Below are 144,179 nucleotides of genomic sequence, written 5' to 3'. Positions count from 1 at the left end.
GTAGTATCTGTTAGAGCATAAAGACCCTGTTCAGATCCATGGGTTACGGTGAGGGCTGGTGTCTATTCTTCTCCTTCAGTCTGGAACAGGTCCTTAGTCTTTTCTTCACTTTCATGACCTTGAATCTTTTGAAGAGGAAGTTCCACCAAAGTATGTAGAATGTACTTAAATGTGGATTTTTCTGATGTTTCCTTATGATAATATTTAGATCAGACATTTTTAGCAAGAGCATCACAGAGGTAGTCCCATACTCTTCTCATTGCATCCTGTGATGTGACCTACAGTTTTGATTTGCCATTCCTGGGGCTGTTAATGTTGATCAGTGAAGGCAGTATCTGCTTGGCTTCTCTGTACTATTTCCTTTTTCACTTCACAAGTATTGCTTTACAGGGAAGGTTTATGGAGCCAGTGTAAATATCTCTTCTTCATTAAACTTTTGATTCATTTATCAATACAAACTCAATGTTTATTTCATTTAATGGGTTATAATTTGTTAAAATAATTTTTAGAATTTTTCTTTTAGAAATATTCTGTATTGGAAGTTTCAGTCTTATAGAAGAATTACAAGAATAGTACAAAGAATTCCTGGAAACCATTCCCCAAAGGTTAACATTTTACTACAATTACTTTATCCTTTCTCACTTCTTGTCTATTACCTAAATAAATGTAAATGTAGGTTGGTTAGATATAATATATGAACCATTTGTAAGTTACAGACACGATACCTCTTTACTCCTAAATACTTTAGTGTGAATTTCCTAAGAAAAGGGAATTATCTTACATAATTGTAGTATAATTATCAAAGTCAGGGAATTAAAATTGGGTCAGTATTAATATTTAATCTTGGATCTTACTCAGATACTTGCTATTGTCTCAATAATATCCTTTATATTCCAGGTAAATCCAAGATGATGTGTTATGTCCAATGTCGTGTTTCTTTAGTCTCTTTTAATCTGGGACAGTTCTGTAGGCTTCCTTTGCTTTTCATGACATTTATAGTTTGAAGAGTACAGGCCAGTTATTTGCAGACTTTCTGCTTAGGTTTGTTTGAAGTTTCCTCATGTAGCTTCACGTTATGCCATGTGGGCAGGAATCTCACAACAGATGCTGACTTCTTCCCATGCAGCAAATCTGCAGGCATGTGCTCAGCTCCATTACTGCCAGTATTGACTATGATCATATGGTTAACAAGTGTCTGCTATGTTTGTCCAGAGTAAAGGTACTATTTACCTTTTGTATGTCACAAACATCTTGTGTGGAGGTACTCTGTCTATAAATAGTTTGTTACGCCTCAAAATTTCACCTACTATTTTTAGCATCCAGTGAAGATCCTTACATGAATCAATAATAATTATGTTGTTTGCCAAGTGATATTATGTTGTTTGCCTTGCTACAAAAATAAATGCGATAGAATAATAATAAGAATGCCATAAAAACAATAAGGTTGATTTAGCTGGAGGAAGAACAGATTCCCTCATGAGAAAGGCAAAGAGTTTGAAGGTCAGACTCCACAAAGTGAAGGGGCATTGAGCTCTGTAAGGTCAGGATAGACACATGTGGATGATGCGCCTGCTCCTAAACAGGGTTTCAGGAAATGGGTTGTGTTTTCATTGTTACTAGATCAGAAAGAGTGCCTGGGCCCCATCAAATTGAGTGAGGAAGAGAGGCAGGGTCCCAGCTGCCTGGACTGATCCCTACAGGGTGTGTCTGAAAGCTGCAGAAAAACCCCCTAGTGAAAACAAGGAGGGCCTCCAGTCACTTAGTGGGACAAAGATACGAATTGGCTACAGAATATCAGGCCAGGTTTGAGAGGGGAAATCAGGATAGATCCGTGTAAACACTCAAAAGTGAGTGACTTTTAAGGACACCACTCACTGTATGTTGTAACCTGGGGAATATGCTCAAGAAATTATGGTGAAGATTGGAGGGAAGGCACAGAAAAGATGAGCAATATGGAAGGAAGGGAAAGGGAAAGACTATCCTATTCACTGAGCTATTGTTTTTGTTATGGATGTTGGTCTGCTGGAATGATCTCTTCTGGAGGGACTATCTAAGCCAGGTCTGACCTATTTTTTTTTAATATTCAATTTAATTTTTAAAAAACTTAATAAAAATATAACAATCAAAAAATTTAAAGTATACTCACTACCCATTCCAGTAAGTCATATCAACTATAGAATAGGAAAAATAAATTCAGAAGTGTAATTACTTTAAAATACACTACCTCCACTTTTGTCAATATTCTACATTTATATATATATTCTATAGGGGACGCAGAAATCCTTTCTAAAAACATTATCTCCTTAAAATCTTGATTATAGCCACAGGCAATATTTGACATATAAAACTGTTGTACAGGCCTTTCAAATTTGGCATTTCATTGGTACAATACAATGACCAACAGGTATAATCACTGTAGAGTGCCTAGACATTCCAGTAAGAGCCATTATTTTTTTTAATGTAGAATGATTAATATATATTCTACAAGGGGCAGTGAGGTGAGTAATTCTATAGGGTGTGTCCTGACATAACTTTAAAATTGTATAATAACACAAACAACTTTGTTAAGGCCATGTTTTATTTGCTGATTAATGGACAAAAGGCAATGTAATTTATCTTCAAGTATTTTCTTGAAAGTCTGTGCTCATAGAAATCCTGAAAAGTTGGAAAGACTGTTAAATCACTGAAACTTTAAATATATCATACACAATCTTGTTTGTACAAAAATACAAGTTAAACATAAAGCCATCATGACAATTTTATGCAAATCTGCTTTATTTGATCTTTAGTTATTTATAAAAGTTTCTCAGTTCTGTTGAGAAAATATCAGTACCAGATTAAATTACTATCTATTGGAAAAGGGCCCTAAAAAGCTTATTTTAGCATTAAACTTTTATGTGATCAAGTGCATTGCCTAATTGAGATCACCTAAACACTGCGGGGGGGGGGGGGGGGGCAATATGTCTAAAAACCATCAAATAATTTGGCTGTAATGTATCATAAAATAAAGAAACCTCACACATCTGTACAATGAACAGTATGTATCATACACACACACACACACACACACACACACACACACACCGGTGTATACCAGCGTGCATGTACATGCACATGTAGAGGCAAGGACACACGCCCAGTCATAAAGCCTAATGAGGTGCTCTTCCAGTTCACTATTCAGCTTTGCATTTTTTCTTACTTCATCAAATCAATATCTTTTTGTCACGTTCCTTTCTTGAAGACAGTATGTAGAAGATCATGACCATATTCCTCAAGGTCTCCTTTTCCTTCCTCAAGTGTAACAAAATCTCCCTCTGGTGTTTTATGTAAAGACTAGAGACCCGATGCACGAAATCCATGCAAGGGTAGACCTTTGCAGCCCTGGCTGCCACAGCGGCTGCCTCAGCCCTCACAGTCCTGGCTTCATCTGGCAGGTTATCTGGAAAGTTGTCTGGACAGATATTCTGCTGTTCGGCCCTTTGGTCAATTTTCATGTTACACTTTTATTATTATAAAGACTAGAAGTCTAGTGCACAAATTTGTGCATGAGTGGGGTCTGGCAGGCCTGCCCTGATCAGCGGGGTTGGCCAGGGGGAGGGGCCACAGGTGGTTGGCCGGCCAGCCACCCCCTAGTTGAGGAGACAATGTGCATATTAGCCTTTTGCTATAAGGATAATCAACCTTTTTTGGACATTTTGTTGGGATAAGCAACTGGGTCCTTGAAGACATTAACCCCAAGGCCATTGGTTACAACATAACTATGCTTAAAGGAACAATTCAAGAGATCTCTTGTTAATTTTTGTAGCAAAGCTCCCCAGAACCAAAGGCAATATTTTCAATACTCCATTTGTTTTGCTTCATGCCTTCTACAATCTCTTGTAAGGTACTAATATCTACTCCATCCCCTTGAATAACTTGAAGTTACGGTGGCAACAACTTGTAGCCCTTTGAGTTCTTAGTAATAGGGGATTTCTTGCCTAAAGTATCCAAAACCTTTAATACAGTGTCCAGAGGATTTCCAGAATTAGGTCTGATTATTAGTGGTGCCTCTGAACTTCTTGATACTATTAAATGTGTTGATCTTCACCCCATATTTTCTCACAAGCATTATAAATGTCATAATTATTGCTGACCACAGATGCAGGCACTGAAGAAAAGTGTGTTATTATATGTTCAAAAGCATCTTTTTCATGGTCTTTCCCCCAGGCTGTTATGCTACTGTGTTCTCCTGCTGGAAGAGAACAGCCTGGAACTTGATCTTTCATTCACAGCATTTTTTTAAAGCAATTCCTGCTACCGTATCCATTCTTCTGAACTTAACCAAATAAGCAGACGCTCCCATGCCAGCAGTCTCTTGGGAAGAGACTCCTCTATAGCCAAAATACATGCAACTTGTATTCCAGACCAACTAAGTTACCAGATGTTTCTAACAAATACTTGGCCAATATTTTCTTCAGCTCTCTAGAATTTGTGGCCACAGTGATTGGATACCAGGAGTGAACAGGAATCGTCTCAACCCACTGTATAAGCCATTTACACTCTTGATCTGTGTTTTTTCCACTGTGAAGAGCATATTTCCTCTGTGAATGACAGAGCCCTCAGGGACAGCTTTTACTTCTACTGGAAGATGCCCAGGGTATTTCTCCAGAATGTAGTTCCGCCCCTTTTCGTTAAATACATCATCTTGGAAATGCTCTATGTATGCCTCTTTGGCTTCCTGGATCTTCTCCTTGGTCACTACTTTACCTTTTAAGTACTTATTAAGAATGTACTGCAACCCAGAAAATACTGTTTCCTCATAGTTCATCTTCCTTATTTTGGAGTTTTCTGTCTTCTTTCCATGGCATTCAAAGTAGGAATAAACTTTGCTTGTGTTAGGTGAGTATTGTTTATAGTGAGTAACCTTGTAGGAGTTGGTGGCCAGAACATGCTGAACTCAGCTTCTGCCTCAGCATTCATCTCAGGCCAGAGTGGGAACACGTAAGGGGGGCTGCCTGGCACTACTGTGAGAAGGAAGAAAAAATGGGCTTCACCTTGCTCTGTCCCTTATGTCACCGCTGGTCAGAGGAGGAGTTGAGAGGGAAACAGAGTGTAGAGGCGAGGCCTGAGGAGGGCCGGCCAGTAGCTGAAAGTGGCAGGGGTGGTAGGGGCTAGGACATGTGCACCTGGGAGTAGGATGGCCTCACCTGGGCTCCATGACCTAATTTTTTAGTGACCAAATGCATTGATGACAAACATCTTGCATGACTAAAACATTCAACGTGAAAGAGACCAGTGGATTTTGATGTAAGAGTTGGAGACATTCATAACATTGTTTCAGGTTTCTCATGGCCACTAACCTTTAAAAAACTACTTGTTATGTTTTGGTGTGGTATCGAACAATATCCACAATTATCTGAAAAGGCTATTAAAATACTCTTCTGTTTTTCAACTATGCATATATGGGATGTGGCCAAATTTTCTTTATCTACTCACCCACAACAGCAAATGACAAAAGATTGAGTACAGAAGCAAATGTGAGAATCCACTATCTTCTATTAAGGCAGACATGACAGAGATTTGTAGGAAAACTTTCACCGTTTTCAATGTGGTACGTGTTAGGGTTTTTGGCAGGTGAAGCAGGCTATGAAGGAATTCACAACTAAAAGAAGAGATAGTTTTTACTTTCCCCAAAGGGAAAGGGCCCTTGTATTGATAATCAATACATAAGCAAAGAACAAAACTTCCCTCCCTCCCTCCACCCCCTTTTAAAGCCTTGGCTACTGTTGCTAGGTGTCAAGGAAGGGAGGGGTTTTGGGGGGCGGGGAGGCTGAAACTGAGCATTCATTAGGGGCATTGTCCATTAGTCCTTCAGGAGACAGTCCACACAGATGTCTTAGGGAGGTGTCTTATCGGTATTTTCCCCAAGCCTGTAAAACATGCTTAGAGTAAAAGTTATAAAGCGTTCAAAAGAGGCTTGTTTGAAGGGGAGTGGAAAGGGAAGTTTTTAGTAATTATCCCTGAGTTGTAAACCAGCAGGGAGGAGGTGTATGCAAGAATGTAGCCTTGAGAGTAACTTGTCTTGTTGTTTGAATCAGAAGAGCTACAATCTTGGGTATTCATGACAAGGTGCTTCTCATAAATTGTGGAAGGTTACAGCAAAATAAAAGAAAGGCCTTTTTTCCTGTCCTTACACTACCTATTCAATATTATTTCCTGTTCTTACAGTACATATACAATATTATAGCTGAATATTACTGAGCCATAAGAAAAGATGAAATACTGCCATTTTCAACAACATGGATGGATCTTGACAACATCATGCTAAGTGAAATAAGTCAGATGGGAAACGTCAATAACCATGTGATTTCACTTACATGTTGGATATAAACTGAAAACAATAAACAAAGAAGACAAACAAAAACTCATAGACACAGACAACAGTATGGTGGTTACCAGAGGGAAAGGGGAGTTGAGGAAGTAGAAACAGGTAGAGGGGGTCAAATGTGTGGTGACAGAAGGAGATAACTTGGGTGGTGAACACAATGCAGGATAAAGATGACCTACCATAGAATTGTACACTTGAAACATACATTTATTAACCAATGTCAACGCAATAAATGTAACAAAAATCTTTAAGTACCATCTTTTTCAATGTTTTTCTTTTTCAAATATAATTATTTTTTCATTAAAATCTTTATCATGTTAACATAATAGTTTTATAATAGATTTAAATGAATTACTGAAATAATTAAAATGTTTTCATTTTAGCTTTTAGTATGCTAATGTCAGTAGAATGATTGATGTAAAAAATGCCTATTAGAGATTCTGAATAATTCTTAAAAGAGTAAAGAGATTGTGATAATGATGGTCTCTAGACTAAGGAATCCAAATATAATTTAGGAAGTGAGCATAGTTTTATAATCCAAACTGTACAAGTTTTGGCTTAGAGTGGCATTTTGATTTGAAGTGTTTTTCAAATGGTAGTGTTAAAGTAGGTTATGTGGTTATCAGACTTTGTATTATTTTAAGTCATCTTATTTTGAAACATTTCTAAACCTTCATTTTTATGTTATGTCTTTAAAATACAACAGAGGAAGTGTAAAATAAAACAATATTTGCAAAGCTGTAGAGTTGTTTTTTTTGTGTGGAACACTAGTGTGTGTGTGTTGTTTGTTTTGTTTTTGATTAACGATGACTAGTTTCCTGAACTAGCTAAATAAGATATAAGAATGCTGAAAAAGATGTATGAGAATCTGGAATATTCCTGGTATCTTACATATACAGAATGACCTAAATGGAGAAAATTTTACAGTATTTAAAGAATGTACAGGCCATTGCCATTTCAGAATGTACGTGGGTGTTAATTCACCGCAATGAGAGCCCTTGCCTATTAGTGTTCACTGCTATGTAGCATCTGTGGCCACATGGTTACTGAGGTTGAGGTTTCTGGTGTCTTTTCTCCCTCTAAGCGGGCGGTCACCATCAAGTCCCTCCCAGCAGCAGGTCGGGTCAGGGCAGGCGCTGCTCAGGTCACCTCTGTGCCTGGTCACCGCCTTGGTTTGGAGCCTCACTCCCTGCGGCTGCGCTCACCCGCCGCCCGCCTTCGCCGCCCCTGCTCCTCCCCAGCGTCGCCCAAGGGTCCTCCAGCTGCGCGGAGACTGGAGACCGAGGCAGAGGGAGGACGGAGGACACAGCGCCCGCCGCTGCTGCCGGGCTCCGCACCCTCGGGAGGAACGTGAGTGCCCGCCTTCCTCCCGCAGCGCCCGCTTTTCTCTTTCCCGGGGCGTGTTGCGGGGGTGGGGGGGGGGCTCTTCTCCCCAAGTTGCCGGGTTTCTCCCATCTCCGGTGGGAGACGCGGCTCTTCCTCCGGGGGCAGCAGGCGCACGCAGAGCACACGCGGGGCCGCGAGGGCGGGTGCTCCCACCGCGGGCCGCCCCCTCGCCTCGCCCCCATCCCCTTCCTCCTGCCCGGCAGCGCGGGCCCCGCGGAAACCGGCCCGGGGCTCCGGCCACCAGAGCTCTGGCCTCTGCTCCCCGCCGTGCTCCCTGCCGCCCACCGCCTTTCCCCGCGTCTGCGGGGCTGCGAGCGCGGGTGGGACCGGGAGCAAGACCCCTCCGCCTGACTTCCCGGCAGCGCCTTTCCCAGGGGGGCCGCTCCTTCGGGCTGGAGGTGGGAGCCAGTCTGTGCAGGCGGCACAACCCCCTGCAGGAAATTATTGTCTCTGGGGGAGAGCAGGGCGGCCTTGCAGGTTGAAGGATGGCTTGTCAGAGGCCCAGGAAGGCGAGGGAGGAGGGACAGAGCCTCTAGCTGCCACTTGGTGCTGGGTCGCTGCTCTGTGCCAACAGCCCTGGGCTCAGCGCACTTAAGGGTTTCTTCCCTGTCCACTGTAGCAGGAGGCTGCACCGTGTAGCACAATACCGAACTCACATTATTCATTCCCAGCTTCTCCTGCTAAATCTATGATCTGATTTTAGTTCCGTTGTATTTACAGTTAATCTCAAGACACTGGTTTTAATGAAATATGTAAATGCAACTATGTTTGGTAAAACTACATATAATTTATCCTAAACTCTTTTCCTAATTTGTTGTTTAACTGTTCAGTAATTACAAAATATGTGATGAATTCTGTAATGTAATTAAAAGCTGGAAGGTTTTTTTGTTTTGTTTTTTAAATAGTAGCAATGTGGAATACCATACTTCTTTCTACATGTTCTCCAGTTTGTTTTCATGCCTGTCTTTTTTTTTGGCTTTTTTATTTTTTATTTTAATATTTTTATTCTTTAAAGTATTACAAAGTAGTAAATATGTCTCCTTTTCCCCTCTCTGCTCCCCCCCCCCATGTCTGTGTTTATTGGTTATCATAATTTCCTCTTTTTCAAATGTACTCCATTGGCAGTGTTGGGAAAATTGGACAGATACATGCCCCCCAAAATGAAACTACACCACCAACTTACACCATACACAAAAATAAACTCAATATGGATAAAAAGACTTAAATGTAAGTACTGAAACCATAAAAACCCTAGAAGAAACCATAGGCAGCAAAATCTCAGACATTTCACATAGCAATACGTTTACTGATACATCTCTTATGAAAAGGGGAACTAAGGAGAAAACAAACAAATGGGATACATCAAAATAAAAAGCTTCTGCACAGCAAAAGAAACCATTAACAAAACAAAAAGAGAGCCCACTGTATAGGAGAACATATTCGGCAATCATACATCTGACAAGGGGTTAATATCCAAAATATATAAGGAACTCATACAACTTAAAGGGAAGAAAAAAAATCCAATTTAAAAATGGCCAAAGGACCTAAATAGACACTTATCGAAAGAGGACATACAGTTGACCAAGAGACATGAAAAAATGCTCAAAGTCATGAATTATCTGAGAGATGCAAATTAAAATGACAATGAGGTACCATCTCACACGTGTCAGAATGGCTACCATCAACAAGTCAACAAATGACAAGTGTTAGTGAAGCTGTGGAGAGAAAGGAACCCTAGCACACTGCTGGTGGGAATGCAGGCTGGTGCAACCATTACAGAAAACAGTGTGGAGTTTCCTCAAAAAATTAAACATGGATTTGCCATTTGACCCAATGATCCCACTTCTAGGAATGTATCCTAAGAAATGTGAAGCACCAATCAGAAAGAATGTATGCACCCCTATGTTCATAGCAGCACAATTTACAACAGCTAAGATCTGGAAACAACCCAAGTGCCCATCAGTTCATGAGTGGATAAAAAAGCTGTGGTACATTTACACCATGGAATACGATGCAGCAGTATAAAGGAAGAATATCTTACCCTTTGAGACAGCATGTAGGGACCTGGAAAGTATGCTATGTGAAATAAGTCAGTCAGAGAAACACAAATATCACATGATCACACTCATATATTGAATCTAAGTAACAAAATAAACTGATTAACAGAATGGACCCAGAGACATGGAAGCATGGAACAGAGTGAAGAATCTCAAAGGGAAGGTGGGAGAGGGTGAGTCGGGAGGGAGGTAATCAAGCAAAGACCTTGAATGGATAATCCATGGACACAGACAAAAGGGTGCTAAAGGCCTGGGGCAGGAAGGGGAGGGACGAGAAGGGGCTGGAGGTGTCAAAGGGGAAGAAAGGGGGACATAAGTAATACTTTCAACAATAAATAATTACTTAAATAAATAAATAAATAAATAAATAAATGTACTCCATTGGCCTCTGTCAACTGGGACTTTCCCACCCATTCTATGCAAGTTATTATTTTTTATTTATTTATTTATTTATTCATTTTTAATTAAATCTTTATTGTTCAGATTATTACATTTGTTCCTCTTTTTCCCCCCATAGCTCCCTTCAACCTGGTTCCCACCCCACCTTCTGCCCTTACCCCCTCCACTGTCCACATCCATAGGTGTATGATTATTGTCCAGTCTCTTCCCGCACCCCCAAACCCCTTTCTCCCCAAGAATAGTCAGTCCACTCCTTTTCTATTCCCCTGATTCTAATATATTCACCAGTTTATTCTGTTCATCAGATTATTTATTCACTTGATTTTTAGATTCACTTGTTGATAGATGTGTATTTGTTGTTCATAATTTGTATCTTTACCTTTTTCTTCTTCTTCCTCTTGTTAATGGATACCTTTCAGCATTTCATATAATACTGGTTTGGTGGTGATGAACTCCTTTAGCTTTTTCTTGTCTGTGGAGCTCTTTATCTGACCTTCAATTCTGAATGATAGCTTTGCTAGGTAAAGTAAACTTGGTTGTAGGTTCTTGCTATTCATCACTTTGAATATTTCTTGCCACTCCCTTCTGGCCTGCATCGTTTCTGTTGAGAAATCAGCTGACAGTCGTATGGGTACTCCCTTGTAGGTAACTGACTGTTTTTCTCTTGCTGCTTTTAAGATTCTCTCTTTGTCTTTAGCCCTTGGCATTGTAATTATCATGTGTCTTGGTGTGGTCCTCTTTGGATTCCTTTTGTTTGGGATTCTCTGTGCATCCTGGACTTGTAAGTCTATTTCTTTCACCAGGTAGGGGAAGTTTTCTATCATTTCTTCAAATAGGTTTTCAATATCTTGCTCTCTTTCTTCTTCTGGCACCCCTATAATTCGGATGTTGGTGCGCTTGAAGTTGTCCCAGAGGCTCCTTACAGTATCTTCATATCTTTGGATTCTTTTTTCTTTTTGCTTTTCTGGTTGGGTATTTTTTGCTTCTTTGTATTTCAAATCTTTGATTTGATTCTTACGATCCTCTTGTCTGCTGTTGGATCTCTGTATATTATTCTTTATTTCAGTCAGTGTATGCTTAATTTGTAGTTGGTCTTTTTTCATATCCTCCGGGGTCTCACTAAATTTATCGGCGGTTTCTAGAAAATTCTTGAAAAACCTTATAAGTATGGTTTTTAACTCTATATCCAGTAGTTTTCTTTCCTCCATTTCTGTCATTTGTGACCTGTTTCTTTGTCTTCGCCTTTTTTATGCTTCCCTGTGTTGGTAGAGTGGCTTTGTGTGCTAGGTATCCTTTAGGGCCCCGTGGCTCAGCCTTTCCAATTACCTTAGGTGGACACTCTTGGTGCACCCTTTTGTGGGCTTTGTGCACAGTCTTGTTGTAGTTAAGCCTTGATTGTTGTAGGTATCACTGGGAGGAATTGACCTCCAGGCCAATTGGCTGTGAGAATCAGCTATGTCTACGGTGGGAGAACTTCTGTGCTAAAGACACCTTCTGGGGCAAGACTTGCTTCAGTGGGGCTTTGATGCTCACTGAGTCTGCCCCCTGAGTGTGTCCCTTATGGATCTGAGGAGTTGTAATATGGATGGTCCCACTTTGACCACTGGGTACACTGGCTCTTGGATCTCTAAGGAGGTGCTAATTTAGCCTCTGCCTGAGGCTACCCAGCAGGAGCTATGAAGAGATCTTCAGATTCCCCTTCATTGTTTGGGGTTTTGAGGTGCCCAGATGAGGCCCAGCTGTGAAGCAATGCAAGCTGCTGTGGGGCCTTGGGCTTTCTCTTGGAAGTTCTGGGTCTGTCTGGCCCAGCTGCAGTTTGTTAGGCAATTTTCAGATTGCAAAGGGCCATGGCATTCATATGCAAAAGCCTCTGCAGCTTGGGTGGGGCAGGGTCTCAGGAAATCAACAGGGCAGATCAAGCAGCTATGGGTGATCCTCAGCCCTGCCGTAAGAGGCCAGGCGTCTCAGCATCCAGTATTCACTGCAAGCACTGCTGAGAGAAAGCAGCCCTAGGGTTCCAAGTTTGGCCCACTGCCAGACAGTCTAGCCCGGCGGGGGGGGGGGGGGGGGGGGGCGGGCGCGAACTTTTTGACTCAACGGCCACAATGGGTTCTTAAACTGGACCGGAGGGCTGGAACAAAAGCATGGATGGAGTGTTTGTGTGAACTAATATAAATTCAAAGTAAACATCATTACATAAAAGGGTACGGTCTTTTTTTTTTTTTTTTTTAGTTTTATTAATTTCAAACAGGCCGGATCCGGCCCGCGGGCCGTAGTTTGCACATGGCTGGTCTAGCCTCTCCCCGTATGAGTCTGGGTCCCCAGAGACTTTCCTGGAACTTAAGTTCAGAGCAGTCAGGAGCTTGTGACTGCCTCCGATTCAAAAAGACAGCTGCGTCCTCAGTTGCCAGCCTTTGCTGCATGCGCCTCCGTACCTCTGCACTTTATTTCTGCACCGCACCTCCTCTGAGTCTCAGTGTACTTTTCTCTTTCCTTATAGTTGTAGACTTTCCACTCAGCCAGCCTTCCTGTAGTTCTGGATGATGTCTGTTTTGTCTTTTAGTTGTATTTTTGAAGTTGTTGTGAGAGGCAGCAATTTCAGGTGTTTACCTATGCCGCCATCTTGGTTCTCTCTCTATGCAAGTTATTTAAAGCTGAAATGAGTGTGGTCCTTTCATCTGCTCTACAGTTTCAGCATATCCAGCATTAGTTCCCAGCAGCTCAGAATCTTTAAGGAAGTATCTAAATCTAGAAACGGTGTCCATGGAGCTTACTTTGAAAGCAATGTCTGATTCAAACTTTGGCCATATATCTGGAAGAAGCCAGTGCTGCAGGAGGAGGTGGTATGAATGCAAAATGAATCCAGGGCCCTGAATTATATTTTCAGTGCAGTATTTTCCCTTTTGATATACTATAGGTATGCTGAAGTTTCTGTAAAAATATGGGGGCCCATTTACATGTATCTAGCCTTTCTCTCAGAGTATAATTTTAAGAAAATATTAATATAGGTTATTGGGTACATTGTATCCTTTCTCTTAAACATACTAAGCTGATGTGGCTCAGTTGGTTGGCATTGTCCAGTGCACTGAGGGGTTTCCAGTTTGATTCCAGGTCAGGGCACATGCCTGGGTTGCAGGCTTAATCCCAGGTAGGGGCATGCAAGGGGCAGCCTTTCAATGTGTTCTCCCATCAATGTTTCTCTCTCTCTCTCTAAAAGTCAATGAAAATGTTTAAAAAATAAAATAAAGAAGATGGAGGCCACTCTTTGGGGAAAATATTTAATGGCCTGAACTTGGCTCAGGTAATGCAAATAGAATATTGCAAGTAAAGAACAGTATTTATTTGGCAACTAATTGAATATGGAATTGAGAAATGAGTCACACATTATCACCTTGGCAGTAATGAGAATGTGAAATCTAATAATATATATTTAATCCATTAGAAGAGGAAACATGAATAGTCCATTTTAGAACTTTGGAGTTGGACTTTCTGGCCTGCCATTTATATTATCTACTCCTTGATGACAGAGACTTTCATACTAAGTTGTTTTTATTTTTTAATTGAGCTTCATTTTTTTATTGTTGACACTATTACAGATAATCCTATTCTTCCCCCTATGCCCACCTTCACCAATCACCCCCCCCTTCCCTCTGGCCATCATCATACTGCTGTCTGTGTCCTTGGGTTATGCATGTATGTTCTTTGATATTCCCTTCACCTTCGTTCATCTAGTCCACCCTTCCTACTGCCCCTCTGACAGCTGTCAGACTGTTTCATGTATCCATGCCTCTGTTTCTATTTTGCTGGTCAGTTTATTCTGTGCATTAGACTCCACATGTAAGTGATCTCACATGGTATTTGTCTTTCTCTGACTGGCTTATTTCACTTAGCATAATAATTTCTAGGTCCATCCATGCTGTCTCAAAAGGTATGAATTCCTTCTTTTTTACAGCCACATAGTGTTCAATTATGCAAAGGTACCACAGCTTTTTTATCCACTCATCTACGGATAGGCTATTTCCAGATCTTGGCTATTGTAAATAATGCTGCTACGAACATAGGGGTGCATATATACTTTTGAATTGGTATTTCAGTTTCTTCGGATATCCTCCCAGAAGTGGAGTCGCTGACTCAAAAGGCAGTTCCATTTTTATTTTTTTGAGGGAACTCCATACTGATTTTCCATAGTGCCTGCACCAGTCTGCATTCCCATCAACACTGCGTAAAGGTTTCATTTTCTCCACATCCTCACCAGCATTTGTTTGTTGATTTGTTGACAGTAGCCATTCTGACAGGCATGAGGTGATATCTCATTATTTAATTTGAATCTCTCTAATGATTAATGACATTGACCATTTCTTCACATGTCTGTTGGCCATCTGTATGTCCTTTTCAGAGAAGTGTCTATTCAGGTCCTTTGCCTATTTTTAAAAAATATGTTTTTATTGATTTAGAGAGAGAGAATGGGAGAGGAAAAGAGAGAGAGAAACATCGGTAGAGAGCAACATCGATGTTGAGAGAGAAACATCAATAGGTTATCTCCTGCACACACTCCAACTGGGGATCCTGCAACCTGAGTGTGTGCCCTGACTGAGCATCAAACAGGAAACCTTTTGGTCCATGGGGCAATGCTCAACCTACTGAGCCACACTGGCCAGGGCCCTTTCCCTATTTATACTTGGACTGTTTTTCTTCCTCATGTTGAATTGTATACTTTATTTATATATTTGGGAAATTATCAGATGTATTTTTGCCCAATATTTCCTCCCATACTGTGGGTTTTCTTTTCATTTTGTTTATGGTTTCTTTTGCTATGTAGAAGCTATTTAATTTGATGTAGTCTCATTTGTTTGTTTTTCTTCATTTCCCTTGCCCTAGGACACATATAGGCAAAAATATTGCTATGAGAGATGTCTGAAATTTTACTGCCTATGTTTTCTCCTAGACTTCTTATGGTTTGTGACATTAATTTAAGTCTTTTATTAATTTTGAGTTTATTCTTGTGTAAGTTAGTGGTCTAGTTTCTTTTTTTTTTTTGTACATGTAACTCTCCAATGTTCCCAGCACCATTTACTAAGAGATTGTCTTTATCCCATTGCACATTCTAAAATGTTCAAACACATGGAGGCTAAGTAGCATGTCATTAACAATGAATGAGTTAACAATGAAATCAATGGAGAGGCAAAAATTACCTGGAAACAAATGAAAATGAACACACAACAACCCCAAATTGATGGGAGACAGCGAAAGCAGTCCTGAGAGGGAAGTTCATAGCATTAAAAGCCTTCCTCAAGAAGCAAGAAAAATCTCAATTAGACAGTCTAACCCAGCCGTGGGCTAACTATGGCCCGTGGGCTGGATCCGACCCGTTTGAAATGAATAAAACTAAAAAAAAAAAAAAAAAAAGTACGTTTTATGAAATGATGTTTACTTTGAATTTATATTAGTTCACACAAACACTCCATCCATGCTTTTGTTCCAGCTCTCCGGTCCAGTTTAAGAATCCATTGTGGCCCTCGAGTTTGCCCACCCCTGGTCTAACACAACACTTAAAAGAACTAGAAAAAAAAAAGCAGTAACAAACAAAGCACAGAGTAAGCAGAAGGAAAAAAATAATATAGATCAGATTGGAAATAAATGACAGAGACTGAAAAAAAAATACAGAGGATCAATGAAACCAAGAGCTGGTTCTTTGAAAAGGTAAACAAAATTAATGCACCTTTAGCCTGACACATGAAAAAACAATGAGAGAGGCCTGAAATAAAAAATCAGAAATGAAAGAGAAAGAACAACTGACATTACAGAAATACAACGGATTATAAGCAGACCCTATGAACAACTATATGTCAACAAATTGTCAACCTGGGCAAAATGGGCAAATTCTAAAAATATAAAACTTCCAAAACTGAACTGGGAAGACTTATTCCTTCATTGTAATAAGACTATTCAGATTTTCTGGTTCAGTAATCAAAAATCTTTCAGCAAACGAAAGATTGGATGGCTTCACAGGCGAATTTTACTGAACATTCAAAAAAGAATGAACACCTGTCCTTCTAAACTATCCCCAAAAATTCAAGAAGAGTAAAGATTTCCAAGCTCTTTCTGTGAGGCCAGCATTATTCCAATTCCAAAACCAGATAAAGACTACAAAGGAAGAAAATTATATGCCAGTATCTCTGATGAGCATCCTATCTAATAAAAGACAAAAGGGTAATTAACCATACCTCCGCTATGCTTCCCATTAGCTAATCGATGAGATATGCAAATTAACTGCCAACAAAGATGGTGGCCAGCAGCCACACAGCTGAAGCGAGCAGGAGACTTGCTTGCTCCAGTGATGGAGGAAGCCAAGGTTCCCTGGCTGCCACGGCCCGGCTCTGAGCTTCAGAAGCAACGATGTTTCAATTACAGAAGCTAAACAAACCCCAGATACCTTCTTTCAGCCAGCTGCAGCCTCAGAGCTGGAAGCACCAGTGAAGGCAACAGAGTTTCAATTATAGAAGGTAAATAAGTCCCAGAATAAAAAAAAAAAAGAAAAAAAGGAGAGGCTGGGAGCTTCAGCCGCAGGCCAGCCTGAACACAGCCCTTAGCCTCTCACCCAGACTGGCCAGGCACCCCAGTGGGGAACCCCACTCTGAAGGGGGTGTGGCCAGCTGCATACAGCCATTAGCCCCTTACCCAGGCTTGGCAGGCACCCAAACGGGATTCCCACCCTGATACGGGACACACTTCAGGACAAACCAGCCGGCCCCCATCCATGCACCAGGCCTCTATCCTATATAGTAAAAGGGTAATATGCAAATTGACCCTATCATCAGAAAGACTGGGAATGACTGGTCACTATGACACACACTGACCACCAGGGGGAAGATGCTCAATGCAGGAGCTGCCCTCTGGTGGTCAGTGAGCTTCCACATGGGGGAGCTCTGCTTAGCCGCAAGCCAGGGTGATGACTGCCAGTACAGTGGTGGTGGTGGGAGCCTCTCCTGCCTCCTCAGCAGCACTAAGGATGTCTGACTGCTGCTTAGGTCTGCTCCCTGCTGGCAGATGGACATCCCCCGAGGGCTGTCAGGCTGCCAGAAGGATGTCTGATTGCCAGCTTAGGCCCAATCCCCCAGGGAGCGGGCCTAAGCCAGCAGGTGGTCATCCCCCGAGGGATCCCAGGCTGCGAGAGAGCACAGGCCCAGCTGAGAGACCCCCCACCAAGTGCACAAATTTTTGTGCACAGGGCCTCTAGTAGATACTGAAATCCTCAACAAAATATAATCAAGTCAGACCCAGCAATACACTAGGAAGACCATACACCATGATCAAGTGGGAGTTATTCTGGGGATGCACAGCTGATACAATATTTGCAAGGCAATAACTGTGAAACATAACATAAACAAAATGAAAGATAAAAATCATGATCATGTCAATAGGTCCTGAAAAAGCATTAGATAAAATCCAGCATCCATTTATGATAAAAATTCTCAGCAAAGTGGGAATAGAGACATCATCTTTCAACCTTGTAAAGACCATATATAAAAAACCTACAGCCAACATCAGACTCAGCAGGCAAAAACTAAAAGGATTCCCCTTAAGATCAAGAACAAGACAGGGATATTGCTTTCATGCATAGTAATGCAATTCCTAGCCACAGTGATCAGACAAGAAAAAGAATGTTTTCCACTTAAACATTTGTGAAAAACCCTCTATCCCTATTTTTTAAAAAGACAGTGCTTTGTTATCATACATTTACAATATAAGACTCATTTTATACTGACAAAATGCATCAAAGTAAAATAGCATAGTATGTTAAGTTTTTTGAAGTTGCTCCACTAGTAATCTTTATCAAATGGAATAGCAGTGTGTGTAAGAGAATCATGTACCTGGAAGGCACATTTATCTATTAGGATATGTTTTAAGTACATTATAAATGCTTAACACAGGATTTTTCTTCTCATATCAAATGAAGGTGCTTGTTCATTAATCTTAAGATTTTAACCTTGCCCCCAACACATGTAATTTAAAATAATTTTATGTCAACACATATTACTTATTTTCTTGAATTCTGAATCCATTAAATTGACTTGACTTGCAAATTAGCTTCATACAGATGAATGTATAAAGTGTTATGCAACAGCAATGTATGCTTTTTCCTGTAGGTTATATGTAATCTATTACAAAGCATTTTAAACTTTACTCCCCCTCATAAAAATATCTACTTCAGAGAAGTTTATTTGATTTAGCTGGGCAGTTTAAAATAATTTTCTTGGAACTTGTATTAGCTTATTGCAAAAGATTTCAAAACAACCTAAGCGTGGTCTGGCATTCCAATAAGCCATAAAACATGATTCTTATATTTTATCACTAAGCAAACACCTTAATTTTCTCAAATTCTACAATTGGTAGAAGTAGCAATGTATTATCTCTACTATTACAGTCATTATTCAAAAAGGAATAGTATCACATTTCATTTTTAAATAGCTATCAGATGGAATGCTTCAATTGGAATATTCATTATCTGTCTCAATTTAAAAATAATTAAAGAAGTGCTTAAATTTAATCTAGAAAACATGAAATATATTAAAATAAATTTCTAAGGAAAAGAAAAATCTTACTGTTTCATCAAGTTATTATTAAAGTGCAGATAACTAAGGCATTGGTATATTCCTTTTGTATTATATTCTTTCTTAAGTGGAAATAGGTGTCTGTTTAAAATGTCATATTAGCCCTGGCTGGATAGCTCAGGTGGTTAGAGCATTGTCCCCATAGGCAAGGTTGTAGGTTCCATCTCTGGTCAGGGCATAAACAACAATCAACCTATGAATGCATAAGTAAGTATAAAAACCAACCAAACGCCCCCCCTCTTTCTCTCTTTCTAAATTTAATTAATTCATTGCCATATCTAAGTCACTTACCTGGTATACTTCGGTGATCACTTAGCCTAACATTTTGGGTTGATTATATTCCATAATATATTCTACATTGTACTCTTACGGGAAGAGAAAACCTGCCACTATTATACTAAAACTCTATATTCTGTAGTTTAAGTGTGTATATTCTGTATTTTACAGAATATTCTGTATTCTGTGTTTTCTATACTTCCGTATTTCAGTATCAAAATTTTAATATGCCAATCATATTCCCCTTATAAAAATGATTTAGTTTAGCTGTATATTGTCCAAAAATTACATATTGGTAAAAAGCAAGTGTCTATTTACAAAGGCCAGTGTGTAGGACTAAGAGGGGATAAAACAACTAAAAAATAAGTGCATTTAAAAATGTTGTATGCTCTAATAAACTTTAACCAGTATATATGAGTTCTGAGTATTCTGAGGAGGACATATGCATGCATTACAGCACACACACACACCTGCAGAAGAAAGTAAATTAATGCACATGAAATAACTGCAGAACAAAAGATTATTAATTTTGAAATAAAATTTTTAAAATAGAAAACAGATTAGTGGTTGCCCAGGTTAGGAACAAGAGGGAAGAGGGTGTGGTTATAAAAGGGCAACACAGAGAGGCATCCTTGTGGTGATGAAAGCCTTTTGCATGTTGACTATTGTGGTGATGGATACACACAGAAAAAATTTTATACCACACGCACACCACACAAATAAGTACAAGTGAAACTGGGGAAACCTCAATTAAATCCATGCATTATCAAAATCAACTCCTGGTTGTGATATCATAATACAATTTTCAGGTATATGGGATCTTGGATTATTTCTTTGTTTGTTTGTTTGTTTGTTTTTAATTTTGTTTTATTGGTTAAAGTATCACAAAGAGTATTACATATGTCTCCTTTTTTTCCCCTTGACCTTCCCCCGGCCGCCCCTACCCCCCAGTGTCTTGTGTCCATTGGTTGTGCCTATATGCATGCATACAACCCTCCCTGGCCATCCCACTGTTGTTTGATAATCTGCTCTGCCTCTGTATCTATTTTTGTTCATCAGTTTATAATGCTCTTTATTATCCATAAATGAGTGAGATCATGTGATATTTTTCCTTCATTGACTGGCTTATTTCACTTAGCATAATGCTCTCCAGTTCCATCCATGCTGTTGCAAATGTTAAGAATTCCTTCTTTTTTTACAGCAGAATAGTATTCCATTATGTAGATGTACCACAGTCTTCTATTCCATTCATCTACTGATAGGCACTTAAGCTGTTTCCAAATTTTAGCTATGGTGGATTGTGCTGCTATGAACATCAGGATGCATATATCCTTTCTGGTTGGTGTTTCTGGTTTCTTGGAATATATTCCTAGAAGTGGGATCACAGGGTCAAATGGGAGTTCCATTTTTAAATTTTTGAGGAAACTCCATACTGTCCTCCATAGTGGCTGCACCAGTCTGCATTCCCACCAGCGGTAATGGAGGGTTACTTTTTTTCCAAGTCCTCTCCAGCACTTGTCGTTTGTTGATTGGTTGATGATAGCCATTCTGACAGGTGTGAAATGGTACCTCATTGTTATTTCGATTTGCATCTCTCAGATGATTAGTGACTTTCAGCATGTTTTCATATGTCTCTTGGCTTTCTGAATGTCCTCTTTTGAAAAGTGTCTATTTATGTCCTTTGCCCATTTTTTGATTGGATCATTTATCTTCCTTTTAAGTTGTATGAGTTCCCTATAAATGTGATAACATTAGCAAATATGTTCTCCCATGCAGTGGGATTTCTTGTTGTTTTTTTGATGGTTTCTATTTCTGTGCAGAAGCTTTTTATTTTGATGTAGTCCCATTGGTTTATTTTCTCTTTAGTTTCCAATGCCTCAGGAGCTGTATCAGTGAAGAAATTGCTTCGGCATATGTCTGAGATTTTTTTTGCCTTTGTATTCCTCTAGTATTTTTATGGTTTCCCATCTTACATTTAAGTCCTTTATCCATTTTGAGTTTATTTTTGTGTATGGTGTAAGTTGGTGGTCTAGTTTCATTTTGTTGCATGCATCTGTCCAATTTTCCCAACACCATTTATTGAAGAGACTGTCTGGACAATTTCTGGGTTCTCTATTTTATTCCATTGATCTATATGTCTGTTCTTGTGCCAATACCAGGCAGTTTTGAGAACAGTGGCTTTGTAATACAGCTTGATATCTAGTATTGAGATCCCACCTACTTTGTTCTTCTTTCTCAGGATCTCTGTGGCTATTTGGGGTCTTTTTTTATTCCAGAGGAATTTTTGGAAAGTTTGTTCTAGGTATTTGAAACATGCTGTTGGTATTTTAATCGGGAGTGCATTGAATTTATAGATTGCTTTGGGTAGTATGGAGGTTGTAATAATGTTGATTTTACCAATCCATGAACATGGTATGTTCTTCCATTTGTTTATGTCTTCCTATGTCTCTTTTTTCAATGTCCTGTAGTTTTCTGAGTAGAGGTCTTTTACCTCTTTAGTGAAGTTTATTCCTAGGTAGCTTAATTTTTTTGGTGTGATGGTAAGTGGGATTGCTTTTTTAGTCTCTCTTTCTGTAAGTTCACTATTGGTGTATAGAAATGCCAGTGATTTCTTGGCATTAATTTTGCTACATTGCTGAATTGGTTTATTAAGTCTAATAGTTTTTTGATGGAGTCTTTAGTGTTTTTTATGTATAATATCATGTTATCTGCGAAGAAGGACAGTTTTATTTCTTCTTTTCAAATTTGGATGCCTTTTATTTCTTCTTCTTGTCTAATCACAATGGCTAATACCTCCAGTACTATGTTGATCAGGAGTGGTGAGAGTGGGCATTCCTGTCTTATTTCTGTTCTTAAGAGAAATCGTTTTAATTTTTGCCCATTGAGTATGATGTTGGCTGTGGGTTTGTCATATATGGCTTTTATTATGTTGAGGTATGATCCTTCTATTCCCACCTTGCTGCGAGTTTTCATCTAAAATGGGTGTTCGATTTTGTCAAATGCTTTTTCTGCATCAATTGATATGACTATGTGGTTTTTATCTCTCAAATTGTTTATGTGATGTATCACGTTTATTGATTTGCAGATATTGTATCATCCTTGCATCCCTGGGATAAATCCTACTTGGTCATGGTGTATGATCTCTCTGATGTATTGCTGGATCCGATTTGCTAAGATTTTGTTGAGAATTTTGGCATCTATGTTCATGAGGGATATTGGCCCGTAATTCTTTTTCATTGTGTTGTCTTTACCTGGTTTTGGTATTAGGGTGATGCTGGCTTCATAGAATGAGTTTGGAAGTGTTCCTTTCTCTTGAATTTTTTTGAATAGTCTGAGGAGGATAGGATTTAGTTCTTCATGAATGTTTGGGAAAACTCCCCTATGAAGCTGTCTGGCCCCAGGCTTTTGTTTGCTGGAAGCTTTTTGATGACTGCTTCAATTTCTTCCATAGTTATTGGCCTCTTGAGATTCTTAGCTTCTTCCTGATTGAGTTTTGGAATGTTGTATTTTTCTAGGAATTTGTCCATTTCCTCCAGGTTGTCTAGTTTGTTGGAGTAGAGTTTTCCATAGTATTTTTTAACAATCATTTGTATTTCTGTGGGGTCTGTTGTTATTTCTCCTCCATCATTTCTGATTTTGTTTATTTGGGTCCTCTCTCTTTGCTTCTTGGTGAGCCTGGCTAGAGGTTCGTCAATCTTGTTTATGCTTTCAAAGAACCAGCTCTTGGTTTCATTGATCTGTTGTATTGTGTTTTTGGTCTGTGGGGGGGCTGTTTCTCTCTTTTCCATGGAAAAGGAAACAGTCCATTTGCTGAGTGGAGGAGCTGGGGATTAAGAAATTAAAGATAGACCAAGAGGAAGAAATAGATTTTAACCTGGGGCCAGGTGGGCGCCATCCTCTCTGATGGAGAGGTGGCAAAAAGCGGCCTGAGACACACAGCAGGTTTATTTTAATAGCCTAGATTTACATATCTAGTTCAGCCCCTGACTGATTAACATGTCAGCCTTATTGGGGAAGCATGTTCCCAGGGCGTAGCTGCCTATGCTCTGAGTTCAACTGAGAATAATTATAAGAAAATGCCTAGGTGCCTCCCAGGTGGCCCTCTACATTGGTCTCTATATCATTTATTTCTGCTCTAATCTTTATTATTTCCTTCCTTCTTTTCACTCTGGGATTTTCTTGTTGCTCTCTTTATAATTCTTTGAATTGTAGAGTTAGATGATTGACTACCACTTTTTCTTGTTTTTTGAGTTAGGCAGATAGAGCTATAAACTTCCCTCTCAGGACTGCTTTCATTATGTCCCATAGTTTTTGGATTGTTGTGTTTTCACTGTCATTCATTTCAAGGATGTTTTTAATTTCTTCTTTGATCTCATTGGTAACCCAATCAATATTTAATAACATGCTATTCAGCTTCAGAGTATTTGAGTGTTTTGGATTGTTTTTATTGTAGTTTATTTCTAATAATGTAAAAAGAAATAGAAAATAAATCAACAAACAAAAACAGGAAAACAAAGAAAAAAAGAGATAACAAAATAATAAAAAGTAAAAAAATAAAATGAAAAAGTGAAGTGTTCCTATGGCTGGCTTAAGATCCCAGTCTTCTGTACTATTGTGTTTCTCAGGTTCCAATTGCTGGGACTGAAAGTCTCTCTTTAGGCCTGTCCCTTTGTACTCTCAGAAACTATTTAGGTTGTTGTTGTTTTTTTAATCCTTTGTTTTTTTGTATCCATTCAGCTACCCAATGCTTTTTCACTGGAGCATTTAATCCAGTTACATTTAGGGTTATTATTGATAGGTGTTGGGGTCCAACCCTAGGAGGACCAGGAGTCCCCAAAGGTGTGGACGGAGTCAGCCAAAAAGGAATGACATGGAGACAGATTCAGTTGATCAGCAGCCTAGCCAGGATCTCTAGCCAGCATATCCAGCCAAGTTCTGTCTTTTATTGTCTTACTAGAGAACCGGTGCATAAAAATTTGTGCACTCGGGAGGGGAGGGGGGCCCCTCAGCCTGGCCTGTGCCCTCTTGCAGTCTGGGACCCCTCGGAAGAAAACGACCTGCTGGCTTAGGCCTGCTCCCGGGTGGCAGAGGGCAGGCCCAATCCCTAAGTGCAGCCCCTGGTTGGGCTCAGAGCAGGGCCGATTGGGGGTTGGGGTGCTGCCCCCTATCATGCACAGAGCAGGGTGGATCGGGAGGTTGTAATGCCACCACTAGTCACTCTCAGGGTAGAGCCAATTGGGGGGTTGGAGCACCGCCGCCTGTCACACTCAAGGCAGGGTCGATGGGGAGGTTGCGGGGCCACCCCCTGTCACACTCAGAGCAGGGCTGATCAGGGGGTTGGGGCACTGCCCCCTGTCACTCACAGAGCAGGGCCCATCAGGGGGGTTGGGGCTCTGTACCTTGTCACGCACAGAGCAGGGTTGATCAGGGGGTTGGGGAGCTCCCCCCATCACACACAGAGCAGGGTCGATCAGGGGGTTTGGGAGATCCCCCCCTGTCACACACAGAGCAAGGCCCATCAGGGGGTTGGGGAGCTCCCCCCTGTCACTCACAGAGTAGGGCTGATAGGGGAGTTGGGGCACCGCCCCCTGTCACACACAGAGCAGGGCCGATGGGGAGGTTATGGCTCTACCCCATCACACACAGAGCAGGACCGATCAGGGGGTTGGGGCGCTGCACCCTGTCACACACAGAGCCGCTGGGCGATCGGGGTTGGGGAGCTATCCCCTATCAGGCACAGAGCAGGGCTGATCAGGGGGTTGAGGCAACTTCCCTGTCATGAACAGAGCAGGCTGGATAGGGAGGTTGTGGCCCCGCCCCCTGTTTCACACAGAGCTGCAGGGTGATTAGGGGGTTTGTGCTCGGCCTCCTGTCATGCTGATCCCGGTGCTGGGAGGCATATTACCTTCTTACTATATAGAATAGAGGCCTGGTGCACGGGTGGGGGCCGGCTGGTTTGCCCTGAAGGGTGTCCTGGATCAGGGTGTGGGTCCCCACTGGGGTGCCTGGCCAGTCTGGCTGAGGGCCTGAGGGCCATTTTCAGGCTGGCAGATGACTGACGCTCCCAACCTCTCCTTTTTTTCTTTTTTTTTTTAAATTCTGGGCCAGCTTTACCTCTGAGGCCTCAGCTGCTGAAAGCAGGTTTCTGGCCTTTGTTTACCTTCTGTATTTGATACAATGTTGCAGTCCAGCTGGCTGAATCCCGGCTGACTAAAGCAGGTTTCTGGGGTTTTGTTTAGCTTCTATATTTGCAACACAGTTGCTTAGAGTTGCAGCTGAGAGGCCGGCAAGTCAGGCGGGGAACGTTGGAGTCTGCTGTCACTGGAGCAAGCAAGCCTCCCTGTTCGCTTCAAGCTGCCTGGCTGCCTGCCACCATCTTGGCTGGCAGATAGGTACTTTTTTATTGCCATTTTAATTTTGTATGCCTAGGTTTCTCTCTGTGTTTCTCCTTCTCGTTATAGCAGTTCCTTTAGCATTTATTTTAATGCTGGCTTGGTGGTGATGTACTTGGTTAGCCTTTTTTTTGGTCTAGGAAGTTTTTTCTTTGACAATCTATATTGAATGATAGCCTTGTTAGATATAGTAATCTTGTTTCAGATCCTTGTTTTTGATTACTTTGAGTACTTCATACCATTTCCATTTGGCTTAAAGGGTTTCTTTTTTTTTTTCCAGCTAATTTTTTTTTCTTTTTTTTATATTAAATCTTTATTATTCAGATTATTACATTTGTTCCTCTTTTTTTACCTCCATAACTCCCCTCTTTCCAGCTCCCACCCCACCCTCCGCCCTCACTTCCCACCCACTGTCCTCATCCATAGGTGCACAATTTTTGTCCAGTCTCTTCCCGCATCTCCCAAACCCCTTTTCCCCCCAAGAATAGTCAGTCCATTCCCTTTCTATGTCCCTGATTCATTATAATCACCAGTTCATCCTGTACATCAGATTATTTATTCACTTGATTCTTAGATTCACTTGTTGATAGATGTGTATTTGTTGTTCATAATTTGTATCTTTACCTTTTTCTTCTTCTTCCTCTTCTTAAAGGATACCTTTGAACATTTCATATAATACTGGTTTGGTGGTGATGAACTCCTTTAGCTTTTTCTTGTCTGTGAAGCTCTTTATCTGACCTTCAATTCTGAATGATAGCTTTGTTGGATAAAGTAATCTTGGTTGTAGGTTCTTGGTATTCATCACTTTGAATATTTCTTGCCACTCCCTTCTGGCCTGCAAAGTTTCTGTTGAGAAATCAGCTGACAGTCATATGGGTATTCCCTTGTAGGTAACTGACTGTTTTTCTCTTCCTGCTTTTAAGATTCTTTCTTTGTCTTTTGCTCTTGGCATTTTAATTATGATGTGTCTTGGTGTGGTCCTCTTTGGATTCCTTTTGTTTGGGGTTCTCTGCGCTTCCTGAACCTGTAAGTCTATTTCTTTCACCAGGTCAGGGAAGTTTTCTGTCATTATTTCTTCAAATAGGTTTCCAATATCTTGCTGTCTCTCATCTTCTGGTACCCCTATCATTCTGATGTTGGTACGTTTGACACTGTCCCAGAGGCTCCTTACACTACCTTCGTATTTTCGGGTTCTTTTTTCATTTTGCTTTTCCGGTTGGGTGTTTCTTGGTTCTTCGAATTTCAAATCCTTGACTTGATTCTTGGGCTCCTCTGGTCTGCTATTGGGAGTCTGTATAATATTCTTTATTTCAGTCAGTGTATGCTTACTTTCTAGTTGGTTCTTTATCACACCATCGAGGGTCTCATTAGATTTCCTGTACATCTCATTAAGTTTATCGACAGACTCTAGAAGCCTCTTGAGAGACCTCAAAAGTGTGGTTCTGAACTCAATATCCTCCCTTGATAGTTTTGTGCTGTTTCTTTGTCTCCGCATTTTTTACGCTTTCTTGGTGCACCCCCTAGTGGTCTTTGTGCGCAGTCTTGTTGTAGTTAAGCCTTGATTGTTGTAGTTAATACTAGAGGGATTTTACCTCCAGGCCGACTGGCTGTGAGAATCAGCTGTGTTTGCAGTGGGAGAACTTCTGTCCTCTAGGGAAGTGCTAATCTAGCCTTTGCCTGAGGCTATCCGGCAAATGCCTCTGTGCAGGGCTTGGGCAGGGCGGGTCCCACAGGATCAACAGGGTGGAGGAGGGAGCAGTCATGGCTGCTCTCATTCCGTCCCCAGGGGTTCTTGTCTCTCTGTCCCAGCAACTGCTGCAAACCTTGGAGGGACTGAAGCCAGACAGTCCCGCTTCTCCCGTTTGAGTCTGGGTCCCTAGAGACTCGCCCGGATCTGTAGCTCAGAGTCTGAGGCTCCCTCCGGATTGAAACAGACAACCAAGCCCTCAGCCACCAGCCCGCGCCGCGCGCACTCTGCACCTTAGTATTTTACTTCAGCACTGCGCCTCCTCTGATTCTCGGTTCCTCCTAGTTGTAGAACCTCCACTCAGCCAGCCTTCCTGTGGTTCTGGATGATGTCCGTTCCGTCTTTTAGTTGTATTTTTGTAGTGGTTGTTCGAGGCAGCAAACCCCAGTGTTAACCTATGGCGCCATCTTGGTTTCCCCCGCTTAAAGGGTTTCTGATGAGAAATCAGGTGTCAGCATTATGGGATCTCTTTTGTAGGAACAGTTTGCTTTTCTCTTGCTGCCCTTAGGATTCTCTCTTTGTCTCTAAATTTTGGCATTTTAATTATGATGTGTCTAGGGATGGGCCTGTTTTGTTTCTTCTTACTTGGGGTTCTCTATACCTCCTGAACTTATATGCCTTTTTCCTTTACCAAGTTAGTGTAGTTTTCTGCCATTATTTCTTCAAACATGTTCTCTATTCTTTTCTCCCTTTCTGCCTCTTCTGGTACACCTGCTATTCTAAAATTGTTACCTTCCATGTTGTCCCACAACTCCCCTAAACTGTCCTCCTGTTTTTTAATTTTTTTTTTGTTGTTGTTCTCTGATTGAGTGAATTTTTTCAACCCTGTATTCTAATTCACTGATTTGATCTTCAGTTTCCCCTAATCTGCTTTGTATTTTTTCCAATGTGTTATATCATTCTTTATTTCCAACTGTTCTTTTTTCAGTTACTATATCTTTTTTCATGCTGTTGAGCATCTTTACCATCATCACTCTGAACTCTGTTTCAGATAAAATTCTTATCTCTGCTTTATTTATCTCTTCTCCTAGATAATTCTCTAGTTCTTTCATGTGGGGGTTGTTTCTTTGTTTCCTCATTTTGGCTGTCTGTTTGAGTTTGTGACTATAGCTCTCAGTCTCTGGTGCAGAACACTGTTAAAGGCTGTTTCTGATTAAGTAGACCAGGTATAGACTCAAAGCCTCCAGAGACTGCCTCTGCCTAGAATCGCGGTTCTCAACCTGTGGGTCGCGACTCCTTTGGGGGTCAAATGACGCTTTCACAGGGGTCGCCTAAGACCATCAGAAAACACATATATAATTACAGATTGTTTACAGTAGCAAAATAACAGTTATGAAGTAGCAACAAAAATAATTTTATGCCTGGGGGTCACCACAACATGAGGAACTGTATTAAAGGGTCACAGCATTAGGAAGGTTGAGAACCACTGGCCTAGAGACTGTTAGACTTGAATTGCCTCCAGGCAATCATCCTCAGGTGTGGTGAGAGATTTTTCAACAGGGTGGGGCAGTTGCTTCTGCCTGGAAGCTAATTGTTATTTTTTTGTCTCTTAGGTGGCCTCAGGGCATGGTGTTTTCCAATAGGATGAGTCAACTGTCTTCCCCCGAGGCAAGGCAGGTGTCTATGTGGGAAAGATGTCCTTTGCTGCATGAGAGAATGACTCAGCCCAGGAAACTGGGGGTGTTTGTCTTTTGGGCTCTAATCCATGAGTCTACAATCCTGGCTTCTGCTCACACAGCTCCAGTCCACTCCACCCTCCCTCTGCCAGAGCACAAGGTGGGAGACTCCACAGGGAATGTTTTGCATTGGCCCTTTAAGAAGGTGCCTGAATTTTCAGCTGTCACTCCAGGGCAGATAGCAACCTTGCTGCTTTTCACAGCCAGATGGTATGTGGGTACCCTCCTCAGTTGTGTTGCTCTCTGCTGAGGGGCCCAGCTTGGGGATTAGATTCCAGAGTTCTTAGTGGCACCCCCTTGCTCCCTCCCCTCCCCCCCCCCCCTGCCCCGCCACAGCTGAGATATCTCTCTGCAACTTCAGTTGCTGTCTGTAGGCATCCAACCAGCCCTTCCCCACCTCTGCCCCTTCTACCAGTCTTTGTGCAGTCTCCACTTTCGGTACTTGGGTATCAGGGTTCTCTCCTGCAAGTCTTCTGTTGATTATTCAGGAAGTTTTTTTGTATTTTAGTTGCAATTCCAGTTTGTTCCCGGGAGCATGTCCATGCACCATCCTCTTACTCTGCCACCATTTTTAATCCCTGGGAGTTGATTTTCTTTTTAAAGGGTTGTCCTTGTTTTGTCTAATAAGTTTCCTCCAGCAAATTTGTGAAGTTTGTCCCTTCTGGAGTGTGCAGACATTCATGTATGTCCATTTATAAAATGTTTAAATCTTGCTTCCTAAGATTTGCTGCTGGGTCTGCATTGCTTAGCATTTAGCCAAAGATTGGATCAAAGTTCTCTTTACACCTCATCAGTTAGGACTTCCACTTGCTGATGGATCTGTGTGTTGGCTCACAAGGACATTCAATGATCAGGTCATTTTCAAGTCTGCCCTGGTTTTGCACATCCCAGAGAATGAATGAATTGGTTGTGGAAGAGTGTTCCACATGTTTCTTGGTTACTCTTACAGGGAAAACACATTAATGACAGCCTTTGAACTGGAATTGGAAAATGTTTGCTAAGGGATTTGGTAAGGCATCCATCTCTCAGTCATTTTTCATTACAAAACAAATACTAGTCTACACATTATGAATTCCATTAGCATAACTTAAATGAGTGTGCAGGGAAAGTTGAACCAGGGCATTATTTGAGTCTTAGATAGGCATGAGGATTCCAAGCAATACCTTTCTACAGGGCATCTGCTCTGGGTCCAAAATTAGTTCCACAAAAATCTAGGAATGGGAAATTTTAAATTCCAATTGCTCGTTTGCCCAAGGAAACACAGAAACTCAGAGTTGGCCTAACGTTTACTCTGAGTATCTCTGGTCCATAGAGAAACTCTAGGTTCCACTGAGCTGGAGTCCTGGTGACTGGTTCCTACCTCTCTGCAGCCAGGTCATGTCTTTGATCCTCAGTGCAGGCTGAATCAGGAATGCCAGAGTCTTCTGGTCACCTGTCACTACAGAGAGCCTCTCCTGTAAATCTGAGGAGCAAATAAGGTACAATAGGTCATTTTCTAATTGGGCTGCTGAAGGAGGCAAATGCTTGGTGATCATTGTTTAAACCATTCACACACACAAAAAACCAGTTGGTCTAGCTTAGCTGAGTTGTCTTGAGAATTTTTTGTTGTTGATTTGGTTAATTGTTCTTTTACCAATGAAGGCACTCATCCCTCAGCAGGGAACCCTTCACCAGCAGCAATTTTTGCAGAAGGTCCAGGCACTCAACTTCTGAGTTTCCATTTCCAAGCAATTTTGCGAACTATTGAACCAAAGAACAAAATGGCAATAAATGGCCTCAGAAGAATAACTCCCTAAATTAAAATCTATGTGTTTGTCTTGCTGTAAGATGTGTTTACCAAACTTTTACATTTTCCTGGTGCGTTTTATGCAATGTTGGTTTCTGTTACTCTTCATTTTGGCTAGCTTCTGAAATCATTAGCAAATGTAGTAGGAATGTGGTGAGCTCTGAGTTAGATGGTTTTGCATTAGCTGTTGCCTTGGGCCTGCTCCTGCTCCTGTGCGTTTCACCCACCATAGCAGGTGTGGTCCTATTGGAATTGCTGGATCAAGAACTACACTAAAAGGAGTCTCTGTTGGCACTCACATGTTTATACCAGTTACTGTGGAATATGGAGTCAACTATTTTACCTTCCTAAGAAATGGACTAAAGATGAAAAGACAGGAGTTGCTGATAGAGAAAGATGTAAGCAAGGGGAAATGAGTATTTAGATTTTAAGTTTGTAAATCTTAAAGAATATAGAACATGTATGGAGCACAAGAGGCTTCATAATGGTGAAGATGATCAGCTCAGTAAGAGAATTACTGAAAAATTTGGCTAAAGTGATTTGAGGAAAAAATAGGTATTTTATGTCATTAAAAAAATATCTTACCCTTCAATAAAAACAGCCTCTCTTGCGTGCATTTTACTTTTCTTGTTTTTTTTTTTATCTGCATCATAAAATTCCTCAATAAGACATCTTCCTGGTGAAATCTTTACCATCCAGTTTGCCTTCCCTGCGAACCTTCCATAAACTGTCAACTCCTTCACCAGTTACAAAAGTAATAGCTTGAAAACTTCTTCAGTCTGATTGTCAACTGTAAAGATATTAATATAATAATAATTTATAATGATAATGGAAAAGTATTCCATCACAATAAAAAATGAAAAACCCTGATATGTCTAAAGTGGGCAGGATTTACATAAGGAAAAATACTACCACATCGCCAATAGTGTCAACAACAAAAACAAACCAAAAATCCAAACATGAAAGTATCGCCCTGCCTGGGAGCTCAGTTGGTTAGAGCATCGTCCAGGTATGCCAAGATTGTGGGTTTGAATCCCAGTTCAGGCACATAGAAGAAGCAACCATGAAAGAATAAATAAGTGGGACAACAGATGTTTCTGTCTAAATAAATAAGAATATTTTAAAAAGCTTTATTTAAAAAAATAACTACCAATAGATAAGAGGAACATATAATAGGACTTAAATAAATTGAGAGACATCATATGTATCTGCATATACTGATTCAAGAGATTATCAGTTAAAATTAATTCTCAAGCTAATTAAAATTTCACTAAGATTTCTTTTAAAACTTGGAATACTGATTAGAACTTCATTTCAAATAATTTCAAGGTAAACATGGCCAGGAAGAGACAGAAAAAGAATATTAAAGAGGGGGAACATTGTAACTGTAAAACACTACAATACGTTTTATAAAGAAGCTAAAATAGTGCAGTGCTGATGCAAAAAGAATCAGACAGTCCAATGGATAAAACAGACCACCCAAAAACAAAAAAACATAACCTGAGAGTTTAATGCATGGTAAAGTGACATTTTAAACTAGGTGAGAAAAGGTGGTTTGGGACAGGTGAATAGCCATTTTTTCAGGAAGTTCTTAAATGTGAACACCATGCTCCAAAATAAATCTTGGATTGATTAAAGATTTATTTGGCCCACCTCTTACACAAATTAAAATGTAAGAGGTGGGCCAAAGGGGGAGGATTAAGAGGCCTGCAGAAAGGTGCTTTCATCTGGAGAGCGGGCACTGGTTTCTCATAAATGTGCACCTGCAGACACATACTGCCACAATCTCTGAAACCATGAAAACATCCTTCTGTTGTTGCATCTGCTAAATTCCCTGGAGGTTGTCTGGGGCCAGAGGGATGTGGAACAGATATAAACGGGGGCACTGGGAGATTTAGAGGTGTTTTTAATGGGAGTTTTCTCAGGGACCAGACCTTGAGCATCCTGAAGTTCTACACCACCCTAGCCCTGTTCATAAGCAAAGATTGCTTTTTCACCGGGGTAACTATTGCAAGTCTCTGGAAACACCTGGCCAACTCCCAGGGATGTTTGAAAAGAACCCAGACCTGCCCACAGACAATCACTGAGATTTTTTTAATTTTAATTTTTGTTAATCCTCACGGAGTATATTATTTCCATTAATTGTTTCTTTGTGGAAGGAAGGGAAGGAGGAGGGGTGGGGGTGGCAGAGAGAGAAACACCAATGTGAAGGAGACTTTGGTTGACTTCCTCCCGAATGCACCTGATGGGACCAGGGATCTATCTGCAACCTAGGTTCATGCCCTTGACCAGTTATGGAAACCACCACCCTCTGATGCTCAGGCAGAAGCTCTAACCAGGGAGACACATCCACCAGGCAGTCTCTGCGATTTGAGTTACTTGGGCTTTGCACATGGGCTCTGGCTGCCCTTGACCACAAGGCCCTATGCACATGCCTAGTGATGTCAGAGGCCGTTGCTTGGTTACTGCGATTCCGAAGGGAGAGATGCTAAACTGCAAAACTGCCCTGCTTGAATGCTGTGGTGTGAGGTGGTTGGCTAGAGAGCTAGTATTGAGCTCAGGAGGCGCGAAAAGTGGAGGGAAGGTAAGGCTTCTCTGAAGCCCTGACTCTCCACCATGAAGAAGGTGTTTTCTTTTCTGAAAAGTCCCAGGGTGGGGGCCATGGACTCCCCCACCAATCCAGGGAGGAGTGGCTTGGGAGCCCCAAGGCCTCTCTTTCGAGACACAGATATGGGAGCGATCCACAAAGCTGCCAGCGTGGGCAACGTGCGGAAAGTGAAGAAAATCCTATTGTTCAGGAAAAGCGGCCTGAACGATAGGGACAGGATGAGCAGGTAATGGGGACTGGGAGGCTGGGGTCCTGGGGTCCACTGGGAGGAGGTGGGTGGACTTGGGAGAGACACCCCTTGCAGGTCTCAGCAGGTGGGAGCAGCCTCCTGTCAGCCAGGGTGCTGTAGCTCCTCCCTGGTGGACACCTGACCTGGGGTCTAGCCCTCAGACCAACTTTATGAGCAAAGACAACAACATAAGGACCCTCTCACAATGCCTCTTACAGAACACTTCACTGACAACCTTTAAGGGATGTAACTGCATATCAATAATGGAAACACAATTAAGTATATACAGTATTTTGTATTAGACAGAGGCCTGGTGCACAGAATTTGATCACTGAGGGAAGGGGGGAGTCCCTCAGCCTGGCCTGCACCCTCTCACAGTCCAGGACCCCTCACTCCTTACCGCCAGCCTGCGCACTGCTCCTTAGTGTTGCCGCAGAGGCAGGAGAGGCTGCTGCCACCGCCGCTGCCCTCACCAGCCCTGAACCCAGCTTCTGGCTGAGTTAAGCTCCCCCTGTGGGGGCACACTCACCACCAGGGGGTAGCTCCTGCGTTGAGCATCTTCCCCCTGGTGGTCAGTGATATCATAGCGACTGGTCATTCTGCTGTTCGGTCGATTTGCATATAAGGCTTCTATTATATAGGATGTACACATTTTTACACTATAATGTTACATGCTATAGAAAAATGCATAATGAGAGAAATAATTCCCATAATCAATCACCTTCTGAGCTAAAAGTTCTTGGGATAAAATCCAATACCCGCTTTATATCAGTGTGCACCTGTGTTCTTTATGGAGGGACCTCAGAAGGAACTTTGAGGTGGGAAGATGGCTATGGTCCTGATTAAGAAGACTCACTTTCTCAAAATGTGTGCTCTTCCTATGTTTATCAATTTTACAACCAAGTAAATATGTTTTAAAATTGTTTCAGTTACATGCTATCTTTCATTGATCTGGTGAAATTAAGAAAATTTTGTATAGTAGACACAGGTTTACCCTTCTAGCTATCATCAGGTGCTATAAACTTTCAGAAAGTATTTATTTACAGATAAATAGTTGGAACAGAATGGAAAATGCCCAAACACCCCAAATATATGTAAGACCTTAGAAATTGATACTGGTGACATTTCATGTTTGTAGAAAAAGGTCAATTAAAAATGGACATTTTATGTTAAGTATTGGGGGGAAAATAACTAGATTAAAATAAATTTCCAATTAAAAATTTTAAATATAGAAAATGAGAAAAGTACCAGAAGAAAGCACAAAGGTTTATTTATGCATTTTTAAAAAAATGTTGACCAAGACTTCAAGAGCAAGATTTCAGGAGGTTGATTGAGCAATATAAAAAATTCAAACCCTCTGTGTATCCGAAAATAATATTATCAAAATCAAAGAAAATGTGCTTGCAAAATATTTGCAATGTATGTGTATCAGAGGAAAAAGTATGTCTTCCTTTTACAGAGAAGCCTTTAAAATCAACAAGAAAAAACTCTAATTTGAAAGTGGACAAAGTGCTTTTTGCATAAGTATAAGTGACCAGCAGACAAAGGAAAAAATATTTAGCGTTCCTGGTAAGAAAAGGAATAAGTTAAAAGAGGAGTTAAATAATATTTTCCATCCACAAAATTTGTGAAGTTGACTAGCGATTGTCTTTATATTGCTACTTCAAATTTAAGTTGCTTTTGATTTTGAAATAGGGAATTTGATGCTGAGTACCACACTTAACATATGTATTCTCTATACCCATCAATTCTCTTTATACTAAAATATCATTATGAAATAATTAGATAAATTACACAATTTGTTTTACTCAGCACTTCTTAAAATAGCAGTGTATTAATAAGAAAGACTCAGCTTGGTTATACATACAAACAGACTATGATCTTCTGTTATGGAAAAATATGTGCAAAATGTGATAAAATTTATTTCTGAGCATTTGTATTATAAACTAGAGGCCCGGTGCACAAAAATTTGTGCACTCGGGGGGGTCCCTCAGCCCAGCCTGTGCCCTCTTGCAGTCTGGGACACCTCGGGGGATGACCACCTGCTGGCTTAGGCCCACTCCCGGGGAGATTGGGCCTAAGCTGGCAGTCAGACATCCCTCTGGCAGTCCAGGAGCCCTTAGGGGATGTCCATTTGCCAGTGGAGAGCAAGCCTAAGCTGCAGTCAGACATCCTTAGTGCTTCTGAGGAGGCAGGAGAGGCTCCCACCATCACCACTGTACTGGCAGCTGGCAACCTGGCTTGTGGCTGAGCAGAGCTCACCCCTGTGGGAGCGCACTGACCATCAGGGGGCAGCTCCTGCATTGAGCATCTGCCCCCTGGTGGTCAGTGTGTGTCATAGTGAACAGTCATTCCCAGTTGTTCTGCTTTTAGGGTTAATTTGCATATTACCCTTTTATTATATAGGATGAACATTTCCTTTAATGAACACATACAGACATTCTAGTAAATATTATGAATTGATTTCTCACTTTCTGTTTTTTGGAAAATTTTTTGAGATTTGGTATCTTCTGACAACTATTGGCCTCTTCAGAAGTAAAGGGGATATTTTTATGTTTATTTGATGTTTACTGTTGACACTGTTACAGATGTCCCCCATTTCACCCCCTTAGTGCCCTTCCACCCAGCCACCTTCAGCCTTCACACATTGCTGTCTGTGTCCATGGGCTGTGCACATATGCACATATGTTCTCTGGCTAATCTCTTCCAGTTCCCCCACCCCTTCCATCTGAGATCTGTCAGTCTGGCCCATGTATCCATGCCTCTTCTCCTATTTTGTTTGTCAGTTTATTTTGTTTGTTAGATTCCACATGTAAGTGAGATCATATGGTATCTGTCTTTCTCTGACTGGCTTATTTCATTTACCATAATAACCTTCAGATCCATCCATGCTGTGGCAAAGGGTATAAGAGCTCCTTCTTTTTTACAGCAGCGTAGTATTCCATGGTGTAAATGTACTACATCTTTTTCATCTACTTATCTACTGATGGGCACTTGAGTTGTTTTTCACCTATGCCTATAAGCACATCATATGTGTTTTACTTCATATAGCTTTATTACATATAATATGTAAATGGTTATAGATAAATCTTTTTAGTTGTGTGGTTATAAACATGAAACATTCAAAATAGTGCCCTGACTAGTATGGCTCAGTTGGTGGGAGCATCGGCTGGTACCCCTCCTGTACACTGAAAGGTCTCAGGTTCTTCTCAAGTCAAGACTCCTATCCAGGTTTCTGGTTTGATCACTGCTTGGGTGGGGTGCCTATGGGAGGCAACCAATTGATGCTTCTCCTTCACCTCGGTGTTTCGCTCACTCTCTCCCTCTCCTTTCCTCTCTCTCTCAAATCAATTAAAACTAATTTTTAAAAAACATTTAAAAATGTTCTTTTTGTTTTATTGTTGACAGTATTACAGACTTCTCCCATATTTTTCCTTTTTTGTCCTCCCTCCACCCAAACCCCACCCCACCAGGCAACTTTCCCATATTATTGTCTGTGTCCATGGGTTATGCATATACGTTCTTTGGTTGATCTTTTCCTGTCCTCCCACTACCACCCTGATATCTGTTGATCTATTCCATGCATCCAAAGCTCTGGATATATTTTGTTCATCAGTATGTTTTCTTCATTAGATTACACATATAAGTGAGATCATGTGATGTTTTTCTTTCTCTAACTGGGTCTTTTTCTTTAAAAAAGTAATAAAATAGAAAATATAGGAGAACTATGGCCTGTGGGGATCAGCCAAAACAGGCAGTCCAACACCACCTGCCGCTCCTGCCTGCCACTTTGGCTCATCCCAGCCCACTGCACTTGCCCCCACCACTGTTCCTGCTGCTCTGCTGCAGTCTCTGGGCTGTGGCGGCCAACCGTAAGCCCTGTATCTGGCGCCTGTCCATCAGCTGAGCCACACTCCCACTGTGGGAGCACACTGACAACCAGGGGCAGCTCCTGTGTTCAGTCTCTGCCCCCTGATGGTCAGTTCACATCGTAGTTACTGGTCGAGCACTTGCATAGGCTTTTATGTTTATACTAGAGGTCAGCGCACAAAATTGAGTGTCCCTGCCCGCTAATCGACATCCCCCCACACACGTGAGCCTCACTGTGCCCGCCTCACTGCACCCACCTTTCCACAGCTACCCGCCCACCACCCCGCCACCTGCTGGCCACCAGCCTTGCTGTGATCAGAGCTTGCAGGCTGTGGGGGAGGGACTGAGAGGTGCTCCATGCACCTCCTGGTGACTGGTCATTTGGTCATTACGGCATGAAGGCATTATGTCCACTGGCCTTTTTATAATATAGAATAATGGCCCAGGGCATGAAATTCGTGCACATTAAAAGGGAATTAATTAGAGGAAATATTTTAATATTGCTATTTGCCCTTTCTCTATAAAAGAAGTATCAGAGCTGAAAGAAAATTAGTAAAATGTATATGAAAATCTTCCTCCTCTCAGAGTCTGGAGAACACCACGGGACCCAGAGTCAAGTTCCCAGCCACCCGCTGCACCTCGAAATCACACGAGACCCAGACCCGGCAGGACCCAGCCCCATTGGGCAAGATCCAGCCCCAGCCAGCCCCACCACCATCAATCCTCGCCGGGTGGGGGGGGCGGGGCGGCGCAGCTTCAGGTCCCTCGGCCTGGCACCAGGGCAGGGGGCATGGCCTGAGATCACCCATCTACCCCCGCCAGGCGGGTGGCGCAGCCTCAGGTCCCCACCCCGACTCAGCACCATGCAGCCGCACGCAGGTCCCTGCTGATCACTCATTACGGCTTGTGACAGGAACCCTGCCTTTGCTGTGGGCATAGCCATCTTGTAATGGCCTGATGGAGTGAGGGTCAATTTGCGTATTATCTCTTTATTATATATAGGACTAGAGGCATGAAATTCGTGCATGGGGGGTTCCCTCAGCCCCGCCTGTACCCTCTCCAATCTGAGACCCCTCAGGGGATGTCCGACTGCCGGTTTAGGCTTGTGGATCGGGCCAAAACTGGCACGGATAAAACCTAAACCATCAGTCGGACATCCTTCTCACAATCCGGGACCCCTGGCTACTAGCCGCTCACCTGCCTGCCTGCCTGCCTGATTGCCCCTAACCACCTCTGCCTGCCTGTCTGATGGCCCTTCACTGCTCTCCCCTGCAGGCCTGATCACCCCTTACTTCTCTCCTCTGACAGCCTGATCATCCCTAACTGCTTTCCGCTGCTGGCCTGATCACTTCTAACCACCTCTGCCTGGCCCCCCCCCCCCCCCCCCCCACCATGGCTTTGTCTGGAAGACATCCGGAAGGACATCAAAAGATGTCTGGTCTATCCGGTCTAGTTAACATATTACCCTTTTATTAGTATAGATAGATAATATTCCATTGTGTAGATATACCACTGGTTTTTAATCCACTCATCTGCTGCTGGGCACTTAGGCTGTTTCCAAATTTTAGCTATTATAAATTGTGCTGTTATGAACATAGGGGTGCGTATGTTCTTTCTGATTGGTGTTTCTTATTTCTGGTGATATTTTCCTAGAAGTGGGATTGCTGGGTCAAATGGAAGTTCCATTTTTAATTTATTGAGGAAACTCCATACTGTTTTCCAAAGTGGCTGCACCAGTCTGCACTCCCACCACAGCAGTGTACAAGGATTCCTTTTTCTCCACATCCTCACCAGCACTTGTTGTTTATTGATTTGTTGATGATAGCCATTCTGACAGGTGTGAGATGGTACCTGGTTGTCATTTTAATTTGCATCTCTCAGGTTTTTAGTGACTTAGAGCATCTTTACATATGTCTCTTGGCCTTCTGTAAGACATTCTGAATTGAAAATTGGATTCCAATGTCAGAGATGTTAAAGTGAGAGAATATAAGCATTTTAGAATAATTGAAATTCTGTGTTCTTTCTAATCCTTAAAACACATATGCAAAGTAGGTATAATGATATCAGTTTGCTAATTGACATGTTGTCTTTGTAAAGTGGCGGTAATAGTAATAATGATACTAATATCACAATTATTAAGCTGTTTTTTATGTGCAAGTTACTGTAGTAAACACTTTGCATAGATTCTCATTAAAAAAAATAGTGGTGGCCTGTGAGATTCCTATTATTTTTATCCCCATTTTGTTGATGAGGAAATTGAGGCCCAGAAAGGCCAAGTGACAGCTACTAAGTGACAATTAAAACAGGATCAGAACCAAGTTGAGCTGAATTCCCAGGTCATCCTCTCCGTATTCAAATAGGCTTTTCCTTCACTAATGTGGTGAGTAACAAAAACTAATAAATATCGTACTGTCTCCAGAAGAAAATTAAATATTTGCTTTGAAGGCATAGAGAGAAATGTTTACAATTATGTGGATATTATATGCTTTCATCTGGTGCCCTCTAGTTCTCTAAGCAGTCCTCTCACTTTCATAGGACTGCTTTGCATGTGGCCTGTGGCAAGGGCCATCCGAGAGTGGTGAGATTGCTAACACGCAGACATTGCTTATTGAACCTCTGTGACATTGACAACAAAACAGCTCTCATTCACGTATGTATTAGCCAACTATGTCAACATGAGGGGGGTTTAATTTAATTACTTAGAATAAAAATGAGTTTGTCTCATTTAACTAGAAGCCATTGGTGAAACTTGTGGAATGTTTACTTTGAATACCTAGAACTTATAATCTATTTCTTGGCATAATACTGACAGGCTATACAATATGACCAAGAGGAATGTGCAACCATTCTTCTAGACCATGGTGCCAATCCAAATGTAATGGACATCCATGGCAACACTCCTCTTCACTATGCTGTCCTTGGCCACAATACAGCTATAGTGGAAAAGCTACTTTCCTGTATGGCAAATATGGAAGCAAGAAATAAGGTATAGACCAAGTAACTTTATTTACAAAATACTTGAAATACATGTTTTTACTTTAGTTTCAAGCCTTTTAAAAACTATACGTTCTATTAATTTTAAAGAGAAAGGAAAGGAGAGGGAGAGAGATAGAAACATCAATGATGAGAAAGAATTATCCATTGGCAGCCTCTTGCCCATCCCGTCTGGGGATTCAGCCCACAAACTGGACATGTGCCCTGACCTCCTGGTTCAAGGGTCAGCACTCAACCACTGAGCCACACCAGCCAGGCACAAGGACTTTCTTTCTCCTTCCTTCCTTCCTTCCTTCCTTCCTTCCTTCCTTCCTTCCTTCCTTCCTTCCTTCCTTCCTTTCACACAAAGATTTTCTTTCTCACATACATACACTGAATACAATAGATCAGGCCCTATCACCATGGAGACACTCCAAAGCCCAATCAGGGCGGGCTGGAGAAATGTAGTGTCCATGGAAGGGGCAAAGCTCTGCCTCTCAGCTACCCTTCCACTCCAGAAGGAAGAACTTCCTGTTAGTGCCTGGGAGTGGGAGATGGGCTCAGAGCCCACTAAAGCTGAAGGCCTGGGGGAGTGAAGTGATGCTGGGGCCTGGCTGCTGTGCTGGCAAGGGCTTAGGAAATGGTGCTGCTGGGGATGGGTGGGAGGAGGAGGCCTAGTCCCCAGCAAGGGGAGCTGGGTGAGTGCAAGAGGGAAGAGGAAGCCCCAGTCCACAGGCAACAAAATAGCAACAGGATACCACGATAGGAACACAGATTCTGGGAACCCGTACTGTAAATGTTGGAAGTGAGATTTGGAGAAGGATGCTGCAGTTAATCTGTTGAAGAGGAAGTGCAGGGCATTTTAAAGGGAAGAACAGCAGTGACTGCACAGGGGTGAGAAGATGGGGATCCTTTTATTTATTTTTCCTCCTCACCAGAGTATTTCCCATCCTCCATTGATTTTAGAGAAAGTGGAAGGGAGGGAAGGATGAGGGGTGAGAGAGAGAAACATTAATGTGCGGGTACCTCTTGCATAGGCCCAGACCAGGGCTGGGGACCAAATCTGCAACCCAGGTACAATCTCTTGAATGGGAATCAAACCTGGACCCTTCCATGGGCAGACCAATGCTCTAACCAGTGAGAACACCAGCCAGGGCAAAAGGGGCTACTTTTTATTTACTTTCTATATTATATGTGTAAGTTCAGAGGATCTTTTATAAGTTTTAATGTTCAGTTTATATTTATATAATTTAATAAATTATAAACTGTTTTTCTGTTTATACAGGATGACTTCACACCACTTTCACTTGCTAAATATGAAAACAAAGAGAAAATGGTGGAGATTTTAGTAACTAGAGCTTCAAAAACCAATCACATGGAAAGGTACAATTGCTCATTCCTTGTTTTATATTTGGAGGGTACATTTATTAAAGCTGGGGCCAGTGAAACAATGAAGGGCTGAGTTGGAACTATTCTCAGCTGTCAGAGAGACTGAAATAAAGCTGCAGGAAAAGACCAGACTTTCTCCTTTGTTAGCAGACCTGCCCCCCAAGGACACTAGAACATCTTTGTTCAGGTAATGGAAGGTCCCATGTCGCCTTTCCCAGAGAAGTAGGCAGCAGCCTACCTGAGACTCCATAACTGAGGTTGGCCCCTCAATGGATCTCTTTGCCATAAGAATGAAACATTCCCTAGTGAGTTTAATTTACCTCAGGTTTCAAAATATTTTAAATTATGCCTCACATGGAAGCCAGTTAGAAATCTCTGATTCAAGAGTAGGTTATTGGTCCTTACAATTGTTAAGGCCCCATAATGACTCATCAGTATCCATTAGTGACAGGTAGGATTCTGTCATCCAACCCAGTTGGGTGTGGACAGGGATATTAAGCATCATTCTCATAAAGATCTGCTGGTTCACAGTGTGAGTAGATAGGGAAGGGATAGTAGTGGTCCAGGCCACATCCTGACTTCTATTAGTTTTCTGTGGTCGACATGATTCACAACAGAAATAAGGGAGCATTGTGTTATCGGACTTCATGAGGTAATGTATTTATACATACATTTAGTTGCAAGTTATATAGTAGCTAAAAAACCCTGAATTATAAACCCCAAAGAAAGAATAGGTAATAACCAAAATCCTATATAATAAAAACCTAATATGCTAAGTGTCTGGTTGTCTGGTCATCCATTCAACCAATAAAAGCATAATGTGTTAATGATATGCTAAGGCTGCTCAACTGTTCACTATGATGTGCACTGATCACCAGAGGGCAGATGCTCCAACTGGTAAGTTAGCTTGCTGCTGGGGTCCAGCCAATTGGGACTGAGCGAGATGGGCCAGACATGCCCTGGAACTCTTCTGTGGTCCTTCCCTGGCTGGCCAACCTCCTGCTTCCCTCCCCAGCTCCAATTGTGCACCAGTGGGGTCCCTCTGCCTGGCCTGCACCCTCCCTCAATCCAGGACCCCTCAGTGGGGCACATTGACTGTCAAGTAGTTCCATCCTATATAATAAAATGCTAATAGGCAAGTCAACCAAATGGCAGAATGACCGATTGCTATGACGCACACTGACCACCAGTGGGCAGAAACTTAACACAGGAGCTTCCCCCTGGTAGTCATTGCACTCCCACAGGGGGAGTGTCACTCAGCCAGAAGCCCTGAGATGGCCTCATGACTAGCAAGCACAGTGGCAGTGGCGGGAGCCTCTACCACCACCACTGCAGCACTAAGGATGTCTGACTGCTGGCTTGAGGGCAGGCCTAAGCCGGCAGTTGGACATCCCCCGAGGGCTCCTGGACTGTGAGAGGGCACAGGCCAAGCTGAGGGACTTCCCTGCCCCGAGTGCACGAATTTTGTACACCGGGCCTCTAGTTAATATTTTCTGAGAACTGCAACATTTGAATGTTAGAAACTATGAAAAACCCACATTGGGATTTCATTTGGATTCTAAATTAGTTTCAAAAAATAAAGCTCATAATGAGAGTTTTCCTTTGCCTTGCTGTTTCTCCAAGCATCTCTTTTTGCTGTATTATGTCATTTAATTCTCCAAACAACCTTCAAAAGTAAGGTAGTAAAACTATTATTTTGTAAAGGAGGACCTTGAGCCATAGAAAAGTGACTTGTTTGAGAAAAAATAGCTGTTGGTTATAGAACAGGGATGTCTGAGTTCAAGAGACTTGCCATTATGTCAAGTTAACTCTAGTTAATTCACCAAACTATATTACCCTCAAATCCTGACTGTTTCGTGCTTTTAAAAAAAAAAATTACATGCTTCATAAGAAGTTTGTAGAACTTACAAGTTTGAAGTGTATAGTAGAATTAAAGTTTTAATATTGACTCTGATGTTATCTGAAATATTCTAAGAATTTACAATATTAGGAAAATATTTTTATGTGTGTATTGACATAGTAATATTATTTATAACCTTTTTTTTAATTGATAGCGACCAACAACTACCTTCAAAATATAAAGAAGAAAGACCTATAAGATCTTCTGACGGTAGCAATCTTGGTAAGACTTCTGATAGTGAATTACTCTTGGTTGTCCTACCATGGATGAATTATGAGTAAGTTTTGCTAATGAAAGAGCAATAAAAGAAAACCCACAAATAATGTGTAAGTTGCATGTATAGTTTTTCTTAATCTCTTTCTTAATAGAATAGTGTTCGGTATTATTAAAACAGTTAATTATAGGTAATTTTAATACCTGGGGCAACAGTGAAAAGAGGTTCATTTATTTAGTCCTTAACTCTAAAATCCTATATGATATCTTTATGTAAAAAAGAAAAATGATTTTAAGTTACGTTGTTGTATGTTTCCTCTATATTCATTTTGTAACTAATTGGACTTGTTTTAAAAATGAATCTTTTGTTTAGTTTTTACAGCCAGTAGATTACATTTAGTAAATGAAAACCTGTTTTTTCATAGTGATTTGTCTGACTAAAAAAGTCACTAAAACTGGGAACTCAACAATATTTTCCTGGTACCACAAACAAATGGCAAAAAATAAGAACTACAGCACTTAGTTGAACTACAACGCTCAATGAGATTGTTTTTCTTGATTTCAGAGAGGAAGGACAAGGAAGAGGCATAGGATCATCAATGATGAGAGAGAATCATTGATCAGCTGCCTCCTGCACACCCCACACTGGGGATCGAGCCTGCAAAGGGAGCCTGTGCCCTGACTGTGAATCGAACTTTGATCTCCAGTTTCATAGGTCAATGCTCAACCACTGAGCTGTGCTGTCAGGGCCCAATGAGGTTATTTTTCAAAGATACCTACTGACAGCACAGAAGTCAGAAAGGCCAAACCTGTTGAGAATCATGGAGTATTTCATATATAATGCCAACAAGATCTCACTGTTATCACCTTTATTCATCAAATGTCAAAACAGAATGAGATATGATGATTCAGTAGAACAAGAGGTTTCCTTCTGTTTGTTGGATAATTGTCAGAACATTGTCATTTCTTAGAACAAGATACTCTGTTACCATTGATCAGAAGGTAATCATAATAAGTATTCAAATAACCCAATTCAGGACTCCTACAAATTACAATAAAAGTACAAAAGTGTTTCACAATGACAAAAATGCCATAGTGCTACCCAGATGTGGCTCCTAGTTAATTGTGCAATCGGAAATGTATGAGGACACCTTGGACTCGGTAGACCTTTATCAGAGGACTTGTGTAGGCCGGTTTTGCAACTTTTAGGAAATACAAGGATGAAATGGTGTTTTGACCCTGAAATTTCTCATAATATGAGAGCGCTGTCCCTGGTTTATTTCTGTTTTTGTGTGGTTTTTTTCAGCAGAATTTTCAATTTTTTTCCCAAAATCTAATTATTAATTTACTTACTGGTCTACTATTTAACTCTCAGGTGCCTTTTAGGTACTGAACGACATTCTTATGTTGCAGAATTGAAATATTTTAAAAACACAGTCCCTGCCCTCTAAGAATTTGTTAATGTCATTGTCATTCCTATTACTTACTATACTTTATTCAGTGCTTACCAGGTGGTAGAATGCACTAGGACTTTATAATTATCATTTTTTTTATTGATGTGAAGTATGTGCCAGCCACTTTAAGACCATGATGAGAATTAGAGTTTTAAAAATGTGGGTGAGGCCTTGGCCTTGTAGGTCAGTCCTTAAAGCATTGTTACCAATATGCCAAAGTTGTGGGTTTCATCCCTGGTCATGCTACATACCAGAACCAACCAATGAATGCATAAATAAGTGGAACAATAAGTCAAAGTTCTCTCCTTTTCTCTCTCTAATCAATGTTTTTAAGTAGTTAAAAATCAAATAAAAATAAAGGTGTGCTTGCACACCCAAGTCTTTCTCCGTTTCTTTTCCCACAGGGATGTATCTCCCAAACTCTGAGGGACCCCAGGAGGCTTACAACCAGAGCAACAATGGTCAGTGGCAATTTATCCCGGGCAAACCCTATAAACCTGTCCCCAAGACCCTCTTTTGTCTGACTACTTAGTGAGCCTAGGCTAATTTCTCCATTCCTTTCTTGTTTCACTATCCCCAACTTTAATAAATGTCCTCTAAAATTCACACACACACACTATAAAAATTTAAAAAATTAAAATCTGGGTGGGATTTAAAGTAAGCATGCAGGTGGAGGAGAAGTTTGCCAGGTAAAGGGGCAGAAAGGTTATGTTTGGCGGGGGAACAGGTATTGCAATTACACGTTAGGCAGCAGGAACAGCAGGGTAAGAGCTAAGATGCACACGTGAAGTTTATGGGATTCATGAGCAGTGCCGTTTCAATGTAAAAATGTGCGCTACGGGAATGGTTGGGAATGAGGTGAGTGCTTAGCTAAGGCAGGCTTATGAAAGCCCTTAGTACTACAGAAAGGACTAGATCTTATCTTGTAGATCTTGGGAACTTATCAGATAGAATGCTGTTAGCTTCAGATAATAGGTGGCCTAATTAAGAGGCTGAAACAATAGGAACCAGGATTGTTTTGGTGGCTCAGTGATGACATAAGGATCCCAGGTGTTGTCCCTTATTCAGCTGTGAGGTTGTCAGTGTTTATGTCTGCTTTCCTGGTCAGTAATTGGCTAGGCTCCAAAGCATCCTATTCTCACATGGCAATATATGAAGGCCAAAGCACTGCTTTGTTCATTTTTAAATTTTTTAAAAATATACTTGGTACACAATATATTACTTTCAGGTGTATGACATAGTGGTTTGACGTTCACATATCTTATGCTGGGTTCACAGTGAAAAGTCTAGTAACCATCTGTCACCGAGCAAAGTTATTTCAATAATTAACACATTCTCTGTGCTGTGGACTAGATCCCAGTGGATTACATATTTTATAACTGGAAGGTTTTACTTCTTATTCATATTCTTTATTTCATCCCTCTCCTCAACTATCCTCTGGCAACCATCAGTTTGTTCTCTGTAGCTACAGGGTGTGTTTCTGTTTTGTTTGTTTTGTTGTTTTAGATTGCACAGGTAAGTGAGATCAAACAGTACTTGTCTTCCTTTATCTTATTTCACTTAGCATAACATCCTTTTGGTCGATGCATGTTGTCCTAAATGGAAAGATTTCATTCTTTTTTATGTCTGAGGATACATGTATATACACACATATATAATCTTATATACATATAATATATATATACTGCACCTTCTTTATTCATTTATCTATGGAAAAAAATCTATGCTGCTTCCATATCCTGGCTATTGTAAATCTTGCTGCAGTGAATATGGGTGTGAATATCTTTTCAAATTCGTGTTCATGTTTCTGTTGGATACATACCCCGAAGTGGAATGGCAGTTCTATTTCCAATTTTTTGAGGAGTGTCCATGCTGCTTTCCACAGTGACTGTACCAATTTACAATCACTTGAATAGTGCACGAGGCTTTCTCTTTTCTCCATATTCTCGCCAAAACTTGTTAGTTATTCATATTTTGATGACAGCCATTTTGAGAGGAGTGAGCTGGTACTTCATTAAGCCTTTCATCTGCATATCCCTGGTTAGTGATGTTGAGATATGTGCTTTCTTTAACTTAAAAAAATAAAACAACAAACAGACTGTCAAACTACAGCAGGAAGACCTGGGAGGGTTGGAGGGGGAGGGGGTAAGAGACCAACCAAAGGACTTGTATGCATGCGTATAAGCATAACCAATGGACACAAGACACTGGGGGGTAGGGGAGGCTGGGGAAAGTCAAGGGGGGGAAAAAGGAGACATATGTAATACTCTTTGTAATACTTTAAGCAATAAAACAAATTTTGAAAAAAGAATAATAACCAAGATTGAAATGTAATTGAACTCTTTATGTGATTAAAAATGTTTTGAGAAATTAGTTTACACATCAAAAAAAATATGGTTTTATTGATATTTAGTGAGAGAGGATAGGAAAGGGAAAGAGAGATGGAAATAGCAATGAGAACCATCACATTGATCTGATGCCTACTGCCCACCCCTTCTGGGTATCAAGCTTGCAACCCATGTGGCCTGACTGGGAATAGAACCAGCGACCTCTTGGTGCATGGGACAATGCTCAAGCCTCTGAACCACACTGGCCTGGCCTATGTGTTTCCTGTAAATAGGGAGAAAATGGACAGACTTTCAGTTGACTTCCTCTAGCAGTGGTTCTCAACCTTCCTAATGCCAAGACCCTTTAATACAGTTCCTCATGTTGTGGTGACCCCCAACCATAAAATTATTTTTGTTGCTACTTCATAACTGTAATTTCTCTACTGTTATGAATCATAATGTAAATATCTGATATGAGGGATGTGTTTTCATTGTTACAAATTGAACATAATTAAAGCATACTGATTAATCACAAAAACAATATATAATTATATATGTGTTTTCCGATGGTCTAAGGCGACCCTTGTGAAAGGATTGTTCGACCCCAAAGGGGTCGCAACCCACAGGTTGAGAACCACTTTAGAGTGAAGTTTTATAGGCCTGAGTTACATCACATGCTCATTCCTAAACCAGTTATTGGTAAACTAGGTACTGTGATGAGCTTAGTATAATCATTTCCCTTTTTGGAGCTGGGGAGACACCACCTTCTTTGTGTATCAGGACAGTAAATGTCCAAATACAGTTGTGGTTGTCCAGCAAGAATGAAGACTGACGTAGGAAGCCAGCAGTGTTTACTGCAGGGATTCATGGGAGTTTTGAGTGGAAGAGGAACAAGATGAGATTTGATTATGGCCCTCTGGTTATGATAGGATGGAGGGATCAGCAGGCTTTTTCTGTAAAGGGCCTGATTTTAGGCCATGTGGTCTGCCATGTCTACTCAAGTCTGCCACTGTGGTGTGAGGGCAGTCCTAGAGAGTCTGTAAGTGAACAGGCATGGCTGTGTTCCAGTGAGATTTTATTTGTAAAACCAGATGGCAGCTTGTATTTGGCCTTGGGCCCTCCTTTGCTGACTGACCCCTCATGTAGTGGGTACATAGAAGGAAACCACATAAAGAAACGTGGAGACAAGGGAAGCTTTTGCCTCCTTGAACTAGCATCAGTCCATTATGAAGTTTTTACCCATCCATGCAGAAATGAGTCAGGAAACTATATTTACTCCATTTGAAATGTTAGTTTTTTTCTAGGTCTATGTCTTTCTCACTTTTTCTGCTTAAAAAAATCTTATTAATTTAATATGGAACAATAATAGTTGGTGGTATTTCCCTCCCTATGAAAGCCATTTCTTAAGAGCCCATGTTTGACGGGCAGTTGACAGTGGCAAAATAAGTGGAGACAGTAGGAGGCTAAGTTCCTATGATTTCCTGGTGATTGCATGCAAAAAGTGGTGAGGAGAAAGAAATCTAAGGTGACTGATAAGTTTCCAGGTAGTGCACTGGCATTTAGGTCGGACATGAAGACTAGGACTTTTTCATATGAGCAAGAAAGAGCAACAGTTCAACTGGAAAGAGCAGTAAGTTCCCATACATGTTGAGTTTGATGGAATATCCATGGATATCCCTACATTTTGGATACAATTTCTTTACTTTGACTTGGCCTGCCAATAACTGCCTTAAACAGGTGAACCATGATTTTAGTTTTATTATAAATTAGGAACAAGTTAGGGAAGAATTCTGTAAGCACAAGGATACTATTATACTAATATGATAATTATTGTTTTTCTGTAGTTATCACAGTTACTTGATTGATTCATAACTATTCTAAAAAGGAATTAAGCCCTGTTTAGTTGAAGAAAATTGTCAGTGTGATGTTTTCCTTTTCTTGAGCGGAACTTCCATGTTATAGAACATGTTGCCAATCATTAGAGCTCTGTATTTTCTATTCTGCGTAAATAAGGTTGTTGCTTGTTTCACATTGTTTTCTGACATCATTGTTTTATTTATCCCTTTCTATGCCTTTCTTCCAATAGCTGCAGATCTACAGGAATCTCCAAAACAAGCACTGAGCAAAACAAAATCAAAGACAGGTATTCTGTGCAATCAGCTTCTGACTGTAATTATATATAACACCTCAAATCAAATAATAACAATTTCACATAATGCAATTTTGTTAAAGATCCTAAACCATAACCTAAGTTTGCTTATTCACTAGAGAGATTTATAGGACTCAGCATATAGTTGTGCTCATACCTGAGATTTATTACAGTGAAAGACCAAAGTAAAACCAGCAAAGAGAAAAGGTTTGCCTGTGACAAAGGGTGGAGGAAACCAGGCACAAGCTTCCAAGAGTCCTCTCCCTGTGGAGTTAGCAGGAGGTCTTCATTACTCCAGGGTCAAATTCTGACAACACACATGAACTGTCATCTACCAGTCCGGTTAGACTCAGTGCCAAGGTTTTTATGTCATGCTAACCACATAGGCATCTTCCCCATAGCATGTACCAAAATTCCAGATTTCCAAAAGGAAAGCCAGTGTTCAACTTGAACACCATTGGTTGTACAAAATGTTTAGGCACAGGGAGCCTCTATTATCAGTTTGGAAAATGTGAGAACCCTGATCGGATTCAGATTTTCAGACACCAACTGAAGGCTATGCGTTTAAGCAGGACTTTCTAAGGATAGCAGACTTGAGCCTGCTGCATGAAATGTTTCTGCACAGCAGGTATAGCCCTGACTGAATCTTTGGCGCTCACCTACAATTTTATTTCAAAAGCAAGTAATATAACATGGAATTAGTTTCAGTCGCATCATCCATAATTGCCTGCAATGCTGATTACATTTGTGACTCTCGGTGAGTATTTAACAGGTATTTGTACATAAGTTACTAGTGCAATATTAGGGAATGACAAACGTTTCTTTTTATCCAATTACCGTTTCAAGATAATTTTTAGATAAAATCAGCATAATAATTTCTGATTTAAAATTAGAATATAAAGTGTCTTTTAATTACAAATAAAAAATCACTTTTTGTTTGTGTTGCACTAAATCCCCATTTATAATTATCAAGTAAGATTGGTATACTTACCAATTATTTTCTTGTCCTAGTTTACAATTAAGATTATTGGCTTTATTTACGTCTTTCCATATGCTTCACTCAATTTGGGATAATACCCATATTCTGATCTTTATGTTAATTTCTAAGGTGACTGTGTCTTGAAAATAGCATTAATATGTTGATATATATTAATAGCAGATTCAGCGGATACATTTTTTAAAGAAAAATTAATAAGCCTTATTTTTTGAGCTGTTTTAGATGCACAGCAACATTGAGCTGAATCTACAGAGTTCCCATCAACCCCACAGCCCCTACACACACAGCCTCGCTCATTTTTTATTTCCTGCACCAAAGTATATTTATTACAACAGATGGACGTGCATTGACACATCAATATCAACGAAAGCCCATAGTTTACCTGAAGATTCACTCTTGGTGTTGTACATTCTATGGGTTTTGACAAATGTATGATGGCACATATCCACCATCAAGAGTATCGTATAGAATTGTTTCATTATCCTAAAAATTCTCCCTGCTCTGCTTATTCATTCCTACCTTCTCCCTAACCCTTGGAAACCACTGAACTTTTTTTTTTTTTTACTGTCTCCATAGTTGTGTATTTTCCTGAGTGTTGTATAGCAGAAATTATGCAGTGGATATCTTTTTGAGTGTTTAAAAAATTAAAATGCTAAGGTAATTGGATGTAGTGATCCAAGATGTTCTTTGAACTTTGTGGTTTGTTGTTGTTGTTCATCAGCATAGGCTATGATGACATATGCGGTACAAGCTGAAAGAGAATGATTTCTGTAGGCATTTGCCACCTAATGTTGAGGGTTGAGAAAAATGACCTCACACTCTACTGCAGAGCACTAACTGTCTGGACCACCCTGCTCTATGAGCTGGGACAGATATACTGTAGCAATGGAAGGAAATAGTCTCATGGGTTCTACTTTATCAAATTGGACTCACAAAGTCTCTCTTACTTATCTTGCAACTAGAGTCTCGATGCATGAAATTGGTGCAATGGATCCGGCTCCCACCGTTTTGGAGGCTGCCTCGGCCCCCGCCCGCCACAACAGCAGCCTCTGCCTCGGCCACTGCTGCCACAGCTTCATCCGGAAGGTCATCTGGAAGTATGTCTGGATGTCCAGTCTAATTAGCATAATACACTTTTATTATTATAGATTGGAAATGGGGCCAGAAAGAGTCTGCTTCCTATGTTTTGCTGTGCTGGAATGTGTAGTGTCTAGTGATCAAGCTTCCTTTTGATGGAGTGTTCCATCCTAAACTGGCTGTATTCACTGAAGAGCTGGAGAGGTCATACTGTGCTACGCAAAGTAATGTAACTGCTCCTAAGGGAAGGAGTCCAGAAAACTAATGCTATTTAAGTTTGACATTGTTATTCTATGTCTAGAGGCCCCGTGCACATATTCATGCACAGGAGGAGTCCCTTTGGGTGGCCTGTGGGGATCGGGCTGAAACCCGCAGTCTAACTCTGCCTGTAGCTCTTACCTGCCACCCCCGCTCATACTGCCCCACTGTGCCAGCCGTGGGCTGGTGCCCATTTAGTCCCTATCCAGAGAGGCTCGTACGCCAGCAGCAGTGCTTGCCACCCTTGAGCCCTGCATCTGGCGCCCTCCTGAGTGGAGTGGCCTGCAGGGTTGGGTCGAAACCGCCTCTCCAACATCCCCCAAGGGGTCCCAGGTTATGAGAGGGTGAGGCCAGGCCAAGAGACCCCACCGGTACATAATCAGGGGTGGAAGGGACCTCAGGAGGGCTCCAGGATGTGTCCGGCCCATCTCACTCATTCCTAATAGGCCAGACACCTACAGCAGGCTACCTATTGGTCAGAGTGTCTGCCCCCTAGTGGTCAGTGCAGGTTATAGCAAGCTGTTGAGCTGCATTAGCATATCATTAGCATATTATACTTTAACTAGAGCACCAGTGCACAAAAATTTGAGCATTCATGGGGGGAGGGGGTGCCCTAGCCTGGCCTGTGCCCTCTCGCAGTCTGGAACCCCTCAGGAGATAAGGACCTGCTGGCTTAGGCCTGCTCTCAGGTCACAGAGGGCATGCCCAATACCTAGGTGCAGCCCCTGGTCAGGCTCAGAGCAGGGCCAATCAGGGGGTTGGGGAGCTCCCCTCGTCACTCACAGAGCAGGGCCCATCAGGGGCTTGAGGAGCTCCCCCCTGTCATGCACAGAGCAGGGCCGATCAGGGGGTTTAGGAGTTCCCCCCTGTCACTCACAGAGTAGGGCCAATAGGGCAGTTGGGGCACCGCCCGCTGTCACACACAGAGCAGGGTCAATCAGGGAGTTGGGGCGCTGCCCCCTGTCACACACAGAGCAGGGCTGATCAGGGGGTTGGGGAGCTCCCCCCTGTCACCCACAGAGCAGGGCTGATCAGGGGGTTGAGGAGCTCCCCCCTGTCACTCACAGAGTAGGGCCAATAGGGGAGTTGGGGCACCGCCCCCTGTCACACACAGAGCAGAGCGGATCAGGGGGTTGGGGTGCCACCCTCTATCACCCACAGGGCAGGGCCAATCAGGGGATTGGGGCGCCACCACTGTCACACTCAGGGCAGGGCCAATGGGGAGGTTATGGCTCTACCCCATCACACACAGAGCAGGGCCCGTGGAGGGGGGGAGATGGGGTGCCGCCCTCTATCACCCACAGAGCAGGGCCGATCAGGGACTTGGGGTGCTGCACCCTGTCACACACAGAGCCACAGGGCGATTAGGGGGTTGGGGAGCTCCCCCTTATCAGGCACAGAGCAGGGCTGATCAGGGGGTTGGGGCACCTTCCCTTGTCACAAACAGAACAGGGTGGATGGGGAGGTTGTGGCCCCGCCCCCTGTCACAGACAGAGCCGCAGGGCGAGCAGGGGGTTTGGGCGCTGCCCCTTGTCACGCTGATCCCAGTGCCGGGAGGCATATTACCCTTTTACTATATAGGATAGAGGCCTGGTGCACGGTTGGGTGCCAGCTGGTTTTCCTTGAAGGGTGTCCTGGAACAGGGTGGGGGTCCCCACTGGGGTGCCTGGCCAGTCTGGGTGAGGGGCTGAGGGCCATTTTCAGGCTGGCGGGTGACTGAAGCTCCCAACCGCTCCTTTTTTTCTTTTTTTTTTTTTTTAATTCTGGGCCAGCTTTAGTTCTGAGGCCTCAGCTGCTGAAAGCCAGTTTCTGGCCTTTGTTTTTCCTTCTGTATTTGATACAATGTTGCAGTCCAGCTGGCTGAAGCCCGGCTGACTGAAAGCCGGTTTCTGGGGTTTTGTTTAGCTTCTATATTTGCAACATAGTTGCTTAGAGTTGCAGCTGAGAGGCAGTCAGTGGCATGCGGGGAACGTTGGAGTCCGCCATCACTGGAGCAAGCAAGCCTCCCTGTTCGCTTCAGTGCATGGCTGCTGGCCGCCATCTTGGCTGACAGTTAATTTGCATAAGGATATGCTGATTAGCCAATGGGAAGGGTAGTGGTCGTACGCTAATTACCATGTTTCTCTTTTATTAGTGTAGATTGGTTGAACAGTTGACTGGACTACCAGACACTTAACATATTAAGTTTTTATTATATAGGATTCTTCTTCTACTAATGTTGCCATTTTCTGTCAGCCTTATGGGATTTGGTTGGGATTATGTTCATTATAGATAACAGTTAATAGGTAGGTATCAAATTTTGAAAGAACCCATTCTCTTTTATTCTTGGATTTGATATATTTAAAAAGCGAAAGTAAGTGTTGTTAATGGCCTGCTAATAATATAATTAATAGTCCCTCTGGTATAGTCTTTGTGTGTGGTCCTAAAGGAATACTTTATAACAAAGCATTACTCTGATACTTTTAGTGTCTTGTATTTTTCTATTGTTGTTTTAAAATGTATTTTACTTTTTTCCTTAATAGTGCATGATATCTCTGAAGAAGACCCTTTATGCAGGTAAGATTTTATGGGTTTTTAAAAGCTATAAGTTACCTAAAGGAAAACAGAGAAAAGACACTAAAAGTTCTAGAGTGTTCTACTGTGTGCTAGACCCTATATTATATATAACCTGTGTTATATAATCATCACAATAGCTGTCAATGTAGCTGTGTATTGTAGCCTACTTTTTATTAATGAGGCAACTATAATTCAGGGAGGTGGATGAATTGACCCATGATTCTATAGTTAGCAAGTGGCCAACCCATGACTTGACTGTCAACCTGTTTGACTTCCCAGTCTATTCTGTTGTCCCTCAACATACACTGATAAGTTCCTATGTAGCGCTGGCATTGAGATATACATGTGAATCAGACCGGCTCAGAAAGTGAAGTCTGATTGTGTGTTAACTCTGATTTAGAGATTTTCTAAGAGACTTAATTAATCTAAGCATTTATCTTACTCTCCTTGACAATTGTAGTGGTAAATAGGACCTTGCTCTTTTTACCAAAGCTTTTAGGGCCCTTCTCAGTTAGCTATGGCCACAGAACCAAAGGTTGTACCTAAGCAAGGCCTCATCAGTCAAGCGTTGTTAGGTAAAATGATATCTATTTTTCTTGGAATGAATTACAGTGGGGCCTTGACTTAGGAGTTTAATTCGTTCCTTGACAGAGCTCGTAACTCAAATTACTAGTATGTCAAATCAATTGTGAACGAGTGAGACACGTGATGATGGGCTGATGTTGTGGCGTTCACTGTGACATTTGCTGCGCCAACTAGCGGTGGGGTATCTGAAGCTGGCTCATAACCCGAATTTTAGCTCGCAACTCATAGCAAAAAATCGGCCGAGAGACGGCTCATATCTTGAAAAACTCGTTAGTCAGGACACCTGTAAGTCAAGGCCCCACTGTACTTACCTGTAAGTAAAGAATATCTATGTATAGTTCATGTCATATTAATTAAATTCAGCATGTATTTAAAGGATATTTGTAATTGATTCCTCTATTTACTGACTTCCCAGCTTGGTTTTCTCTTCAGGCTACGACCTTTGCCTAGTTGTATGAGGATTTTTCCTTGATCCTATGGTATTTTTTCCTCTTCCATGAATTCTTGATTTATTTTATTTTATTCTCTGCTTTTTTTAGTGTTTCTTTCATTGTGCTTTTTTCCCCCAATGCTGCCAGCTATGGTGTTCTCCATTTTTCTATAGACAGAATCAAAGGCACATAGAATTTCAGTAGTTTAAGGAAGCCTAGTAATTAATTAAACAAAACTGCCTCTAGCTATTCAACCTGTATTTAATATCATGCCTAACTAATTGTTGGCATAGAATACTGGAAATGAAAAGAGATTAAAGTGACTCATTGGGATATATAAGGTGGTGAAACTGACTTATAAAATCAGGTTGCTAAGTGTAATACACTACCTTCTTTATCAAATCTGTAGGAAAGTTTCATAATAGAAATATGGGAAGTGGTAGTGAACACAGTCAATAGGGGGTAAAAATGGAATTAGCAGGAGAATCCCAAGTTTCAAGTGGAACAACACTAGGTTGGGATTGAAGATGAGAATATTGGGGTTTGTGACAAGTTAAAGGTAAGTTATAATAAGGAAGGCCATAGGATGTTGGGAGTTCTCTAGAAAGGCAGATTAAAACATGAGGCTCAAGGAAGTCCTGAAGAGATTGCTACTCTTCTATTTGTTTGTTTAATAGAAGGAAATAGCACCATTCAAGGTTTCTTTTCAAAGATATTTAAAACATTGGAGCCACTGGAAAGATTCTTTTGATCACAAATAGGACTGTGGTCTCATCAACCTGAACTCTGATTCACAGAGTGGGACTTAGGTACCCTTGAGTCCTAGGGTGGGCTCAAATGGAAAAAAAATAGGAGCTCCCTATTTCCCTGGCAAACAAACTAAATGGAGTCAGAGTGATCCACTCATTACATAAGTGTGTTACCCAACTCCATTACTGATGTGACATCTATTCCTTCCCCTGCCCAACTCTCTGTGTACATGGGAAGCACATCAGCTAATTGGTTTATCCTCATGCTGCTACACACAGTATACAAGCTATTGTTTAAAGACTGACCCCATGTCAAGCAATTCATTCCAGCTCAATGGAGTGCCTGCCCAGATTTCTGTTTGGGTGTTCTCCTTTTGGAGCTAATTGGGTCATGCTCTGAAGCCCCCCACTGAGTGTGTTGGTTCTGGGGCCTCTTGGGAGGGACACTGTTGCAAGTCAATGTCAGCCTCTGCCTGTGACTTCCCCTGGGCTACCTGTGTGGAACAACAAAGCGATCCAGCTAGTGACTGCCTCTGCTGGGCCTGGGTGCACCTGGGAGGGGCCAAGCTGCAGAGCAATACCTCCTTCTACCAGCACCAAGCCCATGGGGCAGCTAAGCAAAAAGCCCAAGTCACTCCGAGATCTACCTCCACCTACCAGCTTTCTGTTGGGGCCAGTCTCTGAAAGAGCTCCTGTTGGTATGTGAGTTGCATGAGGTAAGTGAGTCATCAGGTAGGTGCCAGTGGTGTTTACCATGTTGTTGCCGATTAAAACTTGGCTTCATTTTTTGGTATTAGGCCCAGTTAGCAAAAGTCCCAGGGTACACAAATGCCAGTTATCACCCACCAGGTACCTGTGGATCTTTGTGTTTGATGGGTCTCAGGGAGTCATTAGGATAAGGCCAGCAGAATTCATCAGGCCCCCAGGTATCAAGATTTGGCTGTGTGAAGAGAGGGCTCAGCACTGGAATGGTGGCCTCAGTTAGACCAGTAAGGGAATAAAAGCCCCAACCCAAAGTCACATAACTCAATCTCTGATACCCCCTGAGTCCATCCCGACCTCCTTAAGAGACCTCCATGAAAGTCTACACCATGGGCCCAGGCAGCTGGCTCCTTTGTACTGTATAGGTTTACAGGGTCGGGGACAAGGATTCAAGAGGTACGTTCCCCAGGCTGAGGCCATAAGGAAGGGAGGGCTTGACCCAGGGGTGATGGCATCTGGGAGAGGGACTCAGCACGGGGAGGGCACACAGAGGCCATCCCCTCAGCTCTCTCCCAGAGCCACACAAAGCAGTCTCTCATCACATGACTCCCAGTGCACTCTGAGCCACCCTTTCTTCATAGGCCCCAGGGTGAGTGGTGGGACCTTGTGTACCGGACCTTTAAGAGGGCTCTTGGCTTCCTAGCAGACTCTCACCTTTCCTGGGAGGGCAGAAGCCCTGCTTATTTTCACAGCCAGATGTCCTGTGAGCTCCTCTTCCAGGCTCTGGTTCTCAGGGCATTGTGATCATTTTCAGAAGATGACCAGGGAGAGTCTACTAGGGACTCAGGGTCTGCTTGAGATGGAGGAACAATTTTGAGAGTGGGTTCTCATTCAGGAAATATTTGTAATGCTGCAGAGACAGACATTCCAAATGCATCTTTCCTTCACAATCAAGCATTTTACCTGTCAAATTAGAAGGCATTTGTCTTATGCTTGCTCCTTCTTTAGAGTTATCACGTAGTGGCTCTTCCTCATGGCATTCCGTCATTTTGAATTTTACAGAAAATTCATGTGACCTCTGCTTTGACTCATCTTTGGAAAGTTGCAAGTTCTTCCTCTGCTCTAATGTGCCCTGTTTGATGCCCATTTCCTCCTCCTTTTGCACAGAAGGGTGTCCTGAATATGCAGATGTATCCTCTTTGTCACATGCCCTATTTATTTGTGATTCTTGAGACATTTTTTCTAAATGCAAAGGTGGGAGATGAATATGCTTGCTTTGATTTTCAGATGTCTTTGCTGTTGGGGTATATGTTTTTGAAATAATTTATCCTTGAGTAATCAAGTATGGACAAAGATAAGTTAGAAAATAATTAAAATTTAACTGTTAGGATTCTTAATCTATGATTAGTTAGTTCCAATCACAGGATTGAAACTAAGAAGTAAAGAATAATAATAACTTGCCTTGGCCTAAATACAAATAAAAATATGAACCCTCACACCTAATTTTGGCACTATTGGAATTATACAATTTATTAGATGCTAAATCTATCAAAATTAAATTACTAGCTGAATTTTAACATTGCAGATGCTTCCTTCCTCACTTAAAATATTTCACCTCACCATATCCTAACAGTGAGCCCCTAAAGTGCAGAATTTGTTAGGGGTGCTCCAAGATGGAGGCAAAAGAGGTGAAAGTCACACTCACCTCCTCCCTGGGCCAAATTGGAACGAGAACTAAATTATATAACTACCAACCTGAAGATTATCTGAACATTAGTCTTATACCCAAGATCTACAGAAGAAGCCTCAGCTACACTGGCAGGAAGGACAGAGATTCCAAAAGGGCTGGCCCCACATCCACTTGTGGTGGCTGAGAATGCAGAGGCATGTCTCAGGGCAAAGGTCCCCCTGAGGAGCATGTGGTCTCAACCACATGCTGGGCTCCCACCCTTGTTTCAGGAGTCTGTGCCCTCGTAAGCTGAAGATGTAAATGTTCTGGAGCCTGCAGAAGGGTGATCTGGGAGTGGGAAGGCTAGCAACATAAGCATTTGTTTTTTGACATTTGGACATAGAACTTTCAACCATTTCAGGAACTTCCTGTATAGTTTTAAGGTAAAAGGAAGGAATGGGTTCTCCTTAATAGGTGGTTTCCATGCTAAAGAAGCAAGACTGCCATTTTTGACTGACATCGTTTAGTCTTTGGACCAGTGACAGATGATGAGGAAGGGACAGTGTATCTTCCTACCTTGACTTAGGTCATCAGATGTGTTCCAGTTTAGGGAATAAAAGTTATGTCTGCCATTAATTGGTGAAAACAGATTAATCTCAGGCAGAGTGTGTCTTCATTAAATAGCTCACAGGTTGGAAGAGGTAGCAGCAGAAATAGATAATGGAAAGTATTTTTTTAAAAAAAAAAACTAAGGCCCAGTGTTAATTATATTAAGAATCTTTATTTGATATATAGATAGCTGATTTCTCACTTAAATTGTTTTGTTGTTTTTTCAAAGAAATGGACTCACTCATTTGTGTTGTATATTTTACTACAAATCTCGCATTATTGATTCATGCCCTACATCAGACCATGAAGACTTGAAGGTAAAGTGATCTCTTGTGAAATTAATTTTCCTGTTCTGAATTGAATTATGTCTATCACTTACTCTTAAAGTTTCCTAGTGGCTTCCCTATCATTGTTTTATGTTTGTAATGCAAAATTAGTCATATTATTGTTAAATCCTTCAGTGAGGAAATATGTTTTGAATTGATATTAGAGAGAGAGGAAAGGACTGGGAGAGAGAGAGAAAGAGAAACATTGATGTGAGAGAGAAACGTTGATGGGCTTTCTCCTGCATGGCCAATCATGGGAATGAACTGACAATCTGTGTATATGCCTTGACTGGGAATTGAACCCCTGACCCTTCCGTGCATGGGACAACACTCCAATCACCAAGCCCCACAGGCCAGAGTAGAAAATATATTTATTTTATTGTGTGGTTCTTTTTATATACAATGTCCACAAAAAGGTGGGTCCATAGAGACACAAATCAATCAAACAGGTGGTTGTCAGAGACTTGGGTAGGGGGGATGGGGAGTCTCTATTTCATGGGAATGAGGTTCCCTTCTGGAGAGATTGAAAAGTTTTGGAACTAAATAGAGGTGATCATTGCATAGCATGGTGTATGTGGCAAATGCTACTGAATTTTTTACTGGTTTACTTTATGTTTGGTGAACTTTAATCATTAAAAAAAGAATACTGTCACAATCAATCAATCAGTCAAATGAAGATAATGTTACCCCTTTTAAAACAATCCAATAGACTTATTTAAAACATGTCTCCTGGTGAAAGGTTACAGTGTTAATTTGAGACTTGTCCTGTTTCTTGAGGTAGGCCTATATGGTTGTGAATTTCCCTCTTAGGGTTGCTTTCATATGTCCCATAGATTTTGGGTTGTCATATTCTCATTTCATTTGTCTCTAGGTATCTTTTAATTTCCTCCTTGATCTCATTGTTAACCCATTCACTTTTTAGTAACAGGTTGTTTACCCTCCATGTGTTTGTGTGTTTTCAGCGTTAATTTGGTAATTGATTTCTAGTTTGATACCATTGTGGATGGAGAAAATGATTTCAGAGAGAGAGGAAGGGAGAGGGACAGAGAGATATAAACATTGATGAGAGAGAAACATCAATCCTCTGACTCCTTTATGTTCCCTGCAGGGATTGGGCCCACAATCTGGGCATGTGCCCTGAAAAGGAATCAAACCAGTGACCTCTTGTTTCCCGGGTCAACACTATTTCCTATCTCCTCCCTATCTCCTCCTTCTGGTACTCCTATAATGTGGCTGTTCCTATACTTTTTGTTGTCACAGAAGTCTTTGAAACTAGCCTCATTTAAAAATATTTGTTTCCTGCACTAATGGGATATTACCTGCTCTCTTGTCTTCTAAATCAAAGATTCTATTTTCACCCAGCTGTCATGGCTCAGTGGTTGAGTGTCAAACTTTGAACCAGGAGGTCATGGTTCAATCCATGTCAGGATATATGCCAGGGTTTCAGGCTCTGAACATGTTTTAAACAAAAATGAGGAGAGTTTTTATAATGATACAGAAAATAAAAAAGTAAGGATCCTAGTAGTTATGTCTGAAGTGAAAGAAGACCAAGACTTTGCTATGCAGATGAAAAAAAATATGACCCCAAATACCATGGATTGGAAATTAGGCATGTGGGGCATGCAGTAGGCAGATGATCAGTTATTCTCTCTCATCATTGATGGTTGCTTTTTTAATATTTTTATTGATTTTAGAGCGGAAGGTAGAGGGAGTGAGAGACAGAAACATCAATGATGAGAGAAAATCATTGGTTGGATGCCTCCTGCACATCCCCTACTGAGGATAAACTGGAATCAAACCCAGGACCCTCAGTCAATGCTCTATCCACTGAGCCAAACTGGCTAGGGCTCATCATTGATGTTTTTATCTCTTCCTATCCCTTTATTTCTGAAATCAATCAAATGTATTTTTTTAAAAAAAGGTTCTGTTCTCTGCTTCACTAATCTGCTACTGATTCTTTCTAGTGTATTTTTCATTTCAGATATTATATACTTTATGAGTGGTTATTTTATATGGTTTCTTTGTCCTTTTATATACTTGCTATTTCTTTGTTGAAGTTCTCACTACATTCCTTGATCATCCTTGTAATCATGTTCTTGAACTCTGTATCTGGTGAACATTTTTCCTCCATTTTATTTAGTTTGTTGTTGTTTTTTCTGAGTAATTCTCTGTTTGTGTTTTTGTTTGTTTTTTTGTTTTGACTTGGGTTATGTTTCTTTTTATTACCATTTTAGCTGCCTCACTGTACTTGTTTCTGTGTATTGGGTATATCTGCTTTGCCTCGCACTCTTGGTGTAATGGCCTTATGTATTAGGAGTCATGTGAGTCTCATTGGCATATTCTTTCTGATCACCTGAGCTAGGTGCTCCTGAAATGTCACTTGTGTGTGTTATTGTGTTAGGTGAGCCTGCCTTGGTAGAGTTTTCATTGCTGTTGGTCTGTTCATGGAAATTGGGCATTGTACCTACACCTCAGTTTAGTGATCTGAAAAGCAATCTTCCTTTGTGCCTTGTCTGTGGCAATGGTTCAATTAAAAAGCCATGATATGTCTGCTGTTACAAATACTTATAAAGAAACAAAGCCAAATCAAGACTTGTTCCACAAGCCATTATGTGCAAATAATTGCAGTGCTAATTATTGTAAAAGCATGGACTCTAAATTAAAAGATGAGAGTTCCTCTGCACTGCACAATGACAGAATACCTGGAGTACCTATAATAATAAAAGCGTAATATGCTAATTACACTGGACAGCCAAACAACCTTCTGAATGTCATTCTGGACCTCCTTCCAGATGAAGCTGCAGCAGCGGAGGCCAGGGAAGAGGTGGTTAGGGGTGATGAGGCAGGCAGGTGAGCATTTAGGGGCGATAAGGCAGGCATGCAGAGTGGTTAGGGGCGATGAGGCAGACAGGCTAGCGATTAGGGGTGGACAGGCAGGAAGATGAGCAGTTTGGGGTGATCAGGCAGGCATGTAGAGTGGTTAGGGGTAATGAGACAGGCAGGCAAGTGGTTAATGACAATCAGGCAGGCAGGCAGAGGGGTTAGGAGTGATCAGGCAGGCAGGCAAGTGGTTAGGGGCAATCAGGCAGGCAGGCGAGTGGTTAGGGGCAATCAGGCAGGCAGGCAGAGGTGTTAGGGGTGATGAGGCAGGGAGGCAGCCTGGTTAGGGGCAATGAGGCAGTCAGACATCTCCTGAGGGGTCCCGGATTGTGAGAGGTTACAGGTTGAGCTGAGGGACCCCCCTCCCCATGCATGATTTTCTTGCACCAGGCCTCTAGTATTTAAATGAAGAACTACAGCAAGATATACAAAGGCTTAAGAATGACATAGACATGGTAAAAGTAGAGAGCCTGGCTTGGAAAAAAGAGAAATTTCAACTTCAAAAAGAGGTATATTTTCACTTGCTTTTGTTCTCTTTACCAATTCTCTGATCCATTCTCATTTTCCACTACTAAAAAAAGTTTGTGTATAAAATGAGTTTGTCTAAATATGTAATTCTGCTGGAACCGGTTTGGCTCAGTGGATAGAACATCAGCCTGCGGACTGAAAGGTCCCAGGTTCGATTCCGGTCAAGGGCATGTACCTGGGTTGCGGGCACATCCCCAGTAGGAGGTGTGCAGGAGGCAGCTGATCAATGTTTCTCTCCCATCGATGTTTCTAACTCTCTATCTCTCTCCCTTCCTCTCTGTAAAAAAATCAATAAAATATATTTAAAAAAATAAATAAATATGTAATTGTATATTTAAGTAGATTCTATCAACTAAATAATAGTTTAGGAAAACATTCTCAAGTTTGTTTTTTAATTATGTCTCTCTGTTAGTCGTTCTTATGAATTGGGAAACTAAGTTAGCTTTGTACATGTGACCTTCTGAACCAGTGAAAGTATAAAGGAGATTGCTGAAAAAAAAAATGTAATAAGCACTAGAGTTTTGTTTTGTTTTAAGTCCATTGGTTTAAGTATAAATTATACCCCATAGCCTGGCTGGTGTGACTCAGTGGTTGAGCATTGACCCATGAACCAAAAGTTTCCTGTCTGGATTCAGGGTCAGGGCACATGCCTGTGTTATAGCTGGATTTTCAGTAGGGGGTGTGTAGGAGGCAGCCAATCAATGTTTATCACTCATCAATGTTTCTATCCCTCTCCCTTCTGCTCTCTTTAAAATCAACTTAAAAAAAAACACCCATAAATTGCATCCCAGAAACAATAAAATGGAAGGAAGTTATGACTGAGAGAAGGGATATAAACAAATAGCCCCAGCTAAACTCATCTATTTTTGTGCTATAGTGTGTGCAATCTTCGATGGTTTACTGAAAACCTTGGAACCTAGAATTCCAATATGATCACTTCAAGATATTTTTATTTTATTTTACTTTTGAGTTATTGTTTCTGTTCAATATTATTTTTATTAGTTTCACATGGACAGCATAGTGGTTATTCATATACTTTGCATCACAGTCCCCCCAACTTTGAAGTACCCACCTGCACTGTACCTAACCATTGGAATATTATTGCGATATTTTACTAACAAACATATATACTTTCATGTATATTTGTTATCACCACTCTCAGATGTGTTTGTTGAGTCAAACCTTTATGTTGTTTAATAAAGTATGATACTGCCATAAAAAAACAAAATCTTACCATTGTGACAGCATGGATAGGCCTAGAAGGGATTATGCTAAGTGTAATAAATCAGACAGAGAAAGGTAAGTTCTGCGAGAGTCCACAGCCAGTGTGGCTTTCGAGGGTTCTAAGGCTTGGAGGAAGAGCTGACGCACAAATGATACACAAGATGAAATATTATTTTTAATACCGGGATAACCAGAGGACAACTTAACCATAGCAGTCAAGTTCTCCCTGTTGCTCCTTTCCCGGCTGCTTTTATTAGCTAGAATACACAATTGACTTTAGGAATGCAAACAGACATACCAATGGTAATTGTTTATTAAACAGTAAGATTGTCAGGTTTGGGGGAATTTTGCTTTAGGCCATTGAGTCAGCAGCAGGTAACAAAATGTAGATATTCATCCTGTGAATGTCAAAAGGAGTCCTGGTCAGCCTTCTGCCAGACTCCTCACATTTATATCTGTTACTGTTGATCTTGGTCTCCAGCAAAGTTCCATCTGATTTCACTTACTAGTATATATGGAATGTAGAAAGTAGAATAGATGATCTAATAAGTTTAAAACAGACTCATAGGTAACAGAGATCTGACTGAAGGATGCCAGTGGGAAGGAGGTTGGTGGACTGGGTCAAAAGTAAAGAGATCAACAAGTACAAATTGGTAGTTACAGAATAGTCACAGGGATGCCAAGAGAATATAGTCAATCATGTTGTAATAAGCATGAATGGTGTCAGATGAGTATTGAAATATCAGGAGGATTACTTTGTAAAGCGTCTGATTGTCTAACTATTTGCTACACAACTAAAACTAATGCAAATAATGTTGAATGTGAATTGTAATGGAAAGATTAAAATATATAAAACCATAGAATACCAACCATAGAATACCTTCCAAAAATAAAAGCATAGCAATTATTATTTTTAAAAAATATTATTTATTTTTCTTTATTGATTAAGGTATTACATATATGTCCTTATTCCTCCATTCCCCACCCCCCCTCAAAGCTCATGCCCTCACCCCCCTGGTGTCTGTGTCCATTGGTTATGCTTGTATGCATGCATACAAGTCCTTTGATTGATCTCTCCCCTTTATTCCCACCCTCCCATACCTTCCCTCTGAGGTTTGAGCATCTGATCAATGCCTCTCTGTCTCTGGATCTGTTTTTGTTCATTAATTTATGTTGTTCATAATAATCCACAAATGAGTGAGATCATGTGATATTTATCTTTCTCTGTCTGACTTATTTTGCTTATCATAATGTTCTCCAGCTCCATTCATGCGATTACAAATGGTAGGAGTTCCTTCCTTTTTACAGCAGCATAGTATTTTATTGTGTAGATGTACCAGTTTTTTAATCCACTCATCTCCTGATGAGCACTTAGGCTGTTTCCAAATCTTAGCTATTGTAAACTGTGCTGCTATGAACATAGGGGTACACATATCCTTTCTAATTAGTGTTTCTAGTTTCTTTTTTTTTAAAAATATATTTTATTGATTTTTCAAAGAGAGGAAGGGAGAGGGATAGAGAGCCAGAAACATCGATGAGAGCGAAACATCGATCAGCTGCCTCCTGCACACCCCCCACCGGGGATGTACCCGAAACCAAGGTACATGCCCCTGACCGGAAGCAAACCAGGACCCCTGAGTCCGCAGGCCGATGCTCTATCCACTAAGCCAAACCCATTCTGGCGGTATTTCTAGTTTCTTGGGATATATTCCTAAAAATGGGGTCACTGGGTCAAATGGCAGTTCCATTTTGTTTGTTGAGAAAACTCCGTACTATTCTCCACAGTGGCTGCACCAGTCTGCATTCCCACCAGCAATGAAGGAGGGTTCCTTTTTCTCCGCATCCTCTCCAGCATTTGCCATTTGTTGATTTGTTGATGATAGCCATTCTGACAGGTGTGAGATGGTCATTTTGATTTGCATCTCTCCGATGATTTGAGCATGTTTCCATGTCTCTTGGCTTTCTGTATGTCCTCTTTCAAAAAAATATCTATTTAGGTCTGTTTCCCATTTTTTGATTGGATTGTTTATCTTCCCTTTGTTAAGTTCTATGAGTTCCCTGTAAATGTTGGAGATTAAACCATAACGTTGGCAAATATGTTCTCCCATGCAGTGGGCTTTCCTGTTGTTTTGTTGATGGTTTCTTTTGCTGTGCAGAAACTTTTTATTTTGATGTAGTCCCTTTTCTTTATTTTTTCTTTAGTTTCCATTGCCCAATATCTTCAGCTGTATAGGTGAAGATATTGCTTCAGTATATGTCTGATATTTTGCTGCCTGTGGATTCCTCTTAAGATTTTTATGATTTCCTACTTTATGTTTACATAAGTCCTTTATCCATTTTGAGATTATTTTTGTGTGTAGTGTAAGTTGTTGGTCTAGTTTCATTTTTTTGCATGTATCTTTCCAATTTTTCTAACACCATGTATTGAAGAGACTGCCTTTATCTCATTGCATGCTCTTGCCTCCTTTGTCAAATATTCATTGAGCATAGTGGTTTGGGTCAATTTCTGGGTTCTCTATTCTCTTCCATTGGTCTATATGTCTGTTCTTATGCCAGTACCAGGAAGTGTTGAGAACAGTGGATTTGTAATACAGCTTGATATCTGGTATTGAGATCCTCTTACTTTGTTCTTTTTTCTAAAGATTGCTGCAGCTATTTGAGGTCTTTTTTTATTCCAGATGAAATTTCAGAGAGTTTGTTCTAGTTCTGTGAAATATGCTGTTGGTATTTTAAGGGGGGGAGGTGCATTGAATCTATATATTTCTTTGAGTAGTATGGACATTTTAATGTTGATTCTACCAATCCAAGAACATGGTATGTTCTTCCATCTGTTTATGTCTTCCTCTATCACTTTTTTCAGTATCCTGTAGTTTTCTGAGTACGGGTCTTTTACCTCCTTAGTAAAGTTTATTCCTAGGTATCTTAATTTTTTTGGTGCAATGGTAAATGAGATTCTTTTTTTAATCTCTTTTTCTGAAAATTCACTCTTGGTGTATAAAGATGCCATAGATTTCTTGGCATTAATTTTGTATCTTGCTATATTGCTGAAATCGTTTATTAAGTATAATAGTTATTTGATGGAGTTTTTAGGGTTTTTTCTACGTAAAATATTATGACATCTGGGAATAATGACAATTTTAGTTCTTTTTTTCCAATTTGGGTGCCTTTTATTTCTTCTTGTCTGATCGCTATGGCTAGTACTTCCAGTACTATGTCAAACAAGAGTGGTGAAAGTGGGCGTCCCTGTCTTGTTCCTGTTCTTAGGGGAAATGTATTTAGTTTTTGCCCATTGAATATGATCTTGGCTGTAGGTTTGTCATATAAGGCTTTTATTATGATGTGTTATGATCCCTCTATTCCCACTTTGAGCAGTTATCATTTTGACATGTATGTTATTATCATACTAGAAACCCAGTACATGAATTCGTGCACCAATGGGGTCTCTTGACCTGGCCTGCAGGATCAGGCTGAAGCCAGATCTCTGAGATCTCTTGAGGGGTCCCGGACTTTGAGAGGGCACAGGCCAGGCCGAAGGACCCCACCAGTGCATGATGAGGGCCAGGGAGGGATCTGAGAGGTTGGCTGGCATGGGAGGGGCCGCAGGTGGTTGGCCATCCAGGGGGAGGGACCACGGGAGATTGGCCGGCCAGTGGGGGGGGACCACAGGAGGTTGGCCAGCCATGGGAGGTTGGCTGTGGGAGGATACTGACCAGCAAGAGGAAGTTCCTGCATTGAGTGTCTGCCTCCTGTTGGTCAGTGCACATCACAGTGACCAGTTGACTGGTCGTTCAGTCATTCAGTCATTTGTTCACTTAGGCTTTCATATATATAGATAAGTCACAGAAATTATTTGCAATCCTCCTATATAATAAAAGGGTAAAATGCAAATTGACCCTAACAGCAGAACAACCAGAATGACCTCTGGACCAGTCACTATGAGGCACACTGACCACCTCTTGGTCTCTTTCCCTGGCCAGCAGGCTCCAATTGCCTGATGGCCACCCACGGCAGGGGAGGGGCTGACGAGCTGGAAGGGAATAGCCAACCTCTCAGTCCCTTCCCCCAGCCATCAGGCACTAATCACGTGATGGTGAATGGGGAATTGGCAGTGGGTGGCGGTGGGGGGTGGGGCCAGCTGCAGGAAGCTGGGGAAGATGCCCTGATCACAGGCCAGACCTTGGGACTGTACCTGCTCATGAATTTCGTGCGCTGGGCCTCTAGTATCTAATAAAAGAGTAATATGCAAATTAACCATCATTCTGTCACTCTGTCACAAAGATGGCAGCAGGCAGCCACAGAGCTGGAGTGAGCAGGAGGCTTGGGTTGCTCCCGGCAATGGAGGAAGCCAAGCTTCCAGCCTGCCCTGGCTGGGCCTGGGCTCCACTCAAGGCTACAAAGTTTCAATTATAGAAGATAAATAAATCCCAGATACCTGCTGAAAAAATAAAGAAAAAAGGAGAGGCTGAGAGCTTGGGTTGCCGGGGGCATGGCCAGCCTGAAAACAGTCCTCAGCCCCTCACCCAGGCTGGCCAGGAACCCCAGTGGGGACCCCGACATTGAAGGGGGTGTGGCTAGCCTGAAAATAGCCCTCATCCCCTCACCCAGGCTGGCCAGGCACCCCAAGGGGACCTCCTCCCTGATCTGGGACACCTTTCAGGGCAAACCAGCCTGCCCCCACCTATGCACCAGGCCTCTATCCTATATAGTAAAAGGGAAATATGCAAACTGACCCTAACAGCAGAATGACTGGGAATCACTGGTCACTATTGTACACACTGATCACCAGGGGGAAGACGCTCAATGCAGGAGCTGCCCTCTGGTGGTCAGTGCGCTCCCACAGGGAGAGCTCTGTTCAGCCACAAGCCAGACTGATGGCTGCCAGCACTGCGGTGGTGGCGGGAGCCTATCCCGCCTCCTCAGCAGCGCTAAGGTTGTCTGACTGCAGCTTAGGTCTGCTTCGTGCTGGCAAGTGGACATCCCTCGAGGGCTCCCAAACTGCCAGATGGATGTCTGACTGCCACTTAGGCCTGTTCCCCCGGGGAGCAGGCCTAAGCCAGCAGGTGGACATCCCAAAGGGGTCTGAGATTGTGAGAGGGCACAGGCTGGGCTGAGGGACCCCCCCACCCTCGAGTGCACAAATTTTTGTGTACCAGGCCTCTAGTAAACTCAATATTTGTCTCTAAAGAAGAAAACTGAGTTTTGAGTTGGAAAGAGATTGAGATATTATGCTCCTTATAAGAAAAAGTGGATGCCACCTCTCATTACACTAGGCATTAAATTACTTTTCAAAAGTTATACCTAATTTATGTGATTAATTTGATGAGATTTTATGTTTATTTATCTGATTCAGCATTATAGAATTATATCCTTTCTTTTGGTGCCATAAAATGCTAGGTAATGCACCTTTAAGAACTTTGGACAGATCATTAAACCTTGGTTTCATTTCAGTTATCTGTAAATATGGGGCTAACATAAGTATATGTCTACTTGTATATCCTCTAGCTATAAGATTTTATAGTGATTGTTTGTGAAATTATGAAAGCATTACTTATTTTCCAGAATTATACATTAACTAACAATTCATTGATTTTACTCTCCTCCAGTGTTATGGTAAATTTTGGTTCATATATATTTTGAATACCACCACTTTTTGATACCCTCAAAGATCTTAGAAAAATTAGTTTTAAAAGGCGATGAGGGAAGGAATAGGATCCTGCAAAAAGAGGATATCTTCCTATTTGTTACTGATGCACAATGTCATATCCTCTAAATCTAGTGGGTAATGTAAGACCCAAGTGAGAAAGACAAAAGGGGCAAATTTTGCATATTTTGTCTTTTTATTTCCTTGTCTCTGTCAGATAAACATATAGGTCACATATATTATTTGTAATAAACTTAATATTTGTCTCTAAAAAAAACTGAGAAGAGAAACTGAGTTGGTTTTTTAATTTAAATTCTTAATTGTTTAAAGTATTACATATGTCTCCTTTTTCCCCCATTGACTTCTACTGGGCTGCGCCCAAGCCTCCCAGCACATACCCTCACCCCCCTACTGTCTGTAGCCATGGATTATGCTTATATGCATACATATATGTCCTTTGGTTGCTCTCTTACCTTCCCCCCCACACCTCCCCTGCTCTCCCTCTGAGGTTGTATTGTCTGTTCAATGCTTCTCTGTCCATGGATCTATTTTTGTTCATAAGCTGATGTTGTTCATTATATTCCAGAAAGGAGTGAGATCATGTCATATTTATCTTTCTCTGACTGGCTTATTTCACTTAGTATAATGCTCTCCAGGTCCATCTATGCTATTGCAAATGGTAAAAGTTTCTTCTTTTTTATAGCATCACTAGAGGCCTGGTGCATGAATTCATGCAGAATGGGGTCCCTTGGCCTGGCCGGCCGACTGGAATTGTCTTGCCCAGTCCCAATCAGGGCAATTGGGGCCATCTGTGTGTGTGTGTGGCAGGGGGTTGTATTGCGGAGGTTGGTCAGCCAGAGATAGGGGCCGATCGTGGCCATTGGTGGTGGGGTAGGGACACGGGTGATTGGCCGGCTGGGGTGGAGAAGAGGGACATGGGACGTTGGCTGGCCAGCCCCGTTGGGGGCCGGCCCATGGGGGGGCGGGGAGGGAGGGACCACAAGAGGTTGGCTCTGGGAGTGTACTGACCACCAGGGGGCAGCTCTTGCATTGAGTGTCTGCCCCCTGGTGGTCAATGCGCATCATAGCAACTAGTGGTTTGGTCACTTAGGCTTTATAGAAATATAAATAGAACTAGAGGTCTGATGCACAGAATTCATGCAAGGGGCTCAGGCCTCACAGCCCCACCTTTGTCCAGAAGGTTGTCCAGACTGTCATTCTGCTGTTGGTCTAATTAGCATATTAGCTCTTTATTACATAGGAATCCATTGTGTAGATATGCCACAGTTTTTTAATCCACTCACCTGCTGCTGGGCACTTAGGCTGTTTTCCAATCTTAGCTATTGTAAATTGTGCTGTTATGATCATAGGGGTGCATATATCCTTTCTTTTTTTTTACTTGAGGATATTTTTCCATTGATTTTTAGGGAGAGTGGAAGAGAGAGGGAAAGAAAGAAAAAACATTAATGTGAGAGAAACACATTGATTGGTTGCCTCCTGCACAAGCCCAGACCAGGGCCAAGGCCGGGGAGGAGAATGTAATTGATGTATGTGCCCTTAATTGGAATTGAAGCCAGGGCCGTTTGTTCCAAAGGCTGATGCTCTATCCACTGAGCCAAACTGGTTAGGGCCATACATCCTTTCTGATTGGTGTTTCTTATTTCTTGGGATATATTCCTAGAAGTGGGATTACTGAGTCAAATGGGAGTTCCATTTTTAACTCTTTGAGGAAACTCCATACTGTTTTCCACAGTGGCTGCACCAATCTACATTCCCACCAGCAGTGCAAGATGATTTCTTTTTCTCCGCATCTTCACCAGCAATTGTCATTGTTGATTTGTTGATGGTAGCCGTTCTGACAGGTGTGAGATTGTACTGCGTTGTTGCTTTGATTTACATATCCCAGATAATTAGTGACTTTAAGCATGTTTTCATGTCTCTTGGCCTCTGTATGTCCACTTTTGAAAAGTACCTATTTAGGTCCTTTGCCCAGTTTTTGATTGGTTCGTTTATTTTCCTTTTGTTAAGTTGTATGAGTTCCTTATAAATTTTGGAGATTAAACCCTTATCGTATATAACTTGGTAAATATGTTCTCCCACGTAGTGGGCTCTCGTGTAGTTTTGTTGACGGTTTCTTTTGCTGTGCATAAGCTTTTTATTTTGATGTAGTCCCATTTCTTTATTTTCTCCTTAGTTTCCATTGTTCTAAGAGTTGTGTCAGTAAAGATATTGCTATGCCATATGCCTGATATTTTGCTGCCAGTGGGTTCCTCTAAGATTTTTAAGGTTTCCCATTGTGTGTTTAACTCCTTTTTTCATTCTGAGTTTGTTTTTGTGTATGCTATAATGTGGAGGTCTAGCATGTATCTGTCCCATTTTCCCAACACCATTTATTGAAGAGACTGCCTTGACTCCATTGTATGCTCTTGCCTCCTTTGTCAAATATTCATTGAGCATAATGGCTTGGATTGATTTATGGATCCTCTGTTCCATTCCACTGGTCTATATGTTTGATCTTGTGCCAGCACGTGGCAGTTTTGAGAACAGTGGCTTTGTAATATAGCTTGATAGTTGGTATTGTGATCCCTCCAACTTTGTGCTTCTTTCTCAAGATTGCTGTGGCTATTTGGGGTGAGAAAACTGAGTTTTAAGGAACGTTTCAGATGATATGTGAATAGCAGCACAAAATTAAGAACGCTCTTTGAGAAAACTTGAAAAATTCTGCTTCTTTATTAAAAAAGAAATGAAGCAGAATTTATAACAATTTTAATGATAAAATTAAACATACAAAATACTTTTATTGATTCAAGTCATAGCAACTAAACTAAGATTCAAATGATCAAATTAATGAAGTATTTTTAGTTAATAAAGTAATAACAATATCCTTAATATCCAACTTTCATCAAAGGTTGAAGAAAAAAAGGAGCAGAAAGTCAGTAAAAGGGAAACATCCAGAAACATGTATGATGGTGCTGATGACAGTGACAGTGGTGGATTGAGTCAGCAGAGCAACAGTGAACAAACTGATAAGCACCAGGTTTCTATTATGGAGAATGAAGAGTCTGACAGGTAAGCCTACAGCAGTACTTAGCAGTAGGTAATCTTTCTTTTCCTATAAACAAATTCCAACTTGAGCTAATATTCCTGATTACCAAATTTTTTATTTTTACTAGACAGAGCGAACCTTGCTTGTAATCAGAAAGATGCAAATCAACGAACAATGAGATACCATTTCTTGAACTAATAATGATAATTATTTTATTAAAGAAAATAAAAACCAGAATTGGCACTTGGGAGGAAAAGGCATTCTCATGCACTCTCGGTAGATGAAATTGGCACTTTTTTTTAAGGGAAATTGAACAAGTTTTGAAATTTCAAGTATTTCATTCCTTTATCCCAATAGCTTCACTTCCAGAACTAGATCCTACAGGAAAACATGACTTGTATAAACACACACCTACACATTCAAAGGACATTAATTATATATTATTATGTACATAAAACATACAGTAGGACAGGAGGATTTCTTGCTAGATGAAAATCCTCCTCTATCTATCTATATATAGATAGATAGATAGATAGATAGATAGATATAGATAGATAGATATAATATGACATAGATGTTCAAGATATATAATATACACATATGCATTAAGGATATTTATATAAATGCTACAAACATATGTATGTATGCTAAGGATATTTCTTACAACATTGCATACCAAAAAGTTGCAGATAGTGTAAATACCTATCTATAAGGAAATGCATTATTATACCTACAAAATAATGTAGTATGTAGCCAGTGGAAAAAAATGAAGGTAGTTCTGGTCTACAGTATAATGATTGTTTCACAATGGAAATGTATTTAAAGCATTGGGTTTATATCATGTCTTCAGCAAATTTTGTGAGAATACTTTTAATATCTGCTCAAGTATAAAAGGAAGTCATATACAACACTGTCACTCTACTTTGTTTCTATCTAAATTGCTAGATACTAGTTTTTTGTGTTTTGTTCCTAATACCGGAGTGCTCAAATATTGGACACTCAAATTAATAGGAAAGCCCAGGGATTTTCACAAGGCAGTTTGTTCCATGTCTTATCCACAAAGTAGAGGCCTGGTGCATGAAAATAATGCACTCGGGTTAGGGGATCCTTCAGCTTGGCCTGCAGCTATGGGGAGCAGGCCTAAGCCATCAGTTGGACATCCTTAGCCCTGCAGCGGAGGCAGGAGAGGTTTCTGCCACCGCCGCTGTGCTCACCAGCCATGTGCCATGCTTCTGGCTGAGTGGCACTCCCCTGTGGGAGCGCACTGACCACCAGGGGGAGGCTCATGCATTGAGCATCTGCCCCCTGGTGGTCAGTGCATGTCATAATGACTAGTCGTTTGGCTGTTTGGTCAATTTGCATATTAGCCTTTTAATATATAGGATTTCGATATATTGAGTAAAATCTATTAAAACACATCATGAGTCTAATCTGCTAGACGAGGGGTAGACAGACCTTTTCTGTAAAGGGCCAGATAGTCTTTAATACAGTCTCTATGAACCATCAGGTCTCTGAAATCTGTCATAGACACTAGGTAAAGGAGTGGGATTGGCTGTGTTCCAATAAAACTTTATTTACAAACACAGGCTCTGGGCTGGATTTGGCCTGCAGGCATTCGTTTGTTGACCTTTGCATTATAAACCAAGGTGTTTCTAATGTAGTGAATATTCTTTTTGAAGGTATGCATGCATACTTTTATCTTTCCTTTTTAAGAAGAATGCATTTCAGTATGCACCACACACATTTTGTCAACAGGGACATCATATCACACAATTGACAAAAATTCAGTTTGTAAAGTAAAATTATTACCTGCATGTTCCCCCTTTATTTATGTTACACAATTTAAAGATGACTAACTACAGTGTACTTTGTACATTTGAGTAGTGTAACATATTCTAGGATTGGATGATTTTCATCTAGCAAGAAATCCTCCTGTCGTCTTAGTAAACACAAGAAAATGATAATCAGGTTATATAATATTATATATCTAGCAACATTTCATGAGATCTTTTAGTTGTATAATTTTGTGAATTTCTTTTTTTAATTCTTAGCCTGAAATGTTTTAAACCAGTTAGTGACACAAGTATGTAATGAAAAAATTTTTAAGTATTACAAAAATGCTTCATAGTCACTATGAAAGGATTGAAAGTGACAGCTAAACATGAAGATGATGAGATCATCCAAGATTGTGCCATTTAACTACAAAGTCCTGAAAAAAGAAAAGGTCTATACTCACTGATTCTAATTTCCCTCCCATGCTCTCTTGAACCCACTCACATAATTTTTAGTCCCACTTCTTCTGAAAAATTGTTTTTCTCAAGGTTAGTACTTATTCTCCTCTAATAAATCTAGGGATAATGTTTTATACCTGGCCTTACCTAACCTATCAGCAATATTTGAACCAAAGAAAAACTTTTTTCATTCATCTTTCAGGACTTTGAGTTTTCAGGGGGTTCAAACAGACTAACTCAGTTTCCCCCATGCCCTTTCTAGTCTGTCTTTCTTAGTCTGTTTGGTTTCTCCTCATCTCCCACCTTTTACACATTCAGGTGTCCCAGCATGCAGTCCGTGGTCATATTTCTCATGACTTTTATTATCTAATATATACTAACTAGAGGCCCAGTGCAAGATTTCGTTCATGGGTGGGGCCCCTCTGGGTGGACTGCAGGATTGGGCCAAAACCCGCAATCTAATGCTGCCTGCAGCTCCTTCCTGTTGCTCCCACTCATCCCGGCCCCACTGTGCCTGCTGCTGGCTCACCTCCAGTCAGTCCCATGAGTCCTGCATCTGGCACCCTCTTGAGGGGTGTGGCCTGTGGGATCGAGCTGAAACTGGCTCTCCCTTCACCCCCTGAGGGTTCCCAAATTTCAAGACGGCACTGCCCAGGCTGAGAGACCCCACCAGTGCATGATTGGGCCTGGGAGGGACTGTGGGAGGGCTCCAGGGCATGTCCAGACGTGTCTTGCCCAGTCCCATCAGGGCCAGCTGGCTGAGAAGAAACCGCGGGAGAGCTCCAGGGTGTGTCTGCAGCAGTTGACAGTTGACAGGTCTCTGGATGACTGAACACTTAGCATATTAGGCTTTTATTATATAGGATTAGATACTAGCCTAAAAGTCTATAAAAGTTACCAAATAATTTAATTTTCAAACAAAATCATAACTACTTGGATTATCACCATTTTCTACTATCCTATCTAATAAAAGAGAAACATGGTAATTAGCTGTACCTCCGCTACCCTTCCCAATGACTAATCAGGGTGATATGCAAATTAACTGCCAGCCAAGATGGGGGCCAGCAGCCAGGCAGCTTGAAGCGAACATGAGGCTTGCTTGCTCACTGACGGAGGAAGCCAATGTTCCCCGCCTGCCGTTGCTGGCCTCTGAGCTTGCAGTTTGAAACATTGTTACAAATATAGAAGTTAACAAAACCCCAGAAGACTGCTTTCAGCAGGCAGGGATCTCAGAGCTGGAGTTGAAACAGTGTTTCGATTATAGAACCCAAACAAACCAGATACCTGCTTTCAGCAGCTGAGGTCTCAGAGCTGGAGCCAAGCCTCAGAGCTAAAGCTGGCCCAGAATAAAAAAAAAAAAGAAAAAAAAAAGGACAGGTTGGGAGCTTCAGTCACCCACCAGCCTGAAAACAGCCCTCAGCCCCTCACCCAGACTGGCCAGGCACCCCAGTGGGGACCCCCACCCTGAAGGGGGTGTGACCAGCTGTAAACTGCCATCATTCCCTCACCCAGGCTGGCCAGGCACCCCACTGGGGACTCCCACCCTGATCCAGGACACCCTTCAAGGCAAACCATCCGGCCTCCACCCATGCACCAGGCCTCTATGCTATATAGTAAAAGGGTAATATGCCTCCCAGCACCAGGATCAGCGGAGCCCAGAGGACTCCCGGAACTGGGATCAGCGTGACAGGGGGAAGCACCCAAACCCCCTGATCGCCCTGCGGCTCTGTGTGTGACAGGGGGCGGGGCCACATCATCCCTATCCGCCCTGCTCTGTTCTTGACAGGGGAAGGCGCCCCAACCCCCTGATCAGCCCTGCTCTGTGGGTGATAGAGGGTGGCACCCCCCCCCCACGGGCCCTGCTCTGTGTGTGACGGGGTAGAGCCATAACCTCTCCATCGGCCCTGCCCTGAGTGTGACAGGGTGCAGCTCCCCAACCCGCTGATCTGCCCTGCTCTGTGTGTGACAGGGGGGCAGTGTCCCAACTCCCCTATCGGCCCTACTCTGTGAGTGACAGGAGGAGCTGCTCAACCCCCTGATGGGCCCTGCTCTGTGCATGACAGGGGGCGGCGCCCCAACTCCCCAATCAGCCCTGCTCTGAGCCAGACCAGGGGCTGCACCTAGGAATTGGGCCTTCCCTCTGCCACCCGGGAGCAGGCCTAAGCCAGCAGGTCATTATCTCTCGAGAGGTCCCAGACTGCGAGAGGGCATAGGCCGGGCTGAGGGACCCCCCTTCCCTCCGGAGTGCACAAATTTTTGTGCACCGGGCCTCTAGTCCTATATAATAGAAGCCTAATATGCTAAGTGTCTGGTCAACTGGTCGTCTATTCAATCAATCAAAGCATAATATGCTAATGACATGCTAAGGCCATTCAACTGCTCACTATGACATGCACTGACCACCAGGGGGCAGATGCTCCAACCTGTAGGTTGGCTTGCTGTTCAGGTCCAGCTGATTGGGACTGAGTGACATGGGCCAAACATGCTCTGAAGCTTTCCCACAATTTCTCTCTGGCTGGCTAACCTTTCATGTCGCTCTCACATTTCCATTATTGCACCTGTGGGGTCCCTCGGCCTGGCCTGCACCCTCTTGCAATCAGGGACCCCTTAAGGGATGTTGGAGAGCCGGTTTTGGCCCGCTCATGCAACCCAGGCTGAGGGACCCCGCTGGTGCATGAATTCGTGTACCAGGACTCTAGTATATATATATATATAAAATGATATGTGAGTATTTTATTTTTTCCAATTTCTAATTTTTTCTAGTTTTTTGAGATATAATTGACAGATATCATTGTATATGTTGAAAGTATACAATTCTGTTCATTTTATACACTTTTAGGTTGTTATACTAGAGGCCCAGTGCATGAAATTCATACACGGGTGAAGGGGGAGGGGTCCATCAGCCCAGCCTGCACTCTCTCCAATCCGGGACCCCTTGGAACATGTCCAACTGACTCTCACAATCTGGGACCATTGGCTCCTAACCACTCACCTGCCTGCCTGCCTGATCACTCTTAACCCCTATGCCTGCTAGCCTGATTGCCCTACCTGCATGCTTGATCACCCCTAACTGCTCTCCTGCTGGCCTGTTCACCCCTAACCGCCTCTGCTTTGCCCCATACCTAGGACCCAGGATTCCCTCATCTGGCCAGTTGTAGGCACTTGGGACACAGAATTCCCTTCCTCTGACTGGCCACAGGCAACCAGGAACTGGGCTGGGTTCACCCAGGCTGGCTGCAGCCACAGGGGACCATGGGCTGGTGGCTTTGCCTGGTAGGCAGCCACGGCCGCCCGGGACTCTGGGGTTGACAGCTTGTCCCTCTCCCAGGCGGCAGGCACAGGTGCAGCTGCTGGCACCAAGGACTGTGGGGCTGGTGGCTTGTCCCACTCCCAGGCCACAGCAACAGCCCCTGGCACCTGGGACCATGGGGCGGGCAGCTTGTCCATCTCCCAGGCCCCAGCCTGACTGGTCTCCATTTCTCTCTTGTGAGCTCATTTGTGCCTGGCTGGTCCCCATTCCTCTCTCAGGAGCTCATTTGTGCCTGGCTGGTCCCCATTACTCTCTCCCGAGTGTTCAGTGTCTGAACAGCTCCAGTGCAACAGCACAAGGGCATGAGGGCATGAGGGCGTGATGACCATTTGCATATTAGCTCTTTATTAAATAGGATTAGAGGCCCAATGCATGAAAATCATGCATGGGAAGAGGGTCCCTTCAGCCTAGCCTGCACCCTCTTCAATCTGGGATTCCTGGGATCAGGCCTAAACTGGCAGTCAGACATCCCCCTCACAATCTGGAACTGCTGGCTCCTAACTGCTTACCTGCCTGCCTGCCTGATCGCCCCTAACTGTCCTCCCTGTTGACCTGGTCACCCCCAACTCCCCCTCCCACAGGCCTGGTTGCACTTTACTGCTTCCCCTGCTGGCTTGGTTGCCCCTAACTGGCCCCCCTCAGGCCTGATCGCCCCTTACTGCCCTTCCTGCTTGCTTGGTCACCCCGAACTGCCTTCCTTTGCTGGCCAGGTGGCCCCTACTGCCACCCCTTGCTGGCTTGGTTGCTGCTCACTGCCCCCTCTGCGGGCCTGGTCGCCCCACACAGCTTGCTGTTCAGTTGTTTGGTCGTCCCTCACTAACACCACTGTCAACCTGGTTGCCCCACGCAGCCTGCTCTTCGGACATTTGGTCATCCCTCACTAATCCCCCTGCCAGCCTGGTCGCCCCATGCAGCCTCCTGTTCGGTTGTCCATCGAGTTGTTTGGTCTTGATGTCTGGCTTTTTATATATTATTAGAGGCCCGGTGCACAAAAATTTGTGCACTCGGGGGGTGGGGGGAGGGGGGTTTCCAGCCCGGCCTGTGCCATCTCGCAGTCTGGGGCCCCTCAGGAGATACAACCTGCTGGCATAAGCCTGCTCCTGGGTGGCAGAGGGCAGGCCCAATCCCTAAGTGCAGCCCCTGGTCAGGCTCAGAGCAGGGCCGATTGGGGAGTTGGGGCGTCGCCCCATCATGCACAGAGCAGGGCAGATCGGGAGGTTGCCATGCCACCCTCAGTCACGCTCAGGGTAGGGCCGACTGGGGGGTTGGGGCACCGCTCCCTGTCACACTCAATGCAGGGTCGATGGGGAGGTTGCGGCACCACCCCCTGTCACCCACAGAGCAGGGCCGATCAGGGGGTTGGTGCGCCACACCCTGTCAAACATATATACATACCACATCTTCTTTATTTGTTTATGTATTGGTGAACACTTAATTTATAAATTTTGCTATTGTGAATAAGGTTGTAGTGAACATGGGAGTGCAGCTATCTCTTTGAGACAGTGATAAAATATGTATGACTGTTCTATAAATGTTTGTTATGTCCATTTGGTCTAATGTTTTGTTCAAGTTCAACATTTCCTTGTTGATTTTGTGTCTAGTTGATCCTTCATGGCTGAAAGTAGAGTATTGATTCCCCCTACTATTATTGTATTGTTATTTATTTCTACCTTTAGTTCTGTTAGTATTTATTTAATATTTTAGGGTAACCAATGTTGAGTACATACATATTTACGATTGTTTTATCTTCTTTATGAAGTAACCCCCTTATAAAAGACCTTCTTTGTCTCTTGTTCCAGTTTTTGGATTAAATTCTGTTTTGTCTGATACAGGTATAATTACAACTGTTCCCATTTGATTTCTACTTGCAAGGAATATCATTTCCATCTCTTTGTGTTGCGCCTTTAAGTATGTTTAAGAATGAATTGAGCCCTGGTCTGTGTGGCTAGGTTGATTGGAGGGCCATCCATTATACCAAAAGTTTATAGGTCCATTTCCAGTCAAGTTTGATATCTGGTCTGGATATGAATGGGAGGCAGCCAATAAATACATTGGCTGCCTCACATTGATGTTTCTCTGTCTGTCTGTCTGCCTGTCTTTGCATTTCCCTCTTTCTAAAACCAATGAGCATATCCTCAGGTGAGGATTAAAATGTTTTAAAAAAATGAATGAATTGAGTCTCTTGTAGGCAGCATATAGTTGGTTCTTATTATAATCCATAAAGTCATTCTATGCCTTTCTCTTAATTGAATTTATTGAGGTGCCTTTGGTTAACAACATTATACAGGTTCCAGTTGTGCAGTTCTATAGCACACTCTCTGTCCACTGCATTGTGTGTTCATTACCCCGAGTCATCCTATGCCTTTTGATTGAAGTCAATCCATTTACAAAGTAATTATTGACAGGTAATGACTTACAATGCTCTCTTGTTGTTTTCTGGCTGTTTTGCAGTTCCATTGCTCCATTCTCCCTCTCTTGTTGCCTTGCTCTGTGAACTGAAGATTTTCCATAGTGTGGTTTGATTTCTGCTCTTTATTTTTTGTGAATCTGCTGGAGGTTTGGCTTTGTGGTTACCATGAGGTTTACACAAGACATCACCCTATATAATAAAGAGCTAATATGCTAATTAGACCAAACAGCAGAATGACTGTCCAGACAACCTTCCAGATGAAGCCGTGGCTGCAAAGGGGCTGCGAGGGTTGAGCCCCTTGCAAGAATTTTGTGCTTCGGGCCTCTAGTATAAATATAACAGGCTATCTTATGTTGATCACAGCTTTGGTTATATTTAACTGCAGATTCACCTTAAGAGAAGAAAAAGAGAAGAGAGGAAAAGCTAATCTGTTATGTGAGAAAAATAGGGTGCAGTTAAGAAAGAAAGAAGAGCACTCTATTAAAGAAGTTGAAATGAACCCACAACTTGAAACCACTATTAGAACACAAAACATCACATTGGATATTATAACAGAGAATGAGGTAAATTTATCTTTGGGAAAAATCTCTTATATCTAACAGTACTTCATCAATATTTATATCCCTTTAATTTTAATGTATATTATTATGTTTAAAGCAAATCCAAAAATGTCATCTCATTCAAAACCTGAATTTTGGCCAAAACCAGTTTGGCTCAGTGGATAGAGCATCGGCCTGCCAACTGAAAGGCTCCAGGTTCGATTCCGGTCAAGGGCATGTACCTGGGTTGCAGGCACATCCCCACATCCCCAGTAGGAGATGAGCAGGAGGCAGCTGATCGATGTTTCTCTCTCATAGATGTTTCTAACTCTCTTTCTCTCCCATCCTCTCTTTTTAAAAATAAAACAATCAATAAAATATATCATTTTAAAAAAATCTGAACTTTGACATTTATGACTAAAATTATTAATTTGTTACTAGTCATGGCATGTAACAGATGATCTGTGTTTGTTTTTTAAATGAAGAAATGGAAAATAAATTGAGCTTATTCATTAACATAAATGCTAATTTTGGCTATTAAAAAATGTTAACATACAGGCTAAATTGCCTTGAGACTGTGATAGAACTATTCCAATGTTCATAAAGAAATTTTATTTCAGAATACTGTATTTTTGCTCTATGACAAATGCGGTAATCACTTAAAATTTGACTTTTTCATGGAGAGGAAAAATCACTGTGCTAAAACAGGCTACTTCCTTTTCACAGTTTGTTTAAGGTACTGCTCTTAAGCTTCGGTTATATTTTTTAATGGTATGAGACCAAAAACTCAATGAAATGTGTCCCTGGGTTGTAGAAGAGTGAGATTACACTCAGAGCCAATTTTCTCCAGAACAGAATGCCAGAATATTACAAGATGGAATTCTGACCAAACACCTTTGCAAACCAAAAGAGATAGAAATAGCTCATAAGAAAGTGAATTCTGAGATAGCTTATTTAGTCATTTTCAAATGTGTGTGAGTATCCATGGGTGTGTATATATTTAAAAAAACAATACTGTACATATGGAAACTATAGAGGATTTAGAAAATGTGTGTGTGTGTGTGTGTGTGTGTGTGTGTGTGTGTGTGTGTGATAGGGGTGACATTTTGGGTCCATTAGATAAAATGATATTGTTAATTCAAATCCATTTGCCTCCAACAGTCAAGTAGTGACTTCACAATGGCCTCATCCTAAGGGGAGGCTTTTAATATTTTCTGTAGGAATCAATGTGTTGTCCATGATCTCAAAGATATTGTTACTAACAACAGATATTCCAAATTTGGGCAATGATTTTATTTCCTTGATATATCAATAAAGAGGCTAGTTTTCACTTCCACTGAAGGAGGGTATAACCAGTTCAAAGATGTTATTTTAGATGTCATTCTTCTACTTTTGAGAAAAGTAACACTTTGCTCTAAGTAGCATCCCATTTTAATACATAGGACTTCTGAAAAGAATGGCATGCTGCAATATATACTTAGTGACAACTTATTGATAAGTATCTTATTCCTACTAAAGTAGTTCAGTGTATTCCCCCCCCCAACACACACATTTCACATTTAATATTACTTTAAACATCATGAACAAGAAATGAAAGTTATTGCATCAACAAAAAAACTCATGATTTTCTAAGAAGACTCTGTAAACTTCACTTATTCATCATTTGTTTTTTGAAACATAGGCTTCTTTTGTGTTTTTATATCCACACTGGAGAGGAACTATGGACTGGTGTAAGAGCAGGAATTGTGGAGTCTGAAAACCTGGGGAAAATCCTGAAATTGTTTATCTTTTAACCCCTCCATTCCAGATTGTGATAACTGAATGAGGTCATTGATGGATGTAGAAGTCCTTAGGAAAATGCTTGGTTATCCGTTGTTCATGGAGGTAGTCTTTATAACTATCTAGGAATGTATTAGAAAAATAGAATATCTATGGGATAATATTGGGAAAAATTTTAGGAAATTTAGTTTATCCTAATATATGTAGGGTTAATACTCTTACTGTGGAGCAGCTGTGTGTTCAGACTGTAATCTCAATTTTTAAGTGTTGGAGTTAGTAATCAATTACTTAATGCATTCTGGATTTGTGGTGATTCAGGAAAACCCTTTCCAATTTTGAGACTCTTATAATTCTCTTGTAATATTTTTCATTTTAAAAATTCATAATTGTATATTAAATTTTTGAAATTAAGAGATTTTGTGCTTGGAAAAAGTTAAAGAATTGGATCCAACTCTATTTTTTTCCAGAAGGATACCTACTTATTGCAATTTTTGAAATTATAAACATAGTTATTCTTTAATTTCAGAAGCTATCATGGCATGTTTTTCAATGTTGTAGCTAAAAGTCTCCTTTGTGTTATTTAGGTTCCTGAAAGTTCTGAAAAAGAAGAAAGTCTATTGCGTGAAAATTGCATGTTGCAGGATGAAAATGCCAAGCTAAGACTGGAAATAGACATGGCAAAAAATCAGAAGCAAGAAATGGAAAAAGAACATTTTGAGGACATTGCAATTGTCAACGAAAAGAATGACCATCTTCAAAAGACAATAAGAGAAACAGTATTTCAACACAATGAGAAGCTTGAAGTTCTGAGAGTTGAGAACACTGTGCTAAACAGTAAACTGGAGGATGAACAACAAAACAGAGGAAGACTGGAAGCAGAAGTTGAATCATACCGGTCTAGACTGGCTACCGCTGTACAGGATCATGAGCATTGCCAGACATCAAAAGGAGACCTACAACTTGCTTCCCAGACAGCAAGAGATGAAGGGTTTTGTGCGGGAAGGTCATTCTACAAACCAGTTGAAGTAGGCATATCTTTCATTTTTTCTCACTAGGAAATATTATGAAAGCATGGAAATGTTCAGATCATTGTAATATGTACATCCACAAATGACAACTAAAAAAATTGATTCTAGATCCACTAATGGATATCTTTAAAATATTGATATAATTCACACATTGTATAAATTATATGATTCAATATTTTAAACATATTCAGAAAGTTGTGCATCTATCACCTCAGTCAATTATATGATATTTTTATCACTCCAGAAACAAACTCCACACCACTTAGCAGTAACTACCAGTTCCTTGCAAAAACCAGTCTCATTTCTGTCTCTATTGATTAGCTTATTCTGGATATTTCATATATATGCAATCACAGAAGTTATAGTCCTTTGGACTGGCTTCTTTCCCTTAATCTCATATTTTAAAGTGTGTGCACATTATGGCACATAACAGTATTTTATTTCTTTCTTTTTATTGCCGAACAATACTTCACCATGTGGCTCTTCCACTTATCCATTTATCAATTCATGGAAATTTGTATTGTTTTCACTTTTTGGTTGTTAGTAATTCAACTAGGAGTACTATTTGTACAAGTCATTGTGTGAACACAGGTTTTTCTCTTCTTGTTATGGGATTTATTTTTTTAAATATACTTTATTGATTTTTTACAGAGAGGAAGGGAGAGGGAGAGGGATACAGAGTTAGAAACATCGATGAGAGAGAAACATCGATTCAGCTGCCTCTTGCACGCCCCCTATTGGGGATGTGCCTGCAACCCAGGCACATGCCCTTGACTGGAATCAAACCTGGGACCCTTCAGTCTGCAGGCTGATGCTCTATCCACTGAGACAAACCAGTCAGGGCGTTGTCATGGGATTTTTATCCTCTGAGATAACTGGCCTGATTTCAGCATCTCTCTGCCTTTACTCATGCTCTCCATTCTGTCTTTTCAGTTTCTTTCCCTCCTGCCTCATCCTATATCTATTTGGACCTAGCTCCCAATCTCCCCTCTATGAAGCATTCTCTGTTTCAACTCTCGGTGATCTCATTCATTTCTGCACTTGTCATCTCATTTGTGTGGAATGCTTTAGCCTTGAATTCCCCATTCTCTTAATTTTCTTCCCAAGAGATAATCTTGTCTTTGTATGTGTTAATTTGCCTGTGAGGGATATTATTTGATATAAATGTACCTATCTGTGTATACATTGAACACATTTGAGCTTAACTATAGTTAAGATACAACTAAATACTTTAGATCACTGGCTGTCTTGGAATTCAAACCAAGATATTTGATCAACAGAATGTTGAGGTAAAGAGTCTTCTGCATTGGCAAGAAGAAGATAGCTCTAGCTTTCCCAAGCCTTCAAACAATATAGTTGAGATAACATGTGAAAAGAACTTCAGAAGACTTTTATTGGTAAGGTCTCTATGAAATAAGAATGTATTATTATTTTTAAAGGCAAATAATTGATAATCTGCCACTTGCAAAAATAACATTTGCATTATAAGAGAAAAACAAGACGGAGAATGCTGGTCAACATCCTAAGGGTGAAGGTGCCCCCAAACTCAGAACATAACAGTAGTACACTCAAAGTAACGCCAGTAAGAATCAACATAAAATGTACAAGCTTAGCAATCTACAAGGGTGATCCAGGTCACTCATGGTTCATGAGTGTGTGGTTGAGGATATTGTTTATGAGGAGCAAGAAGGGAAAAGGAAAAGTACAGATGACCTCAGTAAAGGGGTCAAGGCTAGAAATGTTGATTAGGGAATCTGGTTTGAAGTGTTGAGATTGAAGTATCTCTGAGAGAATTTTAAGAAGGGAATAGACTGCTTTCTGGAAGTCTGTTTCTATTTTGCTTGGTAGTTCAGTTTGTTCATTAAATTCCATATATGAGTAAAATCATATGGTACTTGTGTGCTGCTTGCGGTGGTGGTGTTGGGGGATGGTGTAGGGATGGAACAAAAAGAGAAAAAATTAGAGAGAACTCATGGACATGGACAACAGATGATTTCCAGGTGTGTGATGGAGTTGGGTGGAGATGGAAAAGGCCATAGTGGGGATACATCGTTATGGAAAGAAAATAAAAAAGAAGTAAGGTAGAAAAGAAATTAAAAATAAAATTGTGAACCAGGGCGATGAACCTATGGAGGGCCAATATAATATTCTATCTTCTTTTGTTTGTTAGAAATTTTCCATGCTAAAAGGTGAAAAAACTCCCTATTGTCTTTGGTGACCACTGTCTCTAGCCACTGCTGGACTGGAGCTCCCCTAATTTATTCTTCAGGGTATTCCTCTTCTGTGTATGTCTGGGAGTTCATCCTATTAGCTTTCTGTCTTTTAGGGATTCTTTGTTAGATGCTATTATCTTTCTGTCCTTTTGAAATTCCTCATAATTTCTGTTGTATTGATTATATAGTTATTTTCTTATGCTAAGTACATAATCTCTAGCCCTTATCTTTAGCTTAAGTATTCAAAACGAAGGTCATCAAATTGTAAAACCAGGTATTGAGTTTCTTAAACTTGTTACATCTCCCTTCAACCTCAATGTAGTTCTAGTCTATGGCATTCAGCATGGTGAAGAAAAATAAACATGCTACCACTTCTTTCCCCCCAAAACCAAGCAAAAATAAATAAATAAAAAATAGACAGGGTGGAAGACTGTACATCATGTTTACTGTTTAGAAATGAAGTACAGTTGAAGGACTGCAGGGCAATGTGTATATGATCATTGTTATCAGTCGCTGCTGAGAAGTAAAGCATTAAAGGACTAAAAGAAGATGACTCTCCAAAAAATTTTAGTGAAATTATAGAATTGAAAGTCAGCTTCTTATGTAAAAAAAAAAAAAAAAAAGAAAGAAAGAAAGAAAGAAAGAAAGAAAGAAAGAAAGAAAAAAAGATTGAGTGGTGAAAATATGAATATATGGGTGAGACCTTTGCATTAAAAAATGTTATATTTAATGGATGGGGACAACAGGATGACAGAAAAAGCTACAAAAATCAAGTAAAAGTTATGCTTTTATGTAATATAGAGAAGACATTTTATTTAAAGAGGAAAGTGTATAACAGAAAAGTAGAAAATGAAACCTATGGAAGAAAACTTACAGAGAATGAGATTCTACATCATCCTAAAGTCAGATTACCACCATAAGGTAATGGGAACTGCATGGGAAGCTTTCAAAGATTACCTTAGTAAGATGTGATTTAATTGAACCTGGAATATCTTGAACTATTGATGAAAATGTTTCTAGGGCACCTTTAGAAACTAAAAGGTCAATGTAGCCTTAAAAAGTATTTTAGCCCTTAGTAATTTATATGTCAAAACCTCTGTTTTCACAAACTTTGGCAATTTAATTTCCATAAAGAAAGTGGTGAAAATGTAAAATCAATTTAAGCTGCTGTAAGAAGTCATTATTTTTTAAATCTGTCCTATTGGCATCACGTTTATAAACTAGATTTTATAAACCTGTCTACTACCATTTATAAACTTGTCTACCCATGTTATTCATGAATTCATTAGAAATCATATTTTTTAAAAAAGAAGAGTCTCTAGATTTTTTAAAATAATTTTCTTTAAATTTTTTTTCAAAATGTCAGCACAAAAAAGAAGAGTTAAAGAAATATATCGACTTAAATATATTTCTGCAGCAGAGGTTGCAGCAAGAAGTAAATGATATTGGTGATTTAGAAAAAGAGATTACTCGGTAAGATTTTAATATTTCAGAACATTTCTGCCATGAATTAAGATTTAACTGTCATTTTACTTTATTAAAACTAAAATAAAATTTATTTCCTCTGTAAATTTTTATAATTAAATTATCTATTTAAAAACTTACTGGAGAAACACACACTGCAATCTGAAACTGCTTTGAAGGATATGATATTGTACTTACTTTTTTATGATTCATAAAACCATAATGAGGATGCCTTTTGCATATCCTGTCAACTGTTCTTTTCATGTCTACCTTGAATTTTTAATTCTGCAAAATATCTGCTCTCTTTGGTGATATTCCCTTCTTCTCATAGTGTGCATCCCTTCTGCACTCAAATCTATCCTATCTAATAATAGACAAACATGGTAATTAACTGCAACTTCGCTACCCTTCCCATTGGCTAATCAGCGAGATATGCAAATTAACTGCCAACCAAGATGGTGGCCGGCAGCCAGGCAGCTGAAGAGAACAGGAGGCTGGCTTGCTCCAGTGATGGAGGAAGCCAAGGTTCCCCGCCTGCTGCTGCTGGCCTCTGAGCTGCACTCCAAGCAACTATGTTGCAATTATAGAAGCTAAACAGAGCCCAGAAACCTGCTTTCAGCCAGCCAGTCCTCAGAGCTGGAGCTGTAAGAGTGTTTCAATTATAGAAGCCAAACAAAAGCAGATACCTGCTTTCAGCAGCCGAGGTCTCAGAGCTGGAGCCAAGCCTCAGAGCTAAAGCTAGCTCTCAGTTCCAGTGACAGCCATAGAAAGTAAATAAATCCCAGAATCAAAAAAAAAAAAAAGAAAAGGAGAGGTTGGGAGCTTCAGTCACCCGCCAGCCTGAAAACGGCCCTCAGGCTCTCACCCAGACAGGCCAGGCACCCCAATGGGGACCCGCACCCTGAAGGGGGTGTGACCAACTGCAAATAGCCATCATCCCCTCATCCAGGCTGGCCAGGCACCCAAGCGGGACCCCCACCCTGATCCAGGACACCCTTCAGGGCAAACCAGCCGGCCCCCACCCGTGCAACAGGCCTCTATCCTATATAGTAACAGGGTAATATGCAAACTGACACTAACAGCAGAAGGACTGGGACTGGCTGGTCACTGTAACACACACTGATCACCAGGGGGAAGATGCTTAATGCAGGAGCTGCCCTCTGGTGGTCAGGGTGCTCTCACATGGGAGGAGCTCTGCTCAGCCACAAGCCAGGCTGATGGCTGCCAGTACAACGGTGGTGGTAGGAGCCTCTCCTGCCTCCTCAGAAGTGATAAGGATGTCTGACTGCAGCTTAAGTCTGCTCCCCGCTGGCAAGTGGGCATCCCCCGAGGGCTGCCAGGCTGCCAGAGGGATGTCTGTTTGCCATCTTAGGCCCAATCCCCTGGGGAGCGGGCCTAAGCCAGCAGGTGGTCATCCCTGAGGGGTCCCAGACTGCGAGAGGGCACAGGTTGGGCTGAGGGACTCCTGCTCCCCACTGCCCCTTGAGTGCATAAATTTTTGTGCACCCGGCCTCTAGTCCTATCTAATAGACAAGCTTGGTAATTAACCATACCTCCGACATGCTTCCCATTGGCTAATCTGGGTGATATGCAAATTAACTGCCAACCAAGATGGCGGTTAACCGCCAACAAAGATGGCGGATAATTTGCATACTACAGGCATGATGGGACAGCGCCATCCTGTCTGTCCCGCTGCCATCCAGGCCTGCTATCTGTGACCCTGGTGGCAGGCAGAGCGTATGGGACCCGACCCAGGGCTGGCTGGCAGGACCACAGTGATCTGCCACCGGACACGCCCACAAATGGCCTGCCCAGGGATCCCAGGTTGGCGGGTGCTAATGCACCAATCAGCCTCCGGCTACACCCGACAACAGCCCTCCCATGGGTATCCTGGTTTGGAGGGTGCTAATTCACCAATCTGCCAATGGCCATGCCCAGAAACGGCCCTTCCATGGGGATCCCGGGTTGGTGGGTGCTAATGTATGGATCTGCCAACACGCACACCTGGACCGCCTTTGCTCTGCGCAAACTATGCAACTGGGAGAGGGGAATGGGGCCCCTGGGAGCAGGGCGGGAACTGCCCGGGGTTTGCGTCAGGCAGCCCAGAGCGGTGTGCAAACTATTGCTACAGGTAGTTGCTTGCTCATTCACTTACTTGCTCATTCATTCACTCATTCACTCGCTCATTCATTCAGTCATTCACTCACTCAGCAAACCCTCTCAGGTCCCTGGTACGAGGGCAGGCACTGAAGTTGACGCAGGATAAGGCAGAGCTATGTTCTCAAGATGTCAGGCAGCCAGGAGAGGGGCGCCAGGCACTGGGAGCAGGGCGGGAACTTTCCCGCGTGGGCTTCAGGGAGCCGGGAGTGGGGCCAGAACTTCTGCCCTGTTGCCATGGCAACACGGCAGAAGTTCCTGCCCCTTAGCTGCTTGCTCATTCACTTACTCACTCATTCATTCACTCATTCACTCACTCATTATTCACTCACTCAGCAAACCTCTCAGGTCCCTGGCACCAGGACAGGCACCGAAATTTGAAGCAGGATAAGACAGCACTATGTCCTCAAGATGTTAGTAATTCAGTAGGGCAGAGCAGGCGCATGAACGAGGCAGTTGTATGCACAGATGCAGTGTACTGGGTTCAGTGAGGGCTGTAACTAACACTGACTTTGTTCCCTTGATAAAATGGGGCCTCGGGAGCCAGGCCACCCCAAGCCTGTAGGCCTGTGCCTAGGCCAGGAGTGGCCAGGGTCTCGAAACATGACAGAGGATGCAGGTCGGGCTGAGGGGTCTGGCCCCACCCCTCACCCTCACCCCTGAGTGCACAAATTTTTGTGCACCGGGCTACTAGTGTATATATAAGTGACTGTTACTACCGGTTGACTGAACGACTGGTCCACTGGTTGATATGATACCCACTGACCACCAAGGGGCAGATGCTCAATGCAGGAGCTGCCCCCTGGTGGTCAGTGCACTCACAAGGCCAACCTCCCGCAGCTGGCCTACCTCCCACAGTCCCTCCCCTTGGCCGGCCAGCCCCGATTGGCCCCAATTGGGACTGAGCAAGATGGCCAAAATCAGCCCCAATCACTGGCCAGGCCGAGTGGTGCCACCTGTGCACGAATTTGTGCACTGTGCCTCTAGTAATTTAATAACTAAAATCTATCTGTGTCACTGTTTAACAATGCCAATAATTATCTTGATTTGGCTTATGTTTCTTTCTCTTTTTTTAGTTATAAAAGAGATCACATATACAAAATGTTTGTATGATTTAAAGAAGAAGCTGGGTAATCCTGTGTTTATCACTCATAGAAACACAATGCCATTTTTCCCATGTCTGGGGAGCCCCCACATGGCTTCCTTTCTGTTTATTGGCTGAATTCTTAAGTTTGTTCTTTGATTCTCTCAGTGTGTTTCCTCTCACTTTACTGTCTTTCTCTATATTATAACCCTTTCACTTTCTTAACATTGTGCTAGCAAAGATCTTTTCTTAAAACAGTCTTGAAGAGACTGTTACACATTATCTCTCTGATTTCCCTTCTTCTAAACCCCTGCCTTTTTCTGCTTTCCCCTTCCACTCAGACTTCAAAGATTCTTCTTTCCTGATTCTATTTTGAATGATCTCCTTGATGTTGGTACTTTTCTTCCTTCTTGTAGACTATTGTCAGTAGGTACCAAAAGGTATTTTTGTGTCTTTCCAAAACATTCACATGTAATTGTGGTTTTCTTTTTCACTTTGAATACTGATTTCTGGTTTCTAGTTGATATTTAATAATAGATTAATGTTTTATATTAACATAGTCAAATGAATATAAGGAGTCTATATAGTTACAATATTAACTATATACCCATATCACATATGTCATGACTTTTTTCATTTTATTTACAGAAGATTATAATTTAGCTAGTATGCTTTCAGAAAATATTAGATTAGAACAAATGAGAGCATCATAATTTATAGATTTATTTATTTTATATGATTTTATAAGCATAATATCTGTTTAAATAATAACTAAATATTTAATCTTAAAGAATTTGACATATTTGCTTTGTACATTTCTTCAGACTTAAAAAACTCCTAAAAGTTGCAAAACAGAAATTACATGAATGTGATAATGAAGAGCTTAGTTTCCCTGGAGATTCAAAACCAAGTCCAGCTGACATGGAAATTCAGTCTAAAAAGCCAAAACAGAAGGTAATTTTAAATCAGTTTTGGGACCCAAAATTCACCTAATTTGGGGAAATAGATATCATTCAATGCTTTAAGTAGTGAAATATAGATTTTTCTGTTAATTTTATAGACTTGGTATCAGTGAAAAAGACAGCTTTTTCTTTATCACTTTTCTATAAAAAGGGCCTACTGTTAACGCTCTCTGTCAGTGGTTCTCAACCTGTGGGTCCCAACCCCTTTGGCAGTTGAACGACTCTTTCACAGGGTTTGCCTGAGACCATTCTGCATATCAGATATTTACTTTATGATTCATAACAGTAGCAACATTACAGTTATGAAGTAGCAATGAAAATAATTTTATGGTTGGGTCATGAGGAACTATATTTAAAGGGCCAGAGGCTTGAGAACCACTGCTCTATGTCTTGAACCCTGGCACCAGCAACAAGTCCAAAAAACTTTTGGTGGAAGCTTCACTGAGTCATAATGAACATACCATGCAGTTCACTCATTTAAAGTATACAGTTCAGTGCCTTTTTCTGTATTCACAGAGTTACACAATCATCATCACAGTCAGTTTGGGGACATTTTCATCCCCCTAAAAAGTAGCCCTGTGCCCTTTACCAACCACCCTGTGCCAGCTTCCACTTCCCCACTCTTCCTGGCCCTCAGGAAGCACTACTGTCCTCTCAGTCTCTCTAGATTTGTCTGTTCTGCCCATTACATATCAGTGGAATCACAGAGTAGGTGCTCCTTTGTGACTGCCTTTTTTATTTAGCATAATGTTTTCAAGGTACATCTCTTTTGTAGCACGTATCACCAGTACTTCATTCCTGTTTATTGCTGAATAACATTTCATTGCATGAAGCGACCACATTTCTTAAAATCTATTCATCATTTGATGAACCTTTGGGTTACTTCCACGTTTTGGTGTTGTTACTAATACTGCTATGAACATTCATGTCCAACTTTTTATGTGAACATATTGTTTTCATTCTCTTGGGAATATAATTATAAATGGAATTGCTTGATCAGATCTTTAACCTTTTGAGAAACTGCCTGATTGTTTTCCAAAGTGGCTGCACCATTTGTATTTAACTGATGGTGTATGAGGGTTCCAATTTCTCCACATTCTTGCCAACACTTGTCATTACTTTTTTTTTATTGTGGCCATCCTAGTGGGTGTGAAGTGGCATCTTATTATTGGTTTTGATTTACAATTTTCTAATGACTAGTGATGTTCACTATCTTTTGACATGTATATATTCTTTGAAAAACTATCTATTCAATTCCTTTGCCCATTTTTAATTGGATTGTTTTTGTATTATTGAATTGTAAGAGTTCTTTAAATGTCCTACATACAAATCCCTTATTAGATAAAGGATTTTCAAATATTTCTTCCATTCAGTAACTTACCTTTTCAGTTTCCTAATAGTGCCTTTCAAAGCACAGACGGTTTTGATTTTGATGAAGTCCAGTTAATCTATTTTTGTCTTTTGGTTTCACATATAAACCTGAAGTAAGGCAGAGGAGACATTGTATTTAAACAATGCCAAATCCAGTCATGAAGATATACACCAATGTTTTCTTCTTAAGTCTTTTATAGTTTCAGCTTTTACATTTTAAGTTAACTTTTATGTATGGTCTGAGGTAGAGGTCAAATTTTATTCATTTGCATGTGGATATCCAGCTGTCCCTGGACAATTTGTTAAAAAGACTATTCATATCTGATTTAATTGTTTGGCACCCTTGTCAAAAAGCAGTTGGCCACAAATTGGGCTTAGATTTGGTTTCTCCCTTCTACTTCACTGATGAATAAGTCTGTCCTTATGCCAGTACCAAATCAAATTTTATGAGTATCTTTCCCAGTCATCTTGCATAGTACCAGCTGTTTTATGTAATAAAAAAAAGTCAGTGTAGTGGCATGTTTTTACCTCTACTTTCATGGAGATTTCTTGTTTCTTGATAAAGCTTATGGCCAGCTTATGTTTTGCTGACTCTGTGACATGATGGGAAAGTAGGCTTACAATGATAACACCCATTCCTTTTTGTCTGCATTTAAACCTTCAGCCTCTAACCCAGTGCCTCCCACTTCACTTCCATTTCCATGAAATCCTAGTAACAGGATCTGCTGACTTAGCCATTTCTTTCATTGTGTTTAACTCATAATTCATAGACTTGCCAGAAGCTTTCACCACCTGGGGAGGAGAAGATTAAAATCTGGACTGTCACCTTTCCTATTTAGAAATGCCTGACTTTGAAATTTCAAATTTTATTTTATTTTTAAATATCTACACTAATAAAAGAGAAACATGGTAATTAGTGTATGACCACTACCCTTCCCATTGGCTAATCAGCATATCCTTATGCAAATTAACTGTCAGCCAAGATGGCGGCCAGCAGCCATGCACTGAAGCGAACAGGAAGGCTTGCTTGCTCCAGTGATGGCAGACTCCAATGTTCCCCGCCTGACTTGCGGGCCACTCAGCTGCAACTCTAAGCAACTATGTTGCAAATATAGAAGCTAAACAAAACCCCAGAAACCGGCTTTCAGTTAGCCGGGCTTCAGCCAGCCTGACCACAACATTGTATCAAATACAGAAGGAAAAACAAAGGTCAGAAACTGGCTTTCAGCATCGAGGACTCAGAGCTAAAGCTGGCCCAGAACAGAAAAAAAAATAAGAAAAAAAAGGAGCAGTTGGGAGCTTCAGTCACCTGCCAGCCTGAACACGGCCCTCAGCCCCTCCGCCAGACTGGTCAGGCATCCCAGTGGGGGATCCCACCCTGATCCAGGACACCCTTCAGGGCAAACCAGCCGGCCCCCAAAGGGTAATATGCCTCCTGGGACCGGATCAGCAGAGCACCTAGGATCCAGGCCCCGGGATCAACATGACAGGGGGCAGCGCCCAAAACCCCTGATCACCCTGCGGCTCTGTGACAGGGGGCAGGGCCACAACCTCCATATCTGACCTGCTCTGATCATGACAGGGGAAGGTGCCCCAAACCCCTGATCAGGCCTGCTCTGTGCCTGACAGGGGGGAGCTCCCCAAACCACTGATCGCCCTGCGGCTCTGTGTGTGACAGGGTGCAGTGCCCCAACCCCCCGACCCGCCCATTGGCCCTGCTCTGTGTGTGACAGGGTAGAGCCATAAACTCCCCATCAGCCCCACCTTGAGTGTGACAGTGGTGGTGCCCCAAACCCCTGATCGGCCCTGCTCTGTGGGTGATAGAGGGTGACGCCCCAACCCCGCTCCATGGGCCTTGCTCTGTGTGTAACGGGGTAGAGCCATAACCTCCCCATCAGCCCTGCCATGAGTGTGACAGGGTGCAGCGCCCCAACCCCCTGATCCGCCCTGCTCTGTGTGTGACAGGGGGTGGTGCCCCAACTCCCCTATTGGCCCTACTCTGTGCCTGACAGGGGGGAGCTCCCCAACCCCTGATCGACCCTGGTCTGTGAGTGACAGGGGGCAGCGCCCCAACCCCCTGATTGGCCCTGCTCTGTGCGTGACAGGGTGTGGCTTCGCAACATCTCCATCGACCCTGCCTTGAGTGTGACAGGGGGCAGTGCCCCAACCCCCCAATCGGCCCTATCCTGAGCATGACTGAGGATGGCATCGCAACCTCCCAATCCGCCCTACTCTGTGCATGACAGGGGGCAGCGCCCCAACTCCCCAATTGGCCCTGCTCTGAGCCTGACCAGGGGCTGCACCTAGGGATTAGGTGTGCCCTCTGCCACCCGGGAGCATGCCTAAATCAGCAGGTCGTTATCTCCCGAGGGGTCCCAGACTGCGAGAGGGCGCAGGCCAGGCTGAGGGACACCCCCTTCCCCTGGAGTGCACAAATTTTTGTGCACCGGGCCTCTAATATATATATATATATATATATATATATATATATATATATATATATATATATTAATTTTATTGGGATTCATGGCATTAGAAAAGCCACCTCACCACTTGTTTTTAGAGAGGAAGGGGGGGAGAGAGAGGGAGAGAGAGAGAGGGAGAGAGACATCAATGATGAGAATCATTGATGGGCTATCTCCTAAATGCCCCCTACTGGGGATTGAGCCCACAACCCAGGAATGTGCCCTTACCTGAATGGAACCCATGACCCTTCAGTCTGCAGGCTGTGCTCTATCTACTTACCCAAACCAGCTAGGGCTGAAATCTCAAAATTTTAAAACCAATTTGTTTCCTATGGAGAAACACTGTGGTATAACATACAAACAAGCTTGAAGTAAGCTAGAGAAATTGTATTTAAATGGTGCCAAAAGGCATTGCTGTTGTTTTGCCACTGAGATTTAAAATGATTTCATAATCCTCTCTGTTTCCTCACTGAGGAAAGGAAAGCTTAGTCCTGACCTTTGAGTGCTTCTCTGTTGCCCTTGGCTGTTCCCTCTGAGACTTTGCTCTGTCCTTTTCATAAGAAATGGCCGGTGCTTGCAGCTCTTTTTACAGCCTGCGTCCTCCCTGTGGAACATCTAAGGCCCAGAGGCCCTTTTGATTGTGTACTGTCTCGGTCTCCCCTCAGGAGGCCAAGCTAGCATTCTCTTAGGAACTTTGAGTGTCTGTCCAGTTAATTTTATTGGGGTTCATGGCATTAGAAAAGCCACCTCACCACTTGTTTTCAGATCAGCTCTTCACCTGGGCTTCCTGGAGGTGTTATAGAACAGTGCCGTTAAAATTCTTACATTCTGAAAATCCTTTGAGGCACCACGTAAATGTTTCTACGGTCTTAAGAGTTTTATGAGTTTTGGCTTCATCCTTCAAACATGTTTTCTGGACATCCTGGATTTGATGTTAGCCCAGAAGCCATTTCTTTATGTTAGGATATTTGACAATTGGACATGTGGGAGAAGGTATAAACAAGAAATCAATATTTTAACCCGGTAAATGGGGTCCTTTTATATTTACTTGTCTATTTTTAGCTTATGTTTCTCATCAATTTCACTTTCAGCTGCTTCCTAGTGAGAATCCTTTCAGTGTCATTGTGTTCACTTGCCCAGAAGCCCTTGCTGTCAGCCTCCTCAGGGGCCATCAGGCCTCCACTCACCCTTTCTTGGAGGCCCTTTTGGTTTCCATTCTCATGCTTCTCTACATTATGCCGGGTTCTACCTGCCACCTGTTCAGAGGTGCTCCCATATGTGTGTGTGTTTCTTTTTTAGTGTCAGCACTCTATTTTTAATGTCAGTATCTGTGCCAGTTACTTATTGCTGCTCAGTAACCACCTCCAAACTTCGTGTCTTAAAGCAGCATTTACTTGTTCACAAATCTGCAGTGAGGCCAGCTCATTTGTTTTCCACTTACCATCAGCTGGGATGACTTGAAGCTGGGAAGTTGTATCATCTCTAAAGGCTTGGTCATTCACGGGTTTCTCAGGTGCAGCGGGCTTTTGGCTGGGATGTTCTCTGGGGCAGTCTCATCTGGACACCTATGTGAGGATGACCATGTGGCTTGGGCTGCTTCGTTCTTCACAACATGGTGGCTGGGTTCCCAGGGTGAGCTTCCCTGGGGAGAGAGTCCGATGGCACCCAGACATAGCAGTCACACAGCAGTCACCATATCTTATTCACCAGAACCCAGGTAGCACTGAGGCCAGCACCTATTTCCTGGACAAGTGCCAGAGAATCTGGAGACGTGCTTCAAAAACTCAACATCCCTCACCTTGTCTTACCAAGTAATCATTGTATCTGAAGGAAAGTAGTTCTTCCCAAGTCATGATCACTGACATTCCAGCAAGTTTGTTGTTGTTGTTGATGATGTTGTTTTGTTTACTATGTTTCCTTAGTTTGTGGGAAGTAACAGAGAATTTCAAGATAGCACTATTGGATTAAGACCCATCCCCATTTTTTTTTATTATAAAAAATGTAGGGCTCATCTCGCTAAACTTTTACAGTGAGAGATGTAATTTCTCAGTAACTCGGGGAATCATTTCTTTTTGGAATGCAATTCAAATTAGCATCAAACGTTCACAGTTCAATAAAAGACATATGACATTAGAGTCTATATTTATAAGATTAATTAATTAGTCTCATTTCCAAAGTCTTATTTTGTGAGGCATTTTTTAACTCAGTCCTGAATATCTGAATACCATACCCCTAAAACTTTTGTGTAAGATTATGAAGTGTTAAGATGGGGGAAGAGATATGAGACTTTCTATTCAGGAGCAATGCATAGTCATTTTGTGGAGGAAAGACATGAAACAGTCATAGAAAAAAAGAATATAAAATCAAGGGCAGAAGAGATGTTGTGTGGCAAAGATGACAACAGTAAATACATTTTTGTGACTCCTGGTTGTTTTAACTTTGATCTTGATTCTGAGCAATTGAAGGTTTCACATTCTAAGACCCTACCAGAGTATAGGTAACATTTTATTGCCACTGAATTCATTTCAAAATTTCATACTGGTGTCCACACCTTCATAACCAAACTATATTCTTTTATTCATGCAGAATGATGAGCTTATAGCAAAACTGCAACCATCATCTTCAAAATGTATACGTCTAGATGAGGAAAAGACACCTCAACAGGAGTTATCAATGGAACCACTTCTAAAGCGACGTGAAGAACTAAAGGATAGAGTAAAGAAGGCGAAACAAGAAGCAGTAAACCTCAGAAATATAGAAAAGAATATGGTAGAAATCTGTGAATTAGAAGACTATAAAAAGAAGCTTGAAGAAAGAGCAATACGGGATGTAGCAGACAAAGTAGAAAAAGTCAATTCACTTTTACAGGTTAATTTTTTTGATTTATTGTGCTTTAATTCATTTCACTGCAAATTACCTTTTCGATAAATACAGTATTTTTGCCTCTCCTTTACTCCCTTTAATAGCAATTTATTTTGAAGATTTCTGGAAGGAAGGTGGCATTTGTTTTTCCTTTTCACTATTTTAGTTTCTAACATTATCACTAAATTGATCTTTCCAAATGATCCTTCATTTTAGTTTTAAGACCAGTTGATGTAAAATAAGACTATTAGGAAGAAAAGATAAAAAACATGATTTCAAAATTGTACCATACTCTTGAATTAAGTTATATTTTTTAACTTTTAATATCTTAAACTGATTCTATTATTCTTTGAATTATCAGATTACATGAGTACTAATAGAATAATGATTAACTTTATAACTCAGATTCAATTCAGTGGACATTGATGATAGCTATTTTAAATTTCAGCTTTTTTCACACTTAAAGCTGATCTCTGAGTTGATGACTCAAAACTAAAGAAAACAAATATAAGTGTTCAGCTTATAATTACTTTAAGAATGTATCCTTTTTATTTGTTGTAGAGACAAAGAGCATCTCAAAAAATGTCAGAGCAGATGATAAATGATCAGGCTTCAACAAGTCACTTGGAACTCAGAAATAAAGAGTTGGAGTCAGAAATCTCTAAAGTGCAAACTTCTCAAGATGATATCGAAAGAGAATTGAAAAAATATGTGCGACTCTACCAAGAAGAATTGGAAGGCAGAAAGTTACTGGAAAATCAGCTAACTGAGTAAGTCAAATGCAGAATCAGAGAAAATAAATTTAATTCATTAATTAGCCTCTAAACTTTAAACATAGTTACTATTGGGCCAGGTTCATAGATTAGTAGGGCGTGAAAGCCAACTAGGTCGTTTAACTTTGGAAAGTGATGTTAGTAAATAAACTCACCTTTCAAATGTCCCCTTAAGATGGTTTCATCTCTCCCCCTTTTTTGCTTTTACCTGCCTTTATTTTCCCCACTTAATATTTCCATGTAGTTATCTGGGTCTACTACTAGTCTTTAAGCTGAGTGTCTTGAAGCTCTAAAATGTAAACAGCGATATTATTATAAAACTAGTGGCCCAGTGCACGAAATTGGTGCACAGGGGAGGAGGGGTTATCCCTCAGCCCAGCCTGCACCCTCTCCAATCTGGGAACCCTTTGGGGGATGTCCGACTGCCAGTTTAGGCTTGATCCCTGTGGGAAATCCCCACAGGGATCGGGCCTAAACCGGCAGTCAGATAACCCTCTCGCAATCTGGGACCCCTGGCTCCTAACTGCTCACCTGCCTGCCTGACTGATAACCCCTAACCACTCTGTCTGCCGGCCTGCTCGACCTCAGCTGCCCCCCGACCAGCCTGATAACCCCAACTGCCCTCCCCTTTTGGCCTGATTGCCCCTAACCACCTCTGTCTTGGCCCCACCAATATGACTCTGTCTGGACAGACATCCAGAAGGTCTCCTGGTCTAATTAGCATATTACCCTTTTATTAATATAGAAAGAGGCCTGGTGCATTGGTTGGGGCTGGTTGGTCTGCCCTGAAGGGGGTCTCAGATCAGGATGTGGGTCACCTTGGGGGGCGTGGCCGGCCTGGGTGAGTGGCTGGGGTGGTTTGCAGGCCAGCCATGCCCCATCAGGGTGGGGGACTTCACTGGAGGGCATGGCCAGCCTGGGTGAGGGACTGAAAGCCATTTGCAGGCTGGCCATGCACTCATCGGGGTGGGGGTCCCCGCTGGGGGAGCATGGCCAGCCTGGGTGAGGGGCTGAGGGCCGTTTGGGGGCGGTTTGCAGGCTAGCCAAGCCTCTGGCTTTGTCAGAGGGTCTTCAGAAGGTCTCTGGTCTAATTAGCATATTACTTTTTTATTAGTATAATTGCTTGTCAGAAGCCCCCTAAATAGAAATAGTTAAGATAAAAACTTAAACACAAAGGGTTAAGTAACTCCAACACATTCTGGTACTTGGTATATTTACTTTCTTGATTGTGAACTTTGTTATTATCAATAGACTAGAGGCCCAGTGCATGAAATTTGTGCACAGATCGGGTCCCTAGGCCTGGCCAGCGATGAGAGCCTATCAGGGCTTTTGGGCTGCCAGCCTGGGCCTCCCTTCATTCCTCACCACACATCATAGCAAGTGATCAAATGCCCGGTCTTTGGTTGAACTCCCAAGGAGACACTTTGCATAACTAGAGGCCCAACAAGCAAAATCACACAAAACCCAGACCCGCCATGCTGGCAGGACCCCAGGCCCACCGTGTGAGAGTAGCTCACTGCCTCTGCCGCGCAGGCCTCAGACCCCGACTCTGTGCCAAACGGCTGGCGGGCTGGGGGCAGCGACTGAGAGGTGCTCCATGCACCTTCTCGTGATGGGTTGTTTGGTTGTTCTGGCGTTCCAGCATTATGGCCACGGGCCTTTTATAATATAGATAGATGGCCTCTAGAGCTGTTTTCATTCATTTGATCAGCAGCCAGGATATCTTGTTCTCCCTTACAGGTTGTTGTTCTAAATAATGCCTGGGTGTTAAATGATTAATATCTCCAAGGTAATGAGTGTATTGTACAAGGGTGGTGAAGGCAAATGCTTGACAATGTCTTTGAGGGTTTTTTTTTTTTAAATCTCTAAAGTGGCTACTAAATATGTCCAAGGGCATCTTAAAAGGTCTTGTAAGTACAGCCCTTCCAGAGGCAGCAAGTATTACCTGATAGGCCGTCTGCATCACTGATAGCCTCCCCACTTTGGATTAAGTACTTAGTTAGGAACCCGCTCCCCCCACTGCCTGGAAACATAAGTACTTTTTTAGAAAAATTAAGAACCTGTACTTGAATAGAGCAGATCTGCTCTGACACGTTTTCATTGCTAAAATGCTATTTAATGGGCAATTCCACTTACTATCCTGGCTACTTTAAAAAATTGCAAGTCAGTTAGAGAAAAATAAAATACTAAGCATTTGTTGTTTACAGTTTTCCTAGGATTAAGGAGAAGCTAGCAGAAGTCAGCAACAAACTTTTCTGGGAGAAACAGCTCAGCAAGAGAAATTCCATTCCAAGAGAAAACTTGGGGATTCCTACCTCAAGTCCATGCACTTCAACTTACCACAGGTTAGTTATATTATCTTTTTTCCTCTTGGGTTTCAGATTTCTGATATAATTCTTGTGTTTCATTTGGTGAAATTCCGAGTTGCTTAATTGACTAGTACACACTAATAAAAAGTCTTAATTATTGTGCTAATGTAGAAAGGAGACAGAAATTTTATAATCACTTTTAAGTCCCTGGATGTCTCATTTGCAAGAGATACCTATCATTAACTTTATTCAATTACTATGCCTAAAGTGACACATTTTAAACTTCTTAAAAAGCTGCATGTCACTTTGATTTTAGAAATTATATATTCTTGTCTAATAACCAGTGGTGTACTTGGAGATGCTTTGGCTTACTTTCTAATGGATTTTAAATTGGTGATGGTTCATAACCATTTTTAAGTTTTGTTGAACCCCAACTTTTCCACCCCTAACCATAAGTGAATGATTGACATCTAAATATTTAACCATTTATGGATATTTGCTACTTAAATGAAATGGAGATAAATCATTTTAATGAATTAAATAAACTTGTAGCACTAAAAGGTTAAATTTCTCTCTTTAAGTGAAAATGTTTGTCATCTTCTTAGGTCAAAGGACAGTGTTAATTGCTATTTACTTCTGCAATTTCATTCCAATTGTTATAAAATGTCTTGCTGAGCAGCTGGTCATTCATAAAATAGTTAAATTTAACAAATATTTGAATTTTTATTTTTAAATTTATGTATTAATATTTGAATTTTTAAATGAAGTGTACTTCTGTCTGTTTATCTGGACAGCACTTGAATGATTGATGACTAAGATGGCAATGATAGGGAGTCTTGAAACAGCAACTAGCTTCCATTGTGTATCAGTGCTATTAAAGTATTCCTTCTTCATCTTATTATTGACTTCTTCAGCAGCAGAATTTCTGTTTGGTTCTTTTTTATACTTCTCATCTGTTTGGTAAAGTACTGCTTCTGTTCATTCATTTCATTCCTGAGCTTGTTGAACTGATTTTGAGTTTTCTTGTATCTCGCTGAGTTCCTTCATGACTATTTTGCTATTTTGATTTCTCTGTTCATTTAGATCACAATTGTCCAGTATTCTGAGTTTCCTTCTGGAGAATTATCATTTTCTTTCTGTGTTAGTGTTACTATGGTGGTCCAGGCTGCTTGATGGGTTGTTCCTCTGCTGGCACATTTGAAGTGCTGAACACTTTTCTTAGGAATGTTGTGATTTTCACAATTCAGCAGGTTGATAATTTCAGGTCTTTCTTTTGTTTTCCAGTAGATGGTCTTATAGTGCAGTTTTTCTTTTCTCTTACCTGTACTACTGAAGCTTGGGGAGGGTGTGCAGTGAGTCAAGGTGTTTGAGGCTTACCCTTGGACATGGGAGTGGCAGCCTGGGTAACTAGGGTGGTGGGTGCCAGTGCTGTATCCTGGTCGCCTGGGCCTCAGGGCACCCCATGGTGGTAGGTGTGGGTGTGGCCAGTTGAGGGGAGCCATTTTGTGAGCCCACTGAGTTGCTGCCTCATTCCCTTTGGCCACTGGCAGCATTGTGCTGTGGCCTGGAGGCTGGAAACTTGGCTCTGCTGCTGCTCCTGGTCTGTGGTGGTGTGAGCACAGCTGCAGCTGGGGAGGGATCTGGATTTGGGGAGGGGAGGGACTCCTACTGGGCAGTGGTATGGGCAGTGCACCCTGCCTCCTCCACCAGTACTGTGTTTGCAAGGGCTATAAGTTCAGCTGTGTCCTTGGAGAACTGCAGTAGGGGCCTGTCCCTGCTCCTCTCTCCATCCTGCCTCTCCTGCACATCCCAAGACGTCCACTATCCAGGTGAGTAGAGGTGCCTTTGTTGGGTTCTAGATGTTCCACTTGTTGTAGATTTAAGAGGAGACACACTTTGTCATGATGCTGATGTCACCCACTGAAATACCCATTTCAATCAATGCACGATGGTTTATGGTTTTCATTATTTTTTATGGTGTTTTCATGCAGGGAAAGGTAGCACAGGCCTGTGCTAAATGAGACTTCAACCTCTTTTTCTTAGTTTGCTTCATCATAACACAACATAGAAGAGCAAAGCTAAGAATTTCTAGACAGCCTTTAGGCCAAATACAGTCTCAGTTGTTAAAAATTTGTAAAACTGGGCTACTGGTACAAAAAAAAATCAAATGCTTTTGTAAATTGTTAAGCAATACTATGATGCAGACTTGAAATGTCCTCACCAGAAAATCAGAAAATACCTCATTTTGCAAAATGAAGAGGGAAAATAATGTAAATGCAGAAGCAATGCAAGGGAAGATATTTATGGAAATGTTTTTGTTTAATATTTTGGAAGGAATGAGGTGCTTACTCTTAGTATTTCTATATGAATTGAAAAAAATAGTTGATTTTAAACTTAACATTGTAGTTTCAAGGTATACATAGTTTCCCTGAGGGGCATTGGTTTGCCAAATCATGCTAGACTCAGGAAGAGAGAGTCTGAAGCACCAATCTATCAAGATATAGAGATAGGCCGCCAAATTTCTATAGCAGTTGGGGTTTACAAAATTCTTAGACTTGTGGAAAGAAGGTGCCTTGTAGAGTCACTGGGAAGGTAATTATTGCCATTAGGAAAACAACTAATTCTATGAGAGATGGTAACATGCCTAAAATAATAGAAAGGGGTGGGTTTGGGGATAGGGCATTATAAAACAAACAGACTTCTAAAGATTATTGAGTTATGATTCTAAAGAGTAAATATTACAAATGCATCAATATTGAATTTGTTTATCAATCCCCTTTATTTGCAAACTTTAAACATTTTGAACTACTCCTACTGTAGTGCTCTGTCTTATTCGGCATTGTTTTTCCAACTTTAAGGACAATCCTATCTAATAATAGACAAACATGGTAATTAACCGTACCTCCAACATGCTTCCCATCGGCTAATCAGGGTGATATGCAAATTAACTGCCAACCAAGATGGCGGCTGGCAGCCAAGCAGCTGAAGTGAACAGGAGGCTTGTGCTCCAGTGATGGAGGAAGCCAAGGTTCCCCGCCTGCCTTGCCGGCCTCTGAGCTGCAGTTTAAGAAACACTGTTGCAATTATAGAAGCTAAAGAAAACCCAGAAACCTGCTATCAGCCATCAGAGCTGAAGCAGCAGGACCGAAACAATGTTGCAATTATAGAACCAAACAAACCCTAGATTCCTGCTTTCAGCAGCTGAGGCCACAAACTGTAGCCAAGCCTCAGAGCTAAAGCTGGATCTCAGCTCCAGTGACAGTCATAGAAGGTAAATAAATCCCAGAATAAAAAAAAGAAAAGAAAAGAAAAGGAGAGGTTGGGAGCTTCAGTCGCCCACCAGCCTGAAAATGGCCCTCAGCCACTCACCCAGACTGGCCAGGCACCCCTGTGGGGACCCCCACCCTGAAGCAACAAGATGGCAGCTAATTTGCATACTGAAGGCAGGCGGCAGCGGGCAAGGCTGTCCGAAGTACGGACCCGGATCTGTGACCCTGCTGGGCGGGGTCAGTGCTTGAGGCTGTCCGTGGTCTGGGACCCAGATCCATGATCTGCCAGGCTGGGGGCACCGCGAGAGGCTGTCCATGGGACCAAGACAGGGATCTGTGACCCTGTTGGGCAGGGGACTGCACTTGAGGCTGTCCGTGGTCCTGGAACCCGGTTCTGTGACCTGGTGGGCGGGCGGCAGTGCTTGAGGCTGTTTTTGGTTGTAGGACTGGATCTGTGACCCTGCCAGGCGGGGGGCAGTGCTTGAGGCTGTCCGAGGTCCTGGGACCCAGATCCATGACCCTTCCTGGCGGAGGGCAGCTCACACAGGGGCAGATGGGCCGGGGTTGGGCAGGGCAGGACGCCTGGCTTCCGCCCAGCCCCAGTCACTCTGGGCAGGTGAGCAGTGCAGAGAGCCTCTGGACAGGCGAGGCAGGCAGGCGAAGGGCGGCCTGTACTCCACACATGGCGGTGGTGACAGCTGTGAGTGCGCCAAGCGGACCCTTCAGGCTGAGCTGAAGTAGCGCCCGCAGGCCCCCAGGAGGGGCTGTGCAAGATCCTCCTCCTGGCCCAGAAAGTGCAGGATCGCAGTGACAGCCACCATGGCGGGCCAAACTGACGTCCTCCTGGCCACAGCACAGGGGTTTGTGGATCTGCAAAGCCAGAGGCCTCCCATGTGCACATCCCCCCCTGGCGTGCAAACATCCCCCAGCACACTGTCACCCTCTCACACCTGCAACAGTTGCAAACCAAGGCGTGCACAAGTTCCCCCCGCCTCTCCACCGCACTTCCAAAACCCGGAATGCCTAACACCCCCACAGGATGTGCACACATCCCCACTGATGGACTCACATCCTTTGGAGAGTGTCTGGGTGTTCTGGGTGTTGAGGGCGGGCGCCTGTGAGATGACAGTGGGAGGGTGGAGTGGTGATGCCCTGTTCCCATGGAGGCCAGTGCAGCTACGAGATCACCTCTGGGGCGTGGTTAATGCAGGTGCTGAGGCAGGAGCAGGTGCAGACAGACACACCTGGTGGGCATGGGGGGCCCTCGCTGAGGTGTCTTCGGTCAGCGTTCAAGATCAAGAACCCAGAGGCAGAGAGGAATTCTGTCCTCTCAGTGAAACAGTGGGATAGTCAGGGCGACTATAGAGGAGGAATGTGCACTTTGGGTGCCAGCACCCATAAGCGAAGGCTGCCCTGACTGAGCCTCACTTGCTTGGGGCCTAATGCACTCCTGCTGGGCAGCAGATGACAGGACGTGCTTTTCCGAATTAATTAGAGAAAACATTGATTCTTCTGCTGCCCACAAAGGTGGAAAGTGAAGTGGGGAGACATGTGGGGAGTGAGCAAGGTTCCCCGCCTGGGGATTCCAAATCTGCTGTTGGTTTCTTTCACTGCTGACTAGAGATATACAGGGTGTCCCCCCAAAATGTATACACACTTTGAATACCTACTAATTCCAATGGTTTTAAGCATAAGAAAGAAACAACAACAGGGCTGTTATCTGTTAAAAGTGTGGGTACAAACAGGACGTATGGACATTCCCTGAGGGGTTTCAGATTGGAGAGGGTAAAGGCCAGACTGAGGGGCCCCTTTCCCCCACCCCCACCCCAGTGCACGAATTTTGTGCACTGGGCTACTAGTCCTATATAATAAAAGAGAAACATGCAAATTAGTCATTCCTCTGCTAAGCAAAAGCCCTGCTCACAAGCCACAACCACCAGCCACGCCCACCAGTCAATGAAGAGTGAGTATGCAAATTAACCTGACAAAGGTGGTGGGTAATTTGCATACACAGAGCAAATTACTGGGGAGCCCACAGCTTGGGGGGATGTGGCTCCCTCAGTTGGGGAAAACCCAGAACCTGGGGAGCACCAGGAATTCTGGAAATAGTAGTTTTGGTGGCAGCCCCAGGACCTGAAGTGGAAGCCCAGAGTGCAGGGAGCACCAGGAATGCTAGGAATCCTAGTTCTTCTAGAGACTAGAGCAGTAGTTCTCAACCTGCTGGCCCTTTAAATACAGTTCCTCATGCTGTGACCCAACCACAAAATTATTTTCGTTGCTACTTCATAACTGTAATGTTGCTACTGTTATGAATAGTAATGTAAATATCTGATGCAGGATGGTCTTAGGCGACCCCTGTGAAAGGGTCGTTCGACCGCCAAAGGGGTAGCAACCCACAGGTTGAGAACTGCTGCACTAGAGCAAAGTGGGCCTAGAGCAAGTTACTGTTGAGGTTGGGGATGAAGCGAAAGCAAAAGTGAGAGAAATAAGTAAAATCAGAGTGTCTAGGAAAAATTAAAGGGAAGATATCCTAAAACTTCCTGGAAATCTCCACCAATGAAGCAAAGAAAAAAAAATGCCTCTATTAATCTGTGAGCAACAAACCAAACTGGGTTGGGGGTCTCAGACAATTCGCTCATATGATTGCAAAGACAGATAGAAACTCTCGGATTAGAGACGGCTCCCCTGAGGGCTCCCAGATTGGAGAGGGTGTAGGTCGAGCTGAGGTTCCCGCCCGCCTGCCACCCCCTCACCCAAAGTATTGCTCCAATCTGTGATTTCAGTTCTCTTCACGTTCATGATATTTAGATTTGTTGCCTTTGCCGTCATTACATGGAAGTGAGCCTTACCCAATTGATTTCATTGTACTGGTATAGCTTGCTACTTATCTGATTTGTTCATTCTTACCATTAATTTTCACATTCTAGTTTAATTCTGGATGTTTGTCCAATACACCAGAAGTGATTTCACAGTTTTATTTAACTCTGTTATTTAGTTTATTATGATAAATTACAAAAGTTAAAATTAGCTTGAACCGACGTATCACTACATTTTCTTGCACTTGGAATTGTTTTCTTAGAACTGAAAACTTAAAAATTTATTCCCGACAATTTTATAACAGATAGAATTTCTCTGATTTCAAAATTTTTTATATTCAACTGTTTTTTAATATTTGTGTTCCTAACACAATGCATGTCACCTAGTTTCTCATTGTCCTTTCAATCTGTGTTAAATAGGGAGACTCAATTTTACATTGACTGATTTTGGACTTTTGGTGCATTTCTAAGACTTTCAGAAAACATTAGAACTCTAATAATTTATGTAAATAATTTTTTCTATTTCTCAAATGTGTATTCAGTTAACAACTCTTGCTATACAAATACATGAAAGCTAAACAGTTACTATTCCTAAGACTTTAGCTTTGTACATGGCAGACAGAACATTGTGTCTCCACAAAAGGTTGAGTCTCAGTGCTTCCCCATGAAACACAGACCACATGTTTACATCAACAAGGCAGTGCATTTCTACTCTGAATTTTACCTCTTTTCAAACTCTCACAGTGGTGATGCTGGTTTCTCAGAAGGCAGAAACAGAGCTTAACAAACTTGTTTATCACATAAGTTATATGCTCTATATAATTCCTCATGTCTTCACTTTATTTTGTCCACTTACACAATTGCCCTGTAGTCGTTTTATCTTTTAAAGGCAACCGATAATTGCTCAACTTCTTCCTATGCTTTTTTTCCATTCATTTTTCTCTGTACTTAACTTTTCAGCTCCTTGATTAGCAAATTTTTCCTTGGTTCTTTTTTTTCTGCAATAAAATACATGTTTTTGATATTTACAAGCTGATAATGTATTTCCTTCTCACATTAACCTTTTTACAATTAGATAATGAATTGCTATAGTTCAAATGTGCAAATGTACTTGATTTTATTTTGTTTATATTACATTTATTTTTATAACTTTTAAAATAAGGATGATACCAAAATTTAACTTAAAAATATCAATAGTTACTGACCATATATCACACACGGGAATGTAGATGTGTGTGTCGTTTGTATATGTGTATCAATTGGTCTCAAAAGGAGAAGGCAACATTATTTTTCAACCTGTAATATCAAATGTAATAGAATGGTAGCCTATCAATAAATTAGTGTTAAATGAATGAGCATATATTTGCATTTTTTGTGTTTTGCTGTTGTTGTTGGCTTCTCTGCATTTTTCTATCAAAAATATAACTTTTCCCTCTTTAAAAGGGGGTTGTTTTGAACAATGTACATTAAGTATAAAGTCAAGGAAGGAGAAGACATTTCTGTAAGTGTAGAGTAGTCATCTTTCTTGTTGGAGCTGTGCTGGAGTAGATGGCAAATGACAGCCCTGCTTCCCTTTTGAGATTAGATCATAGAGTCAGGCAGATGGAGATGGACTTACTAGCTTGGTTACTCACACATAGTAAGGAATTGGAAAATGTGGTTTAGATGTGGGGTCACAGGGCTTCTGAACACTCATCCCAAATCAGGCAGTTTCACACCCAGTTGTGAGTGGAGGGAAGAAACACCTGACACCTGTCCCTGGGCAGGCTGCTCCCTGCAGAGATGAGAGCAGACCCAAGTTCATGTGACTGTGGGCAGCCATGTCTTTTCAAAGAAGTGCTTTGAGCTAAGCAAGCATCTTCAGTTCCTTCTCTCAAGTGCACACATCAGATATCTCTTCTGTTTTCTCGTGAGGAAGGTAGAGAGAGGCCTCCTGTGGAGACTGGAGGGCAGAAAAGTGAAGGTGCTCCTATGATTTCTGATGGGGTTAAGTCATAATGGAAATTAAGTTCATGTCTTGTGTACAGACCAACTAAGGATGAAAGAGGTTGGGCAGAAGTATGCCAAACAGTAAAGAGAAATCTGTTTTGTGTTTTAAATTTTGCTATAGATAACCCCCAACACAGATAATTCATTTGTTGGTTGATTTGGGTAAACCAAGTTTTATTTGGAGGGAATGGATAGTTCCTTTAAGGAAGAATTTCCTTAGTTTAACTAAAGATTTTCTCCTTCAAGTTTCTTGTCCTGTGGCTAAATAATCTGTGCTTTATTAATTGAGTGTAATGACTGCTACAAATAGGATATATGATATTAATTTCTGTTTCTATATTTTTACTCATTGCTTAAAAATTGATAGTTGAGTTACAACGCTATTATTTTGTGTCTCATGCTAAAACATTATTGAGCTACATGACAGTTTTACAGATTCATTTTCTCTGAGTTATAGTTAAAGTTTTGTTTATTTTTCCATAAATATGAGGAAGGAGCCGGCACAGAACCTTAGGCCTTAGAGCCCACTTTGGGCCTGCAGCTAATTGGTTTTCTGACCTCAGGCAACCTGTAATCTCTCTGAGCTTTTGTTGCCTCTTAGGACAAATTAGGAACTTGGACTAAGTCAGTGATTTTCATTGATTATGCTTATATGCCTGCAACAAGTCCTCCGCTGTCCAAAAGAGAGACAAGAACCAGAAAGTAAATGAAACTCTGAGTAACTACAAGAGCTGCCACAAAATAAAAACATTAAATATTGTGCAGTTTATTCAGGGGACATTAAAGCCTTCAAGCAGAATTGTGTATTTGGAGCCAAAGTTTCAAAGTTTGCTTATCTGGTTTCTCAATTACTAACATATTAGAAATGACAATTAAGGGGAGGTAAAAAAGACTAGCTGCTAATGATAGACAAACTGACATTAGCAAGAAATACAAGAGAGAAATAGAGCATGAAGGAAGATATACCAATTCCAAATCCTGGCAGTTTGTGCATATATTTTTGATGTTTTTGTAACTTTATTTTTCAATTACATTTTACATTGAATATTATATTAGTTTCAGGTGTACAACATAGTGATTAGACATTTATATAACTTACAAAGTGATCACCCCATAAGTCTGGCACCCCCTGGCACCATACATAATTATTACAATATTTTTTTTAAATTAAATCTTTATTGTTCAGATTATTACAATTGTTCCGCTTTTGTCCCCCATAGCTCTCCTCCACCCAGTTCCCACCCCACTCTCTGCCCTTACCCCCCACCACTGTCCACATCCATAGGTGTACGATTTTTGTCCAGTCTCTTCCCACACCCCCCACACCCCTTTCCCCCCAAGAATTGTCAGTCCATTCCCTTTCTATGCCCCTGATTCCATTATATTCACCAGTTTATTCGGTTCATCAGATTATTTATATACTTGATTTTTAGATTCACTTGTTGATAGATGTGTATTTGTTGTTCATAATTTGTATCTTTACCTTTTTCTTCTTCTTGCTCTTCTTAAAGGATACCTTTCAGCATTTCATATAATACTGATTTGGTGGTGATGAACTCCTTTTACTTTTTTTTGTCTGTGAAGCTCTTTATCTGAACTTCAATTCTGAATGATAGCTTTGCTGGGTAAAGTAATCTTGGTTGTAGGTTCTTGCTATTGATCACTTTGAATATTTCTTGCCACTCCCTTCTGGCCTGCATAGTTTCTGTTGAGAAATCAGCTGAGAGTCATATGGGTACTCCCTCTTAGGTAACTGACTGTTTTTCTCTTGCTGCTTTTAAGATTCTTTCTTTGTCTTTTGCTCTTGGCATTTTAATTATGATGTGTCTTGGTGTGGTCCTCTTTGATTCCTTTTGTTTTGGGTTCTCTGTGCTTCCTGGGCTTGTAAGTCTATTTCTTTCACCAGGTAGGGGAAATTTTCTGTCATGATTTCTTCAAATAGGATTTCAATATCTTTCTCTCTCTCTTCTTCTGTCACCCCCATAATTCGGATGTTGGTACGCTTGAAGTTGTCCCAGAGGCTCCTTACACTATCTTGATATTTTTGGATTCTTTTTTCTTTTTGTTTTTCTGGTTGGGTGTTTTTTGCTTCTTTGTATTTCTCATCTTTGACTTGATTCTTGTAATCCTCTAGTCTGCTGTTGAAACTCTGTATAATATTCTTTATTTCAGTCAGTGTATGCTTAATTTCTAGTTGATCCTTTTTCATAACCACGAGGGTCTCACTAGATTTCTTGAGGGTCTCACTAAATTTATCGGCAGTTTCTAGAAAATTCTTGAAAAACCATATAAGTGTGGTTTTGAACTCTATGTCCAGTAGTTTGCTTTCCTCCATTTCTGTCATTTGTGACCCGTTCCTTTGTCTCTGCATTTTGGCTGCTTCTCTGTGTTGATAGAGTGGCTTTCTGTGCTAGGTGTCCTATAGGGCCCAGTGGCTCAGCCTCCCCAGTTACCTGAGGTGGACACTCTTAGTGCACCCCTTTCTGGGTTTTGTGTACTGTCTTGTTGTAGTTAAGCCTTGATTGTTGTAGATATCACTTGGAGGAATTGACCTCCAGGCCAGTTGGCTGTGAGAATCAGCTGTGTCTGCAGTGGGAGAACTTCTGTGCTTGAGATACCCCTCTGGGGCAAGACTTGCTTCAGTGGGGCTTTGGTGCTCACTGAGTCTGCCCCCTGAGTGTGTCCCTTATGGATCTGAGGAGTTGTAATCTGGATGGTACCAATCTGACCACTGGGTACACTGGCTCTTGGATCTCTAAGGAGGTGCTAATTTAGCCTCTGCCTAAGGCTACCCAGCAGGAGCTATGGAGAGATCTGCAGATTCCTCTTCTTTGTTTGGGGTTTGGAGGTGCCCAGATGAGGCCCAGCTGTGAAGCAATGCAAGCTGCTGTGGGGCCTTGGGCCTTCTTTTGGAAGTTCTGGGTCTCTCTGACCAAGCTGCAGTTTGTTAGGTAATTTTCAGGTTGCAAAGTGCCAGGCCTTTCATATGCAAATGCCTCTGCACACAGCTTGGGTGGGGCAGGGTCTCAGGGGTTCAACAGGGTGGAGCAAGCAGCTATGGCTGCTACTCAGTCCTACCCTAAGAGGCACCGTGTCTCAGTGTCCCGCAGTAATCACTGCAAGCACCTCTGAGAGGAAGTCGCCCTCAAGTTCCAACCGATGCCAGACAGTCCAGTTTCTCCCTGTATGAATCCGGGTCCCCAAAGGCTCTTCCAGAAGTGGAGTTCAGAGCATTTGGGAGCTTGTGACTTTCTCCTGATTAAAAAAGACAACCACGTCCTCAGTTGCCTGCCCTTTTTGCGTGCGCCTCCCTACCTCTGCACTTTACTTCCGCACCTCCTCTGAGTCTCAGTGTGCTTTTCTCTTTCTTTCTAGTTGTAGAATTTCCACTCAGCCAGCCTTCCTGTGGTTCTGGATGATGTCCTTTTTGTCTTTTAGTTATATTTTTGAAGTGGTTGTGCAAGGCAGCAATTTCTGGTGTTTACCTATGCCGCCATCTTGGTCTCCCAATTTGCTCATATTTACCTTCACTATGCTTTTTGTATGAAAGCAGAAATCTATGGAACTTTCCATGAAATATGACATATATATGCTTGATTAAAAATTAAAAAAAATAAATCAGTGATTTTCATACCTTAAATATTTTTTTAGACTAGAAATTTTATTTTTAGAATTTGCATGAAAATGTTTTATATAATACAGACAAATCGAGCTGCCTAACTAAGGGGGGATGGAGACTCTGAAGCTCTGCAATCCTGCAGGTGTCCACAGGGGAAACAGATTCCTATGGGAGAGAGTTTGGGAACTACCAGTTCTGAGAAAAATCCTTCTAATGACAAATCCTTTGAATTGAATGTTGCTATACTTTTTTCACCTTTTTATATTGTTGAAAATGACACAATAGGAATAAAATGGCAGATGTGTTCTCCTTATTAATGTTGGAACTTCAAGCTCCTTCCACCCTCTGGACAAAGTCCTCACCTAGAAATAAGCATAAACATCACAGAAGTAAATATTTAGGAAAGGAGCTTTTGTGGGAACAGAGAATAATGTTCCATGGGTAGTTTCTTAATTCAAGTTGTGTAAAAGTGTGATTCACATAATACCTATTTTATTAATGGTGACAGAAAAGTGATTCAATAAAGGCCTTGGTCTTTATCTAGTATCGAGCTATTTATTTTACAAAGTCTGTCTAGTAATGTTGCCACATTATCCATTTAATAAGGCCTGTCTGTCATGATATTGTCATAAGTGTTAATAAAAACAGCCTCCAAAAATACTGGGAAGCATGTTAGTCATAAAATTTGTCTTCATACCTGAAATTTGGTATTGGGTATCACATCATAATGATCACCACAGTGTTTAATGCTTAATATACTATTTTAAACCCTGTTTCAGGCATTGAGTGAAAAGATACCTTTTTAAAGAAAAGTTTTATTAAGAACACTCTAGATCAGGACACTTTTAATATAATTGGAAGTATTTCCACACATTTCATTATTAAGTAGACTATAATTATAATTGTTTGTTTCCAAATGTAGCTCTAATTTCTAGAAAGAAAACAAGGTTGTTACAATTACAGAATTATATATTGATTTTTGTTACTGTTATTTATCCTCACCTGAGGATACTTTTTCCATTGCTTTTCAGAGAGACTGGGAAGGAGGGAGGAGGGGGAGAGAGAAAAGAAACATCCATGTGAGAGAGAAATATTTAATGGTTGCCTCCCGCATGCAACCCTACTGGGGGCGGGGAGCAAACCTGCGACCCTGGTAATGCCCCAGACCAGGAATCAAACCTGCAACCCTTACGTCAAAGGGCTGAAGCTCTTTGAGGAAAACCGGCCAGGGCCATATATTGATTTTTTTATTCCTCAAATCAAAGATTTTCTGAAACCTTTGTTGCTCATATGAATAAAGAAATGTCTCAGTTGTAATACAGACAGTAGCATAGTTTCAGTTATCTTTTGCCAGCAGAATTTTCATGTGACCTTATAAAAGTACCACTTTTGTAATTTTAGATTGAAAAATTAATAGCATAGAACATATCTTAAACTTTTAATTTTCTAAAGTATAAGAATAGAAAGTTCATTTTATTATTATTTTTTTCTTTTTGAAACAAGTTTATTAATTTGTTAGTAATATATATATAATTGTTAGGCAGAATGTGAAGATGAAGGGTTGCTCTCTCCTACTGGCAAATCAACTACACAATACGTCACAGTATGTGCAGACGTGTACATTGAGGATCTTGGCAAAAGTTTAATCAAATCCCACTTTCAGTTTATTAAAGAATTTCTCAAGAGTGCCCTTGGGGGAGGTGCAGCAACTTCATGACCAAGTCACAGATCTCTTCAGAATTCATTCTTATAAAGGCAGTTTTGATTATGTTGATCCAAGTTATGCGGTGGTGGCAGGATGGGTAAAGGCAACGTTTCATTTTTAGTCTCCCCAAATGCTGTCTCACTTGATTTAGGAGGGCTTGGGAATTATCTTCCAGGGAATTTCTGCCATGTGAGTAATGTTCCTGAAAGTTTGTGCAGTCATGAGGAATGGGTCTCTCATTATCTGTGCATGATGGGGAGCTGCTTTCTCTGATAAAACTTTTCCATCTCCTGGTAAAGGGGAAGCTGTGGTAAGACAAAGAGTTTTGCCATTTGGTGAGAGAGGGGGGTGTCTTTTGTTTGTTGCAGTGAAATTCGTCAAGTGCAGTTGTGTGCTGTCTTTGCCAAGGCCTTACGGGAATCCTACGGGGCACAGGCTTTCTTGATGGCAGTTGGGGTTTTCAGTTCAATCTGTACTTGAGTCACCAGATGCAAATTAGACATTTCTCCCTTCAGCTCCCAGTATACATTTTGCATATCATCACTTGAAATGCTTAGTCTTTGGAGAGCTCTACTCTGCAGATTGTCTTCCTGAAATGGATGTGTTGGTTTGGCTTTTTGAGGCTCTATTCTGAGAGAGTTACATTCTTTTTTCATGGGTTCTAGTTCTTGTTCCAAGCCATGGATCTTCAGGTCACAACTCAGCTTTTCCACCTCCCAGTTTGATAAAGGTGGATTTAAATTCCTTATCACCTGCAGTGTCTCCACCTCTGTTCTTAGCCTGAGGACTTCTATTTCTTTAGACTGCTGCTGTTCATTCAATACTTTTAAACATTCAGGTTGCCTTTGTTCATTTTATCCAATGTTCTCTTTAAATTATCTCTATCAATGCAAACCTCTCGGCAGGCATGATAAAGCCTTATTTAATTGTTCTCGGCGCACAGAACATGTTTTTTCATCTAATAGAGCGCCTGTAAGCTTTTCTTCCGAAAATCTTACTCATTTTTTTAGGAAAGGGTTTTTTTTTCTCTGAATCCTTAAAGCGTTTTTTGATGTCTTCATCAAAAAACAGTGACAAGGGCAAAATGTGAAGCAACAGACTCATCTGAATATATTGAGTCCGAAGTCACTTATCTCTCCTATGGGCTTTTCCATGATTTAGAATGCAGACACGGTCTTCTGCCAGCATATCCATGACAACTCGAGTCAGGCTGCCTCTGGATCCCCAGCGTTGGGAACAGGGTCACCAGGGGTCACCACGGGCTCCGTCCGGTTTCCTGGAAGACACCAGACACCGCCTCTTTCCCAACGAAGGCCTCTGCTCCAGGTACACCCTGGAAGGGTCCCCATTGCCTTGGCCTGGGCTGTGCCAGGACCAACCACTGGGCTGGGGCCTGGGGATCAGGAAGGAGTGGCAAGAGGGGCAGGAGAAGCTGAGGCGCCCCCGGGAGCAGACCCCTACCCAGCAACATGCCTGTGAGGCACAGAACCACGTGTGGCCCCTCAGCGCCCCCATGGGCAGCCCTCTCCCTCCGCCCCCCAGCAGGGAAAGGCAACTCAGGGGGGCTGTAGGCTAGCAGCACCTGGCCTGAAGGGGGATGTAAAGATCATTTAAAATAAAAATCAATTCAAGTAAAAAAAAAACTCACAAAAACCTAAATTTTTATAAATAGCATTTTTTCTTGGAATCGCAAAGTAATGCATTCAGTGTTAAATATGACTTGACTTGTTTAAACTTCTTTAAACCAATGGTATCAAATATTACTTTTCTGAAGTTATGGTTATTCAATGGACCAATAATAATTGTATTTCTATCAGATTAATCTAAATAGCATTATATATGCATGCTCTCTATTATCTAAAATTAAAATGAGTCTGAATTAATTTTGTTTATGTGATTATTTTTCTATTTGTGCAATCCCTAATGCTCCAGTCTCTAAAAGTAGTATTTAAAAGACACATTTCATAAGCTATATATCATTTCTCTAATAATGTCTCTTATTTAACCTAAATACTAAAAATAATATTTGACCTATTTCAGATATGGCAGGAGTATGGAGAAACCCTAACTAGAGAAGGTATGTTGCCAAAACTTATTAGATATCGTTGATTTTGTAAATAAACTGAGAATAGGAAATGGCATCTGTTTCCATGTTTGGATAATATATACTGCATTAAATATTTTTTTCCATGTGAATGAAAAATGTGAAATATAAACAGTCATAAGGAAGAATATACTTATCCCACATGTAATCACCATGTTCTATGGCTCTTTAAAGACCTCAGAAGTCTACCAGCATGCATCTCTCTTCATTTCTGGCTATTCTCTTCCTTCCCTCTGCCGTGGACTGTCGACCTGCACACTGAAACTATGGTCAGAAAACTGGCTTCATCACTTCTCATGTTTTTACTAGTGATATAAGGCCAAATAACCAGACTCATCTAGTAATACTGTCAAGCAGTTACAGTTCATGTAACTGTCAACTGAGGGGAAATATTCAAAACTCCAGTCATTGACTTGTCATTCTTTTACCTTCATGAAAACTCCAAATTCCTTTACGTGGAGTAAAAACACTGAAGTCCATTTAGTTGTTGCCAAATAATGCAGCCTTCTATTTGCTGCTCTGCCCCTTTGCTCTAGCAGCTAAACTAGACATTTCCAGTTCCACAAATGTTCTTCCTCATTTCTAGTTCTCGCATCTGCTTCATTTCTCTTTCTGGCATACTTTTTTTTTTTGTCCATCAGATATCAACTTACATATCACCTCCAGCAAAAAGCTGACAATATTGACACAAAACTGGGATGTCTCCTCTGTGTGCTCCAATAGTGCCCTGTGTTATATTGGTTGGTGGTATCTATGACTCTGAGTGAAATTGCTTGCTCATTTGTTGCTTTTTCAGTTTACAGTAAACTAGAGGCCCGGTGCCCGAAATCTGTGCAAAGGTAGGGCCTTAGGCCTGGCTGGCAATCAGGGTCGATTGGGGCCTTCCAGCTCTGGGCCGGGGCCTTGCTTCATTCCTCACCACCTCCTGGTGGTCAACACACATCATAGCAGCGTTCGAACTTCCGGTCTCCCGGTCAAACTCCTGAGGGGACACTTTGCATATTAGCCATTTATATATATAAATGATTGTTCAGGGGTGGGCTGTGTCATCTTCATCTTGTAACTCCAGTGCTTGTCACACTACCTTAGTGCATGGTGTTGAATATGGGGAAAACCAGAAGCTCTGATACTTAGCCATGATACCAATTAATACAGTGTGCAACCACTGAATTAATAATTACGTTTCATAGTATTCTTGTGTTGTATATTGTACCCAGATATAGAAGTCTTTATTGTTTTTAACACTTATACTTAGTTGTAGTTTAAAGAATACAATTCTTTTTCTTTCCAGATGCTGCTAAATTTGAAGCTGAATCCTATAGAGTTTGTCCTGTAGGATCTGTAGGATCAATCAGTCAGTCAAGTTCATGTCAAGATTTACTTTTGAAAACACAAAAAGAATATAAAGAGATTTTGCTGAAAAATTACATGATCTGAAACATAAACAGTAAAAAAATTATTTACTGTACTGTTTACATAACATTTTGTTTTCCATTAGACACATGACGTGAACTTGTATTAAAGAAAAAAATTTTTGATCATATATTTGATGAAAATTTATATAGTATTTTAAACTGGAGTATTTTGGGGGCATCTATGTAAGTTTTAAGCAGATTTTGTAAATGAAAGCCAGCACTATTGAATTATACACATTCAAATTGCTCAAATACCAACTGTTTAAACAACATCAAAGCAAACAACTTGTCCTTCATATTTTAGTGATGCTAGTTGATAGATATTTTTACATATTCCAATTTTATCACAATATTTGATCCTAAAGATTTAGACAGAGATAATTTTGGTATCTGCTGCTATGGCTTCTGTTTAGCTATATTAAAATGTTATCATGGCATTGGACTTATGCAATTTTAAACACATATTTAAAAATTTTTCCTTGTGGGGGAAATAAAGTTTGCCTAAGGCTTTTCTACTTTTCCATTTATTGAATGAATTTTTAGAAAGAGTCTTAAAATTACAGAAAGTTCCAAGTTTTAGTTCAAAGAACTCTGTTTCCCTGAACTATTTGAGAGTAAATTGTTACACTGTGCCACCGTGCTTTATTGCTTTAGTACATCCCACTTGTCTACCATACCACCTCCACAATCAGAAAATTCACACTAATACATTCTATAGTTTCATCCTCACATCCTTTTCAAATTTTGCCACTTGTCTGTATAGCATGAAGACCCTGTTCAGATCCATAGGTTCCATTGAGCTGTAGTGGCTATTCTTTTCCTTCAGGCTGGAACAGGTCCTTAGTCTTTCCTTGACTTTCATGACATTGAATCCTTTGAAGAGGAAGTTCAACTAATGTATGTCGAACGTCCTTCAATTTCAGACCATGGATTTTTCTGATGTTTCCTTATGATAATACTAGAGGCCCAGTGCATGAATTTGTGTACCAGAGGGATCCCTTGGACTGGCCTGCAGGATTGGGCTGAAACCAGCTCTCCAACATCCCCTGAGTGGTCCTGGATTACGAGGGGGGGACGCGGGAGGTTGGCCAGCCAGGGAGGGACCGCGGAAGGGCTCCAGGGCATGTCCAGCCCGTCTTCATCAGCCAGACTCAAGCAGCAAGCTAATCTACTGGGTCGAGTGTCTTCCCCCTGGTGGTCAGTATATGTCATAGCAAGTGGTTGGCCTTAGCATATAGCATATTACACTTTGATTGGTTGAACAGATGACCAGACACTTAGCATATTAGGCTTTTATTATGTAGGATTCAGATCAGACATTTTTAGTAAGAGCATCACAGAAGTAGTCCTATACTCTTCTCATTGCATCCTGTGATGTGACCTACAGTTTTGATTTGTCATTCTTTGTGATGTTAATGTTCATCAGTGAAGGCAGTATCTACTGGGTTTCTCCACTGTAATGTTTCTTTTTTCACTTCACAATTATTGCTTTATAGGGAAGTTTTTAGAGTCAGTGTAAATATCTCTTCTTCATTAAACTTTTAATTTATTCATTTATCAATATGAATTTGTGGTTTATTTCATAAAATGGGTTATAATGTGTTAAAATTATTTTTAAAATTTTTCTTTTAGAAATATTTTGTATTAGAAGTTTCAGTCTTATAGAAAAGTTATAACAATAGTACAAAAAAATTCCTAAAACCATTCCTCAAATGTTAACAATTTACTACATTTACTTTATCCTTTCTCCCTTCCTGTCTATTGCCTAAATAAATGTAAATGTAGGTCTGTTAGATATAATATATGAACCATTTGTAAGTTGCACACATGATACCTCTTCACTCCTAAATACTTTAGTGTGCATTTCCTAGGAAAATAGAATTATCTTACATAATCAACACTAATAAAAGACAAATATGCTAATTAAAGCAAAAGAACCACAGAAGTCCAAAAGTGCATTTGGTATCTTATTAGTAGTACTATTAGTAGTGCAGTATAAAAATTTTAAAAACTATTATAGTTTAAAGTGAATACTTATCTAATCTAATAAGAGAGAAACATGTAAATTGACCTCACCTCTGCTATGCCCATGCCATGCCCACCAGCCAATCAGAGCAACTATATGAAAATTAACCCAACCAAGATGGTGGCCGGCAGGCACGGAGCTGAAGCAAGCAGGAGGCTTGGTTGCCCTGGCGATGAAGCAAGCCAAGCTTCCCACCTGCTCTGGCTGACTGTGGCCTCCTCAAAAGGCAACAAAATTTCAATTATAGAAGCTAAATAAATCCCAGATACCTGCTTCCAGCCAGCCTCCACTGGGAGTTTGGGTGGCTGGGGGTTGTGGCCAGCCTGCAAACAGCCATCAGCCCCTTACCCAGGCTGGCCAGGCCCCCCAGCGGGGACCCCCACCCTGAGGGGCTGTGACCAGCCTGAAAATGATCCTCAGCCCCCTCACCCAGGCTGGCCAGGCACTCCTATATAATAAAAGGGTAATATGCAAATTCACCCTAACCGCAGAATGATGGGAATGACTGGTCACTATGACACACACAGACAACCAAGGGGCAGACACTCAACGCAGGAGCTGCCCCCTGGTGGTGGTCAGTGCAGTCCCACAGGGGGAGTTCGCTCAGCCACAAGCCAGGCTGATGGCTGCCAGTACTGTGCTGTTGGTGGGAGCCGCTCCTGCCTCCTCAGCAGCACTAAGGATGTCTGACTGCAGCTCAGGTCTGCTCCCTGCTGGCAAGTGGATATCCCCTGAGGGCTTCTGGGCAGCAAGAGAGATGTCTGACTGCCAGCTTAGGCCCATTCCCCCAGGGAGTGGGCCTAAACCAGCAGGTGGACATCCCCCGAGGGGTCCCAGACTGTGAGAGAACACAGGCCGGGCTGAGGGAGCCCTCGAGTGCACAAATTTTTGTGTACCAGGCCTCTAGTTATGTTGTGTTTAGGATGTATTCCTTTTGATTTGCTTAGTTTTGGGTTTTCATCAATTGTGGAAAATTCTGTGTTTATTTTTTCAAGTATTTCTTTGGCATTCATCCTATTCTCTTTTTCTGGAACTATGACTAGATAGTTAACATATGTTGCTAACCCTAGTTTTCATATTATCTATTTTTGTCTGTGTGTATTACATTCTCCATAATTTCGTCAGACCTATTTGCTAGTTTATCAATTCCCTTTTTATTACTTTGTTGCCTAGTCTAGCTACTAAGTTTTCTATTTCAATTACTATACTATATCCTTCATTTCTAGAAATTCAATTTGTTTCTTAATAAAATATCTTTGTTCACTTTTAAAATAGTTAATTTATTTTGTGCTCATAATTGTTATCATCTCAACTTCTTTATCGATACCAAAAATATGTTATATTATATTTTCATATAATGCAAAATGTTGGAATCTGTTTCCTTGTTCATGTTGTGATATTTTTTGGTTTGTTTTGCAATAGTAACCACTTCCTTGGAACTTTATTGTTGAGAGTTGTTGGAGCCTTAGGTTGAATGTGAGTTTTGCCAGATAGGGTCTGAATTTGCTTCTATTGAGTACTCAGAAGCCAATATTTCAGGATCACTTTTAGACAGATTTTCTTCACTGACTTTGGAACACAATTCAGCATGAAGTTACACATTTTTAGTGGATACTCTCCCACAGATAGGTTTAGCTGCTGGCCCCATCTTTAGGGCAGGTTTACCTCAAATTCACCATGACACTGGGTTCCAGCTTTGTATGGATAAGGGAGAATGATTTCTGCTATTACAGGTCTCCCAAGCTAGGCTCTAGTGTAGTCTCCTATACTCTCATAGTTCTTAAAATAAATCTCAAGTTCATTGGTGTTTTATGGAAGCCTTCAGGGTGAAAGCTAGATTAAGGGCTTATTTCTCTCTCTTATACTTTGTATTGGTGTCCTGATGATTTCCTGTTTCCTTGATAGATAAAATATACATTAAAAAAAACTTAAAATATTTTTCAGATGTTTTCATTAGTAAAAGTAAAATTTTTCATTGAGTCTTATCTACCATATTGCTAGAGATCGAATACAACATTCCATTTTTTTTAACCCTCATGGAATTGTTCCAGATTTTCTAGGCTTATGATGCAATTACAGTTAAATAACTAAAGGGCCTTTGGTATTTTCCAACAGCTATAGCGGCTGAAATTTCTATGCAGTATTAGAGGTGTAGGAGCAGGAATTGCCAGCTATTAAATTTTACTTTCTCACAGCATAAACCCACTTTTATACTAAATTCAGCCAGGTAGAATTAGGGGTTTTCCACTTTAATAAACTTTATTATCTCACTAGAGTCCCGTTTGCAGGAAGGTTCCTGCAAGAATAGGGCTTCATTCCTATCTCTGCAGTTCCTACGCCACCCGTCTCTGCTACTCCTACCCTGCCCTTCTCTGCCACTCCTACCCCACCCTTCTCTGCCACTTCTCTCCCACCCATCTCTGCTACCTCGGTTCTGTTGCTTGGCTTCCTTCTACGATGTCTTCAGTCTTCACTCCCAGCCAGTATATGCAAATTAGCTGCCATCTTTGTTGGCGGGTTAATTTGCATATTGCTCTGATTAGCCAATGTTGGGCATAATGAAGGTATGGTCAATTTGCATTTTGTCTACTATTAGGATAATGAGTTCTGGTTATCCACTTATTGATGAGAACAAATAATTACTGTGTTAATAAGTATACTGTATATTGGCAATATACTTGGGCAATAAACATACATTGATAATATAAATTATATATTGACTAGAGGCCCAGTGCACAAAAATTTGTGCACTCGAATGGGTCCCTCAGCCCGGCTTGTGCCCTCTCACAGTCTGTGGCCCCTCAGGGGCCCCTTCCCCTGGCTGCTGGCACCAGTTTTCCTCCAGGGCCCGGAACCCAGGCATTCGCTCTTTGCTGGGAGGGGCCCGGGCCCCGGGGGCGTGGCCGAGGCCAGCGTGGCGGGCTTCCCTCTTTGCTCTTCGTTTGCCACGCCGGCCTTCGCTTGCTGCTCCTGCCTGGGGCCAGCCAGCTTCCCTCCGTCGCTTGGCGCCTATCTATGCAAATTAACCGCCATCTTTCTTGGCAGTTAATTTGCGTATCGCCCTGATTAGCCTATGGGAAGCGTAGCGAAGGTACAGTCAATTACCATTTCTGTCTTTTATTAGATAGGATGGAAATAAACACGGTGTCAATTTAAAAATTTTTTCTACATTAAGACACCTTTTTTAAACCTCGAATTTTCTTTTTCTTCCCCATATTCCCCATATTCAAAATACATAGCAAATGTACATTTATAAGATTTCCATAAATCACATTTAATTCAGTTAATAATTTACTTTTCATTTATGATGTTGGTAATTTGCATATTCACATGCAACATTTACTTCTTAAGAAGAATACTTATTTATTCTGAATGGGCACAGGAAGTAGTATAGGAAAAATGCAGTCTTGTAAGCCTTAGAAATAGAAGTACAGGAAAACAAGTGAAAAAGTATGTATATACTGAGTCACATTTCTCTGGTACTTTTATGGACAATGACTATAGAATTTTTTAAAAATTAGTCTCAAAAATCACAGCATTAATTTATACCCCATCTTTATCTGTTTTACTGGAAATGTTTTAACTGGAAATGTGCCATAACTTAAATGGTGCAAGTTTAAAAAAATATTACAAAGGATATTAAAGGTATTAAATTATGTGTAGCCATATTGACTATATGGCTATATTTTGGAACATAATTTTCGCTATGTGTTTTAAGTGAAGTTTGAGGTTTCTTTTTCTCATGGTAGTTTAGAAACATACCTAATTTCATTGAAAACATATCAAGACCCTAACGTATATGTAATGTATTATACTTGGCATCCAGTGCCCCAGTTGAGAATGGTAAAAATGTTAAGAGTTCCCAAATGAAATGCAACTACAGAGAAGTGAGTCTGATTTTTCAATGAACATAATTTCTAGATCAAATGTGTTACTTTTTCAACATATTTACTTTGGGAGGCAATATATTTATTTTGGTGATGCTGTCATTCCTCAATACAATTTGTAAAATTATTTTTAAATTTGCCTTGACAGGCAATTTTCAAACCCCTTCCCCTTTTTCCTATTATACTACACATCCTCCGATGTACATAACACACACATAAACACAAACACATGCACTTCCTTTCTTGAAAAAAGCCCAGTATTACTTAATTTGAACATCCATTTATTCAACAAATTGGTATCAGAATAATGTTTGGCTGCCTCCAAAACCAAATCTATGCCTAAAAGACAAATAGATCTCAACCCTAACAATATTCAAAACCAGGTTGAAATAAATTCCCCTCCAAAAAATTCCCCCAAATATTTTAAGTAATAACACCTTTATTGGAATAAGTTAATTGCAAACCAAGATCTTTACTTATAAAATGACACGATTAATTCGAAAGTATAAACTGAGCTGTGTTCCCTCAAACATCAGTTGCATTAACTCACAGTAATAACAAACAACACTTATGTAGTGCTTTTCTGTTTACAAGCAATTTCTAAATCACTTTTCTCATTGGATCCCTAACATAATCCTGTGAAATAACTCAGATATAGTAGCTTAGGGACCTTAGTTATTTCATTGTGTTCATGGATATCTTTTAAAATCCTTAGTCTCAGCCAAATCTGTTAAAAATTGATGTTACTTGAGAGTTTTCATGACAAGAATTAAAATTGTAACTACTTGAGATGATAAATGTTAACTTAGCTGTTGTATAAATCATTTCACAATATATACATACTAGAGGCCCGGTGCACAAAAATTTGTGCACTCGGGGGTGGGGGGTCCTCAGCCCGGTCTATGCCCTCTCGCAGTCTGGGACCCTTCGGGGGATGAACACCTGATGGCTTAGGCCTGCTCCCCAGGGGGTTGGGCCTAAGCTGGCAATCAGACATCCCTCTGGCAGCCTGGCAGCCCTCAGGGGATGTCCAGTGGCCAGCGGGGAGCAGACCTAAGCTGTAGTCGGACATCCTTAGCGCTGCTTAGGAGGCAGGAGAGGCTCCCACCACCACCACTGTACTGGCAGCCATCAGCCTGGCTTGTGGCTGAGCAGAGCTCCCCCATGTGGGAGTGCACTGACCACCAGAGGGCAGCTCCTGTGTTGAGCGTCTTCCCCCTGATGGTCAGTGTGTGTCACAGTGATCAGTCATTTCCAGTCTTTCTGCTGTTAGGTGTACTGGGCTGCTGTGCTGTCTGTTCCTGGAACAGACAGATAGGAAGGTACTGACATCAGGTCAGGCCTTGAGATATGGTCTCATGGTCCCTCCTCAATATACTGTGCTCTCTGTTCCCGGAAAACATAGATAGGAAGGTGATAATGCTATACTGTGTCGGGAACAAATTGCGTAAACAAGGCTTTGTAACTTTGTAGTTTTTGCAAATAAATATGCTGTAACTTTTGCAGTCTACACCACAGTTCAGCCTTTTGCTTTGGCAGGGTGCTGGGACTGTGGTCAGCCGGCCGGCTTAATAAAGGCACCTAAATTTAAATTCTGAGTCGGTGGTCTATCTCGCTGAGTCAACCCATAACATTTGGAGGCCTGCAGCGAGATTCCCGGCAGGGAGGAGAGGGACCCCTTGTTTAGGACAGGAGGCTCTCCCACAGCAGGGAGCAGAGGGACCCCCTATTCAAGGCAGGAGGCTCTCCCCCACTTGTCGCCGGGCACTCAGCGAGATACCCCACACCTGTGGAGAATGACTACCAAGGAGGCCTCCAGTCCACCCAACACTTTCAATTCGGAAACCGAGCCACCTGGACTCTCAAGAGAGGTAAGGACCTGTTGTTAAACGGGAATTGGGACGTCCCACGGAAGGACCTATATGGAGGGCTGGACACAGCGGTACTCCTGGTCCTGACCTGGGGCCACGACAGTGGCCGGGGTCCCTGGTTTGTGTGGCTGTAGGCTGCACTGGGTTTGTCTGTCTGGTATATGTTTGTCTTGCTGTTTATTGTTAAAAAGTTGTCTGCTTCTGTGTACACCCTGCTGCAATGTTTTTTGAAAATTTTCAGGACTTCAAGGAGCAAGCTGCAGGTTCCGGGCAACCTTAGGTTGCATTTGGCTGATTTATTTTGTCTTTGTTCTTTGTTGTCTTTGTCTTTGTCAAATGCGATAGGGTCAGTTATCTTTGTCGACCCCCGATCAGTCAGGCCCACTCCGGGTGAGTGGAAGGGGAGCTTGATCACCTCCCGGGAATCTATAGAGCTCCCTCAGGAATTAGGAAATTGTTAGGAATTGTGTGGATTGTTTAAACTCTGAGTGAATGTCTGGTGAAAGTGTGTGAGTGTGGAGGGAGGGGGCCTGCCCTCTCCTCTCCTTTATGTGGCTCAACAACTACGGTTATGGAGTCCGAGTGGGCCCCAACCTGCAGTTCCGTGATTCGTCATATGGCATAACGGTGACTCACCCCCATGTGGAGGTGACCAGGCCCGGGGTTTATATGGGTGCACTTTAGCTACGACGAATCTAAGCTCCCAAGGGATGCGGCCAGGCGGGCATCTGCATGAGGATCTGTGGAAACAGGTCATCCCCTCCCTTGTCTGTCTCTCATCACCGATCATCATGGGGTTGGGACAAAGTTTGTTTGTGTGGGACTAGCCAATTTACTACAGAGAAGGAGGAAAAAAGTGTAAATCATTACTGGTCTGTGTGAAGTAAGAGCTACTTTGATTTATTCTGCTTTCTGTTGATATACTTGGCTGAACGTTTGGGCTGGTCCCTTAGCAGTCTGCAAATAGCCTCTCGGCAACTGCAAGAATTATTTTTCTCAGAGTCTTTTGCTCACTGTTAAGGAGAATTAGCCCACTTAGTTAATAAAGATTTCTGTCTATCAGCTGCTCTTCCCTAGGTTGTAATTTACTGTATTAAACTGAAATTCTAGGGTAGATTTAAAGTTTATAATGTTAATTCTTTTGATTTACAGTGATTCTGTGAATGAGTGGCCCACTTTCCAGGAGAGGTGGCCGGATGCAGGGTCTTTTGACCACTGCCTACTGGGTCCATTACGTCATACACGGCCACCCAGGGCATCCTAATCAAATTCCTTATATTCAAGTTTAGGTTGACATATTGTCCAAGAAGCCCCGGTAAATGAGGGCTTGCCTCCCGAGGGAAAATTGGGACAGAGACAGACAATTCTTTTGGCCTGGCCCCAGAAGGGAAAGGCTCCCCCCGTCCTTCAGGGAGAGCAGGAAGAACCCGTTAGCCGCCCCCCCACTGTGGTCCCCTGGCGCCGGATTCAGGTGAGCCCGGGCCTCAGGCCCAGGCCAAGCCACCAGCTCGACCCGGAGCCCCTGCCTCCCCTGATGCCAATTGTCTTCCCTCTGCACCCACCCACAGGAGGGGCTTTGTCGTCCTTCAACCCCTTCAGTCCGTCCCATACTAGACAGGGACAGCGTATGGGGGGCGGGGGGAGAACTTGCAGGACCTTATGACATCCACCAGTCCTGCAGTTCCTATGTTGCCACTACTGCAGGCCGGCCCTCTAGATCTGGGGCTAGACAGGCAGCCCTAGATCTGGGGAAGCAAGGCAGACCTAGGAGCTATTCCCAGCTCCAGACCAGATTAGGGAGTGAATGATCAAAGAAGGGGGGCTGGATGCCTGAGCTGCCTGCAGTGACCCTAAAAAAGAAGCAGCAGCAGCAGCAAGAAAATAGACCTGACATTAGCTTGCAGGCTACAGCAGTTAAGCCATAAGGCTGAGATCTATAAAAGCTGCAGATAGAGTTAGTAAAAGCTCCCTGCTTGCAAATGTACTGAAAGGGTTTAGTACCTGTTCCTGCTGGAAGAGGAGGGGCTGATATCCTCTTTCAGTACACTCCCTTCAAAGAGGCCTGGTCACTGCTCTGCCATAAAGGGGACTGGTGGGAAGACAGGGAAAGCAGGGCCCTGTAACTATAAACATAGTTAAGAAAAAGGCACTCTCCCTGGACCTGGGAGCCATCAGGACTTTGAAATTCTCCAAGAGAGGAGAAGTCTGACTCAGAGACTAGCTGAAACCTCGTTGAGTTAGGAGGACCGGAGTCTGCATATTGAACTTATAGACTGCAATTTGCTAGGCAGAGGTCCAAGCCCAGTTGTATAGGGATTAAGCTACCTATGTACAGCAAAACAACTTTCTCCTGTGCCAGAATACATTTTAAGGAAATTGGACAAACTGTATTTGTGGCTAGAAAGAAGAACTGGCCTACGTGTAAACTGTCCATGAAAAAGGCTATGTGGAATGAACCCAAAAAGTAAATGGTGTCTAGCTGCTGAGAGGGCAGTTGCCCAGGTGGGGAAAGAAGAATACCTATTAAATTTTGGTCTCTATTGAGAGACAGTTGACAGTTAGCAACCTGTATACTGTCTTTTTTTTTTTTTAATATATTTTATTGATTTTTTACAGAGAGGAAGGGAGAGAGATAGAGAGTCAGAAACATCGATGAGAGAGAAACATCGATCAGCTGCCTCCTGCACATCTCCTACTGGGGATGTGCCCTCAACCCAGGTACATGTCCTTGACCGGAATCGAACCTGGGACCTTTCAGTCCGCAGGCCGACGCTCTATCCATTGAGCCAAACCGGTTTCAGCCTGTATACTGTCTTTTAGGCTTGTGTGACCATGGCCATGTCAGGGGTGGCACAAAACCTCAACTGTAGGAAACTGGGGAAGGCCTGTCTAGGACAGAGGGGGTTAATAAAGTGGTGAATACTAGCCCTCTGTTACAGGAATTACAGACCCTATAAGGTCCTGTGACAGATAAGACCCTGTAGGGAAATAAAGCTACTTTAGTCCATTCTGAGAGAACAAATAAAAGACAGATTAAAGGCTGTGTTTTCCTCCAGGCAACCCAACTGGAACCCCTATAGTGACAGGGGAAAGGAGGCTCTCGATCGGTATCGCCAGACTCTATTAGGGGACATCCGAGCTGCTGCTTGGAGACCCACAAACCTCTCTAAGGTGACAGAGACAGTCCAGGGGCCTAACCCTGATGCCCTGGAAAGTCGGAGGGCTGTCAATGTTGCATTTGTTTCCAAGTCGGCCCCAAATATTAGGAAAAAATGACAGAAGTTAGAAGGCTTTGAGGGGAAATCAATCTCTAAGTTGGTTGAGGTGGCCCAGGAGGTTTTTGACAATCTGAAGGACCCACTGGCAGGTTTAAACACCTGGATGGCCAAGGTCCTCCTGGCCCTAAACGAGGAAAATGGCCCAAGGGGCCAGAGAGACAGGTATCCTTTAAGAAGAGGAAGAAGAAGAAAAAGGTAAAGATACAAATTATGAACAACAAATATGCATCTATCAACAAATGAATCTAAGAATCAAGTGAATAAATAACCTGATGTACAGAATGAACTGGTGATTATAATAGAATCAGGGACATAGAAAGGGAATGGACTGACTATTCTTGGGGCGGGGGGAGGGGAAGGGGAGTGGGAGATGCGGGAAGAGACTGGACAAAAATTTTGCACCTATGGATGAGGACAGTGGGTGGGGAGTGAGGGTGGAGGGTGGGGTGGGAGCTTGAAGGAGGGGAGTTATGGGGGAAAAAAAGAGGAACAAATGTAATAATCTGAACAATAAAGATTTAATAGAACTCAAAAAAAAGAAAAATGCAATCTTCCTAAACTCAATCAAGAAGAATAAAAAACCAGAAAAGACTGATAACTACTGAAGAAACTGAAGCATGATAAAAAATCTTCCAGCAAACAAAAGCCCTGGTCTGGACAGCTTTACAGGGGAGTTCTAACAAGCATCCAAAGAAGAACTAAGACTCATGCCCCTCAGACTATTCAAAAAAATTCACGAGGAAGGCACATGTCCAAGCTCTTTCTATGAAGCCAGCATTACCCTAATACCAAAACCAGATAAAAAAAAAGAAAACTAAGGCCAATATCCTTGATGAACATAGATGCTAAAATCCTCAACAAAATTCTAGCAAATCAGATTCAGCATTACATTAGAAAGATCATACACCGTGACCGAGTGGGATTTATTCTAGGGATGCAAGGATAGTACAATATTCACAAATCAATATGTGTAATACAGCACATAAAAAAATAAGAGACAAAAATCACATAATCATATCAATTGGTGCAGAAAGATCATTTGACAAAATACAACACCCTTTCTTGATAAAAATTTTCAGCAAAGTAAGAATAGAGGGACATTTCTCATCAAAATAAAAGGCATATATGACAAACTAACTGCCAACATCATACTCAATGGGCAAAAACGAAAACCATTTCTCCTAAGAACAGGAACAATACAGGGGTGTCCTCTTTCACCACTCTTATTCAACATAGTACTGGAAGTCCTAGGCACCGTGATCAGACAAGAAGAAGATATAAAAAGCATCCAAATTGGAAAGGAGGAAGTAAAACTCTCCTTATTCTCAGAAGACATAATACTGTACTAGAAAATACTAAAGACTCCATCAAAAAATTGCTGGATTTAATAAATAAATTCAGAAATGTAGCAGGATACAAAATTAACACTGAAAAATCGGTGGCTTTTTAATACACCGATAATAAACAAACAGAAAGAGAAACTAAACAAAAAATTCCATTTACCATTGCAACAAAAAAATTAAGATTCTTAGGAATAAAATTAACCTAGGAGGTAAACGAAAGAGCTTTTATTTGCAAGTTGACTTCCAAAAAAAAACAGGAGGCTAGCGCCAAATCTGTCCCGCTGGTCAAGGGGCAAGATTTAAGGGGCTTTAGCACCAGATCATCCTGGACAATAGACACTTTGCTTCAGAAAGGGTTCTGGAGTTCAGGTTCTAAACATATGGGTATTTTGGTGCACAAGTGTTACTCCTGAGTGGTGTTTACCTATAAGTGGTGTATCCAAGATTTAAACATTTCGAATCTGGTTAGAAACAGCATAGGACCAGTTTAAGCTGGTTCTGTGGTCACAATTTCTTAAAATGAGAATAATAATAGCATCTTCTTAAATAGTTAACTTAGCCTGACTACCTTAGCCTTATATATAATAAGCAAATACTTACTACCAGTTGATGCATCATCTCCACATTCAAAAGTGCATTTCTGTTGTCTCTCCCCCAACAGCCCCACATTGATGACAATTACATCATTCCAGGTGTTTGGCCAAAAGTTTGACTCCTCATTCCCTCACACTGCACATCCATTCTGTCAGGAGATTCTGTTGGTTCTACCTTCAAAATATATGCTGATCCCCAAAGCTTTCTAATGCGTTCCTTGCTCTCATCCTTGCTCCTGCCAGTTTATGCTCAGTGGAGGTGAGACTTTTAAACATCAGGCAGATCAAGTTTACTCCTCTTCTCAGAATCCCACAATGGACCCTCAATTTCACTATGAGTAAAAGCTAAAGATTTTTAAATGGCCTACAAGACCCTATAAGATCTGCCACCTCTTCACATTCCTATTACCACTCCAGCCACATCTCCAGTTCCTCTCTCCCTGCTCACTTAACTTCCCTCTCTCCCTACTCGCTTACCTTCAGCCTCATGGGCCTCTGTGTTCCCTAAATATACCAGGCATACCCCTGACTTACAGCCTTGGCACTGGCTGTTTGTGCTGCTTAGAAGAGTTACCTCAGGGAAACTCTTAACTCCTTCAGACCTTTGGTCAAATCTTATCTTCTCCATGAGACCAAGCCTTAACAACTTCTATAATATCGTAATTGTACTTTGTTAAACTTTGTGGCTTTTATAGACCTTTTAACTTACTAATATCTATATTATTTACTTATATACTATGGTTATTAAGTATTGTCTGTGTCTCCTCACTACAATATAAGATCCACAATTGCAGAGCTCTTTGTCTCTTCTGTTTACCAACATATCCCATACACCTAGAATAGTATTTGGCAAATATCTTTGGAATGATCAAATTGTATTTAAAGTAGAAATCTAGGTACTATGGAAGAAGTAGCAGTTCCTAAATTCCATATTTTTTTTACACTTAAAGGTTACAATTACCCAGTGATGAATCTGAGTCATAGCAACATCTTTACTAATACAGCTCTGAGGGCAATGGAAACTAAGGAGAAAATAAACAAATGGTACTACATCAAATAAAAAAGCTTCTGCACAGCAAAAGAAACCATCAACAGAAGAACAAGAAAGCCCACTGCATGGCAAAACAGATTTGCCAATTTTATCTCTGGTAAGGATTTAATCTCCAAAATTTATAGGAAACTCATACAACTTAATAAAAGAAAGATAAACAATCCAATCAAAAAATGGGCAAAGGACCTAAATAGACACTTTTCAAAAGAGAACATACAGAAGGCCAATATGAAAACACTGTTGTGCAGGGCACGGATCAGTGCACATTGAACTGCTATTCACCCTGTCTTTATAAGTGTCAGAGATGAAAGAAAATTATTAAAATCATCAGACATATGGACAGTCACTTAGCATTATATATAGACTAGAGGCCCAATGCATGAATTCATGCACGGCAGGTGGGGGATGTCCCTCAGCCCGACCTGCACCCTCTCCAATCAGGGTCCCCTCAGGAGATCCCCTGTGGGATTGGGCCTAAACAGGCAGTCAGACATCCCTCTCACAATCTGGTACTGGTGGCTCCTAACTGCTCATCTGCCTGCTGCCCTGATTGCCCCTTAACAGCCCTCCCCTGCTGGCCTGGTTGCCTCTAAGTGCCGCTGCCTTGGCCCCCACCACCTTGGCTTTGGGCGGAAGGACATCTGGGCAGATGTCCGGTAGACTTCTGGTCTAATTAGCATGTTACTGTTTTATTAATATAGATTATACAACATAAACTTCAAGGTAGAATTGCATTAGTAGAAATGAAGAGACATTTCATTAAAAAAATGTATATTGGTTTGCTATGATTCAAATCCACTTGTTTATGACAAAAATCAAGTCTTTAAGCATAAGATTGCTTGCCCTAGCTGGTTTGGCTCAGTGGCTAGAGCTTCAGCCTGAGGACTGAAAGGTCCCAGCTTTGATTCTGGTCAAGAGCACATGCCTGGGTTTCGGGCTTTATCCCCAGTAGGATGCGTGCAGGCAGCAGCTGATCAATGATTCTCTCTCATCATTGATGTTTCTATCTCTCTTCCTCTCCCTTCCTCTCTGAAATCAATAAAAATATACTTTAAAAAATGAAAGAATAAGATTGCTTTGTTACCAAAGCCAAGTAAGGTGTGTCATTCGTTGTCCCTGATGAAGTCTGAGCAGCTCAGTTGCTAAGCGACTTTGCTGGGTTCTTATCAAATACAATCTGTGGAGCAGCAAGTAAACCCACCATGCATTTAGGCTATAAAGACTGAAAGTTGTGAGGAAAGAGTATTTCTGGGCTAGGAGACAGTGAGAGTCAGTGGCCAGGAGGCAGGGAAGAAGGATGCAGGAATGCCCAGTGCCTGGAAGTACCAGAGGATCTGGGATATGAAAATCTGCTGGGGGTGGGGTCAGGCCCTGTGCTTCCAGAGGTCAGGCCTGGATGGAGGGCAGGGGTGCAGTTCAAGGGTATCCCCTTCCTGCAGGGCTCCTCCTCCTCCCCTTAACCCCCTAACCTGTCCATTTGGATAAAGTGGGTGGGAAGCAGGTACACAATGTCTGGGCAAGACGTCCCTCAGTCCCAGATCTCTCCAGGGAAGGGAGGGGTGTTTGTATTGGTTTATTTGATTCTTCTTACATGTTGAAAGGGGTAGCATGGGAGTGTCTGACAGATATGGTTTCCTTCCGCTTGCTCGCCAGAGCTGCCCCACATGATGCCTTTTCTCTTTCTTCCCGACTTCCCTGAAATCACCAGGGATGAAACTGGGGCCCCCTTGTAATGCCTGGAGATTGCACTCCACGGGAACCTGCCTGATCCATGGAGGGCTGGCGTCATTCATGCTGGAAAGGCTCGATTTAAACCAAGCCTCCGCTTGCCACAGCTTAGATAGGCGCTGGCTGAGTTTGAGGAGGGTTTATCATCCCTTCTGGCTTTTTCCTTGGGAACCACAAACTCAAGATAGCAGAGCCGGGGCCCTTCACATCTCAGCACCTTCTCTCCTCAGTCAGCTGCTGAATTTACTTGAAGGATGTAGAATAATTTGTAAACAATACTAAAGTGTGTACAATTAGGCCAAAGCATTATGCAATTGTTTCCTATTAATTTGTGTGATTTAGGGTCCTGAGTGTTTGAGGATGTCAGCTCTTACAGATCATAGCGATTTTAACTATTGAATTTAACCAGAGTTTTCAGTGACTCTTTCAGCTGGACGGCCTTCGGCCCGGATGCAGGGTGCCTGCTTGCATCTCTGCCGATGTCCACTTCTGCCTGGAGCAGCGCCTAGGCCAGGCAGTGAGGCTTGCCTCTTTGTGACTCCTAGCGGGGTAGCCTCAGAACTGAGTGGCGCCCCTGATGGTGGCCACTTCCTCTGGGGGCCACTCCCGGGCTGCGCCTGACAGGTCGTGACTATTAAGCACCTGACTTATCGTAACTAATTAGTATATATGGGATAATTAGCATATTCCTCTTTTATTATATAGGATATATATATAGGAGTGCAAGAGGGCATTCTTCAAAGTTGCTGTCCTACAGGGTGTGAAATGCAAACACAGGTGTACAGTAAAACAGATTCAGGGCCAACAGTGCCCCAGCAGCACAATCCAGAGCCTCCGCCTGCCCCAGCATGGGACCCGGGCCTGTCGTGTGTGGGGCGGAGCAGGAAGCAGCACGATCTGACTGGCCACCTGACCCAACTCGGGATCCGGGACTGCCATCTGCGCCCAGGGAAGATGGGGCAGACAATGCGGTATTGGGCGTGCCATCGGCCACCAGAGGAGCAGGCCTAAGCCAGCAGGTGGTTATCTCTCGAGGGGTCCCAGACTGTGAGAAGGCACAGGGTGCGCTGAGGGACCCCCCTCCCGCCCTCACCAGTGCACAAATTACTGTGCACTGGGCATCTAGTATATATATATATATATATATAGATGCTCAAAGTCAGTAATCATCTGAGAGATGCAAATCTAAAGAGCAATGAGATACCATCTCACACCTGTCAGAATGGCTATCATCAACAAATCAAGAAACGACAAATGCTGGAGAGGATGCGGAGAAAAAGGACCCCTCTTACACTGTTGGTGGGAATGCAGACTGGTGCTGCCACTATGGACACAGTATGGTGTTTCCTCAAAAAATTAAAAATGGAACTCCCATTTGACCCAGTGATCCCCCTTCTAGGAATATGTCTCAAGAAAACAGAAACAATAATCAGAAAGGATACATGCATCCTTATGTTCATAGCAGCACAATTTACCATAGCTAAGATTTGGAAACAGCCTAAGTGCCCATCAGCAGATGAGTGGATTAGAAAACTGTGGTACATCTACACTATGGAATACTAGGCTGCAGTAAAAAAGAAGGAATTCTTACTATTGGCAACAGCATGGATGGAACTGGAGAGCACTATGCTAAGCAAAATAAGATATTCAGAGAAAGAAAAATATCACATGATCTCATTCATTTGTGGAATATAATGAATATAAACTGGTGAACAAAAATAGAACCAGAGTCATAGAAGGATTTAACAGACTGTCCAACCTATGAGGGAAGGCAGGGGGTGAGGGGGTAAGAGAGCAACCAAAGGACTTTTATGCAAGCATATGAGCATAACCAATGGACACAAACAGTAGGCATGTGAGGGCATATGCTGGGGGTGGGGGTGGCCAAGGAGAGGTCAATGGGGGGAAAGGGAGACTTATGTAATTCTTTAAACAATGAAGAATTTAAAAAATAGAATAAAAGGAAAACATCTACAATAACATTTAGAATTAGATTAAAGTAACATAAATAGTATTGCCAAGTAACATGAACAGAGAATAATGATGCTTATCTCAGATACATTTAATGATGTGACCTGTGACTTTTCATAGTCTCGCACTTCATTTAGTGATCATTTTTATGCCGAAATTGCCTGGTTAGACCATCTTATAGAAGGCCACAGTTGCAACTTTAAACTGCACAGGCTGGTGAACTTTGCAGGCACAAAGCACTATCCATTAGGAATCCATAGTGATTGATCCTTGGTGAGCAAAGGCATGACAATTTAGAATCCAGAAATTACAGCACACTGAAATAGGGAGCAGCTAATGACCTCACTGGGGTCTCCACTAAAGGAGGCAACATGATCTATCTAATACCTAATTTTAAAATAATTCACATATTGTATTCTAATATTTGTAGAATGATTTAGTGTACTCTATACAAACTGATAAAATAGTGTGAAACTCTTTTTGAACTTTAACATATAGGATACACCTTTACATTCCTCCCATACCCCCAACTTTATAGCTTTGAGCTCCTATTGTATTTTTCTTGTTCCAGTGCCATACTGGAGACATTGCTGCTAACACCTACATTGCAATGCAGTTAGGCCCCAAACAAAAACAACCTTGCTAATCCTGCCCACAATCATTCATTCAAATAACAGATCAGGTTTTACCAAGTGGCAAGGAATAGAACTACATACATGAGTTAAGGCAGCTCCTACTCTCGAGAAACTAATAATCAAGTGGAGAATATAAAATAGCCTCAAAATAATCTCAGCACTTTCCTTTAATTCCTTTCAATGCAACATAGGCCTAATTACTTTGATTCTGCATGCCTACTGAATATTAATTAGAAAATGTCAAACATTTCCAAAGACAAAAAAATTACCCATTCATTCTCATATTACATACATATAATTTATATACATATTACCTCAATCTTTTGTTTATAAAGATATTTAACATCTCAACTTTGTTTCTTTTAAAACAAGTCCCTATAAACTGAGCCTTTGGTCCTATTTCAGTCATAGTAAAGATTTCTGGTTCCCCTGGTTACTTTTTAAAAAATGTATCTTTATTGTTGAAAGTATTACAGCTGTCTCCCCCTCTCTCCTCTTCCCCAATAAGCACCTCCACCCTGTATATGTCCATTGCAGGTCTTCATCACACTATTGTCTGTGTCCCAGGGCTATGCATGTATACATATGAGTTGCCCTGGTTACTGTCTCCCCACCCATATCCTACCCCTACCTTCCCTCAGATTCCTCAGACTATTCCATGCTTCTGTGTCTCTGGATCTAATTTGTCCATCAGTTTATTTAGTTCATTAGTTTCCCTGGTTCCTTCTTATCTTTGTTTTGCTTTTCAATTTAATTTATTTTTATTGTGGTGAACTATACCTAACAAAATGTATTATTTTAACCATTTTTAAATGTATAATTCAGTGGCATGAAGCACAGTCACAATATTGTGTAACCATCATCCACTGTCATTTCCAGAACTTTTTATCATAACTAACAGATATTCTACACAAATTAAACACTAACTTCTCATTTCTCCCTATATCCAGTGCCTTGTAATCTCTATTCAACTTTCCATCTCTTTGAATTTGTCCACTGTAGATATCCCATAGAAATGGAATCATATTTGTCCTTTTTTCCCCCTGGCTTACTTCATACTTACCATGTTTTCAAGGTTCACCTACTGTAACATGAATCAGAATTTCATTACCTTTGTAAAATGAATAATATTCTGTTGTATTTATATATAACTGTTGTTTGTCCATTCCTCTGTTGATAGGCATTCATGTTATTTCCGCCTCTACATTATTGTAAATAATGCTTCTATGAGCCTTGGTGTACAATAACCATTTGAGTTCCAGATTTCAAGTCCTTTTAGTGTATACCATAAAATGGAATTGTTGGGCCCTGGCCAGTGGGGCTCAGGTGATTGGGCACCATCCCTTGCACTTAAAGGTTGCCCATTTGATTCCTGGTCAGGGCTCATATCCAGGTTGTGGGCTCCATCCCTTGTAGGAGCATATACAGAAGGCAACAAATTGATCTTTCCCTGTAACATCAATGCTCTTTCTCTTTCCTTCCCTCCTTCTCTTGCTCACTCCCTCTCCCATTTTCTCTCTAAGCATGTCCTTGGGTGAGGATAAAAAAAAAAAAATGAAAAAATAAAGCTGTGGTACATATGCACATGGAATACTACTTGACCATTAAAAAGAAATCTTACCTTTTGTGACAGCATGAATAGACCTAGGGGGTATTATGCTTAGTGAAATAAGTCAGGTAAAGAAAGACAAATACCGTATGATTTCCCTTACATATGAAATCTAAAGAACAATATAAGGAAAAAAAATAGAAACAGATTCACAGATACAGACAACAGAGTGTCAATTGACAGAGGAGATGAAAGCTGTGGGCACTGGGTGAAAAAGGTGAAGGGACTAAGAAGTATAAATTGGTAGTTAGAGAATAGTCACAGGGATGTAAATTATAGCACAGGGACTAATCAATATCGTAATAACTATGTATAGGGCCATGTAGGTACTTGAAATATTGGGGAAACCAGTCTGTAAATTACATGATTTTCTAACCACTATGCTGTACATCTCAAAGTAATCTATACCTGTATAAAAACTCAGTGACCAGGACGCCATAATGACCGGAACAACTGATCACTATGACGCCCTCTGTGGCCAACAAAAGGGCTGTTCTGGGAACTCTCGTGGCCCTTCCTCCCTGGCAGCCCCCCCCCCCCCGATGGGCTCACAATGTGCCTGATTGCCCCCCCCCCCCAATAGGAGGTGGGGCTGGTGGCCAACCTCCTGCAGCCCTTCCCCCTGGCCAGCCCCACCCACAATGGGCCCCCACCACACCGCACACCCTGCAGCCCCTCTCCCCAGCTGGCCCTGCCCCTGATTGCCACCCTCTACCCCAATAAGGGGCGGGGCCAGACAACCAACCTCCTGCAGCCCCACCTCATTGCTGGCCCCACCCCCAATTGGCACCCCCACCCCAATTGGGGGCGGGGCTCACCAGCCAATCACCCACAGCCTCTTCCCGGATGTGTCCTGGCCCCGATCGGGGTGGTCCGGCTGGACACCCTCCCACCTTCTCCTCCTCCCCACAGGCCCAGCCCTGATCCACCCCAATTGGGGCCTGGCCAGCTGGACCGCACCCGTGCACAAATTCGTGCACTGGGCTTCTAGTACAGAATAATATTAAATGTAAACTGTAACTGAAAATAAGAGAAGTATATCTTAAGAATAGGCAAGGTGTTGAAAACACAATTGTCTTTTATCTCAAAGAACTTATAAAAGAGCTGTGAGAGGTAAACAAATGCAACACATTATGATGTATGCAACGAAATGAGAAGTAGAGTGTGCTCTGCACACATATACTAGAGTAGGCTTTAAAGAACACAGAAAAGGCCACCCAGGAGCAGTGACATCTAACTTGACAGCTGAAGGTATTTGGGAAGATTGCCTGCTAAAAATCTGGAGGGAGTAGAGAGGTAAGTGGAGTGGAGAGTATTCCGACCAGAAGGAACTATATAAATGAAGCTCAAAACAAAAAAGTTGGATGTGCTGACAAAACTGAGACTGCAGTATGACTACAGTGTAAGAGTGGAGAGAGAAGGTTATAGAAAGAAGGCTAAGAAATTAACAGAAACCAAAAGCCTGAAGTATTTTTAACTGAATCTGAACATTAATGTCAGTATGGTGACAGAATCAGATTTGGACTTTGTAGAGGAGGCTCCCTCTGACTACACTGGAAAGAAAGGATAAACACAGGCAAGATTGGAGGCAGGAAGACCACTTGTTCACCTTCAAGTCACCTATACTTAGAACATACCCTGGCACATAATAAGCATTTGTTGACTAAGTGAACAATGCAAAAATAATATCCAGGGTCAAGAACTGCTGAGCATACCTCATTGTAATTATTGCCTCAATGATCATTACAAGACATACCCAAGACACAGGAAAATGAGAGAGGGAATGATACAATACCTTACAATGTTATCATCCTATCTAATAAAGAGGGAATATGCAAATTGACCATCAGACCATCATGAAGATGGCTGTGCCCAAAGCGGAGGTGGGGTTTCCGTATCAAAAAATGGCTGACCTCACAGCAGAGGCTGAGTTCCTGTAAGAAGCCTTAATGAGCAATCAGCAGGGACCTGAGGCTGTGTGGTGCTGGTCCAGGGAAGGGGACCTGACGCTGCACCCCCTGCCTAGTGGGGCTTGACAGGGAACCTCAGGCCATGACCCCCACCCTAGCTCAGGGGACCTCAGGCCATACCCACTGCCCCGCAGGGCATGACGGGGGACCTCAGGCTGCACCCCCCACCCCGGCTCTGGGGTGTGGGATCTCAGACCGCGCCCCCCACCCTGGCACTGGGCCAGGGGACCTGAGGTCCCACACCCCCATCCAGTGGGGCTTGACAGGGGATCTTAAGGTACACCCCTTGCCCAGGTGCTGGGCTGGGAAACCTCCAACTGCTCCCCCTGCCCTTGGCTGGGTGACCTGAGGCTGCACCCTCCACCGGGCAGGGCTTTATGGGGTCCTGAGGCTGTGCCCTCCCACCAGGCAGGGCATGACGTGGTACCTAAGGCCATGCCACCCACCCTGGTGCCAGGCCAAGGGACCTCAGGACACGCCCCCTGGTCTGGTGCTGGGCCAGGGGACCTGAGGCTGCACCACCCCCGCACATGGTGGGGCTTGACCAAGATGGGGCTAGCTGGGTCTTGATCTCACCCAATGGTGGTGGGGATGGCTGGGTCTGGGTCTGGGTTTCCGGTGATTTTGGTAGGCGGGGACTTGACTCAGTCCCACAGTGCACCCCAGACACTGATAGGAGAAAGACTTTCATATACATTTTACTAATTTTCTTTTATCTCTGACACTTCTATTATAGAGGAAGGGCAAATAGAAATATTAAATTATTTATTCTAATTAATCTCCTATTAATGTGCATGAATTTTGTGCACCAGGCCATTAGTTTCATTATAATCACCTTTAGAATGAAAGTGGTGAGAATTTCTGCCTCCCAAGTTGGTTGTTAGATTTAAAATATAAAGGACTGTAGAGGTAGCACAGGCAGGGACATTTTGAAGCTCTTCGTCTTGCCTGGGCAGGGGAGGAGGGTGACTGTACTCAAACTTTCATCTTGCTGTCAATCTTCCTCTTGTTCTCTGTAATCACCCTGTCTAATACAGCGGTTCTCAACCTGTAGGTCGAGACCCCATTGGTGGTCAAACGACCCTTCACAGGGTTCGCCTATGACCATCCTGCATATCAGATATTTACATTACGATTCATAATAGTAGCAACACTGCAGTTATGAAGTAGCAATGATAATAATTTTATGGTTGGGTCACAACATGAGGAACTGTATTTAAAGGGCCAAAAGGTTGAGAACCACTGGATACAACCCAAATTAGAAAGATATGAGGAAACTTGTTACTACATAGCTTTTTCTCAAAGCTTGATTCATGATTGCTTTATTTTTTCCAAAGCCCATAACTTGCTCTACTAACATGACAAAAGATGTCCAAATGCCTAGCAACCCATTTCCCACTTTTATTTTATAAATAAAAGGTGCACCTTTTATTTATTGTTTCATTGTTTTTTTTTTTCCTTTCTTTTTCTTTATTTTTTTCATTAAATTTTATTGAGGTGACATTAGTTAACATGAACATTTAGGTTTAACGTGTGGATTACTAAGTTGGTGCACCTTTTAGTAGTGACCAGTCAAGGACTCACCATCAAGGACTCACCATGCGGGAAAGGCTTTTCTCCAGGAGCAAGTGGGAGGTACTGCTTTTGAACATTAGTCTCAGTTCAAGGTTTCCAGACACTCCGTGCCAAATCTTCTAGCCAGAGTGTCCTCGCAAGTTCCTATAGGTAAAACCATTTTGAAAATCAGTGAGCTCATGCATTTTCCATTCCAACTTAGCCATAATGCCCTGACGCAGCCAGGCAGACCAAGAGATGATAATTGGGGCAAGGGAGAGAGAACCCAGACCGCCTCTACAAAGTCAGAAGCACTGCTTGGAGTTCATGCAAACGGGTCCTGTCAGCATTAATGTGCTGGAAATTTATTTCCTTGTCAGAACCTCAGCTTCCTCATCTATAAGCTGAGGCCATTGGAATGGATTCCCTATATATCTATTTCAGAGCTAATCTCCGGTGTCCTGCATTGAACATTCATCCAAGTGAAAGCACTGTGTCTGAAGGTTCTCCTCAGCCTTCTGCTTTATTAACGTTGTAGTTTGTGTTTTAAGAAAAGAATGTCTCTAGTTTGCCTGGGGCCTGTGGACAGCCATGGATGATGGGGACGAATGTGTTAGGGTTGGGGGAGGCCAGGTCCTGGTCCAGTGGTCTCGTTACAGCAAGTAACCAGTGGTGTGGCTCAATTAATCATTTGCTGGTCTGTGTGCCATTTTCCTTCACTGTAAGATAAGCCAGAGGACACATAAGGAACGATAACCTTAGTTGCCCCAAGACAGAGCTTTGTTAGCTGGAGACCAGTTTTAGGTTTCCGCTGTACCCTTTAACTTTTGTATCCTGTGAGTTTTCCACATACACTTGTGCCACCTTTTCATTAAGCAAATAAATGTTTAAAAATCTGTAACCTAGAAGTTGACGTATTTCCTTCCATTGGCAAAACCTGCTGTTGTATTCCTAGCCCATGATCTATATGCTTCTGAGGGTTTATAGGGCCTCCTTCATTTATCACCGTCATGATTTTATGAACAAAACTTGAATCTGGCTCTAAGAAAACTAAGTAAAATGACAAAGAAAGCAGCCCATTCTGATGCAGGTCGTTAGCAGGCATGAGGAGGCCCAAAGCTGTTCCCCAGCTTGGAGCAGTCATTCCACAGCTGGCAGCACAAAACACAGTGACACTGCCATGCAACCGCACCTTCTTAATTGAGAGTGCTCTTGGCAGGGGCAGCCACGATGTGCCTGGTGTAGGAATGCTGCCGCCACAAAGACAGCCAGGCTGCCAGACAGAATTTTCACCTTCATATCATGGAAATTGGATTAGTTAATATAATAAATTCCATCCCCAACTTCATTTTATAGGAAATGCCTACTATCTGGAACTGTGCACTAATGCCTGGTGAATTTCCACGGGGGTTTGAGCTGCATTTTGTGAGAAAATGTAATGTATGTATGTGTAATATATATATTCTCTCAGATGTGTATGTCTGAGAGTACGGAGGATAGAGGAAACAGAATTAGGAAACTTGGCAGCAACATCTCAGAAGCAAGATGTGCAAAAGATTCTAAGTACATTATACTTTCCCAAGTCTAACACAGTCAATATCCAGAAACATGGCCCACCTTTCATGTTGACAGGAAGATGGCTCCTTCACTGCAGGCTGTTTTATGTGAATCTTTTAGACCCCTGACCTCGGAGAATCCTGT

General features: G+C 41.9%; 1 protein-coding gene and 1 pseudogene across 1 annotated transcript; one reads left to right on the top strand and one right to left on the bottom strand.

Moving 5' to 3' along the window:
* Positions 1 to 3,676: 3,676 nt before the first annotated feature.
* LOC139015004 (nicotinamide phosphoribosyltransferase pseudogene) lies at positions 3,677 to 4,959 on the bottom strand (annotated as a pseudogene).
* Positions 4,960 to 39,946: 34,987 nt separating this feature from the next.
* On the top strand, positions 39,947 to 120,519 carry LOC139021479 (ankyrin repeat domain-containing protein 26-like). Its single transcript, XM_070431866.1, has 20 exons — positions 39,947 to 40,055; positions 40,218 to 40,391; positions 41,664 to 41,761; positions 43,822 to 43,889; positions 45,739 to 45,795; positions 49,748 to 49,804; positions 51,770 to 51,904; positions 54,665 to 54,698; positions 59,673 to 59,760; positions 72,951 to 73,111; positions 81,425 to 81,602; positions 83,942 to 84,382; positions 87,965 to 88,071; positions 92,128 to 92,257; positions 98,688 to 98,969; positions 99,525 to 99,733; positions 101,944 to 102,081; positions 116,605 to 116,769; positions 117,484 to 117,520; positions 118,839 to 120,519. Exons 2-19 carry the CDS (start codon positions 40,284 to 40,286, stop codon positions 117,509 to 117,511), a joined length of 2,484 nt encoding a protein of 827 aa, XP_070287967.1. The 5' UTR covers positions 39,947 to 40,055; positions 40,218 to 40,283; the 3' UTR covers positions 117,512 to 117,520; positions 118,839 to 120,519.
* The last annotated feature ends 23,660 nt before the right edge of the window (positions 120,520 to 144,179 follow it).

Source organism: Myotis yumanensis, unplaced genomic scaffold (assembly GCF_028538775.1).
Source record: "Myotis yumanensis isolate MYYU_CA2020_CCGP unplaced genomic scaffold, mMyoYum1.0.hap1 SCAF_1, whole genome shotgun sequence".
Classification (NCBI taxonomy): Eukaryota; Metazoa; Chordata; class Mammalia; order Chiroptera; family Vespertilionidae; genus Myotis; species Myotis yumanensis.
Note: the sequence above shows the minus strand (reverse complement) of the source record. Positions and strands in the feature narration are given on the sequence as shown.

Excerpts from the sequence above, each read along its gene's own strand:
- LOC139021479 (XM_070431866.1), top strand. The coding sequence starts at position 40,284 with ATGGACATCCATGGCAACACTCCTCTTCACTATGCTGTCCTTGGCCAC. Across the intron at positions 45,796-49,747 it reads TTACAACCAGAGCAACAATG|CTGCAGATCTACAGGAATCT; the intron begins GTCAGTGGCAAT and ends TTCTTCCAATAG. Across the intron at positions 98,970-99,524 it reads AAGTCAATTCACTTTTACAG|AGACAAAGAGCATCTCAAAA; the intron begins GTTAATTTTTTT and ends TATTTGTTGTAG.